Raw genomic sequence first — 121896 nt, forward strand, 5'->3', positions numbered from 1 at the left:
TCATGTCCTTGGTCCAAGGACAGCATTGACTTTGTTGTTTCAGCTCAAATATTTTTCCCCTTCATTTTCCCCATTTTTCTCTTTCTTTTGCCCAATTCTTTCCCCCTTTTTTAGCCCAATTTTTTCTCATTTTCCTGTTTTTTTTTCTCTCTCATTTTTGCTATTTTGTATTTCTAATATTATCTCTAGTTTCCCCAATTTTTTCCCCCATTTTCCAAACTTTTTTTAACAATAGAGATGAACCCGATATTGTAAATTTGCAGATCTTACACACATCATTGTTCGGTTTTCTGGTTCTAAATATCGTTCAGGTATCGGCATCGAAAACCAAGTAATACTAAAGCACCGATATCGTTAAAAAAATGTAACGGCACCCAGCCCTCGTGGCCAAACGCACAATTAGGATTGATGACGATTTCTCCTTTTTCTTTCTGCGGTTGTAACTGCCACTTGCCGCCATCTTTAAAGGAATAGGCCACCGTTTTTACATACTGAGATATGCTCTTACCTCACTTTAGCCGAGTTAATATATCCCCGTCTGGTCTTTGTCCGTGCGCTCTGTCACGCAAACGGAGCACATACGCAGCCTCTCCCACATGTCACATAGCTCCAAAAAAGCTCACGATAGAAGCTACCAAGCTCTTCAACGTGTTCCCTATTTAAATAAAGTTACGTGAAGGAGCACAACGTCCGCGCAGTAACTCCTCGATACTCCTCGTATCATTACGCCTCACAATATAGTCCCCCTTTTTATCTGCTTATAAAATCGACATGCTACATTTCTGTGTAAATATACTTTGCATGAAAACACTTCACGTAACTTTATTTAAATAGGGAACACGTGGAAGAGCTTGGTAGCTTCTATCGTGAGCTTTTTTGGAGCTATGTGACATGTGGGAGAGGCTGCGTATGTGCTCCGTTTGCCTGGCAGAGCGCACGGACAAAGACCAGACGGGGATATATTAACTCGGCTAAAGTGAGGTAAGAGCATATCTCAGTATGTAAAAACGGTGGCCTATTCCTTTAATGTTCCTTGTACGTAACACCACGGCACTGACATGAGCAGCTCCGTGCGCTCTGATAGGGTGAAGTGGTCAGTTCCTTGCTGGTCCTAAAGGTCAGCGTGAGCGGAGAACATTCAGCGTGGGAGCCTGGAGCGAGCTGTGAGGAGATCCCCTCTGACAGCTGCTACGCTCTGCATGTACGGGTCGGCAACTGGCAAACGAAGAGCACGCTTTATTTTATTAGAGCCAAGGTTTCAAATTCATCAACAAGTCATGCACACGTCGCAGCACTTGCCATGGGTAGAATGTGCTCCTAACGGCCTACATTTGTATCGCTCTGTACGATCTGGGCTGGTGCAAAACCTGAACTGACAAATCATTTATCACCTGCAAGTGTTTAGCTTTACACAAGATCTCTGCAGTGACACTCTTGCTCTTTCTGTGGGCAGAGTCTGCAGCTCCTCCACGCTAGGGCTGTGCAATTAATAGAAATTCGATTACGATTTCGATTACGAGAGTAAACGATTACAAAATTAGCATAATCGCAAAAAATCCATTATAATTTTTTTTTTTAAATTTTTTTTTTTTTTTCTAATTTTTAATTTTTGGATTTTTGTCACTTTTTTGATGGATTTTTGTCTTTTTCTGCTGGATTTTTGTAATTCTTTTGATGGATTTTTGTCACTTTTTTGATGGATTTTTGTCTTTTTCTGCTGGATTTTTGTAATTCTTTTGATGGATTTTTGTCACTTTTTTGATGGATTTTTGTCTTTTTTTTATGGATTTTTGTCACTTTTTTGATGGATTTTTGTCTTTTTTTGATGTATTTTTGTCACTTTTTTGATGGATTTTCGTCTTTTTTCTGCTGGATTTTTGTCACTTTTTTGATGGATTTTTGTCTTTTTTTTGATGGATTTTTGTCACTTTTATGATGGATTTTCGTCTTTTTTCTGCTGGATTTTTGTCATTTTTTTGATGGATTTTAATCTTTTTTTGCTGGATTTTTGTCTTTTTTTTTAATGGATTTTTGTCATTTTTTTGTTGGATTTTTGTCTTTTTTTTTTATGGATTTTTTTAAAGGCAACAAATAATCGTTTGAATAATCGTGATTTCAATTATGACAAAAATAATCGTGATTATTATTTTTTCAATAATCGAGCAGCCCTACTCCACGCACTTCGCAGGAGTCCTTCCCTTTTCTCCTGTCCACTCCTCTTGTAGTAATAAAGGATGAAAAGTAGAGAGCTGGGTGCACAAACAACCAGGGGCTCCTCGAACGAGACTTATGCCTAGGTCACAACCGGACAAACGACTTTTTTGGTCGTGCGATTTCGCTGCGTTTATCTTTTGATGATGGAGAACGTAGTTGTGGCGTTCAGATCACCGTGCGTCACACACAGCTGCTCAGGCGTGCGGCTTTCACTTCATTCGTACAGCAAACTCATTTCCATCTCGTTTTTGTTGTGTTTATGTCTGGGGTTTTTTTTGGGGCGCTCTGAACATGACCATTTAGGCGATTGATCTAAACATCTGAATCGGTCCATCCAGGGTCTGTATTTGCACTTATGGGACAGTGAAATGACGTCACCTTTCAGTCTAAGCCCTGTCAGACAATATGATCATGTGACTCTGTGCCGGGCTGGGATTGGCCCGCAGGTCACATGACAGGCCTGGTCCATATTGTGCACATCCAGAAGCAGATGCGTTATTAAAACTAGAGATATTAATCCGTAGAGAATATGGGTCAGGTCAGTACAATCGAGTGCCTCACTGTTTAAAAGACGGCTGTAGTAACCAAGAGACTGCAATTATTTATACTCTTTCAGAACAAGGGATTCCCACAGAATGAAGGGATCTCATTTATATGGATTTCATTTTGAAGCTGAGTTCTATTATTAATCTATTATTAAAATAGACATAAACTACTTACAGCATTTCGCCTTAAGGAAGATGTAAGTGAATAGGGAAAACTTTTTTGCAGTAGATTAAGGCGACATAAATCACGATATAAAAAAGAAATATCACGATAACGATATATATTAGGCGATATAATTGACAATGGACAAATTGCTTAAAAATTCCAGCTTTATGCCTATTTGGAACATTAATGCAAAGATATTTATTTTCTTTTTTTTAGCGCCATGTTAATTTCCTCACAAATATATATATATATATAAACATATCTCAGTATGGAAAAACGGTGGCCTGTTCCTTTAAGTATTGGCAAGGTACTTTTGGTCCTTTTCATGTTATTTTTTATCATTTCTATGGTTTCTTTATCATTAACGTGTCATAAGATTATGTTTAGTAGCCATTGGATGTGCATCTGACCCCACGAAGAGCAGAAACTGAACTGAAGTTGAACTGTTCAACTGAGCATTTAGCTCAGAGGACCTTATCATATGTTACTTCGTACTTAAGTAAAATCTCAAACTATTCATTAATGTTTTGTTTTTTTCTAACTTGGCTTTGACCTCACCTTTATGTCGTCGATTGGTGGACAACAGCTGAAAACATCTGGATCGTTCATAATCTGCGATGTTAGAGGCTAATGGCACAAATATGATCTACTCAAGCAGTTTATATCCTTCATTTCATTTGACTTCTTTAGCACCGTGTCCTACAGTCAGTGTTTATGTTGCTCTGATGAATAAGCTATTTACAAAAGTGAAAACATTTTGCAAAAATTTTAATTTCTCCTTGCTTTTTGGGGGGGGGGGTTCAAAGCTCAGTAAATCAGGCTGTAATTTCTTATTTAACAAATCCTTCTGAAAAAAAAAACCTTCAAAAACTTTCCACGACCATAAAGTATGGAGTCTGCCGGGGCGACGAAAGTGAAGACGTTGTTAAAGAGTGGAATGAAAACCTCATTTGGAGAAAAACGGACCGACAGTTTAGTGCTAACGCTTCAGGACATTGTTAAAATGTGCCCTTTAGATTCAAACTTGATTTGAATATTCCTGAGTACAACACTGGAAAATCTATGTAGGTGCTGCTTTAAATGTCCCCAGAGAGTGGGGGGAAAATGCAGTTTTCAGGTTCCATTATAAGTCTATGGAGCAACATTGACACGTTATTGTCTGCTGCCTGCAATGACTCCCTCTGAGACTCCTGAAACTCCGAGAGGACATAGTTGCCGTGGAAACAATTACCGTTATAATTTCCCCTTCATTACCAGTTTTGTCACTGCAGTGTTAAAAGCCTCACATCTCCTTCCCGCAAAGCTAGAGGACAGCCTGAGAGAGGACAGGGGCTGCTTTTGCTGCTTTGCCGGTTATAAATAATCGGGTCACGCGACTGACTCACACTGCGTTAGTAAGAAATATTCCTGACTCTGTGCAGATCGAGCCTCAGCAGAGCAGCCCGAGGAATGTGTCTTATTTTAGAGCCCGAGAGAAGACAATGGTGGACTTTTAATTTGGAAGATATGTCAATTCATATGGTCAGTAAAAGCTGGAAAGAACAGCTGGTGAAAAATAAAAACTCCTAAAAGGTGGTATTTCACATTGAGTCATAGAAATGCCTTTAGCTATCTGAGCCTGCTACGGAAAATGCATTCATTTTATTAGCCAACAGGACCATTCAAATTGAGCGTTCTATCCCCATACAAATGAATTGGGAAGCCGGGGCTAATACCGGCTCCCAATTCATTTACAGTGCATTACAAAAATGCTGGTCAGTGCTGGTCAGTGCATTACAAAAATGCACTAAGCAGCTTCTCAAAGCGCTTCACTGTCAGTCATTATTCATTCACTCCCCTTTCAGAGATGGTCAGTTCCCAATATAGCCACTGGGGATGGAACAATGACCAAAGCAGCGTGAAAACTCACACTAGGATGCACATTCTGCTTTCTTTAACAAGGGATTATTGATTAACTGTAAACCACCAACCTCCATCTCATAGTATAAGACATTTTAGGCAAGGCAAGGCAACGTCATTTATACTGCGCATTTCGTACACAAGGCAACTCAGTGCGCCTTTATACAAACCAGGGCTATAACCAGACATAACACTAAAAAATGTAGGACGACTATTAGAGCAGGGCGCTATCAGGAGAACGATATATTTGGCCATATAATTGACACCACAGCTACTTTATTCTTTATAAAATGTGCATTGCAATGCAATTTTAAAAAAGAAAAACAAAAAAAGCATTTGTAGTTTCCAAAGTATCCCCCTTTAGAGACAGACGGCATCTCGTCATAGAAGGAAAATAGAATCTTCAGGGAAACACAGTTTTTCACTCTTTTGGCCGAAATATAAACTTATTTATCACATACAAATAAAGTCAAGTGTAAATCGGGTCCATGTGGATGTTTATTCACAGCAGATTGTTCAGTAGAAGCGAAAAAAGGGCTGTCGGAGCTAGCGCTAGATAGCGTTAGCACAGTGCTAACATGTAGCATCAAGTTAGCATTCCCAGTATTTATGTATTCATGGGCTGTTGAACCAATTTGCTCCTCTCCATGTCTTTGTATATTTATTGGGTGTAAAACTATATCAATAATTGTGCATTTGTTAAAGTTGTTTTTGAATAATTAGAGAAGGTTTAGATTTTTCTCCAAATAGTTTCCCCCTTTAACTGTTTTCAAACACGACCACAGATGGGCGATTCCAGAAATGCTGAACCTACTACTGAAGCTACTGCTATAAAAGTAAAGCTGAGATAAATGCTAATGGCGCAGCAGCTACGCTAACCCCGGAAGTAGTGACTTTAGTAAATATTACTTTTTTAGCAGTAGGTGCGGCATTGATGGTTGTTTTGAAGAGTTTTTTATGTTCTTTTCTCGCATATTTGCCGGTCTGCTAGGACCCCGGAGGCGGAAGTCGTGATGTCACACTGAACAAACGTATTTCTCCTCACTGCTGTCGGTGCCACAGCAACCAAGAGCACACAGTTACGCACACACCCAGAAGAAGAGCGTGGTAGGTGAGCTGGTCTCGAGAGTTGTATGGCATTAGGATGAAGACGCCACAGAAAAAAAGGAAAATTAGTTTGACCACTTTTATATGGTGCCTTTCTTTGTCGTGTTGTTGTTAGCGCCATGCTAAGGAACGCTCGCAGGCTACGCTACAACTTGTCGGAGTTCATCCAAGACGCAAAGCATTCCCTGCAAAGACGATCTAGTCCTCACAGTCATGTTCATGCTGCTGTGTAGCTGAGCGTAGCATTAGCTTCGATCACCGTCCTGACTCCGATCAAAATCAGCTGTAGTGCGCATGCTCATGAAGTCGCATATTACAGCGGTATTACAATTTACACCTGTGTCCAAACATTACAGCAGTATAAGCGTGCACCATGACCCAACCCTAGCAATTACACCCCTAACTCACGATTATACATGGCCCATTAAAGTGATAGTCTGCAAGCTTGCAACGTGAGGAAAAAAAAGAGTGAAATTTGAAAGCAGACAATCAAATTCCTCCCCTCTTTAAAAGGGACTATAAAGCGTTTAAAAATGTAAAAAATAAGCATTTTCCTCCCCCTACATGTTTTAACAATGTCCTAAGGTGTAGAATGAGCCCAGACCTGTTCACCACAACTGCCTCTAAAATCCTGCACTGTCACTCAAAAAGGTGTTAATTCGGGTCCGAAGTGCCGTCATGCACGAGCTTAATAGAGAAGGTGTCGTTACACATATGACCTGAGGTGGCAGTAGTGAGTATAAAATGGCTAACTTGCATCTAGCCCCTTTAACCAGAAAGCCCTTCTTATGGTGCGTTCCAGACAATTGGTAACTGGTATTTTTCCCCCTTCAAAATTACGACCTCAAGACCTCGAGATGAATTAAGTCGTATGTAAACAAAATGACTAATGCTACAACAGTTAGCTCATAAGATGCTAACGTTTTATGAAAGTTTCTCCAAACCAGATATAATCAATAACATGTGATAGAACGTTGTGACCAGAAGTAATGTTCACGTCACTGATGTGGTGGTTTTGTTACAGTTTTATCATTAGCTGCTCCACTGGGGGCCGCCATTACTGTCTTCATCTCGTATACGAACTCGTAGCAGTCTTGAGGTCTCCGAGTTTACGAGTTGTAATTACTACTTCGAGTGGCGTTCCAAGGCGTTTTTCCAAGTGGGAGGTGGGAAATTAACCAGTTGCCTGGAACGCACCATTACTTTACATTAAAATGCAAGACCATGTGTTCGATTTGGAACATTTTATAAAATTGGTAAAACATTTAGACTTCCAGCTCACCACTTTAACGCACTGTTTATTGAGCAATGAGAAGAAATGACTATTTATTACACACTATCTGAACCTCAATCTTTCGGAACGAGACCAATAAGGGAAGCACTAAGCACTCATCAGGGCATTTGGAGAGAAAGATTTAAGGGTGCGGTTAGCACTCGTGCTTCACAGCTCGAAGGTCCAGGTTCGATTCCCACCAGGGACGGGGCCTTTCTGAGATTTTGACACACACACACACTTCCCCCACAAAATAGCATCTCGCGACCACTTCAAAACCTGCACAATCCAAGTGTTCCTAAAGCGTTAGCATCCGAGCCTCTGTCACGCCTGCCGATCCCTCCCCCCCCCCCCACTGTAAAACAATGCAACACACACCACCGCCCGCTCAACTCCAGCCGACAGGCCTGTAGCTGCTACTACCAACTGTGCGTGCACCAACACCGAATGCGCAATGAAACACCGCCCATGCAGCCCAATGGCGCACGGGGCCCAGTGCGCACACACATAGCATCCAGGAGCTTGCTCTGGGGCCTGGCGTGTGTGCGAGGGGCGTGGATGCGAGAGGGAAGGGGGTGGGGGGGGGTGCCAAGATGGTCGGCTGCATCCCGGGTAGAGAGGATGGAGAGGCGAGGGGGTGGAGGCGCTGCTGGATAAGAAATGATGTTGTTGAGGGGGAAAAAAGTCAGAGATATGTACTGGTTTGGGGGATGTTAGCAGGCTACGGGGTGCTTAGGAGGCATGTGTGTACTAGGTAGGCCTTAGGAATATATATAGGCCAGCGATGGGAGGAGAGGATGGAGAGGCGAGGGGTGCGCTTGCTGGATGATCCATTATGTTGTGGAGGGGAAAAAAACTCAGATATGGTACTGGTTTGGGGAACATTATTAAGGCGTGTTAGGACTCAGGAGGCACCTGTGTACTAGCTAGGCCTTAAGAATACATATAGGCCAGCGATGGGAGGAGAGGATGGAGAGGTGAGGATGCTGCTGCTGCTGGATGATCGAATTAGCAGGAAACGCTTACTACATACACTGTCGGCGCAATAACACATCGTACACTGCACGCTTGCACACAAAAAAAAAAAAAACCCGGGAGCCTACATCTTATATGCTTTAATCGACATTTTGCAGCTAATATGAAATGAAGCCATGCAAGGCAGACCAACCTTGTAAACTTGTCCATACGTGCCGTTCCCCACTACTTCGACCAGCTCAAAGATTCCAGCGGGATCCTAAAAGAGAGCGAAAAACAGGATTTTTATATTGTTATTAAAAAATAAATAAAAAAAAATAACGATATAGCCTGTTTTCAGGCATTTTTGAAGAGGGTGTGCTTGCTTTGCTAGCTAGGTCCGCCCGCCCCACTGGCCTCCCATGCCGATGCACGGTGTTAGACAAAGAAAATCCACCGCAGGGGATGTCAACAAGCGCCCCCGTGACAATTAGGTTATTTAGGAGACAGACATGTAGCTGCAAAACGTGGACGTTTAAAAAAAAAATAGAGGTTTTAGGGTTTTTTTACCCGTAAAGATGCTAGGTCTATCTCTCCCAGACTCTTAGCCGGAGACTCGTTCGCCATTTTTGGAGTTAAAATCTTTCGCTCAGGAGAGGGAAAAAAAAAAAAAAACAGCCGGGTTCGTGCGTTTCTAAGCCGTCGCTGCGTGGGTCATCGTCAGCGGGGTGTCTGTGTTAGAGATCCGGGGGGGGCCGGGTGGTGGGAGCCTCCAGAGCCGCCTCCTGAGCGCCGGTGTCCCGCTGTGGGGGTCTGGTTGGTTAGGAAGCTCCTCCGTGTGCGCCGTTAGTGTGCAGGTCTGGAGCTGCTCTGAGAGCGGGGCATCTCTCTCCGCCGCCTCTCTCTCTCTCCCGCACACAAGCCCTGCCCATCCAGAGCCGGGGCAGGGCCGCCGCTGAGGGCCGAGGGGGCCGGGGGCGAGCACAGGAGGGCACCCGGCGGGGATACGCGCCTGAACCGAGAGCATTTTTCTCCTGTTCGGCTTTACACAAATCAAAATAGCAACAAAAAAAAAAAAGAAAAAGACAAAAATGAGGATGAAAACGCAACAAAAAATGGCAAAAAGGTGACCCCCGAAAAAGGCCACTAAAGAGCAACAAAAACTCAACAAGTAGCAAAAATGCCACCAAAAAACATCTATTAAAGCGCAACAAAAAATAACAAGAGCAACAAAAAAAAGCGATGAAAGGGCAGCAAAAAATGTGCAAAAATGAGATGAAGAAGAAAGTGACGGCGACACAGCAGCAATGCAAGAAAAAGATCCATTTAGATCAGTTTAGTAGGTCTATAAGCTTTCCGGTCTATTCTGTAAGCTCCAGTCCAGAAGTTGTTTGATTTGGGTAAAGCCGAACTGGAGAAAAAAATGCATTCGATGAAGGCGAGTGGTAAGAGGTTAAATCTGGGACATGTTGCGTTTTACTTTCATGTGACAAAAAAATGTAACTTTGGCCATCCCCTCCCTCTCTTTCTTCATCGTTGTAAATTCCAACAAATTGGCTATCATTTACCTTGCATGTATTTACCAATCAAAGTAACATTCTGGCAGATCCAATAAATATTATTGCAATTAGGACATTTGTTTTTGGTAGAGTGTTGGTCATTTTCCCCTCTCAGTTAACATGGGACTGGAGAACTTCTTATACTGTTTTTAGCTAATGTTTGTCTATGGATAATAAATGCTCGCACCGACAAACATGGCGGATCTCCACGGTAACTGTGGATTTTCCCAAACTTCACCTTTTTCTGCCACGCCCACTTTTGCCTCTTTTTGCCTTGGATCGGCACTTCCATTTGACGCTTTCGGTAGATCACATAGTCTGTTCATTAAGCGGGGATCAAGGGAACGTGTTCGCCGCTCAAATCTGATGTTTAGTCGATTGATTTGTGTAAAATGTCCGAGCCGGCTCTAAATCTTCTGGTCACTAGCCTACGTTTACCATTTCTGTGTTATATTTGAACACAGGCCACTCCAGGTACTGGTCTCGTACTTGTTGGTCCTTATTACATCATTATTACATAGTTGCTACATGTCCGTGTAGTGAGTGACTTTCTCGTACGTCTGCAGACCTGTGTTAACTAATACAAGTGAAGAAGCGAGCACAATTCATGTATTCATGCACTCACGTGCCATCACAACATTCTAAACAGTCTGTCATTTAAAACTGAGGTGGTGCAGGAAGCAGAATTCCATTATGGTAACTATGGTAATGTGGCCATTCCCCTTTGCTTAGTCCGATAGATACAGACGGCATCCCGTCATAGAAGGGGGCGTGGCTTCGCCGAGGGGGAAAAAAGAATCTTCAGAGAAACACAATTTTCCACTCTCCATTTCTGGTGGAATATGCACTTATTTATCACATATAAATAAAGTCCAGTGTAAATCGGGCCCATATGCATATTTTGACACAGCAGATTGTTCAGTAGAGGTGAAAAAACGGCAGTTGTAGCTAGCGCTAGCATTAGACCGATGCTAACACGAAGCATCAAGTTAGCATTCTCCGTTATTAATGTATTCATGGGCTGTTGAACCACTTTGCTCCTCCCCATGTCTTTGTATCTTTATTTAGTAGAAAACTATATTCATAATTCAGTATTTGTTAAAGTAGTTTTTGAATAATAAGAGAAAGTTTAGATTTTTCTCCAAATTGTTTTCCCCCTGAACTGTTTTCAAACATGACCATATATGGGCGATTCCAGAGAGGCCGTCTGTATCTATCCCGTCACCCCTCGGAAGCCTGGCTGTACTGGGATGGGACACCGTTGGGACCGTTTTTTTCCCCAGAGCCAATGCATTGCGACAGTCGGAGGAGAATCCAATCACTCCCAAATAATGATCAAGTCCAACTTTTTTTTTTTTTTTTTTCCCCAATCAAACGTGAGACCAGCCGATTTCTTTTGTCTTTTATTTATGCTGGCGAAGCTTATTTATCTATAGCCTAAGTATTACGTTCTGTAGGCGACCTGACAGATAGAGGGGAAAGGGAAAGGATTGAGTTTTTTTTTTTGCCTAAACTTCATGACGCTGCAGACGGACGGTGTTGTGCCAGTGTTCGCTGCCCCGTCCTCTCCGCCCTGTCCTGTCCCGGGAGCCTCCAACACGTCGCATCAAAGCAGAGCTACTCTCCAAAACATCATTCATATTTCATATCTGCGCTGGGCTTCCCGTCCTGCAGCTCTCAACACGCTGCAGTATTCATGGGCACTTTAGATCATGCATTCGGAAAACACGCCAGAGCCATGATCAGGACCTCCATCTCCATTTGCCTAACTGGACAACTGTAACAGATCACCAAGCCAGGAGTGGGACAATATATTGTTTTGTAATGTTACCGCGATACGCCTTGACTGTATCGTTTTTTGGGGGTGTTCATTATTTAGGGGTTGCTCAATGAATCGCCATCACGGGCTGAACTGATGAATGAAAACGCTAACAATGAAGCTGTTATTTGCCGCTCCCTTGATCAGGGTGTTAGGGTCCGGTTTAGGGTCAGAGGTCAGGGTCGGCAAGTGTGATGTAAGTTGTGTTTCACTCACTCAGATCTTACGCAGTACATCCAGAACGCTGCGGCTCGAGTCCTGACAAGAACCAGGAAATGCGACCATATTAGTCCAGTGCTCCGGTCTCTGCACTGGCTTCCTGTCACTCAGAGAATAAGTCCAATAAGTCCATCTCTGACATGTTACGGCCGTATGAACCATCTCAGGCCCTGAGAACCTCAGGGAGGGGTACTCCTGGTGGTTCCCAGAGTCAGGACTTAACACGCTGAGGCTAAAGCTATAATCTGGAAGAGTCTTCATGAGGATGTGAGACAGGCCTCAACTCTGACAATGTTCAAATCCAGGCTGAAAACAGTTCTTTTTACTCGTGCATATGACTGAAAGTGTTTTATCTGCACTCTTTTTGCTGTAATAAATTATTTTTTGATGTTGCTGTTTTATGGATTGATTTGTTCTGTTTTCTTGTAATTTTATGCAACTGTGAAGCACTTTGAATTGCCTTGTGTATGAGTTGTGCTCTACAAATAAACTTGCCAGGGTTTTGGCTTTCAAATGAGGGCTCACACTGGCATATAGGCTGTAGGCTCTCCTGTCACGCTTTGAGATTTGGATATGCAAAACTGGAGTAAATAAGTCCTAACCCTAATCCTAAAATGGCAGATAACAGGTTCATTGTTAGGCTGTGTGAGTGTAGGAGAGAGTAAACAACTGTAAACAACAAAATGCAGCTAATTTACTCAAAGACAAGAAAAGAAAAGAAAAGAAAAGAAAAGAAATGTTTGCGTCAGCATTGCTGAGACCAGCTTAGATGTTGAGTGTAAAGTTAAAGAAAAGAAGCAAACTGGACTCGCTGGGAAACATGTGCAGGAAAAATAGCCATGTTAATTATTTTCCAACAGGTTTATATCTAATGCCCGTTTGAATCCAATTTAACGCTTTTGAAGCAGTGCTTCACCAACAGTCTTTACAGTGCGGGTGGGGAGCTGCTGACCTCGACTGGGGATGTGGTCGGCAACGGGCGGTGGAAAGAGAACTTCGAGGATCATCTCAATGCTACTGTCACGTCTTCTGATGAGGAAGCAGAGGCTGGGGACTCGCCCATAACCCAAGCTCAAGTCACCTTGGTGGTTAGAAAGCTCCTCGGTGGCAAGGCTCCGGGGGTGGATGAGATTCGTCCTGAGTACCTTAAGTCTCTGGATGTTGTAGGACTGTCTTGGCTGACACGTCTCTGTAGCATCGCGTGGCGGTCGGGGACAGTGCCCCTGGACTGGCAGGCCGGAGTGTGGTCCCTCTCTTTAAAAAGGGGGATCGGAGGGTGTGCTCCAATAACAGAGAGCTCACGCTCCTTAGCCTCCCCGGTAAGGTCTACTCCAGGGTGCTGGAGAGGAGGATCCGGCCGATAGTGGTTTTCGTCCTGGTCGTGGCACACTGGACCAACTCTATACCCTTCATCGGGTGCTCAAGGGTTCGTGGGAGTTCGCCCAATCAGTCCATATGTTTTGTGGATCTGGATAAAGCGTTCGACCGTGTCCCTTGTGGTGCCCTGTGGGGGGTGCTCTGGGAGTATGGGGTCCGGGACTCTCTGCTAAGGGCTGTCCGTTCCCTGTATGACTGCAGCAGGAGGTTGGTTCGCATTGCCGGCAGTAAGTCAGACCTGTAAGTAGTAAGTCAGACCACTGGTTCTGTTCATTACCTTTATGGACAGGGTTTCTAGGCGCAGGGCGTCCGGTTTGGGAGCCTCAGGATCTCATCTCTGCTGTTTGCGGACGATGTTGTTCTGTTGGCTTCAACAAACCAGGACCTTCAGCTGCTCTGGGGCGGTTTGCAGCCGAGTGTGTAGCGGCCGGGATGAGGATCAGCACCTCCAAATCTGAGGCCATGGTTCTCCACCGGAAAAAGCTGGCTTCCCCTCTTCAGGTCGGTGGGGAGTACTTACCTCAAGTGGAGGAGTTCAAGTATCTCGGGGTCTTGTTCACGAGTGAGAGACGCATGGAGCGTGAGATCGATAGACGGATCGGTGCGGCGTCAGCAGTGATGCGGTCGCTGTATCGGTCTGTCGTGGTGAAGAGGGAGCTGAGTCGGGGCAAAGCTCTCCATTTACCGATCGATCTACGTTCCCACCCTCACCTATGGTCATGAGATTTGGGTCATGACCGAAAGGATAAGTGTTAGCAGTGTTAATTAGTAGGAGAGGAAAACAATCAAAAATATTTTATTTTGCTCATCTACGTATATGAAGCGGTAACATCACCATGGAGACAGCCTAGTGATGTTCTCCAGTTACATATTTTAACCAGATGTTGTGAAGTTTCTGTAGGAACCGATAACGTAAGAACGATTTACATCAGCTTTTATATTTGACTGTTTTTGCCGTTTCATTTCTTCACTTCTCGCTACTTGCTGCGTCTCACATTTCTTAAGCGTAAAGCAGGTTCTTATGGCGTAAAGGCCGCCGGTTCGAGCCCCTCCTCCCACATGCGCATGACGTCACTGTGTCCTTGGGCAAGACACTTCACACATTTGCAGATGTGTGAACGTGGGACGTGTGTGAGTGAGCGCTCGGTGGTGGTCGGAGAGGCCAATGGCACAATTTGGCAGCCTGTCCAGGGCAGCTGTGGCTACAATAGTCTAGTCTGTGGGCCACTCTTCATGGCATGATGCAATTGAGCTGCGACGAAGTGAAAATAGATTGTGATCAAAACAAACAAAACAGACAAAAGCTGACGAAAAACCGGCACATTACATTTGTGAGCGATTTTCATTAATAACTAAATAATTATTACATTATCAGCCGGTAAATCGTTATAAAGTTATTGGTTCCTACTGTTCCTTTTGATGAGGTCAACTGTACATTTATGACATTTATTTCATAAGATGTGCATTCTTTTGTATACCCTAACAGGTGCATTCTGTAGATTCAGTAACTTTATGGTTAAGGGAATGTTTCCATTGTGAGATCAGTGAAGGCTCATCTTTTCTTACAGAATACACCTTTACTTTGCTTTGGACCGCACAGCCCTGGACGCTTTACGCTATTCGATCATGGTAAGTTGTGCTTGTGCCCGTTCCATTCCCGTTTATCCAGTCCGGTGGTGAGGCTTTGACCTAATATTTGCCTTTCCCATCCTCCCTGTGTGTTTCTCCCATTGCTTTTTCTCTCTCTGTGAACTCAGTGATCCGAGCAGCTCAGCCCAGTCCCTTTCCTGCACTGCCCCCTCTTGGCCAAGTCTGGATGTACTTCGAGAAACACATCATTCTATCTCGGCTACATATTCTTTTGAGCTATTAAATCCAGCATGACTCGAGTTCAAGTGGAGGCTCATATCATGAAGTAAAACCAAAGAGTGAACCTTTAATACAACAGAGCTTCAACAACAGAGTGAGAGAGCGATGTTTATTTGATTCATATTTTTCTGTAAGGCTTTACTGTTGATACTGGGGATCTCCATCTGCGCTTCCATTGGAAATAATACGTTCCATAAAAATGGGATTAAAAAAAATAGTGCTAGATGTGGCTTAAGATGTTGTCGTATCGCTGTGTAGAACTGGGCTGTTAGAAAAGCGTTAGTTAGGGATGTGTTCGGACACAGCTAGCAATTTTAAAATGTACATTCTGCAATAATAAGCCTTACAACCCAAGAGACTGCGCCTTAAAGTGACAGTCTGTAACTTGAAATGTTTTACTCATTTAGTAGATTGCATATAATTTACTGCCTGGACCTGAAATTTGACATAATATTCAATGATAAGCTATATTTTTTGCAAAGTCCCTCGCTTTGCTGATATCTAGAACAAATCAGAATCCCTGGTGCCATCACTTTGACCAATGAGGCGAGCTTTCCTACTCGATTGTTGACATTTTGGTCCCGCTCTGCTCATTTTGCAAACAAACTGGCTTTCTCATCCAATCAGGAGGAGGGGGGAGGAACTTTCAAAATGTACCGTCTCTCTCTCCTAACTTACAGAGTATTACTTTAAATCCGGTAAATGGCGCTTTGAGCTTTGACGGAAATACAAGTGTGAAAGGATGTAAATGCAAAATATAAGTTGTGAGGCTGAAGCGCGACGGTGTTTTGGAGAAATGAGCACGAGCGGCACGAGGCTGCGCTCATGCTGTCGCATCCTCCATCAGTGTTAATTTTGACAACATATTTTATTTTAAGCCTTTGTAGAAGGTTCATACTGTCTTCTTAGGTTAAGGCTATTATAGTTTTGTTTCTTATAGTAAGACAGAAAGGTTTAGTTAGTTAACTAAACCTTTCTGTCTTACTATAAGAAACAAAACTATAATATTTTATTTTAGTTTTAGTCTTAGTCTTTTGACTAAAATGTAGTTTAATTTTAGTCGAGATTTAGTCCAAAAAAACGTTTAAATTTTAGTCTAGTTTTAGTCGACTAAAATTGCATGTCCATTTAGTCGACTAAACTTAAGACTAATTTAGTCGACTTTGCTTTTATAATATTCATTATATTCATATTTAATCCTCGACTTAATGGAGCTGCTCCCACATGAATAAAGCACAAACCTGTTCATTTGTCAGAGAATTTACATGATCTGAGGCTCTTTCAGACGTCAATAGAAGTTTGGCTGATTTTAGTCTCTCCTTTTCATTTTTATTTAGTCTTATTTTAGTCGACTAAAATATCTGGACATTTTAGTCATAGTTTTAGTCTCATGAGAAACTTTTAATTTAGTTTTAGTCCAATTTTAGTCGCCAAAAATATCACTTTGACTAAAATTAAGACTAAATATTTTAGTCGACGAAATTAACACTGTCCTCCATCAAATGTAAAAAAACATTAAAAACATTCTCGCCCGTCAAACCCTCCCAATACAGTTATCACAATACACACACACACACACACACACACCTACCCCCCCACCCTTTACTCTACACTCACACACAGAATCAAAGTCAAGTACATGAGGCTGGGTACAGATGACCAAGGTGAGGAAACACCATCAGGGGAGCCGTCCTCCCCGGGAGCAGCAGACCCCATGGGGGGGGGACCCTATGGTGAGCCGACACAAGGGTCCCCATAGGAGGCGCTGCAGAGACACCACACCTGGAACACTGGAGATTCTAAAAATATAAGAAGCAGTATAAAAACATTGGGAAAAAGTTTTAAAAAAGAAGTAAAAATCAGGGGCGGCACGGTAGCGCAGCGGTTAGCGCCTCCGCTTCACAGCTAGAAGGTCCCAGGTTCGACTCCCACCAGGACGGGGCCTTTCTGTTTGGAGTTTGCATGTTCTCCCCGTGTCTGAGTAGGTTTCCTCCGGGTACTCCGGTTTCCCCTACCACTAAACACATGTGCAATAGGTGAATCCTCCAGCCAGGTGATTCTGACCATCAGCCTGGCTCTACATCATGGAGATGGGTCCCCGGGCGTGGCACTGCCTTCGACCACTGCTCCTTACGGGTTGCCCCAGCGGCATCGAAGGATGGGTTAAATGCAGAGGACGAATTTCCCTACGGGGACAATAAAGTATACAAACAAAACTAGACATAAATATCAAGTTATCAAGATGAAGAAATATGGGACTAAAATAAATCAATAAACAGATAGGTCAGCTAAAAGCTAAGCTAAAATGGTGGGTCTCTCTCTTAAAAACATTTTCATTCTCTGCAGGCCTGAGCTCCTCCTCAGGTGGTTCCAGAGGCGAGGGCCGTAATATTGGAAAGACGCCTCACCATGAGTCTTTTTGTTGACTTTAGGAATAACTAGGAGACCCCTGCCGGAGGAGCGAAGGGGCCGTGAAGGTTCATAAGGTAAAAGCAGTTCTGAAAGATAAGAAGGTCCAAGACCATTAAGACATTTAAAAAACATTAAAAGAACTTTAAAATCGATCCTGAAACACACCGGGAGCCAATGCAGCGATTCTAAAACCGGTGTAATGTGGTCCCGCCTCCTGGTCTTCGTCAGGACACGAGCTGCTGAATTTTGTAAAAGTTGTAAACCTGAGATCCTCTTTTTGGGAAGACCAGAAAGCAGGGCATTACAGTAGTCGATACGACTGGTGATAAAAGCAAAGAGAGAATGGGGCGGACTCTGGCTATGTTCTTTAGATGGTAGATCTTTGTGATATTCTTAATGTGTGGAATAAACGCCAGCTCAGAGTCAAAGATCACACCCAAGTTCTTCACCTGTGAGGAAGGATTAAAAGACAATGAGTGTAGTTAAAATGCAGTTAAAAAGTGCATCTATTGGCCTGGTGTCATCAGGAGACACGGAGATGTATAACTGTGTATTATCAGCATTACTGTGAAAAATGACCCCGTGTCTCCTGATGACATCACCAAGAGGGAGCATATACAGGTTAAAAAGCACTGGGCCTAAAATTGAACCCTGGGGCACACCACATGTAAAATGCGCTGAATGATTCCAGGTCGGGTCCTGGCAATGGTTCAGACAGTACATAAAAGGGCTTGTGTGGGTTGGTGGCCTGGTGGTTACATATTCATAGTAATTTTTTACCTTACTTAAGTTAACAACCAAATGATGTCAAGAATAATATCATGTACAAAAATACCATGGAGGCTCCTTACGTCTTTCCTTGGGTTTGCAACGGGCTGAAGTGGCTCTGCTGAAGTTGAAGGTTACAGAGTCCTGGCAATGGCATAGCATCTTTATTCTCCATTATGGTGACCCAGGACCCATGGTTGTTATCAAGGTTCAAGGTTCAAGGTTCAACTTTATTAATGTCCCGAAGGAAGTTATTATGCAGCAGGAGTCCACACATAATAAAGCAAAAACAAACAAAAAAAACACAGTGAGACAACAATTGTGCTTGGGACAAAGATCATACAGTCACAGCATCATCAGTCCGGCTCTGAAGCTGAGAGACAATCAGGATCAAATAAAGCCTAATTTGCAGCAGCTTCACTGAGCAATATATGATCATTTACCTTCGCAACAGCCTCTGGAATAAAAGAGGCCCTGGCCCGACGAGTTCGAGTACAGGGCATTCTTAGCCTGCGTCCGGAGGGGAGTAGGTTAAACTCCTTAAAAAGCGGATGGTCCGGACAACCCTTTGGCTGTAAAGGTCATGCAGTTGAGTCTGCTGTGCACCAATGATTTTACCTGCTACTCTGACCAACTTCATCAGACAATTTTTGTTGGTCACAGAAAGAGCCCCAAACCAAGATACAAAACAAAATGTTAAAACTGACTCAATAAAAGACTGGTAAAAGATAGTCATGAGGACATTACAAACTCTAAATGAATTCATTTCTATATATGAATAATAGTCCCGAGGTACTTGTATTCGGAGACTACTTCAACCGGTTTTCCCTGGATCACAGTGTTGGTGCCACTTGCGGAAATCTATCAACATTGCCTTGGTCTTTGACACATTGATAGACAAATGAAACTGTTCACACCAATCAATAAAATCATCAGCGATAGGTCCATGGGCGCTCTCGCTGTTTGTTAAAAGACTCAAACAGTTATATTAGATATTAAGGTTCGTGGCAGGTTTTCTGATGGAATGCATGTGTAACCATGGAGATGGTTTCACCAGCAGAGAAAACCTACCAGGAACCCTGAAAACAATTGATCATGGATGCAAAGTAAAGGCGCCATGCTAACCTTTACTTTGCTTGAGCCACCCATATAGCGCTGGCTCACAGAAAGGTGAAATACTCATTAACTTTTTTAGGAGGTTTAAGTGCAGACAATACAACGGTACTCTGGTATTCGTTTTATCATTCTAAAAAACAAACTTTAAAATTGAAGTAGAACATTTAGGCTTCTCCGGCGCAATCAGCAGCTTTATATTAACAGAAACAGGAGGCAGACTCAGAGTTTAGTAGGGTTTTATTTGCGAATATAAAATAGGTATTAAGATCTCCCTTTACAAATATAGCAGGGATTTGCAGTGGAGTCGTCCTGCCCCTGCCCTTACCAATACCCTCCCCCCGAAAGAAAACAGGACAGAATATACAGGAGACAGCGCTGTCACACACGCACCACTTGGATGCACTGGAACAATTTACTCGTTTATTTGAATTAACAATAGTAACCTGTGCATACCCTCAAAAAAGTCATGTTGGCTAAATGTATTGTGTTAATTGAAAGCAAAAATTTTTGGTTTGCTTAATCTATTCAATTTGTTACGCAACGTCAACTTGGATCAAATGATTACAACACTGACTTGTTTGAGTGTAGCTTTTGAGTACCATTTATTTTTATTTTCAATATAAAACATTTACCAGTGAGGTAGAAAAAGTGTACTAATCATCTCAAGTCACACATTTTTACTCCTTTGGCAAAGAGTTTAGCTTGAAAAAAAAAAAATGGAGTTAAAAGTTCTTGTAACTTGAGTTTGAACTTTAATATTCCTCTTTTGCAGTGTGATCAAAGCAAACAATCGGGTCCAAGGAGGAGGAGGTCGTGGCCTATTTTTAAGTTAGCACTCAACACTACGGCCTGTCACTGCTTTTGACCGGTGGCCTCGAGGCCTTGGCTGAAGAATGCGTCATCAAATGCAGCGTACAAATTTCTCTGTGGGGCCAATAATGTCTAAACAATGCAAATAGAATAGTAGCGGCCCTAAAACCTGACCTTGCGGCACGCCTTTTCCTACGAATACATTCACAAATCCATCGTATTTTCAAATATAGTTGTGCAGCGCAACCGCATGCCAATTGTCGTCCTCCTCCTCCTTTAGGTCAGGTCAACGAAGTGTAAATGCGCTGTACGAAAAAGACAAGAGAGCGATAGAAAGAGAACTTGAACCATTTCTTTAAATTAACAATGAAGGCCTCTCAGAGTTACATTGATATACATAGAAAACACCCAGTACACGTACACGAACACGTAAGCACATCCAGACGCAAATGTACAGTCCGACCCGCCAAGGGAACCACGCTGGATATGCTACTATATGACAAAACCTTTGTTACGCGATGCATGTCCAATGAGAAATTGTCTTGTTGCGCTTTAAAAAAACAAAAAAGAAAAACTGGTGAGAGTTCCAGATTTTTGCTCATCATTTTAGTCCAGGAAGAAGAGGAGAGAAGTCTGTCAATGACCAGCCAAGTCTTGTACATTCTTTACGCTTTACGTGCAAATGTGGGCGACGGGAGAAATGCTGGACCAAGGAACAGTGGCATTGAAACTAAAATGAACAAAATGCAACAAAAATCCAACAAAACATTACATGACTTTAAAAGATTTTCCGATTATTATTTTTTCAAAGTCAATTAAATTTAAAAAAAGTTGTTACTTTCAATGAACATAAAGCTTGAAGTTTGGAACAAATATTACAATATTTTAAAGTCATTCATTGTCTCACAACAAGTAGTTTTCATAGTAAAAACATACTATTTTTGAGTTGAAAGAACTTACCAGAGTAGCTGTGACTCATTACTTTCTGGATTTAATCGTTTTCAATTTATTTATTTCCTGTCAAGAAACTTGTTGAAATATGAAAGTTGCTCTTAAACAAGCAAGATATATGAAGTAACTCAAATCAAATGGAATTGTCCAAATATATAATTCAGATAACATTCAAATATAGAGTCATTTTAACCTTCGTTTGCAGTAAAACATTTGCTGTTGAATGATTTCAGGAGTTTATTTATAAAAGCAGCAATATATATTTATTATCCTATGGCACCGTCGCAATTTCTTTTTCCAAACTATAATGTTTTTTTTTTTTTAATAAATAAAAGTTCCTTGGTCCATAATTCCCAGCCTTTTTCAATCATTCCCCTTCTGCCTTGTTCCTTTGTCACCAAAAGTCTGCAATAAGTGTTCACGTCCGGAGAAAATGCAAAAGTCATTGTGGACAACAGAGGGGTTGTATTGAGAGGCAGCGAGAAGAGCCCTCAGAAGAACCGAGGGCCAAGTCAGACCGTGATGTGTGCGGGCAGAGCAGGCCGACTACAGTGCTGCGACCGTCATTTCACAAACCAAATCAGGAGTGGTTTTATAATGTTTGGATTTCAGTCCAGAACAAGGATCCCGCTGTACACTGCAAAACACTTTTATTTGACTTGAGTAATTTTCACAAGTTTACACAAGTTTTTACAAGCTAATATTCTCAAACATCGATCACTGCTGTTTTCACCTACCATATCTCGCCTTAAAGCAGTACTAAGTAACTTGTTTACTTTAATTAATCCTTTTCGTAGTGTTAATGGGATGACTGGGGGGTCTTTCATCTCCCCCTGGTGTCTCTGGCCAGAAAACCACAAGTCCAACTTGACTGCCACCGGACCGGAGCAATCAATACACACTAATGGAATCGCGAAGAAGATGCTAACAGGCTAACGGGCAAAGCTAACTGAGGGCTAGCGCCACTTAAAACTTTAAAGTATTTATAGCCAAGTTTGAGTGAAAAAAATGATCCCTATTGTGTAATTGGATGTACAATATCCCTCCTTTGTCTTTTCTGTCAGCGTAGTATTTACTTAACTAATAAGTAAAAAATATTGCAACTTGCTATGACACCTGCAGTTGCGCTTATGGCCTCTAGGGGCAAGAGTTACTTAGTACTGCTTTAAAACAATTCACCCTGTTCAAAGATGTTTTCGTCACGTTTGAACTTCATGAACTTTTCTGCTAACGGAAGAACAAACTTTAGAAAGTAGAAGTCATCTCGCATCTGCAATAGTTTTGCTTTGCAGTGTACAACCTGTTCTTTCCGATATTATTCAATGTTTTTGGATGCAGTGTTCGAACTGGTGACAGCAGCAGAATAGGCGGCCTTTGTGGAGTAAACGAGAGTTACTTATGTATCTGCGGTTCTATGAATCCAGGATGACCACCAGGGGCGGTGCAGAAAGCAATGAATGTTCCCTTTGCGCATGTGCAGTTCGAGTAGGAATACCAACAACGTCACAAACCGGTGACTCTCGGATGGCCAATCAGAGGCTACATAGCCCGATGACTTCCGAGGCTCTGTTCCTACAGACCCTACTCGTGTGAACGCAAGGATTCTGAGTGACAGAGAATCTCTGGCGGTCATCCGGGATTCGTAGAACCGTAGTTACATACGCAACTCTCGTTCTATTTCATCCCTCCTGACCGCCAGAGGCGGTGCTGAAAGCACTGAATGACGAATACCAGCCAAGTCACTAGGAAATCCAACCACACACCTCATGAAGCGGACTCAGAGGATCCCTGAAGAAGTACATCATCCAGAGACTGAGAAACCGCCACATTCACCCTATAGAACCTGGTGGCTCCCCAGCCCGTACGGCAGGCATCTGTTCTAACCACCTCCCTGTGGGACACAACGCCCATGTAGGCCTTGTTCCGCCATGGGACAAGAGCACACAGGCACCTCCACGACACGCGAAGCCTCCGACGCCTGTGTAGTTTGGGGTCTAAACGGAAACTGTTCAACCATCTCTGAAACGACCGCAGATTGAGAAACCCGAGAGGGACAATAGGGGACACTGAAGTCAGCATGCCCAGCAGTCGCAGAAACGTGACATAAGGCAACAACCTCCCTAATCTGAACCGACGGAGTAGTGAAAGCGTGTGAACACCCTCAGAGAGAGAGAGAGACCGAAGGGGAGCACTCTGAACTGCCAATGTCGCCCTTGATACGCAAACCGCAGCCTGTGCTGAGGCGAGATGGGGACATGAAAATAGGCGTCCTTGAGGTCTATGGAAGTGAACTATTCCCCCTCGTGGACTGACTGTATAACCAACATATGGAACGGAAGCGCTTTCATGAACCGGTTCAGTCCCCGCAGATCCAAGATGGGGCGAAATCCGCCTGTCTTTTTCGGAACAAGGAAGTAAGGAGAATTAAAACCCCTGGGTTGCCGCAGAGGATTCACTTCCTCGATGGCACCTTTGGCCAGGAGGACAGACAACTCCTGATCTAGCGCTTTTGCCGGGTCGCTGATGGTCATTGCGACCCGACGTGAAAGAGGAGGCCGGCGTCCGAACTGCAGCTTGCACCCCTGGGTCAAGGTTGCAACCACCAATTGGTCCAAGCCATGCGCAGCCCAGCAACTGAGCAGCTCGCTGGTGAAATATCCGGGTGCCAGCCGGAGACCCTCATCTCCTAGCCCCCTGGCCCCGTGGGAACCTGGGGGCGCGACGGGAACGATCAAACGGTTGTGCCTGCCCCGCTGGTGCACGGGCTGGCCCACAAAAATCCCCGTCCGACCTCTGCAGTGTCACAGGCTGGCGAGAACCGCCAATAACAGGATAAGCCCGAGGCGAAGCCCCTCTCTCAAATGATCGACCGAGACAGGCAGGACAGAGGTCAAGGCCGTCACTGACCTGGAGTGAGGCGCCACAGGAAACACAACAGTGCGAACCATCCATGGCAAAGTGGTGTCTCGTGAGGAAGGACAAAACACACGCTAAGTCATGAACCGGGCAAGGCGGCGCACACGCAGCCTACCCGGCGAAGGGAACATTCAGTGCTTTCAGCACCGCCTCTGGCGGTCACGAGGGATGAAATAGAACCTCTTTTCCACCTGGCAGCCAAAAGTTTCTGAATTTGCCGAAGTCAAACCACAAAGGTTTTGTCCAGTTTTCAAAATGTCCCCATCACATTGGCCAATAGGGAGACTTCTTTTGTTTGTTTTGTGCGAAGGAAGCTGCGTTGCCACTTGAACAATTTCAGCCACTTTGTCCTGTTGCGTCACCTCTAAGTGCTGAACGTTACATAGTTTGAAAGGTGTGAGGTTCTGCAGGGGCCGGTGGAAAAGAGGTCAAGATGAAGTGATCGTGCATAGGAGACGAGAGGTCAGAGAGTGCGAGCGGCGTGGGGGGTGTGGCTCATCGCGGGGCCCGTGGCGCCGCTGCTCCCGGCCGCTTGCGCGTGACGAAGATGAGGACCCGGCGGATGGCCATGAGGCGGTCTTTGAGGGAGGTCATGGCCAGGATGGTGAGCTGGGCGCGGTTCTCCAGTGGCAGCACGGCCAACAGCCACCAGCACCAGGGAGGACCGCTGGGACTGGCCTGGAGGGGGGGGGACACAAGACGCTCGGGTCAGATACTGTCAGGAACGTAAGCTTAGGACATGAACAGGAGAAGGAAATGTGCATCTACCTGCGGGTCGGGGTCCTTGGAGGGCAGCTGTCCGAAGTGGCTGAGGATCTGGCTCTTCATGTTGTCTCGGAGGGAGGTGAACCAGCTGTTGGCCTGATCGTACACTGCATCATGGAGCCTCAAGAGCTCCACCAGCTCCTCCCCTTCCATCTGCACAGAACACACTCGGGTTTAAGGGCGGAAGGTTTGGCCTACTTAAAACTTTAAACAACTTTCATCAGGAAACAAGGAAATGTCCTGAGCTACACAATAAGGTCTCTTTCTATCATGTTTCTCTTCAATCACTCTATCACCTGATTTTCCCTGTTTAATGTTTTTGGTGTAAACTCTTCTAAACTCATTCCTTGCTGTAACTATCCGAACTGTTCAGGCGAATCAATTCTACGCACATATCACATCTGTATACACAGCTTTGAGCGGTGTAAAAGTGAAGCAGAGAGGACCACTCCCAAAATAAATTGCTCTCATATAGATTCTAGTTCCGTCTTCCATCGCTCAATAAACATTTAGGGGAAGACAGGGCAACAAGGTTTGTTTTTGCTGTGTGTACAACGTACTCTGTGGTGGCAAAAATACATTTACTCAACAAAAGGTCAGGTTGCCAGATTTAATATTTAACCCTTTTGAGTTGTTTTTTTTTAAGTTCCTAGTCTGATCTCAACTTTCCAACCTCCCAAATGAGACAAAATTTGATTTTTTCCTATTTTCGTCAGTCAGAACTCATTTATTCATACATAAATCATTGAAAAGAAAAAAACTTGTTTTGTCACCCTTGTTAAACCGATTATTATTGTATTGCTAAAAGTAAATTTTTACGAATAAAAAGCCTTATTTTTAGAGTGAAAGTATAATGAAAGCAAAGTCTTAATACATTTTGTATATAAAACATGAAAAAACATCCCTTTCTAACTTTCGTCCAGTGAATAGTGGAGTCTATAGTCGACCCACACACACATCTGTGAAGGCCAGAAAGGAAAGGCGCTGGGCAATATGGTGATGTGATTGGAAAACATTTAAAAGCAAGCATGATTTTTTTATTTTCAGTCTGTATTTTTGGTTCCACTTTCATTGTCACACTTAAAGACTAAATCTAGTCTGTAGCGTGTGTGTCCTGGTCCTGTAACTGTGTGCGAGCTAAAAAGGGGAAAGTACCTTCTTGTCCTCCAGGTACTCGATCTGGGCGGTGTGGTATCCGTCCCTCTGCCCGTGGCTCAGGACCTTGAAGCGAGACACCCCGATGGTGTCCACCACAGAGCGGCCGTCGGGGAAGAACTTCACGTCTCGTACCTGAAAGCGTTGATACAAAGGGATCAAATCCAGAACTAGAGCGGAGTTTAGTACTCGTGTGTTTTGAGAGGTCCCTTCCTGACCTGGAGCATGCAGCCGTAGTCGGCGAAGCCTTTGAGGTCGTCGGCGATGCACATGCCGAACTGCTTGGTGCCCGTCTCCATGGAGCGGCGGATCATGAGGCGGTAGCGTGGCTCGAACACGTGCAGGGGGCAGGGGATGGTGGGAAAGGCCATGGTGCACACGAAGATTGGCACTTCCTGGTTCAAGCTGTGGCGAGCAGATCAAGGAAAAGGTCAGGACATAAAATCACAAAGGCCACAATGTCCTGGCTAATGTTTTAGTATCATTTGTCCCTCAAACCAATCATGACCCAACTGCTCTTTAAAGACATGTTAATAAGGACTTTTAAAACAGGAGAATACTGAGATTTCCCTTTTATTTTAAGCTAGCTTCAGTGCCTCAATAATATCTTTATCGTGACACTTTCCTGCCTCATATATCGAACTTCGAATGTCGTTACTGTGTGATAGTTTTTTGTTGGTCTGTAGGTAAACCAGTGAGTGTATTGACGTATTGCTGTGCGACTTACTTGGAGAGCTCGTTCATCTCCTCTTCGTGGATCTTCTTCCTGTCCGCCAGCTCGTCCCCGAGGTATCGCTGCAGCACCTCCTGCGTCAGCAGCGTCTTGTTGTAGCCGCGGCCGGCCAGATACTGCAGTCCAAAAAACACCGGAGAGATGAGTGAGTGAGAGTTTCCCTTTGACGAGAGAAAAGGCCCGAGAGCGCTTCGTACCTCAGACAGGTTCTCCTTGCACAGCGGGCAGTTGGAGTTATGGTCCAGGCAGCGCTCCAGACACTTGAGGCAGAAGGTGTGTCCGCAGGGAGTGGCCACCGGCTCGTAGAACAACCTGCAGACGGACGGGGAGGGGGATCATCAATACTGATACCGGAACAATACTTTTGTACCATATCTATACCAGTAGAACTTAAACTCCTTTTCCGATCCCTGGGGTGGTATGATTGATATCCTAACAGTCCCCACTCAAAGCCGTCACTGTGAGTGCACTCACCTCATGCAGAGAGAACACTCCAGGTCTCCACTGTCCAACAGCTCGGCTGGGACCACCCTGCCTCCACACAGAGACACCGGCTGGACACCACCGCCTTCTGTGGACACATCATTTACAGGTTTACAAAGGGACCACAGAAGGCTTCCCTCTCAGGGGTACAGGACAACACTGTACCTGGCTTGAGCAGCTTGGAGGGGGGGCTGAAGGCTCCGGAAGATCCCTCTCCATTGTGTTTCCTCTTAAGGCCACCAGGGGGTGCTGGGAGAGCAGCCAGCACACTGGCCAGACTCTTGGAGGTGCTGGCGCCTTCGGTGGGGTCTGATTTAGCAGAAATGATCCCATTGAGTCTGGAGTCCTCCACAGGAGCACTTTTACTCACACTCAAGTCGGAGTCCTGAGGGAGAGACCAGAAACTGATGTTAGTGAGAGGCAGCTCACACTGTGGCACTGGAGTCACCGGGACGCGCCGGTTGTCGGTTTGTGTACTTGTGACTTTTGGAAACTGGAATCTGTTTTACTTATTTCATATGCTATGCAAATAAAGTTGAATCACATGACCCGATCCACCAGCTGAGAACCCCTGCTCTAAGAAATATATTCACATTAGGACTGGGCAAAAAATCCTGTTGCGTTAAACATCCAGTTTGTAAGTCAAATTGAGTCATATTTTTAGTATAAATAATTTGGATGTTTAAAAATCTTGACTGCCCTTTAGTCTCTTTGTCTGCACATGCGCCCTGTGTATATTCCTCCTGTCTGTATCCGCTGCCGTCTCCCACAAAGGAAATGACCATATTTGGATTACAGCGTCATCTCGGTGGATACCAAACATGCCAATATTTGTAAATAAAAACTTCTCGTGTGAACGACGTTCTAAAGGAGTGCAGTGTCACCTGTACCTGTAGCTGTGTAGAGGAGGAGGAGGAGGGGCCCGGTGTGTGCGTGGGGGCCCTCAGCGAGCCCAGCAGAGCAGCAGGTTTGATGAGGCGCGTGGCCGGCCCGCCCTGGAGCGGGTGCAGGGGCGTGGGCATGTCCTCCCGCTCGAACACCGAGGAGAACAGGTCACTCAGCACCTGGAGGTTTAAGCACATGCACGTATGAGGACCAGCCGGTAACACGGGACAGTTCCTGCTTCGGAATCAGCATTTACCTTCTGTGCCTCCAGTTTGGCTTTGGTCCAGTCGGGCTTCAGGGCCACGCATAGCAAGTACTCCTGCAGAGCCTCGTCGGTGCGGGACGCCGCGGTCAGGGCGGTGGCCTTCAGGAAGTGGGCCTGGGGGGGGAGGAGGGCACAGTTACAAACGACTCAAATCAACAATAAATTAAGTTTACATAAGTTTACATTACTGCTGTAGAAACCAATAACCATACACCAGCGAATGGGGGAAATTGGGAGAAAATGTCGCAAAATGAAGGAAAAAAATTGTTAAAAAAAACAAAACAAAAAGAGGCAAAAAAGAAATAAGGAGTAAATTCAGGGGAAAATGTGGGGAAAATGTAAAAAAAATGGGAGGAAATAGATAAAAAATGAGCAAAAATTAGGTGAAAATATTTTTAAACATTGGGCAAAAAAATTAATTAAATTGGAAAAAGTGGGGGGGGAAATGTGATCTTTTTTTGGCAATACTTTTATTTTTCTGACACCAGTTTTACCTAAACCTTTTTTCCCCACACCAAGGCCTTCTAAGACAAGATACAAAAGTGGAAATAGCAACTGTTTCACTCGAGTGCTCCCTCCCCAGTAATATTCCAGAAGAAGTAAAAAGTACTGCGAGAGGTACCTTGGTCCAGTGAGGCGAGATCCTGCACAGGCTGCTGGCGTCCTGCACGGCCTGGCCGAAGCTCATCATGTCCATGTGCAGCTCTGCGCGCTGTAGCAGCAGGCGGCCAGTAGGGGGAGCTGCACACACACAGAGAGAGGATGAGGTCAGCGGACAGAAGAAGTAGGTCACAGTCATAACGTAACCTAGGTATGTAACCAGATGGATAGGTTTATGTCAATGGTTATTCAAGGGGGGCTGGTCGGACGGCGATGGGTGATTCACTCATTGCAAAACAGTTACACAGCATCTCTATGCAACTGGTAATATTATCAAACAGACCTGCTTAACCCATTTACCAGGAGCCCGAATGTGGAGCACAAACATATTAGGCAAGTCTGGATCTCCACTCTCTCAGCTTTTAGGGGGAAACTAACTCCTGCACAGGTTTATTATTTCACTTATTACACAAAGGCACCGTCAAAGCACTGCAAGGAATAACAATTGAGATAACCTTGAGTAGGATTTGGGAGAACATGCAAACTCCACACAGAAAGGCCCCGTCCGGGTGGGAATCGAACCCAGGACCTTCTAGCTGTGAAGCATGAGCGCTAACCGCTGAGCCACCGTGGCCGCCCACAGTCAATTTCAGCCGAAACTGCAGCTGAACGTGTTTTAGACCATCATTTTGGTATCCTCATTTCTCAGTGAACTTATGCAGGAAAAATTGTTGAGCAACGTTCCAATAAATTTAGATTTAAAGGGGGGGTATTATGCAAAAAATCGACTTTTTCAAGCTTTACATCATGTTCTTATGTCAACCCCGTCATTAAAAGCATGCCTGAAGTGTTCATTCACATTCACGTATTTTTGAGTAATCTGTAAAAACTCTGATGGCGGCCATTTTAGGGATAGGTTTGCCTGAGTCCTCCTAGGAACGCCCCCACCTCCTGGAGACGCCTCCAAGCTTTCGTCTCCAGCCGAGTAACCAACCACTGCTCCTCAGCAGAGCCCCCTCCCCACTGATGCCACAGACAGCGTGAAAGGGTCAGAGGTTCTTAAAGAGACAGAGGCCTATTTCAAGACATTCACTACAGCCATTTTGAGAGAGCCATTTTATACAAGGCAGTTATTCTAATTTACTGCAGTTACAGACCAACAGAAGGTTTTGTCATCATTGTAGTGTGATATAGACTGGTGCTATGTGACTGAAAAAAGCACAATACCCCCTCTTTAATACAAGTTAAATCGAATTTAAGGCCTATTAAATTGACTTTTATGCAACCAAGACAGTCCCACTGAGATTAAGAATCCAGGTACCCAGAGGAGGAAACCTACGCAGACACGAGGAGAACATGCAAACTCCACACAGAAAGGCCCCGTCCAGGTGGGAATCGAACCCAGGACCTTCTAGCAGTGAGGCACGAGCGCTAGGACGATACGATACGTACTGCAATTCAAGTGTATCGCGGTACAGTGTCCAGAACACAAGATATCGTGACCACGTGATAAATAAAGACTATGGCTGGACAAGCATGTACACATATTGTCACGTACTCGATATATTGCAGACATGATACTGTATATTGGGCACAGTCTTAGTCGGGAAATCAAGCCGTGGGACGCTGACACATTTTTGGCCAATAAACACCACAAAATTCCAATCTCAGTCAGATCGTTGGGAAGACCTCGGTGACTTGGTGATAAATTGTGTGGCTTTGTGCAACACTTCAGCTTTAGGTAATGCAATATTTGTGCGTTTGTAGATGTTGATCCAAACCTGGTCTAACCGGTTCAGCCCGATTCCATCATCGACCGTACAAAAACATAGCGCGCGTTCTGTTTTCAATCAGTAAAAACGTAATATATGAGGACAGAGGGCGGGTAATTGCCGGACTCTTCCTTATGTTGCATCATCGTTGGAGGGTCAGCGTCTGTCCTAGTTCAGCCAAATGGTTGGGATAACTCACTTGTGTAACGCGCCTAAATATGAGAAACTAATACACGGAAATGAAACGGCGAGCGACTTATAAAAGGGCACAACTCCATTCAAAGTGTCCCGGTTCTGTCCCAAAATGTGCAAAAGTGAGTCTTAGCTCAAGCTTTCCCTAATGGGCCCTCTTCATGACTCCATCACTTCCACCGGAGCGGTACTAGAAGCTCTTAGCCATTCATTTGTCTCTGGTTAGAAGTCGGAGGGCTGCGGAAAAACCCAAGTGTCGCTCTGAAAGGTTATCCCGATGAAACTTTCAAATTACTTTTAGAGTGTTTCCCTTATCATTCGCTTATTCAAAAACTAAAGATCCTAATCCCCCCTGAAAACATCTTTGTTACTAATATGTCACGAAATAAAACCATACAGTTACTGAAACGATCCATTATTCAGAGTTTGTCAATGAAAATATTGGGAACTTTGGTTATTTTTATGCATAAATTGTCTTATTTATTAAACAATTCATCAGTAATGTTTAGCAAAGGTTTCAATTTGACATCTCTAAATTCCCTTTTCTGATTCCCCCTATTCATCTCTTAGAACCTCGCCTTAAAGTTGTATAACTCGATGTGAGAACTGCTGGACCGAAGTGCTCAGAAGACAATGACTATTATGAATTCAAACTAGTCCGGGTCAGGGTTTGAGCTCATTTTGGTGGCTGCCTGTTCATGTCCCTAAAGTCTCGCAGCTCCTAAAGCGAGCCTTGTCACTGTGAAACTAGTTCATTGCTTACAGAAGAGCCATGTGTGTGGCCTACATGTTACCAAACAGTCAGAGGAGCCCTGTTATGAAACGCTGCGAAAAGAGGAGGAGCCTAACAGCCCAGTGTGAGTGAAGGAAGGAAGGAGGACTGCTGCCTGTGCGTTTGTTTTTATCATTAATCCAGAGGGTGCCCGGGCCTATTGTACGTGGCATAAAGAAGGTTGAGCGACGTCCATATGTTTAAAGATCACTTGATTAATGACGCGGCGAAAATGTGTCCAGAGAATAAGAGTGTGGGTTCAGGAGGTAAACCCTCTACTTAGTCCAATTGTTTTGGTATCAGGCTGCTACATTGGGACTACAGAGGGAAACAAACATCTATATTCTGGCATATTTACCAGGGCTGGGGCCAAACACTTTAATCACTGGGCCGATATGTAGCACGATACTTAGAGACCGCTCCGATATTTCTAATGAGTCATATATTTAAACAGCTGAAAGTGTCCACTACAAAGTGCTGTCTCACTGTTCCTGTGCCAGCTCAAATGGCCTACAAACACGGCCAGCAGCTTCAGTCGCACTGTGGACCCTGCCCATTGCAGTAATGATTCACTTCCACAGGCCAGAAAGTTTTTGTCCTAATTTTAGTCAAAGTTATATTTTCTGCAGACTCAAATGAGACTAATGAAATGTTGTTAATGAGACTTAAACTAAGTGAAAATAAGTTGAGAAAGGGACATTGTTGTTTGGCCTACGTTTTGGAGGAGGCGGGGCCTGTCCTCGTACGACCCCAGTGTGTGTATATGTGTGTGTGTATGTGTGTGTGTTATTTAAGCAGTGGTGCTGTGGGGCTCCTGGCCGCTTCCTCTTACAAGAGCACAGAGTACATAACAGAGAGAGAGCGTTGGAATGAGTGCGTGGGTCATCATTATGTATGTGTGCCGCTTAGGTAATGGTGGGGCAGGGCGTCATGTAACGCCTGACCTCACAGGAGGCGCTCCCTCTGCTGGACACACTTTCAAACTGCTTCACAAGAAGTAGGTCAGCGCCCAGACGGACGGTCCGAGCACATGTGACACTTTGGTCACACAGCCTGTAATTCATCAGTGTACCGGGTTTGAGCAAGCAGCAGCGCGTCACATCGAGGAGTTTTAATGACATTTCATGCACAAATACAATGTTCTCCATTTTTCTCCTTAAGATTTGCAACCAATTTGAATTTAATTGGTTAAATGAAAGGATTAGACACAGATTTTGAGCAAAAATGCACGCAAAACTGAAAGAGTTTATAGAAATGCTCCTGCATTTAAATGTTTTCACCGAAGTAAACAACATTTATAATAATCATATACATAACATGTTTGTAAAAGTCCAAACTACAGCAGCATTAATGCTTAATAAACTCTGAGAGGCATTTGCGATTCACTGATTCAAGATCAAAAGCTGCTGTGCTCAATTTCACCAGTTTCCAAACTGCGATAGACGGATGGAGTTGGATTTAAACTCGTTGCTCTCACAAAGTCTCATTCCGACATTTCAGCAGAAAAAAGGTTATTTCAATGAGAAACAGACACAGGACATGGCAACAACTCTACTGGGGAATTTAGGCTCCCACAGCTCACCCATCTATCAAAGAGCAGCCAAAGACAAACACACGACTAAACAACACACCGCAGCCTCTTCTGATATCGGCGCCGATGTCTGACAGTAGCCACATCCAGGCAAGTGGAGGTTTGCTTTGGTGGGGAGCGAGGGGAAGGGACGGGGGCCATTTCCAACACATTTTCAAAGCGGAAACCAAGCCCAGAAAAACTGAACAAGCCGAACAAGACTTAAGTCAAGAAACAGCAGGTTTTTACTTAAACAACGTCTCCACTGACGTTTACTCGAAAACTTAACAAGATACAAAACTTCCTCTGTCAGAAATCTACAGCCAAACTTTAAAATTGCTTTTTCGGCCTTAAAACCTGTCCAGGACCGCGCTCGACTTACCCAACTCCACAGCCTCGTTGTACTTGTCCAAGGCGTCCTTCAGGTTTCGCTCTCTCCACTGCTGTTCGCCTTCGATCCAGAGCCTCCGGGTGGCGCTCTCGGTGGCGAAGAGCTTGTCCACGAGGCCACTCAGGAGCACGTTGATCCTTCGCGGGCTCTTGCTGTTGGGGAGCTTGTGCTTGCACTGCGCACACTCCGCCGAGGCGGCCTCGTCCAGGCAGCGCTTGCAGAAGGTGTGGCCGCACTCCAGCGTGGCCGGCTCGTGGAGGAGGCACCTGCACAGGCGGCAGGAGAACAGGTCCAGCTCTTGGTCTTCCTCCGGGCAGTCTGGGGCGAGCGGGAGAACAATGGAGGTTTAGAGTGGCATCACAGCACACATGGCAAAAAGAGGAAAAGGAACCCAGAAAAGGTTTTTCAGTTAAAGGTGAATTATGCAACTTTTGAAGTAAAATAAAAAGTTCATATATTAGTGCATATTAGCCCTTTCAGTGACCCAGCAGCTGGATCAATGTTATTTCAGGTTTTTTTCTGGTAGGTTTTCAGAATGGTAAACAACTGATCCTGGAGCATCATAGGAGCCACCATGATGGAAAGCAAAGGTGCCAAGCTAACCACCCTTACAGCTGCCAGGTCACTGAAAGGTCAAACATGTACTGATAAGAAATTTAAGTTGCATAGTGCACCTTTAACCAAGCCTAAAACCACTTCCATTTCTTAAGTTTGTCTGGATACATTTCTGAAAATACTGTAAATATATGGTTATTGCAAAATTTAACACATTTATCACTATTTTTTGTCATAATCTGCTTCATTTTATCCTTTTCTTCCCACCCAGTAATAAAACAAGCTCTGACAAAAAAAAAACCTTAATGACCTACTTTTGGTGACCTCTAACCTAAAAGGAAAAAATAAAAAAAATAAAAATAAAAACGGAGTAGAGGGCCCCATAGAGAAAGGTAGGAAACACTGGCTTGATGAATCTTGTGCGAAGCCGTTATGAAGTAGTTGCTACTTCATCAAAATGGCAGGTCCGTTTGATAAGCTGATGGAACACATCAGCTGTACAGTATGTACACGCTGTCCTCTGTGTATTCCAAACGCTCTCAGCTGGACCACAAAAAATGGCACCTGACTAGGCCATTATTGCACAAACAACTCCAAATGAATAGGCTGACATGGCAATATTCGAAAGAGCCGGTCATTTCAAATTGAGGCGGTGGCCAATTCAGAATGACTATGGTAACCGTCAAAAGGACTTCAGGCCAGAGGATGAATATGTACTAGAATGTTCTCCATCTTGCAATAATGAGAATACGATACCAGTACTTTAATGATATTTGTTTTTTGATAGCGATCACTGAACAATAACTCATTGTAAAAACCCTAAAGCGACCCCTCACCTCCGCCGTCCTCCCCCGTGCCGCCGCTGCTCTGGCTCTGTATCGTCCAGGGAAGGCCCAGCTCCTTCTCCCGCAGGCTCTTGGCGATGGTCTCCACGAGCAGAGGCAGTTCCCGGGGCTGCAGCTTGCCGATGCCCGCCGCCGTGCAGTAGGACTCCAGCGCCTCGGAGATGCGGCCCGCCCTGGCCAGAGAGTCGGCCTTCCTCAGACACAGGCCCCGGTCCGGCTGCGGGAGGTCCTGGAGCTGGGAGCTGTAGATCTCCGCCGCCAGGCCGTAGTCTCCAGCCCGGTTCGCCTCCTCCGCCACCTTGGGAGGGAAAAATAATGTAGGTGCGGCCGACGACGTGACAATAACCAAAAGGGCTGTTTTAAAATGTAATAAGCCCATATCGTATTCAATCAATCCCACTCAGGCTCCTGAAGTAAAATGTCCATTTAGTATTCCAAAAATAAATACATAAGAGTTTAAACTAATAGCCAGCTGTGTGCTCGGAAATGACCATAGGCTGCAAACATTTTACACTAAAATAAACATGAGAACGCAGCACTTTAAACTTTTCAGTTTACAGAATTTTACATTATCTTCTAATTCAGATTGTGTGTTTCATGGTCATGAATTTATTTATATATTTTTACTTTAAGAGTCAATGAGACAAAAAGATGTAATAAGACCCGGCCAGAATATTACATATTGGCAAATAATCCAAAACACAAAAATGACAAATACAAAACAAAAAAAACGATTAAAAAAAATATCGCTAATTCGCAATAATATTGTTTCATAGTTTTCAAGATCGTCCGAAAAAAATATCGTAATTTTTCCTCATATCTTAAAAACTTTTTCATTGATTGCATGTTGTTTCGTTATTGGCTTATTACATATAAGATTTTTCCATTCATAACATAATAGTATCATTCATAATATTGAAAATGACAGAACTGTTGTTGGTAAATGACCGGTTCTGGTTCCTACTCACCTCCAGCATCTCTGGGCAGATCCCCGCCGCCCCTGGGTTAGACAGCGGGTGGACGAACACCTCGCCCTGGTGGTTCATGAGCCCAGTTTCCATCTTCTTATGGAATATGAAGTTGTATTAGAGTTTGCTTTTTTGGTTTATGTAAACTTGGGTCGTGTCTCTCCGCGCTGCTCGGATCCAGCCCCCATCGCCGATTGGAAGTAGGCCACTTCCAGTCACAGCACCGTGGTGAATAACGACAGGAGCCTGCCTGTCACGGAAGCTCCAGCCACACAAGCCTCCTCTTGTGTATTTCTAGTCAATGTAACCTATGTAAAACCTAAGGTTACACTCCAGTTTAAGCAGTTTAGCAGGTAGTATCTGTGCAATTCCTTCAGTTCTCACGAAGGAAAAAAGCGAAATGCCTATGCCTGCTCCAATCACTCCGCTGTTGTGTAATATTTATTCTAGAATTGATCTAGAATCTAATGCCACCTCTTTGGATAGTGTAGAAAATACCTAATAAAATAGCAAATATTCGAACACTAATTTATTCCACGAAAACGTCCGCTCGTGACAGTAACTCGGGCTTAGCTACTGTGTAAGGAGCTTAAATTGTCACTTAGTTTACCTTACTAACTTGTATAAAAAAGTAAAGGCTACAATGTGGCGTCAGGATGGATCCAGCGTCAAAAAGCGACGACAAACAGTAGAGGTTGAATGCTACAAGTCCAGGGAATGCCAGTGTTTACCCCGGGAGCCGCGGCACATCAGCACTTGTTTTTATATAAGCGCCGACAGAGCTAATGAGGCTAACCGCTGCCGCTAGCTGTACTCCGTCCAAACCGCTCGGCAAAGTCCTCACACAAAGTCCTTGGAAATGTCCCCAAAACCAACGAATAAGACTATCCGAGTCCAGGTGTCATGTTCTCATGTCGGAAACTGCAAAAATCCCGAAATGCAACTTCTCTCTGGGATGTCCATGTTTGGTCGTTAGCAGCTAGCGCTGAAGCTAAAGGTTGTTGCTTCTTCGAAGCCTCTCCTCATTCAGCGGAGCTCCCCGTGTCACGTGACGCACGAGACGCGCAGTGGTTGGTGCGTTATATGGCTCACTTATATAAGCCTCATGTTGTATAACCTTCACGAAAACAACAGTAGCCTAACCCGGCGGCTTCAGATCGGCTTTGGACCCGCTTCAGACCCGCTTCAGACCCGCTTCTGACCCGCCTCTGACCCGCTACAAAAACGCTGCAACCATGGCAAAGTTATGGCACATTCCTCCATGTAAACAAAAGCACGGGCAGTCCTGTACGACTTCCGGATTGATTCATATTTATGTAATGTTTTATATAAGCACGTATGAAGCCTGGTTTTGGACTTAATGTCACTTAACACCACCTATTTAACCTGCTTATTATTAATATTATTTTCATAAACATAACCTCCATCTATCTGTCTATAGTGAGAAAGAGTGATTATTTCTATATGTTGTACAAACATATAGGCTATATACAAATATATATATATATATATATATATACAGTGCCTCTCAAAAGTATTCATAAAATGATACATGATTCTGTTATTTTTCAAAAAAGAGAAAAGTGGGCTTGCATAAGTATTCATACAGCATGTGTTAATACTTTGTGGAACCCCTTTTGCTGCAATAACAGCAGCAAGTCTTTTGGGGTCTGACTCTACAAGATTTGCACACGTAGAGACTGACATTTGAGCCCATTCCTCTTTACAAAACAACTCAAGCTCTGTCAAATTAGAAGGAGAGCGTTTGTGAACAGCAGCTTTCAGGTTTTTACACAGATTTTCAATAGGATTTAGGTCAGGACTTTGACTGGGCCATTCTAACACATGAATATGTTTTTTTTGAAAACCATTCCATTGCAGATTTAGCTTTGTGCTCCGGGTCATTGTCCTGCTGGAAGGTGAATCTCCGGCCCAGCCTCAGTTCTCTTGCTGACTCCAGCAGGTTTTCCTCCAAAATGTCCCTGTATTTGGCTCCATCCATCTTCCCAACTATTCTTACAATCTCCCCAGTCCCCACAGAGGAAAAGCAGTCCCACAGTCCCCCCCCCCCCCATATTTGACACTGGGGATGGTGCACTCAGGACGATGAGCAGTGTTAGGTTTGCTCCATACATAACGTTTTGGGATTTCTTATGGCCTCCTTTCAATAATGGCCTTCTTCTTCCACTCGTCCATGAAGGCCAGATTTGTGTAGATACGACTTATAGTTGTCCCATGTACAGATTCCCCCAGCTCAGCGGCAGGACTTCACAGCTCCTCCAGAGTTATCTTGGGGCACTTGGTTGCATTTCTTACCAGTGTCCTCCTTGTTCTTGGGAAATCTTTGTATAACTTAATGCTGCTTTAAACTTCTCCACTGCTTTATCCCTGACCTCTCTGGTGCTCCTTGGCCTTCATGATGTTGTTTAGTGACCATTACACTCCGACCACAGCTGAGGCTCTCACAGAACAGCTGTAGTTATACTGAGAGTAGATTACACACAGGTGCCTCTATTTAATGGTTAGGTCAAGGTGTGAACATTCTGCCGTCATTAGGAATGTTATTAAGGCAATTTAATGCACTCAGAAAATGCTGTATGAATACTTATGCACGCCCCACTTTTCAGCCAGTTTCAGCTAATGATGTAGTCCCAGGGCAGGTCAAAGGAATACTAGTGCACATAAAACACACATAAAACACATGTGGAACAGTATAATGTGAGAAAGTGAAGCGGGCCGAGTCTTGTGACTGTGAAAGGAACAGTCACTGACAGCAATAGAACTCTGAGCTAACCCCAAAAGTGCTCAAGCGCAGAACAAAGGAGACGCCCGCTCAGTATGACCTGATGTGATATGCGACAAAGCACCTGTATATCCGTCAGCCTGGTTTCCATGGTTACCCCCAAAGCTCACACCGTATAGCGTCCGCTGGTGGAGACGGCACGTGTCGACTCTCTGAGTGGAAGAGACTCAGGGGAGTGTGAACGCATCACCGGAGTCTCCAACCTCTTCATACTTACACATACTTGTACTAGTATACCTAATGTAACCGGGGTGGTGTAGAGGGGTCAAATAGCTAACAGTTTTAACCTTAGCGGTTAACCCCAAAGGCACACAGGTAGGCCTAAGTAATACTGACACAGAAGCAGGTTCCATACTTTAAATGAAAGTTATTTTTTCTTGGTTTCAACTTTCAGATGTAGAAGTCCATTGGTCACAATCCGCAGACCCACACGCCCCAATAGTGGGCTTACAGGACAGCACCAGTGGGACATGGATAAACAACACGATGAACAAGCCGGCAGAGTCCTGCACTGGCCCACTGAGGCGCTCCCCAGGATCCTTGTGCCTCTCAGCGTTATAAAGCAGTGCCTGTTAGGGCCAAATCAATTAAGTTCATTTTGGAAAGAGTTAAAACAAACTCCTTTGTTTGTTGCTCCAAACAAAGGAGGACGCCGGCCTGACCACCTGGAAGATCAAAGACCAGAGGCAGAGATAGGCGTGACCTTTTATACTTTTTACAGTGTGGCCGCACTATCACACTAGTTATTCACCTTATTCTGCCCCGCCCACTTTTGCCACTTTTTGCTTTGTCTCAGCACTTCCGCTGTACAGACACTTCCGGTCGAGCGCGAAGCCCGTTCATTTAAATGGAGGGAAAATATTCTCCGCTCAAATCTGATGTCATGTCAACACTGCAACGTTTCTCTGCGCGGTCGAAAAACGGCTTTGTTTTTGTGATTCGTGATTTTCCTGATTTTATGTGGACGTCTCCCGTCCAATGTTAACTCAGGGGCGGGCACAATTCATGGCGGCGTCCACGCGAACGTCCGGAATAAGGTGAATATTCCCCTAAAACATAGGGCTGAGCTCACTGGAGTGCTTCTTAAAACCCTGTGATTGCAGAGTGAGCTCGGCTGAAGAGGCCTCCAGCACACCAGCCTCCAGTCCTGCAACAGAAAAGAGGAGAAGAACGATGAACCCACTCTGAGGGTTTTCTGAATTGGCGTCTGAACCATGTCTCAGGAATCTCCGCTGCTCCACTCCTCCATTTGGCTCATTCACCGAGCATGCACCTTAGCTAAATATTACCCATCATGCACTGCAACTTTGTATTTTGTGGCGTCACATTCGGGGATTGTAGGCCACCATTCCGGCTGCTCGTAATGAACACAACGGATCGTGTGATTGGCTAAGATCACCGTCACATGACGAGCATTTCATAAATCACAGGTTTCATTTGACCGATAATGATCAACAGTAGATGCGCTACAACTTGCAATGTACACTTTGTAAAAACAAGGTTTATTAAAGAGGATTTATTATTCAGAGGAGCTCACTCCCACATAAGTCAACAAACTGGACAATGGAGGAAGGATCCTGGACACTGAGAAACACCCAGAGAACAGCCTGAGGTTCTCCAGGGGCTTTTATGTTGATGTGACACCGATGCAGTATTAACAATGATTACATCAAAGGCACACTGCGTAACATTTAAAGAGCCTATATCTTGATCGTTATGTTATTTCCTTATCAAAAACACCCCCAGAATGGTTTTTGGCTTCATTCACACAGTTCTCAGTAATCCTCCTGAATCCTGCTCTCTGAGCAGCTGCTCCGCCCTCTGCTGGAAAACCACTGAGTTGTGACTCTGACGTTTTTTACGTCATAGAGTCAAACAGGAAGAGCACAACTTCTGTAATGTAATGCCCTACGGCCTGATTTTAATTTATAAAACAGCTTAAAATAAATAAATAATAATTTTTTTTTTTTTTTTTAAAAGGACGCGCTTCCAGGTCAGGGATGAAAACAAACACAAAACAAACGCACCCCTGAGCGTCTGAACAGACGTCATGTTTGCACTGAAGGATGTGAAGATGGAGCTCTTTCTAAACTATTCTGGACACGCCTGTTCTTTATTCTTACCTAACGATAATGTCGCCGAGAAAAACGCGTTTGGCTACGAGAGAAGCAGGACTTTTTTCAACCTTCCTAAAGAAGAGGACACTCGCCAGAAGTTGGAATGTCTTTCTTTTCTGTGACTCTCTTGATGGATGCTTGATGAACCTTCACCAGAATCAAAGTGGATTAACTTAAAATGAGTGCTCCATAGTGGTAGAGGTACAATATATCATATAAATGCCTACACTCAACTTTGGAATGGCTAAAATAGCATGATACAGATCCTTTAAGTTAGCTTGTTTCTCCTCTGGAAAAGTAGATAGTGACGTTACTGCACTACTTTTTTTTAAGGTAACTCGTTACATTCTCATGTGTTCCCAATAATAAACATCTGTATCCTTCATTTGTCGAACATATTTTCCGATGAAGAATGCTCCGTTTCACAAACTGAGCCCCCCAAAAATGCAAACCCACACAAACAGCCAGTTAGCAGTAAATTCAATAAAAGGACAATAAATTCACTTCTGAGCTTTATTATGTATGTTGACAAAAGACGACAATAATGAGCATGAACTAAATACAGGCCTATAGTCGACATATAAAAGCTTAGCTTCATCCACTGTATGTAAACAGTTTGTCTGTCAGGAACTGCGCCAGTTTTTCAACACAAATAATGTCTGTTACTTTACTCGTTACTCTGAAAATGTAATCAGAGTACTCTAACACGTTACTGCAAATGACCATTTTCTAAAATATCAACTCAAATGAGAGTCAGCATAATTTTCAAGTCTTTAACTGGTAGAGGATCATTTAAATGTGGTTGAAAAAAACTCCCAGTGATAACAGTAATTTTTTCAAAAATAAATATAGTAAAAACCTCAAAATCTACTGTTCCAAATTATTATGCAACTCATCGTTTCAATACATTTTAAAGCTTGTAATTACTTTGTTGAATTTGTAGCATTATTTCTATCAAAAACATCTTAACAGGAGCGTTTCTTTGAGCAGCTTCAAAATTCTTAAATCCATTAAACTTGTGAGTTTTTGGACAGTTTCTGCTTGGATTTCTTTGCAGGATGTTAGAATAGCCTCCCAGAGCTGCCGTTTGGATGAAAACTGCCTCCCACCCTCATAGATGTTTTGCTTGTTGAGGCTCCAATGGTTCTCAGTAGGGTTGAGGTTAGGGGAGGAGGGGGTCCACATCATGAGTTTCTCTCCTTTTATGCCGCAGCCAGTGATGCAGAGGTATTCTTTACAGCAGGACATGGTGCGTTGTCATGATGAAGATGATTTTGTTAGGGAAAACACGGCTCTTCATTTTGTAGCATAGAAGAAAGTGGTCAGTCAGAGAAAGGTCATTTTCACACCTTCAGGGATCCTAAAGGGGCCGACCAGCTCTCTCCCCATGATTCTGGCCCAAAACATGACTCCGCCTCCTCCTTACTGACGTCACAACCTTGTTGGGACATTGTGGCCATTCACCAACCATCCACTACTCCATCCATCTGACCATCCAGGGTTACACGGCCTCATCAGTGAACAAGACTGTTTGAAAATGAGTCCTCATGTATTTCTGAGCCACTGCAGCCGTTTCTGTTCATGAGCTTCAATTAACAGTTTAGGGGAGGCCCGGATAGAAGGTTTATGCACAACTGCAGCCTTCATGTTTGGGAGACTCCAGAGGCACCAGCAGCTTCAAATACCTGTTTGCTGCTTTGTAGCAGCTGTTCTATTAATCTGATGTATTTGTCCGGCAGAAACCGTCCTCATTGTGCCTTTATCTGCTCAAATGTGAGCAGATAAAGAAAGGCACAATAAGATGTGTGCTCTGAATCAGCCAAATCTCTTATCAGTATGATGATTACGTTTAATCTTTCATGAAATATCGAAGGTTTTCATACCTAGACCAAGGCATTCAACTATTTCACGCTTTTCATCAGCAGAGAGACCATTTTTCTTTCCCATATTGCTTGAAAATGGTGATCTGCTTAATAATGTGGAACGTCCTTTTTCAGTAGTTTTTCCCTTAACTGGGCTTAACCTGAAAACTAATCATCCCAGGTCTCTGAGATTAATGTCAGTGATTCAAAGAGCCCCAAGACACGATACCATCCATGAGTTTCATTGAAAACCTTTTTTTTTTTTTTACCTTTATGACACTGAAATACAATTTGGATTATCATTGGATATCATTGGATCAGCACCTTACACTGTATCACACTGGACTTTTTACTTTGGAGTTGAAAGTATCTAGTATCGTTGGAGTTAATAATAGCGTTTATCGCGATATTTTCCTGCCTCAACATATCGGCAGGCCTCCTCCAGTCCTCTACTACAGTAAAACATCTGGTTACTTCCTAATCTGCCAGACAAAAATCAATCAAAATTTTTATTAAGAAAACTTCAAATGAATTCTCTTGTGACTATTTTAAAATCCCAGTGTATTCTTTGGAAATAGCCTGCATCAGATAAAACTACCACAAACACAGCGTCACGCTTTAGCACCGGAAACACTCAGCTGACCGTGAACGGGTGCAAGAGGTCCCAGGGCGCCTGAGCACCTCGGGCAGTCTCACCTGCGGAGCCCATAAAGGACTGGCAGACACGTGCGCGCCCCTCTCGTGTGCACTAGCTGACTCACACAGGAGAGGGGAGGGGTGGTTGCCACGGGAACCCCCTCCTGAGGACGCACAGTCGGTGGACAGGTAATTCGTTTCATTCATGGTGAGGGACATGCTGTGCCACGAGCGGTCACTTGCACAGAACGTCTCACTGTGGTCACACGGACATTCGACGAAAGCTTCAAGGCCTGATGTAAAGGCGGCCTCTTCCTCATCATCATCATGGCTGGTGCTGGGTACTGTTAACGATTAAAGTTTTGGCACTACGGGTATCAAAAAACTTAAAGTATCGAAAGCAGAAACCGAAAAATAAAAATACAGTTTTGATGCTGTTATTAAAGGGAGTGATTTGGTTGTTTGCCCAATCATCCTCCACCCTTTTTTTTTTCTTTTTTTTTTTTACAGTGTTCCTTTTTTTTGCCCCATTTTTCTTCCTATTTTTTTGGCCATTTTTTTAATTGCAAATATTTTCGTTTAGGGCAGAGTCACTTTAGGTCGACCTAACTAGAGCCAGTGTGAAACGTTCTATTTTATTATTATTATTGTTAACTTGAAGTAGCCTACAACTTGTTGATGTTGAGCCTTTACTCTTGTCCAATGTTGCTGTTGGGATCCCGTGTAGGGATGCACCGATACCAGTTTTTATTAAACTGATACGACTATGCGTACTTTGATTTAAGTACTTGCCGATAGCGAATAACAATATGAGTACAAGGCATTTTCTTCAACTGACTTTCTTTTTCACAGCAGATTGGCAAATAATTAGTTTTAATTAATTTACTCATTTACATTTCCTTAAGTAAAGTAGGTTACACTTTTAAGAGAAGTTGTATCAAAATTGTACAGATGCCTTTTAATTATTATTATTTATTTTTTTCATTCAATATTATTTTTTATTTTTATTGCACTGTCCCTGAACAGCCCATGTCCAAAAGCTCCTCCTGCTGTATCTCTTTAGTCTGGATTGCCAAAACTGCTAGGCGCGAGTTAGCGGCTAGTTAACAACATTAGCCTGTATCTTGTAAACACTGCAGACTTCACGCTGCAGCACTAACAACATTTAGCTCTGGTTAAATCCAGCACAGACTCGGATTTAGGGAGTGTCGTCTGTAATAAAGTCAGCTCTATGTGGAATATTGGATTTACATTAAACAATTCTACAGTTTGTTGTTATTTTCTCTCCTCAGTGGAGCTGCGTCTTGTAGGAGCGCCGGCCACACGTCAAGTGGTATTGGGACCTCATTAATGAGTACGAGTATGAGTACAAGCATGTGGTATCGGCCCGATACCCGATACTGGTATCGGTATTGGTGCATCCCTAGTTCCGAGGTTTGCTACAAATGAGTTGCCCTGTGGGAGTTTTCTGAATCTGAATCTATTGCTAGCATGCCATTGGGTGAAAATGAAGGTTCCTATATTGTTTTTAGCATCCCCCCCGCGCAGTCGAGGGCACGCCAGCTAAACAATTGAGACACAAACCAATGTCCATACACAGAAATGACTTGACGCACCATGTGCATGTGTCCACATTGAATGATTGCGTCTTTAATGTTCCAGGCTGAAGAAGCAGCTGCACTCTTCACTTTCCTTTGTGTTTCACATGGATGAGCATGTTGTCCTGACGCACCTGCTCAGAGTCATTCTCCGAAGTCGTCTGCTGTTCTGTAAAGCATTTTGCACAAACTGTGCCGCTCCATTTATCTTCCTTTGCTCTCCTCTCTCTTCTTCTCTCTCTCTCCCTCCTCTGGTTCATTCATGTTCTGTCCCAGTTTTGGTACAAACGTGACCCCCCCCCCCCCCCCCCCCCCCCCCCATCCACCCAGCATGTGCATGTGAGGCTGCAGACAAACGGTACTGTGTTGAGGAAAGTGTGAGCTCTTCTAAAAACTTTCTTTTAAAAAAAAAAAATCTGCACTCAGCTGTAAGGGGTTGAAAAGAGGTTAAATGAATTCAAGTTTATTGACAGTACTCACAGTGGGAAGAAGAGAAACCGAATATTTTACTCAAACCCCAGTAGAGGGATAAAGTAGTGTGTGATAAAACTACTCAAAGAAGTATATACTTATTACATACTTATTACTTTAAAAAGAGTAATATAACTTTGTAAGCAAACACACTGACAGGACTATCAGAACGAGGCCGTCTGCACCCCCTGGTGGATAGTTTGTGCATAGCAGATAGTCATTGATCTCATTTTCCATAAGCTGAACTCAAAGACATAGAACTTTTGTATAAACACATCAGGCATGTTGTTCACAGGTCTGTCTAAATCTGTGTTCGTGAGCATTTCTCCATCCCCCTCACAGCTGTAGCACATCAGCATTAGACGCACCTATATTGCACAGGTGTACCTCAGGCTGTCTACAATAAAAGGTCACTTGTTCAGATTTGCTTTATTGGGGTCGGGGTCAGAAAGTGTCTGTGTGACACCGAGAAGGGTCTTCGATACCAGAGATGCCCAGGACAATAAAATGGCTTCAAAGGAGTTAAAAAATACAGTGAAGAGAGCAAAAGAAAAATACAAGGTTAAAATTGAGATGGAGAACAGCTGGGGAATCTTGAAGACGTATAGCAGGGCATCAAAACAATGGCATCTACCAACCAGTACAGAAATAAAGAAAAACTGCCAGGAGCTGCTTGATGCTTTCAGTTTGTTCTTTTCTCGCTTCGATGTTGACGATTTTTCAGAAATGGTGTCTCCTCTTAAAAGTCCGTTGACTTCTGCAAACGATATTGTGATATTGCAAGAGGATGATACGAAACTGCTGAAGAAAGTCAATATCAGGACGTTAGCAGGTCCTGATGCCATCTGCGGACACACATAAGAGGCTTCACTAAACTGTATCAGATGTGCAGATTCCTTCAATCTGGAAAACAGCCACTATTACACCATCTCCTAAATCTAAGGCAGTTAAAGAATATGGTGACTTTATGAAGATCTTTGAAGATTCTCAAATGTTTCCCCAACATGAAGGTCCCATTCATAGAAGGCAAATTAGACCCTTTACAATTTGCCTATTTAAAAGGAAAAGGTGTGTATTCTAGACACAGGGCACAAGCATCTTGAAAAACCAAAGGCAGACTTTTCGTCTGCTTTTAACAAAATGAAACCTCACATTTTAATAAATCATCTTTTATCTCATTTTGAATTTCCTGATCAGTTTTTGGCACTGTTTTTAGACTTTCTTACAAATCCTGTCCAGCAGGTTTGGATAAACGGAGAAATGTCCAACAAAAGGTCCTCAAACACAGGTTTGCCCCAGGGTTGCGTCCTGTCTCCTCTTCTTTTTATTTTGTACAGGAACAACTGCAGGGCATCACAGGAAGGCAGCTACAGTGTTAAGTTCTCCAACGACACTGCTCTCCTCACTCTGCATGAGGGTCCTGTCTCTGGTCATGGTCAGGCCCTTAGATACTTTCATTGAATGGTGTGATGTGAATCTTTAGATCTCAATGTGTCTAAAACAAAGGAGTTGATCATTGACTTTAGGCGCAGCAAGGATGCTTGAGGAATGAGCAGAATTCATAATAAAAATGTGGACATTGTTGACTCTTAGTACGTGGGCACCATATTTGAGTCTCAGCTAAAGTTTGAGTCAAATACAGAAGCGATTATTTAAAAAGGTCAACAGAGAATCTATGTTTTGAGGAAGCTCCATTCTTTCAATGACTGAATCAATTCTTTTATTGAAAGCCTTTTGAAATTTTCTTTCACTTGTTGGTTCAATGGGTTGTCTGTGAAAAAGCGACTGTGAGCGACTGATAAGGCCAAACAAACCATGAGGTCATTCTGTCCTCTGAGTTTCTGTTGATGCCTTCTGGGCATTTAGTCATTAATGTGTCGTTTTAGATCAATTATGGCTTCAGGTTTTTTGCTATGCTGCTGACTTATTTTATTTGTTTGTATGAGGCCTATTCTATGTATTGTTTTTATGAGATGGATGAATGTGTGGCTGGGAAGCTGCAAATGAATTGTCCCTTAGGGAGAAATTAAGTCTTCTGAATCTGAATCTGAATCTGAATCTGAGGCAAATAAGACCTTTATTTGCCAGATATTTCAGCATGCTCTCTCAAACTGTTTGTTAAACGGAACATTTCAGAGAGTCCTTTTACAGCTTAAGTGACACCAGTATTTCACCTTATTACAGACGTTCCCGTGGGCGCCATCATGAATTTGTGTCCGCTCTTTCTCTCCTATTAGTTTACATAGGACTGGCAACGTCAGAGAAAACCAGTTCTACCTGGACACAAAGCTGCCGAGCTGCAGAGAAACAGTGCAGTGTTGACTTGTAGGAGTGAATGAACATTGGACATTTTACACAAATCAATCGACTAAACATCAGATTCGATCTCCGCTTTATGAAAGGACTTCACGCTCTACCAGAAGTGTCAAGACAATGGAAGTGCTGATCCATGGCAAAAAGAGGAAAAGGTGGAAGAAGCGGAATAAGGTGAATATTCGTGCGGCCTAATCAGTGGTGGGATCAATAGAGTTTGTAGTTTGACCTGTGTGGTTGGAAAATTGATTTGATTGTGTAATTTTCATGAAAACTATCATTGTGCGCTGAAGTGTTGTTGTAATCATCTTTGTACCAGACTCAGGTGTCCCCCATGGGAACATGTATACAGAGATGGCCTGTTGACCTGTCTGGTCTGGTGATCAACCAGAAAACTGCCACATCGTATTTATGGGTTTCTTACCTGGCTGGACCAGGGATGTCTTCCCCCGGAGCCTGGACACTGGTGGTGGCATGGAAGGGAAGACCCATGAAGATGCTTCAGGTAAAAGACCTGGACGGAAGAGGCGGAGATGGGGTGGAGGCGGGTTGGAGCACAGCTGGGAAGCGACCAAAACATGATTGCTGGGGCTTAAACGCAGGACAGAGGTAGATGATTGGCTGCTACAGAGGTGCGGGTGAGTGAATGGGTGAGTGGTTCTGTCCTGTAAAGTGCTTTGGGCCTGGAAAAGCACTTTACGAGCTGAGACCATTCACTATTTGTTTACTTGAGCAGGAACGCTCAGAGGTTGTGCGTCGTCATTTTCAAGTGGGAAAAATACTAGTTACCAGTCGCCTGGAACGCACCATTAGATTTGGGGACATACAAGACAAGAATATCTCTAACAAACATCTCACATGTGTAATTACGTTCATTCCTCACATCATTTTGTTGAGAGTTCACTCAGGACAAGAGCCGATTTAGAAACAACTCCAAAACTTTATTATTGGAATGAGCCAGGCTTTAAATACACACACAGTAGCCTTGAATAATAGTAAAAACAAAAAAAACAAAAAATCTAGGTTCTCAATACTGATCTGCAACCCAGGTCAGGGTTCTCAGACTAAACCCGGTCTGAAATTAACGCCACGCTGCGGAGCTTACCGGGTTGAACGTCACCTGTCAGTCGAGTGGTAGGCTGCGCAGCATTGGTGAGTGGAGAATAGGGCATCCAGTTAATACTTATGTTAAGTTCACGTGCCAACTGTCAAATCCCTTCAAACCACACCCCAACATACACATACAAGTCATATTCATGGGCAGTGTTTGGAATAACGCCGTTTAAAAGAACGGCGTTAGGTAACGGCGTTATTTTTTCAGTAACGGAGTAATCTAATTCATTACTCTCCTCGTCGTTACAACGCCGTTATCGTTACTGGGTAAACAAAGTGGCACGTTACAATTGGGCAGAATGAAGCGCCGCGGTGTCAGCATGGGGAGAGCAGTGGAGAGGGTGGGCGGAGTCTGACAGAGCAGAACACGCACATCTGACTGTCCGTGCAGAGTACTGCATCGCGCTCTCTGCTCCATAAACTACTTGTGTCCCCGACCCGCGGCTTGTCATCCCCACAGCGCGGTGCAGCCGCAGGGGAGAATCAAGTTGGTGATCATTGATCAGTAGTGTTGGAACTTATTTTTAACCCAAAGACGCAGTGGACGCGGTGGAGACACGTCTTTCTCCCTCTCTCTCTCAGCGCCTTTCTTCTTCCTCTCTCCCCGCTCTCCGCTCCATAGAACAGTGCAAGGCCACTAACCTTCTGGGGCATGTAAACTTATATTTGCTGTCGATTGTTTCACGGAGAGACATCATGCTTGTGCGTAAAGTCTGCCCTGATCGTTGGCACATGTTACTCTTGTTCCTCCCCATTCTCTTTGAATACGGCCATATTCCTACATTAATAAAACAGCGGCGCAAATACAATACCACTCAGTCACAGGGGCCTCCCCCACTCACCCCCCATTCAGTTCATTCAGTTACTATGAACATCTTTGAACATCTTTGAACACCTGTCTGTTCTAACCATTTCAATTGACTTGTGAAAACAGCAACAACAAAAAAACAAAATTCTTTGACATATAGCAACACAAATAGTTACTTTCCCTGGTAACGAGTTACTTTTATTATAGAGTAATTCAGTTACTAACTCAGTTACTTTTTGGAACAAGTAGTGAGTAACTATAACTAATTACTTTTTAAAAGTAACGTTCCCAACACTGTTCATGGGTTTCACACTTGCATGACGAATTACATTTGTAGGATTTTTTTTGGATCATTTAAAAGATGGATTACTTTGCGAACCATTGCTTACAGTGGAAAATGGTTCTTATTTTTCATCCTCTGAGACCCATAGATAGGACTATTTTATTTACTTATTTATTCTAATTATCATACACAGCATTTGTAAGTGAGCAAATATGAAAATAAAGACTTTTTTTTAAATTTTTATAAAGGACTTTGCTTTTTTATTCCCACTTGGTTCCATGGGACGATGCAAAGCCCGTCCTGTTTGAAAATATGAAATTACGAGACATGTCCATTAGAGGGCGCTGAAATCTGTGCGTTTCAAAGCACCCGCCGACCTCAAAGCAGGCTCTGGTTCTGGAAGTCAATTTCACACTCATCTTTCCCATACGAGTTTAAAAGAATGATGGAAGAAGAGCACGAAACACATTATTTCAACTCAGAAAACCACAGATATTTGTAAATATTTGGGGTTTGCTTCTCCTCCAGTTTGGCTTTATGACGCTTCATTTGAAAGCCAAGATCTACAAAACTGATTATTTATTTATTTTTTGTCAAATTTTTTGCCGCATCACTTAGCGTTAGCCTCAGTTAGCATTAGTTTGAATTGATCGAGCAGCCTATGGGAGAAATACATTTGACTTCTGAGCGGGTTTGAGCTTTATAGAATATCCATCCACAAAACTAAATACATTTGGCGTGAGAAACATAAAAAAACAAAAAGAAAGACAGCATAAAAACATTTACAATACATTTCCAGCTGGTCTGTTTGGTCTCCTATTTGTCCTGACCATGTCCTGAGTCCACCATTAAACGTGTCCCTCTCTGCCCGCACTCTGTCCTCCAGAAAAGGCTGGGTACCATTGGAAAAAACATTCACCACTTGCATGACTTTTGGACAGGAGCTGTTTTTTTTTTTACATTTTGTTTTCGGGCTCCAAGAAATCTGTATTTCATTGTATTAATCAATATTATTTTTGTCAATGAATTAAAGCCACACTGCGGAACATTTCAAATCATGTGCAACTAGCCTGCCTGGAGGACTAGAAACATATTTATCACACACTAATAAAGTCAAGCCAAAAATCGGGTTTTTTCACAGCAAACTGTTCAGTAGAGCCAAAAAAAAATGTTCGTATATGTAGCATGAAGCTTACATTGTTGGCCTCCTGGTTAGCATTGTCCGTTGAAGTATTTATGGGCTGTTGAACCACTTTGCTCCTCTCCATGTCTCTGTATCTTTGTTTAGTAAAAAAATATATTCATAATTCAGCATTTGCTAAAGTAATGGTGGAGAACTGGGAGAAAGTTCTGTTTTTTCCCTTCTTTGTTTTCCCTCTGGCTGCTTTGAACATGACCATATATGGGCAATTCCAAACGTTCCGTCTGCATCTATAGAGTTGGCATTGGAGTTCCAAGCCTATATGTGGCCAACTTAAAGTGATGGTCTGTAAGTTTAAATGCACATTTAACCTCTTAACTCCCGCCTGAACCGAGAGCATTTTCTCCAGTTCAGCTTTACCCAAATCCTGTAGGCCAGTGTAACGCCTCATTTGAAAGCTAAGACCTACAAAACAAAACAAAATTTCATCACTTTTTTTGTAGGGCAGTCATCTCATTTTTGTCAAATTTTCGTTTTTTTTTTGTCCATTTTCTGTCACTTTTTCGTCCATTTTTTTTTCACTTTTTTGTTAAATTTTTGTCCATTTTTTGTCACTTTTTTGTCACTTTTTCGTACATTGTTTCTCACTTTTTTCACATTTTCATCCTTGTCTTCGTCTCAGTTTTTTTCCAGAAGCTTTTGGATTGGGGTAAAGCTGGAGAAAATGGGAGTTAAGGGGTTAATAGATTGTGTATAATGGCAACACTAATATTCTATAAAAAATATTCATTCAAAAGTCCCTCCCTTTGCTGCTCTTGGACGCTTATCAGAATCCACAGGCTATCCTCGAGCTTTTCTTGGGAACCCGCCTGTCAGGTCCAATCAGGAGTGGAGGGGGAGGAGCTTGATCGTTTGCTTTTGAAAGTTTGTTCCCGCTCTCTTCCTTTTGCAAACTAGGAGTGGCCTTCAGGCCCAGGAGAAGAGGAATTCGATTTCTTACTTTCGAGTTTCACGTTCTCTCTCGTCACTTTGCAAACCCACAGACTATCACTTATGTGGCCTTCGGTGAAAACAGTTTGGACACTCCTGGGCTAGACACAGACGTTATTTTGGCAATGGCTGATCAAAATAAAGCTCATGTTTTGATATCTGAAGTTAAAGCAAAGACTTTTCCCAAAGTGAAAACATATCGAAATGTTACGTAGTGAGGCTTTAAAGTAACAGGATTGCCAAAAGTATCCAAATGTACCATAAAGTAAGTACGGTTTTAAAAATAAAGAAAAGTGAATGGTGCCCAGCCCTCTGCCTGTTGTCCCCTCCTCTTCTCCTGTCTCCTGCTGCCCCCTGGTGGAGGGAGGAGGTGGCGCGTTAAGACATGACTCCGAAGACGGGGTTGTGGCGGCAGATGCTCGGGCCGATCTCCTCGTAGTCCTTTTTGGTGTGGCAGACCTGGTAGAACTCCGGCTGGAAGGGAGACAGGGAAAGTTAGCGTTTTGTTATTAAATGGTAAGAAAGAAAGCAATAAAACACAACTAAAAACTGACTTTTTTTGATGAATTAACAGTTAGTGAGCTACTAGCTACCCATTAATTATGATTTTGAACCATAAAACATGCATTTGACGGGCACCCCGACCCATGTGAGGATCATATAGTCATAACAACTTTCCTAAACCTAAATTCTGCTCAAGTGAAGACTCTTTCTATTAAGTGGTGGGACAAATGGTTTTGTATAAAGTTTTATATCATGGTACTGTATGAGGAGTACAAATAAACAAATAATGGAATGATTCTGTTTCATTTCCAAAAGCTCTTATCTGTGTTAGCCAGAACCTAAAACACTGTCCTCTATATTTCCGTGTATAACTATCAACTCAGATGTGTATGCTGTACTTTATATCTGTCTACAAAGAAGCAACCCTCAGCTCTATTTATACCTTGTTTATTCCCATTTATTTCCATGTATGACGTTAATTCCCATAACAAATTTCCAACGTTGAAAATTCACAGAATTTTGCACCCTATTCCAGACTGGTCTGACTTTAGGCTGCACAAACGTCACAGCCTTGAGTCCAGAGGGGATTATGAAGGATGTGTCCACTTTAAAACATTATTTTGGTGCCTCAGGATTGGAAAACAGCAGCGACAGGCTTGGAGCTGGTGATGATTTTAACTGGGGCTCCTCCTGCTGGCAGCAGTGGGAATAACTTACTACACCAGCAAACAAATGGTATCAAATGTAACCATCAGGCACAGAGCCAAACAGACCGGTCCGACCACACACAGCAGTACACAGAGTACTCACAGTAGAAGCCAGCATGGAGCCTCCGAACCACACGGCGTATCTCTGCATGTGGTGGGTGACCACCTGTACGTCGATGGGCTTGGGCTGTGGGACGAAGAACACAGGACATTTTCACAGGGAAAATCGATGTGGAATTTAACTCCAATACAAGTGTTTAAATCAAGCACAGTCTTGACATGAAAAGCAGCGCTCACAAACCTGGCAACGTGCTAAAAAGCCGAGTGTGCTCACCTTGAGTTTGCCCCCGCTGAGCTCCTCGCTGATTTTGAGCCGAGCGTCCACCGTCCTCTTCAGGTCCCTCTGCAGGCGCCGCCCAAAGTCTCTGAACATGGTGGAGCCTCCCGACAGGACCACGTTCTACACAGGACAAACAGAGGTGACTGTGGGCCATTTCTCTCTCCAGCTCAACTCCTCTTTGGGCCAATACATTATTGGATTCCAACTTCCAACAATTTTAACACTCATAACAAATCAATAACATCAAAGCTTGCCCTATAAATGCATTTGCCTCGTCGCTCTCCACTAGTGCTCAATAATGTAAATGAGGACGAGGGATGAATAAGTTATTCTGAAAAACGGTTTATTTTACTATGACTCAGCATGAAACGATTGAATTGAGCTACTTAAGCTTAGGTTTTGCAAAAAGCTGCTTGTATTTGTTGCCATGCTGTAATCTATGTACAATGGGCTACTTTCGCTTCACTCAGAGCGGCTTATTCAGTGAGAGAGGGAGAAAGGGTCTGCATCATCAGAGGTGCATGAACAAGTCAAATATATAGAAACTTAGGAACTGACGGGTGCTGTAGGGTCCTGTAGGGTGCTGTAGGGTCCTGTAGGGTGCTGTAGGGTGCTGTAGGGTGCTGTAGCGTGCTGTAGGGTTCTGTAGGGTGCTGTAGGGTGCTGTAGCGTTCTGTAGCGTTCTGTAGCGTGCTGTAGCGTTCTGTAGGGTGCTGTAGCGTTCTGTAGCGTTCTGTAGGGTGCTGTAGCGTTCTGTAGGGTGCTGTAGCGTTCTGTAGCGTTCTGTAGCGTTCTGTAGGGTGCTGTAGCGTTCTGTAGCGTGCTGTAGCGTTCTGTAGCGTGCTGTAGCGTTCTGTAGCGTTCTGTAGCGTGCTGTAGCGTTCTGTAGGGTGCTGTAGCGTTCTGTAGCGTTCTGTAGCGTTCTGTAGGGTGCTGTAGCGTTCTGTAGCGTGCTGTAGCGTTCTGTAGGGTGCTGTAGCGTTCTGTAGCGTGCTGTAGCGTTCTGTAGCGTTCTGTAGCGTGCTGTAGCGTTCTGTAGGGTGCTGTAGCGTTCTGTAGCGTTCTGTAGGGTGCTGTAGCGTTCTGTAGGGTGCTGTAGCGTTCTGTAGCGTTCTGTAGCGTTCTGTAGGGTGCTGTAGCGTTCTGTAGCGTGCTGTAGCGTTCTGTAGGGTGCTGTAGCGTTCTGTAGCGTGCTGTAGCGTTCTGTAGGGTGCTGTAGCGTTCTGTAGCGTTCTGTAGCGTTCTGTAGGGTGCTGTAGCGTTCTGTAGCGTTCTGTAGGGTGCTGTAGCGTTCTGTAGCGTTCTGTAGGGTGCTGTAGCGTTCTGTAGCGTTCTGTAGGGTGCTGTAGCGTTCTGTAGGGTCCTGTAGGGTGCTGTAGCGTTCTGTAGGGTCCTGTAGGGTGCTGTAGCGTTCTGTAGGGTGCTGTAGCATTCTGTAGCGTTCTGTAGGGTGCTGTAGCGTTCTGTAGCGTTCTGTAGGGTGCTGTAGCGTTCTGTAGGGTGCTGTAGGGTGCTGTAGGGTGGTGTAGGGTGCTGTAGGGTCCTGTAGGGTCCTGTAGGGTGCTGTAGCGTTCTGTAGGGTGGTGTAGGGTGCTGTAGGGTGTGGGGTTACCTTGTACAGCGGGCGCCTGACGTCAATGGGGCAGTTCTGGATGACCTCGTCCACCACCTCAGAGATGGGCTGGGTGAAGTCTGGGTTGGCGAACTGACAGGGCAGAAACCAGTTACAACAATGGCAACAATACTCTTCACCTTCTAGGGCGACAGTCTGTGGCTAAACCATCACTGATAAACGTTTATGATGAAATCATCCGTGTTAGAAGTCAGTCCTTTTAAGGGGAGCTAGCAGACATTGTCCATAAACGTCCCTCAAAGTGACTGTAAACTACGAACAGCACCGGTGTTACCTCTGGGTGGAAGAAGATCTCCGGGCCCAGGAAGCGCTCGTAGCCCACGTCGATGGTGAACTCCTTCTTGGTGATGGCGTTGACGCCCGTGTACTGCTTTATCCACTTGGAGCCGTCCGTGTCGTACTTGTTGAACTCTTTGACCAGGTCGGGGCACACGTAACTGAAACGCTCCTGGGAGGACAGCAGGGGGAGTAAAGAGTCACAAAACAATGTCAAAATATCCCCTTTGCAGTAGAGGTTGGGTGAGAAGGCATGATCCGTAGTGTGAGTGAATATAAAAACCAAAAGACCAAATCCTGGTCCGGCTGAAAAACAAACTCTGTTTCGAATCGTTTGATCATTTTGCATAAACAATAATGATGATATCTCAGTTCTGATGCCCCTTTAAATGGGCCATATTCAACTCAACTCATTGTCTTAGAAGAGGGAGGTGAGCTCCGTAATACAGCACTAGGAATGAGAAATATAAATCTTGCCTCACTCAATCGCTCTTACAGGCTCTTCTTTAACACTATTATAGCATTAAATTACAGTTAAGCATGAGCCAAGTGGAGTCTGGCTGCAGCAGCTTCTCCCTCTCTCTGCCTGCACTGAGAGGTGGACAGAGCTGAGCTGAGCTCGGCTTCACTAAGAGAATTTGTGTCACAGCCCAGAATGTGGTTCTCCACTCCTGCGTGCAAATGAGATTTCAATCACTATGAGAATGATCAAATGTTTCCCCAAATCAGATACAGCAGTGGTTCTTAAAGGGATATTTCAGGATGTAAACCACGACTAAACCAGACTTAAATGAGCTACTAAATAATCAATGAAATGATCTCTAGTTAAAAGTGATAAAGTGTAAATTGCAGATCCCCTGATCCCGCCAGAGTGAAGAACCACTGAGACACATATTCATGAATTGAATCATTTTCCAAACAACGACGGCAGCAGCGGTGTGTCCCACCTTGACGGCCTTGGCGGTCTCCAGGCTCTGCTCTGGGGGGATGCCCACCTCCCTGTCCCTCAGCAGCTGTTGGGTGAAGTAGGTGATGTCCCGCCCGGCGATAGGGATGTGCTTGATGCAGCTGCCGATCACGTAGCCCTCGGCCTGAGAGAGGGGGGGAGGGGGGGGGGGGGTAACAAGGTGAACAAACAATTCAGAGGTGAGTCAGGGTAAGAGTATTACAAGTAACAAAGTAACAAAGTTCTGCCCCTGACAAGTGACCTGAACAGAGCACCAAGTAGATATATATATATATATATGTCATCTACAAGATAATACTGAGTAAGTTTATCTCCAATGTCAGGGAATGGCGGCATAATGGCGGCATAATAATGCAAAAAATGTGGAAATGTAGAAAAAGTGGACAAAATTCTAATAAAAAAGGGGGGGGAAAAGTGGAAAATAGCGGGGCAAATTGAGGGAACTGGAGAAAACAACTGGAAAAGTAGGAGAAAAGTGGGGGTAAAAATGAAGAAAAAAAAAAAAAAAATGGGAAAAAGAAAAAAGAAAACCAACAAAAAACGAAACGGGTAATATTGTGGGAAAAAATACATAAATTAAAAATGGGGGAAATGGAGGTAAGTGAACAAAATTGTAAAACAAAAAGAAAAAAAAGAGAATTATAAAAATATAGGTGGGGAGCTGGAAAAAAAACTGGGAAATGCAAGGAAAAAATTGGGAAAAATATGGAAAAAATTACAAAAAGTAAAAAAAAAAGTGGTAAAATAAGGTGACATTTTTGGGGAAAATTTGGGAAAGATTGGGGAAAAAGTAGGGAAAAATATGGGGGGAAATGGGCAAAGTGTTTTTTTCTTTCTTTTATCATCTTTTCTGTAGTCAGTTATTATCTTTTATCGTTTATTATCTCTCTGAGCGACACAGCCATGTAAATGAGCACAGATGCCAACATGTTTCGCTGCACATTTTTGGATATTTCTGACGACTTCCAAAACTATCACTTCATCATTGTTACCGAGACCATCCCCAAAAATATTGAGCTCTCCATTTTTGCCTTCATTGCCCAGCCCTTGCACCGAGGACTAAAAACATTTGAGCAAGAATCCTTCTCAGGACATGTTTGAAAGAGATTTCTCTCCCCTCAGCAGGCTGCGTCTCCTGTGGTGAGAGGGCTCTGTAAATCTGCTGAGTAATCGCTGATCCAAAGTGGTTTGTGCAGAGTCATTTCCTGCAGCTGACGGGCCCATTCCAGCCCCGCTCTGGCCCACTTTACTCCTCAAGCACAGCCTTTGTTCAGTTTCCAAGCAAAGAGCATTAGGTGTTAGAGATAGAACGTAACAAAGAGAATGTACAGTGTAGGACCTAGAAGAGTTTTCAACGTGTTCACTTGAGGGATCCCATGTTCAAATGACTTAGTTTCTGTGATGTTTGTGTTCTTACGCTCATAAAAACATTAAAGTAAAAACAGTAAAAACACACTAACAGAGAAACGTTATATCCAACAGCCAGGGGTTAAAGTAGACTTTAGGAGGTGATGGAGCTCTGGTCTAGAAGACTCACTACCTTATATTACGTTGATATATTTCATTCATTTATTTATTTGAATTAGGACAGTGCACATTAATGAACACATCTGCAGCACGCCTCAATGTAAATAAACATATGGCTGATATACATGGTTTTTGTATATGTAAAAGATTTTTTTAATGGCTCTTATTTCAAAAGCTTTTCTCTTTGAGTGCTCTTGTTTGAGATGCTCAACCTGCTACAGGTAAATGACCAAAAACACACATTTCCTTACCGGAAAGAAGTATTTTAAATTGTTAAAGCGATACTGGGAAAGAAACTTGATTTAAAATAAGAAAATATTATATTAGGAAAAATCCCAATTAATTTAAACTCAGATGAAAAATATTTCTTTCACATTCTTAGAATTACAGCTCTAAAGATCATAACAAAGGAGTGGAAAAAAGTAATCCACTGGACATTCAAAAATGGATTAATATTATACAAGAAATAAAACTGAATGAGAAGATAACTCACAAAATAAGGAACATGGGCCATGAGTTTGACAAAAAATGTTTTATAAAAGAAATGGAAAGTACATAAAGACTGATTATGCAGCGGATGTTGACATTTAAAAAAAAAAAAGGATAACTAAAAATAATCATTTAGTGTCCGGTGTAGTAAGTTTACATGCATGGGTCGTGTGTGTGTGTGTAGGCATGTGCTGTCCCAGATCAAATAAACTAATATATATTATATAATATAATACGCCGCAAAATCCACGCTGACTGATGTAACTTATTTGTAACTTACTTACGTATTAAGGCCATTTTTATTGTATATATCATGTACATTCTGCAATGTTTGTATGTTTGTCTGCTTGTTTCTTTTCCATTTGTGTGTATGTTTTTGTATATTAGGTACGGTATATGGTTTATATCATATATACATTAAAAAAAATGAAAAAATAAAGTAATAAGAAAAACAACACATGGACAGGAGGTGAGTTTTGTGATTTAAAATCCTGTTCAACACGAAAGTGCTAAGAACCAAAGGTGGATAGTACTCAGTTACATTTACTCAAGTCCATGTACTTGAGTAACTTTATAAAGAACTTGTACTTCTTATAGTAGTTTTACCATACAGTACTTTCTACTTCTACTTGAGTAAAATTAAAATGAAATATCTGTATTCTTACTTGAGTAAAAATAATTGTTACTTTTTGCAATACGAGTAAATATTTAAGCGGCAAATGCTTCATTGTGATAAAACAGATGTAGATCGTCTCGTGCTCCTTGTTCTTTAAAATTATTACATTTTTCCGTATTTTCTGCCATATTCCTGGAATTTTCTTTTGGAAATATCACGATTTCCACCTGACTTTATGTTTTGTTTAACACAATTTATGGCGTCATTGAAAATTAATCAGACTTTTTTCACTACAACAGTTAGTCAGTACATTTTCTGGGAGTACTTATTTACTTCTACTTGAGTTAAATTATTTAAAAGCAACGTTACTCCTTCTTGAGTAAATATTTTGGCGACTCTGCCCACCTCTTCTACTAACCCTGCAACGATCCTCGTTTGCCCTTCCCCGATTGGTTCACTCTGCTTCCTGTTTGCTCACGTATGTTCTGCTCTCGAGATGTAGTTGATGCCGCGGTCACCAGACTCGGAGTAAAATGCAGTCCTATGGTTTGTGGATTGACCCTCCATCACTTGAGTCAGGACTAATTTAGCCCCCGGCTGAGCAAACTTGCCTCCCCCACTAAACTGTGCTCAAACTGCACTCATCAAGCTGCCATGGATTTGCTAACATGTTGTTGGGTAAAAATGGAGGCTCACATACCATTTAATTCTCCTTTCAACAGCAGAGGACGCTCCAACCAAACTTTTAAACATAGATCAGCATAGCCTTGGGTGATTAAGTCTCCTTTCCATACACAGACATTCTTATAGGAATTATCACTATATTTGAAGTTATAAAAGGTCATCTCGATGCAGAGATTCAGAAATGCAGCTTTAAAGGTCCCAGTTATGCACAATAAGCACAAAAGTACATACAACATCAACCTCACCATGCCAGTAAAGGCAACAAGTCCTGATGAATGAGAAACAAAGTAAGTCAAACTGTACTGACCACAGGTATGACGTGAGTGACTCCGTCCCCGCTGTCGATCACTGTCCCGGTCAGAGTCCTCTCCCCCACCTGCCGGGACGTCCAGGAGGCAGCCAGCGCCAGGACGGCCTGAACCAGGTCAGACACGAGGCAGTTAGTCCAGCGCAGTACATCGCACACATGACAAGCTAGAGGATTTTTACTGCGAGCCCTGAATGTCTAAATAATGACCACTAAACGTATTAACAAGAAATCCCCTATTTAACATTCCCAAAAAAACACCTTGGATCATGTGTGCTGGATCGTTGTGACCTCACAAAGTCACGAAGGTCCTGTGGCTGATCTGTTTGAGGTGCAAGTGCTACGTTTTGACAACAAACGGAACAGTGTGGTACCTGCACGGCGATGTACAGTCCCGGGACGTTGAAGGACTCGAACATGATCTCAGCCGTGTACTCGCGGTTCTCCGGCGTGTTCAGGGGAGGCTCCGTCTGGGAACATGGGTCACAGAAAGAACCCGACATGAGGCATTTTCACGCCAAACTGTTCGTAGGGACAATCCCCGAGACCCCCCAGCCCGTTCCTGAAACAGTTGGGCTGGTACTCAGACTGTACCAAGAACTCCAAAAGGTTCCTCCATAGCGAAAACGGATCATTTTACCATTTCAAAACATAACACGAAGAGAGCGGTCCCAGTGTAAAAAGAACCAAAGCGTGACTAGGGGGTGGCCTGAAATCTGATTTGTAATCCCAAGTGCGGCATGATGGGCACTGTCTCCAAGTTTAAATAAAGATTACATTTATGATTATATAAATGAACACATGCGATTATCCAGCAGATCGTAGCACATAGATGTTCTCACCAGGAGGAAGTAGTGGTCCTCTGGCTCCGCCCTCAGGTACTTGAAGATGATCTGTTCCATGAAGCGCTCCATCAGGTCCCAGTCCTCCACGATGCCATGGCGGATGGGCCACTAGAACACAGATGTCAGAGATATTAGCACCTTCTGACAAATGATTTCAATTTAATAGTGTTTAATGATGCCTAAATGTGACCCTGATAATGAAAATGTGTATATATTTATTTTACTTAAAGTTAAACAAGATCTTTATCTTTTGGTCCAACTTGCCCTGTTTATTCCAACCTCATATTTCGAGTCTGCTTCATTGGAACAACAATGACACACACGGACTTTGTGACAGGATAATATCATCTGAATCCTGCGATGAGGAAGAAAATAATAAAGTGGCATAATTGAGTCCAGAGCCTTTTGCCTGAGGAAGGCAGAGTCGCGGAAACGTCTCACCTGTAAATGAATCTCACTTTTTGCTTGATAGAAAGTGTTGGGGTGGTTATTATCTAATACAGACAAAATGTGAAATGTTATCTTTGCCGTATTGACTTTTTAGCCGGTAACCTGACCTAGAGAGCATTCCTGTCAAATGTGGCTTTTTTTTTTGCCTCAAGTGGAGGAGTTCAAGTATCTCGAGGTGGTGTTCACGAGTCAGGGCTGGATGGAGCGTGACTGTATCGGACTGTTGTGGTGAAGCGGGAGCTTAGGCAAAGCTCTCCACTTACCGGTCGATCTACGTTCTTACCCCCATAGCAGGGGTTAAACCCAAACATTTGTGATATCACTACATCAATGCGGGACAGCGGAGTGTATACGTATTCTCACACCGCCCTTTCCCAAATATGCTCCTCCTATAAACACAGAAAATGAGCTTTAAGACGCAGAGACACTCCAAAATACAATGAATACAGGTACAACAGGGGGGGGGGGGGGGACAGATTTTTAAGGATTTAGAGGACATTTCCTGCATTCTGATGCATTTTAAAGGGGGGGTATTATGCAAAATCGACTTTTTCAAGCTTTACATCATGTTATTCTGTCATTCCCTCATTAAAAACATGCCTGAAGTGTTGCTTTGGCACATTCACATATTTTTGAGTAATCTGTAAAAACTCTGATGGCGGCCATTTTAGGGACAGGTTTGCCTGAGTCCTCCTAGGAACGCCCCCACCTCCTGGAGACGCCTCCGAGCTTTCGTCACCAGCCGAGTAACCAACCACTGCTCCTCAGCAGAACCCCCTCCCCACTGATGCCACAGAGTGTGGAGGGGGCGTGTCGGAAAGGCTCAGAGGTTCTTAAAGAGACAGAGGCCTATTTCAAGACATTCACTACAGCCATTTTGAGAGAGCAATTTTATACAAGGCAGTTATTCTAATTTACTGCATTTACAGACCAACAGAAGGTTTGGTCATCATTGTAGTGTGATATAGACTGGTGCTATGTGATTGAAAAAAGCATAATACCCCCTCTTTAAATGATAAATAATATTTTCAGCTGGTCCTTTTGCTGCTGTCTAATAAGTATATTGTAAAGCTCACAATAATCTGAGTACAATTACAAACACTATGGGTTCAGGAAGTATAACATCAATTTAGTCCAATGTTGAAATCTGCAGATTTTCACTTTAATAAGTGTATCTACACTCAGGCTTATCTATACACTGTAATGTTCTGTTTCATGGGAGTAATGGGGGAAATAGAATTGACCAAGTGTTCACATTTCCAGGTTTATAATTGAAGGAAAAATACTGTATTTTGTACCAACAGGAAATACACGTGTATTATTTTAGTATCAGGCTGCAGTAATAAAACAGAAATTATCAAGAGATTTCCAAACTTTCAGAAGCTGCTGTATCACAACCTGACACAGTTATATGGACAGGTTTGTCATGTCAGTCAGAGACACACTGCTCCCCCACAGCTGATGTTGAAATGAGTTTAACTGTAGGACGTCTCGTTAGTTCTGTGCTTGCTGAGGTGACTGTACTGTAGCCACACTTTGGTCAATAATAAACAAATAACATTAGCGCTCAAACACTACCGCTTCGGAGGCGCTTTAGCACACATTAGCCTTTATAACCAGATTGTTAAGTATAAGCTATAAGCAATACGTTTGGAGAAGGATTTGTGCGCGTCACCTGAATCCCTGCTCTGACCGCGGGCGCATTGGCCTCTTCCTCTCTCTGCATCATCATCGCTGTCCCCGAGCGGGAGGCGACTCACGGGGAACACCACTTCAGACGTTACTAACAGAGCGGAGTCTGTAGCACCGCCCCCTCCGTCCAGTCCACGCTGACTTAGGAGCGGTCACTCGCTTTAGCTTCAACGTAAATGTTTTTAGAGCCCAATGCCCCCCCCCTCACAGCACCTACTCACTTCTGATTGGCTGATAGCCGTGGTCCAACTTATTCACCGCAGAAGCTGAATGCACTATCACTTTTATTGATTTATTTCTGAAAGTTTTCTAGGTGATGGACATTATCCCCCAATTGGTCAAAATGACGGAAATCCATCGCAGCGACGGAGAACTTTAACCCTTGACCTGTAGTCGTGAGATCTGAATGACCGAAAGGACAAGATCGCGGATACAGGCGGCCAAAATGAGTTTCCTTCGCAGGGTGGCTGGGCGCAGCTTAGAGGAGCTCAGAGTGGAGCCGCTGCTGAGGTGGCTCGGGGATCTGTTTCGGCCCCAAAGAATGGATGTATGAACATTTGCACTTCCTGTCCAGTGTACCTTAGTGGAGTACGTGGGCTTGTCCACCGCCTCGTCGCCGATGAAGAAGTCCAGGTCGTCCACGCCCTTCATCATCCTCCTCTGGGCCTGGTCCCCCACTTTGGCCGACTCTTTGATGGCGATACCTGGACAAATGAAAAGACCATTTATTTACACATGAGCAACACCCCACAGGGACACAGAGAGGAAACCCAAACTCACATGACGGCACGATGAACTGAGGCTCTGTGTTCCCGGCGTATCCCAGTTTGGTGTAACTGAAAAGACATAAACACACATTAGCATTAGCATTAGCATTCAGGGGAGAACACTTCCCCCCCGTGAGTCTGAAGTGAAGCCAGCAGCAGCAGCAGCAGAGGAGCGTCTGTGGATCAGCTCAAAGAGGTCCATTCATTTTTACAAGAAGAAATCAAACTACAGGGAGTCAGCCGGCACAGCTGTCATGACACAACTACTCCTTTATATATTATACTGGGAGGAAAATACTTTAAAGACCATCATCATCCACACAGGCGGACAAGGACTACAACCACTGTCGCCCCCAAGCATGTGACAGAAACACAACGGTCTGCCATCTGACAGATCGAGAGGGTGGGGTGGGCAAAAAATAATTTCAGATTTTCAGATAGTCAAATGTTTTTATAATTTTCTTTTAGGATTCATTATTTAGAATATTTTTACAGTGATTGCCTTTGCTATTTTTGGGTTTGTTGATGCACTTTATTCTTTATTCTTTTATCCGGGGCTGCCCCCGCGACCCGGCCCCAGATAAAGTGTAAGAAAATGGATGGATGATGCACTTTAACTAAAAGCAATGAATATATATGATTGAAATATATTTACAGTCAGCAGTTATTTTCTTTTAAATGGGGAAAAAAGACAAATCGAATCATAAATTGAGTTTTTTTGATAAGAACATTTTGTTGGGGGGGGATTGCCCAGCTGTACTAAAGGGTTTGTTACAAGTGAACTTGATATTTGACATCACAGAGGCCTATAAGACGCTCGGCCCTTCATCTACGGTGAGCCAGCCTCCTCGTGAAGCCACATAACATCAGACTGTGCTGCGCCTTGTACGACCAAGCATATTGTTCTTTAAATGTCTAAGTTACACTAACTAAGTTGAGTTATACTAACTAAGTTACACAGCGACAGTGGCTTAACAAAAGCTGGTGGATCAGATCGGAGACTCTCTCAGATTGGCAGCCTCGCTTCCTTCAGTCTGCCCCTGGGCAACTGTGGCTACAATGGTAGCTTACTATCACTGAGTGTGGATTGAATGAATACTGCAGCGTGAAGTGTCAGGGCTGTGGGAGTGATGCATTATTATTGTAGTGTCCAGCTCTATGGCATGTGCCACGTGGTCAAACAAATGATGTGCAGTGCCAGTGGTGGAGCAGGAACAGCAGGCCGTCATATGGCTCTGACAATTATTATTATTATTATCATTATTATTATTATTAGAGTGGGGTTTACTTACACGCTCTAAGCCTAAACCGTTTGCTCGGAGTCAAGAGTCAGAGGATCAGCCTGAGGCCACATTTCAATATACTAATGGGGTTGGATCATTTCCCCGTAACCAGGTCTAATATCCTGGTAACTCATTTGTGTGTAGAACTTCTGGTATGTTGTTGTCCTGTGTTCAGAAATATGTGGTCAGGAGTGAAGTGAAGTCTGTGGAGCTCACCTGAGGTGAGGCCTGACACTGACCACATGAGGAGATGGTTCCTGTATCACTGATGATGATAGTGCAGCTAAAGTGAACAGGAAATGAGCAATGGTTACGACTTCAGCTGCATCAGAAGTTTAGCTTAAATTGTCCATGTATGACTGTGTGTCAGGTAGCAGGGGAATTGACAATAAAGAAAAGATGCCTTTTCAAAATAAGTTAAGATATTCTAAAATTCTACGATCTTTCTTTAAGTCTTGTTTTCACACGACTTGTCGGAAAAAAAAAAAAAATCCTTATAATTCTTATTTGAATTAAAGTGCTTCAGTGGTTTACTAAACTAAACCATCGCTCTATTTTAGACAATATGGTGACAACATTCAGAGAGTCCTTTTCAGAATCCTTTGCTGCTCAAACGTTCTGTAATGGCATGTTCAAATGCAGCGAGTGCTCCAGGGGTGGGGAGTGGGAGGTATGTGCGGCCCTGATCAGATCAAGTCTCCACAGGCCACACGGCTGCATACCTGTGAGGAGCGCAGTCAGACTCACCCACAAACCACTCAGCATGGACTATATGTAGGAAAGGAAAGGCATCTAGCTAGCACAAGTACTGCACTTCATGGAACATCTACAGAGACGATGCAAGATTTCACTGTTAAGTTAGTTCATGACCTGACTGATGATTGATGCAGTGGCTGAACAATTCCTATGAGAAGAAGACCAGCCTGAATGACCAGGTTATTCCATCAAAGAGTCCGCTCTTCCCTGATTGCATGGGTGTGTATTCCAAGTGAAAAAAAGCGAGTGGTTCAGGGAGCGTGAGATGGATCGGCCACAGCGGAGTCCAGATCTCCACCTCGATCTGAGAATCTTAGAGATGTGCTGGAGAAGCCTTTTGGTCACACTCTCCCATCATCAATACAAGATCTTGATGAAAAATTAACTCCACACTGGATCTCTGGACGTTGCGGAAGCTTATTGAAACAGCGCCACCGCAAATGTGCTGGACTCAGAGCTTAAGGACAAAGCAAATATTAGGGGCGGCACAGTGGCCCCTTCTGTGTGCGGAGGTTTTGTGATTAATCTTGTAAAATCAACATTAAGCTCTCCACCCATATTGTAAACACATCCCAGAGCATTCACTTTTGGGAGAATTCTAACTAAAGTATGAACAAAGTGTGGTTGGCAAGATGATTTCAATAATTCTTCTCAATGAACAGTATATAAAAGGTCATATTGCAAAATAAACTACCTGCTCCCCGGTGTTATTATAGGCAGCAAGGGCCCTGGACTGATTTCCTGGTCATTTTTCGGGGTCGTGGACAGCCCATGTTCTAAACTGAAGGGTTAGGACGGAGGGTTACTTTATAACAGAAGGAGTGAGACCCCAATGTTGTACAGGATACTGTTCAGACTGACCCGAAATAACAGCAATCATTTCAATTTGTCATTTTGATTACCCTTTAATCTTTGAAACATAATGTACTGGATGAAAATAAAGTCATTTTTAATCCCTGTCCTCATTGTTGCAATAACAATGTTACTGCGACAATGTAAGAACCATTTCATCTCAGTAGGGAAGCAATGTGTTTAATGTTTTAGGAAGTGAATATTTAGACGGGACCGGCTCTTTAACTTGACTTTCAAAAATACTGAATCGGGACCAAAACGAGGCTAAAAATAGAACTAAAGTGGGAAATCCATGACTAAAACAACAGCAGCACATTTTTAGGTCACCGAGCGTTTTTGTTTGCATAAAAAAAAGTGTAAATCTCAGTCAGAGGGAGGACCTCAGTGAATCTGCGAGATGCTACGACTTTTTGGATATGGATATTGGTTATGTTGTATTACCTAATATTGAAAAAAAAAGTGTCTTTGTTTTGCGTTGATTGGTCAAATATTCGTGGAGATATTCACATTTACGTGTTGAAAAGGAGCTTCTGTCTGTTTAAGGAGAGCAGAGGAGAGGAGAGAGAGGAGAGGAGAGGAGAGGAGAGGAGAGGAGAGGAGAGGAGAGGAGAGGAGAGGAGAGGAGAGGAGAGGAGAGGAGAGGAGAGGAGAGGAGAGGAGAGGAGAGGAGAGGAGAGCTGAGGAGAGGAGAGGAGAGGAGAGGAGAGCAGAGGAGAGGAGAGGAGAGGAGAGGAGAGGAGAGGAGAGGGGAGGAGAGCAGAGGAGAGGAGAGGAGAGGAGAGGAGGAGAGGAGAGGAAAGGAGAGCAGAGGAGAGCAGAGGAGAGGAGAGGAGAGGAGAGGAGAGGGGAGGAGAGCAGAGGAGAGCAGAGGAGAGGAGAGGAGAGGAGAGGAGGAGAGGAGAGGAAAGGAGAGCAGAGGAAAGGAGAGCAGAGGAGGAGAGGAGAGCAGAGGAAAGGAGAGGAGAGCAGAGGAGAGGAGAGCAGAGGAAAGGAGAGGAGAGCAGAGGAGAGGAGAGCAGAGGAAAGGAGAGGAGAGGAGAGCAGAGGAAAGGAGAGGAGGAGAGCAGAGGAGAGGAGAGGAGAGCAGAGGAGAGGAGAGGAGAGCAGAGCAGAGGAGAGGAGGAGAGCAGAGGAGAGGAGAGGAAAGGAGAGGAAAGGAGGGGAGAGCAGAGGAGAGGAGAGCAGAGGAGAGGAAAGGAGAGGAGGAGAGCAGAGGAGAGGAGAGGAAAGGAGAACAGAGGAGAGCAGAGGATAGGAAAGGAGAGCAGAGGAGAGGAGAGCAGAGGAGAGGAAAGGAGAGGAGGAGAGCAGAGGAGAGCAGAGGAAAGGAGAACAGAGGAGAGCAGAGGATAGGAAAGGAGAGGAAAGGAGAGGAGAGCAGAGCAGAGGAAAGGAGAGGAGTGGAGATTCTACACCTTAGGACATGGGCTGGAACTTGTGGGGGGAGGAAACTACATAATTTTAACATTTTTAAACTCTGTATAGTTTCTTTAATGTGGGGGTTACGAGATCAATGATCATTTTTGTAATTTATAAGTTTTCTTTGTCACACTCCCCCCACCTGGGAGTGTGACATCATCACATTCTACAACCTGAAAACAACCAATGTATTAGAGAACATTAATGACACGCAGATCTAGCACTGTAAACATGGGATCCTACAGCTAACTATGAACCATGCAGGAGGAGACGCGTGTTCACATTAAAACCAGCTCGGGGCTTAAAGATGAAGCGTGTCCTTCGTAAAGAAAGTAGTGTTCGGATGTCGAGAAAGCACCATATATGGACTAAAGAGCGTAAACGAGGAAGTGTGGGCAGCCCGTGTAGGAAGTTCGACTGCGCCTGCGCAGAACTAGCCAGATTCATACATTCCAGCAGCTGAGGAGCTGGAAGAGGGTCGCGTTATAAACGGAGCACGAGCCGGAATGTGTTGAGGGAAAAATAAATGCATGACAAATATCGCGATAACGTGCAGCATAACGAGCGGTGCATGCGTGAAAACATGGCACAAAACACTGCGAAATGCCAAAACAACACCAGCTTCTGCCCGGGCTGACGTTAGCACAACACTAACACTGATACGGGACAGTTTGGAGAATTAGCCGACTCCCGTCTGAGGCTTGTTGTTGTGTTGTCAGACTCCCAGAAGCGGCGGCTGAGGGGCGGCTGCTGACACCGACAGACGTGCACCGCTCCCGGGGCAGTGGATGACACCGGAGGAGCCCCCCCACCCACCCCGCTAAAGCGTAACACACACACACATTCTGCCCTTTAGGGAGTTGCTTTCGCTCACCCGGTTCCGCAGTCGACCACGCAGGCCGGTAGCCGTCCAGCCATCTCTTCCCCGGGGCCGAGCTGCTGCTGCTGCCGCGTACACAGGCGGAGGAACGGGATGGAGACAGCGGCGGTGCGTCCGGAGCCCCTGGTGTAGCAGCGCAGTGTAGCAGCCTTCCACTTCCGCACCACGGTCAGGGGCAGAGGGAGAGGCAAGATGGCGGAGGGAGGGAGGGAGGGAGGGACCGAGCGGCTGTCCATCACCGCTGGGAACAAGCTCATCTCTGGACTGGGCCAGCCCCCGACCCGCACCAAACATATTCACATTTTATGGATACAGTCAGGGGTGCCACCAGAAATTCTGTGCCCTATGGAAACAAACATGCCCCCCAAATTTTTATTTTTATTTTACAGATAAGATAAGATTTTTAGAACATAAAACAAGGAAAGGCACACAAGGGTAAGGTATTAGATTGATGCACATTTGATTCTTCTGATCATTCTTGGGTGGTGCAGGGCGTGGATTTGTGGTGTGTGTGATGATTAGGTGTGAGACATGGATGAGAGAGAAAGCAAAAAAGAAGATGAAAGCAATAATAAATCATGAGAAGCAAATCATAGGACAAGAAAAATGATGATAGTAACAAATAATAGTAAAGAAGAAGAAGAAAGAAACAAGAAACTACAATAACAAAACCCACAAAAATTCATAAAACAATAAAAAACATCCATCCATCCATCCATTTTCTTCCGCTTTATCCGGGGCTGGGTCGCGGGGGCAGCAGTCTTAGCAGAGATGCCCAAACTTCCCGATCCACACACACCTCCTCCAGCTGTTCTGGGGGGACCTCGAGGCGACACCTGGCCAGCTCGGAGACATAGTCCCACCACCGTGTCCTGGGTCTTCCACGAGGCCTTGTACCACTAGGGCAGCGACTCTACTCCGAGCTCCTCCCGGGTAACTGAGCTCCTCACCCGATCTCGAAGGGTGCGCCCAGCCACCCTGCGAAGGAAACTCATTTCGGCCGCTTGTATTCGCGATCTTGTCCTTTCGTTCGTTACCAAAATCTCATGACCATAGGTGAGGGTGGGAACGTAGATCGATCGGTAAATCGAGAGCTTTGCCCCGACTCAGCTCCCTCTTCACCACGACAGACCGATACAGCGACCGCATCACTGCTGACGCCGCACCGATCCGTCTGTCGATCTCACGCTCCATCCGTCCCTCACTCGTGAACAAGACCCCTTGAACTCCTCCACTTGAGGCAAGGACTCCCCACCGACCTGAAGAGGGGAAGCCAGCTTTTTCTGGTGCAGAACCATGACCTCAGATTTGGAGGTGCTGATCCTAATAAAAAACAAAAAAAAGAAAAATTAAAAAATAAGAAAACATAATATAGCCGTAATTATAACATAGTCGTATTAGTATCATTCGCTTATAATGCAGATCTAGTGTACATATCTATTCTGAGGATTCGGAGGTCAGCAATAACATTTGGTATTAATTGTTATGCCCATACATATCTACATATAATTATGCATTATGTACACCCATCGTTATCATATACACTGTATCACTGTATTATTACTATATTATTATTATATAGTATACATTACATTGTTATTTACAATATATAATTACATATAATAACATCTAATGTTATTAGATGTTAACATTAGATGTCAACATCTATCCATAAACCCTTTATTTGGTTTATAGATTGTAGCATATAGTTGTGGATTAAGTTCTGACCACCCCCATCTGCATCTGTGTCTTTGTGTGGTGCATTGTAAATTGTGTATGTGCTGCCTGCCTAGGGACTACAGATGGAAACTAGCATCGCCGCTATAATCTGTCATATTCACAGTGCTCATGTGCAACTGTTCATTAATATGCATTGTCCCTATCAAATAAATAAATAAAATTAAAATCTTTCTGATATGTGGTGCAATTAAAAACCCATAGGGTAGTACAGGATGCAGATGAGGGATCCTTATCCCTTATCCTTTGAAGTTTGGATGATTTTAGTGTCTGTTTTTCATTTTTATTTAGTCATATTTTAGCTGACGGAAATATCTGGACATTTTAGTTATAGTTTTACTCTCATGAAAAATGTTTGGTTTAGTTTTAGTCCAATTTTAGTCAGCAAAAAAATATTGCTTTGACTAAAATGATGCTTTGACGAAATTAACATAATGGATAAACAAATGAAAATCATTGCTCAAGTACACTTAAACATACAAAGTTTATTTCAACATAGTTAGCCCCTTTAAACACACACACACAGCTTAAACAGTATTATAACTCTCACTGTGACAGGCACTAGTTACTAAGCACCAGTGATGTACCTAAACATATTCATATTTTGGGGGAACGTGAACTGAACTATTACTGCCTGATAATGAAACTATGAACACGTTCATTCTGGTGTCTGTGAACGGCATTCCCCATGTATTTACGTTCATTCAATAGGGTGCTAGATTTCTTTAGTGTTCCAAGCAAAAACCTGGCTGAAACCTTAACATTTAGCATCACAACAGCTATATATTTAGTGTAAAACTGTCAGCCTGGCTTTTACACATTTATCTGTAAACTTTGCCTGTCAGTATTCAAAAAGAAAATCCTCACCTCAGTCACGTCCCCAGCCAACTTAAAAAGACACGTTGAACTCAAGCACCCAGCTAGCCTCGCAAAGTAAATGAAAGCACGTACCAGGACGAGTAAGAAATCAAACTCAAGGATCCTCTCCCCAAATCCCATTGACTGCAGACAGTGGCCGCTCAGTTATCTCTGCACTTTGAAGCTCAACCTTATTTCCGACCTCAGCCTGGTTCATCAGTAGAATGTTCTGTCGTCTATGCTGCTGTCCTGTTTCTCTTTATTCATTACAAAAGACCATGTCATGATCTGTCGTCTGTCCCCTGTTTTTAGTTTGTTTCCTGGTCTCGTCCTGTGTTTTATTTTGACATGTGTTCTGTCCTTGTGATTTTGCTTTACTTCCCTCATTACCTGCCTGCCCCGCCCTGATGTGTTTCACCTGTGCCCCGTTTCCTCTTGTATTTATACCCCCGTGTTTCCCTTGTCCTTTGTCGCGTCATTGTCGATGTCAGCCCGGTCTGTTTTAGTTTTGTCTTTGTCTTTTGCTATTTTGGTTTTCATCGTTCATTAAACATCACCAGTTTTGTTGCAGTCCTGCATTTTGGGGTTTTCTTTTCTTCACACCACCTCCAACCATGACAGAATGACGCGACCACTGCAAAGCCCCAGCGGACTGCCTATCAGCTGAGGACCCTGACCCCTGTTCCTGCTCTGTCCCGGAGCCACCGCTGGACATTTACCTCCGTCCGGGGTGGCGGTCCCCTCCTTCCCGCCCCGAGCCACTGCCAGACCCCGACCTCCGTCCGAGGTGGGCCCCTTCTGTTCCGGAGCCACCGCTGGACACTTTCTCCGTCCAGGGTGGGCTTCTCTTGTCCTGGGGCCACCATCGGACTGAGACCTCCGTCTGGGGTGAGCTGGGCTCCCCCTGTTTGTTCCCCTGAGCCACTGCCGTACACTGACCTCGGTTCGAGGTGGGCCCCTTCTGTCCAGGAGCCACCGCTGAACATTATTCTCCGTCCAGGGTGGGCTCCTTCTGTTCTGGGGCCACCATCGGACCGAACCTCCGTCCGGGGTGGGCTCCTCCTGTTCATGTCCCAAGGCCACTGCGGGACATCATTCTCCGTCCTGGATGGGCCCTTCCTGTTCCTATCCCTCATCACACAGGGTTCCCTCAGCTGCCTCACGTTCCTGCCTTACACTGGGGTCATCTCACCCACCGCCGAGCCCTGCCCCATACCTGAGCACTTCTCAGCCGCTACTCGTCCCCCTGACCAGCCTGACTTGTCTCTGCTGTTCGTGAACCCTCCTGGATTTCCACCATCAATGTCACACCCTCCTGGCCCTCCCGGTTTCTCCTGGTCTGCCTCGTGTCCCTCTAGTTGCTCCCCTGGTTCTCACTCCGCCAGGTTGATCTTTCTTACAGTACAGACACAGTCGCGTGCGTGTGGCGTTCAATGTTCCTGGTTGATCTGGTTGCCTTTCTTTCTCTTCCGCAAAGCTCCTCCCTCTTGGAGTGTTCCATTTCAGTGGATTTGCAGCAATGGCAAACTTTACTTCTTGTCTTTGCGCTGGAGTGGTCTGAAGATCTCCAGCAAGAGATCTCCAAAAGGATCTTAAGTCAAAAGGGCCACCGCCTGCAGCAGGGCTGTCACGTTTGGGACAGTGCGCTGGTCGACAGGCTGGTTGTCTTACAAGCATTTTTGTTTGGCCTTCTCTACTGTCCACTGTTCTCCTGTACCAAGACTCCATAAAGTTGGAGCTTTCTGTGGATGGACGAGTCTTTGATCTTGCTCCAGTTGCTTCTGGAGCAGAGGATCTTCTTCATCCTCGTCACTCATAACTCTCATGTGCAAAGAGTTTAGCCTTTGACATGGAGTGTGTGCAAGGAAATTCACGCTCTTCCTTCGTTGAGCGCTCTGCCCTCCTCTGCTGTGATGGGACCACTTGTGCCAGTGAAGCAGAATTTAACCATTCTTTATAGCCAACCGAACATGTAGAATGGACGATTGTCCACTCTTGGAAGAGCTTTCCTCCATTGACTTGAACATTGACGTCTTTTCTTTGGTTTCTCTGTAGTTTCATGGGCTCCTTGATTTGTCGATCTTAAATTTCAAAACGTATTCAAACAGTTGGCATGATTTCTTAAAAGGGGGGTATTATGCAAAATCGACTTTTTCAAGCTTTACATCATGTTATTATGTCATTCCCTCACTACATGCCTGAAGTGTTGCCTTGGCACATTCACGTATTTTTGAGTAATCTGTAAAAACTCTGATGGCGGCCATTTTAGGGATAGGTTTGCCTGAGTCCTCCTAGGAACGCCCCCACCTCCTGGAGACGCCTCCGAGCTTTCGTCACCAGCCGAGTAACCAACCACTGCTCCTCAGCAGAACCCCCTCCCCACTGATGCCACAGACAGTGTGTGGAGGGGGCGTGTTGGAAAGGGTCAGAGGGTCTGAAAGAGACAGAGGCCTATTTCAAGACACTCCCTACAGCCATTTTGAGAGAGCAATTTTATACAAGGCAGTTATTCTAATTTACTGCATTTACAGACCTACAGAAGGTTTGGTCATCATTGTAGTGTGCTATAGACTGGTGCTATGTGATTGAAAAAAGCATAATACCCCCTCTTTAACACTTTAAGGTCCACATTTAGGTGTTATGTATAATTTACTTCATCGTGGTTATTCCTCTAAAATCCCCCAAAAATGCCTTTTTGTGGAGTTGTTTTCTTGTGTTTAGGTAATGACACAGAGTCACTCAAGTGGCCGTTTCTGTGAGCTTCCTTTGGTCACCATTTGCAAGATCGGACAATCCAATACATCTGACATGCAAAGCATGAGGGATGAACAAACAACCAAATGAAGCTGTTTGGTAGTGTCCAGAATTGCACACAAGGAAATGATTCAGTCCACTATCCTTATCTACCGAGTTTTAAGTTTGAAAAGTTGAAATGGAGTTTTAAAAAAAACTTCTGTATGACTGCAGAATGTTTTCTGATGGTGTTGCTTTGTTGCTCAGGCAGTGCAGGCCGTGATCTCCGTGATCCATATTGCTTCCACTCAGACAATAATTGCACACAACAGTATGAGCTTTACCTGGTTAAAGGTATGCTCCACCCTTCATGAATAACATTTATGCCTTTTATCAAGACAACTTGTGTGCCTTAAAGTCATGCTCCATTTAGAGTAATATACAAGCATTCATTTTATTACTGGCCTTTATACTGGTTAAAAAAACAACAGCTAAAAAACGTGTCTTTACCTTGAGTGGGCTCGCCTCATCTCAGACTCGACTTGTTGCTCAGTCTGGTGATGTCCTGAGACGAGGACACCAGACTGTCTGCTTTGACTGGTAAATCAAACATTCTTGCTGGGATTTTTGTTTTGGCTACGTTTTTACAACTTTTGGGTTGTTCTTGGTTACAACATGCGATCCAAAATGTCCTGCAGTGTTAGCCTGGCTAACACCAGACTAAAATCACAAGTGATATTTAGTCTGGGGACCACCAATTCATTTTCTCGTAGGAGAGGTGTGGTTTACGATCGTCCATACTCGTTTATTGGGCGATACGAAAAAAAAAAAAAAAAGTCTCTTGCGTCTGCACGTAGCCACAGCCAATCGTATCATCGTATGAGATGACGTATGACGTACCCGCTGTAAACTTTTGAATATAAACTATTTAGAACAAGGTCTAAAGCTTGATCAAAAAATACCATCGTGTCTGCTGCTGTCATGTTGGATCCGTAAATAAACTTTTTTTTATTATTATCCGTAAATAAACTACAAGCTTCCATATATCGAATAGCGCGTCATCGTCTTGCCGTCCCTCCTCGCTCTGTGATTGGTTCCCAAATCCACCGGAGATGTCGGCTATGGTCCCCAGGCTGTTGTGCAGTTCGAAATAATTCGAGCGCACACAGCAGCATGGTGTTAGCCAGGTTACTGCAGTGTGGCTTTCATAGCAAATGAAATGCAAAAGTCGATCCACTGTGAGGTGTGGCGCTTCAGAGACACATTTGAATGAGTTTGCAAAACCACCTAATGTCATTGTCTATGTCAGCCCCGGTCTGTTTTAGTTTTGTCTCTGGATTTTGTTATTTTGATTTTCATCGTTCATTAAACATCACCAGTTTTGTTGCAGTCCTGCATTTTGGGTTTTCCTATCCTTCATCACACAGTGTACCTATGCAAGTTTTTTATTCATAATTGTTCACCCTATGGGCTACGATATGGATTTATGGGATCCGATATCGATGTGATGGGGGTTGGTCGTTAGCCAATATATAGGTTGATATTTTACATTTAATTTGACGTCTTTTTATCTCTCAAATAGCCAATAGTTACACATGTATTATTATATAATGGTTAATCATAAAAATATATAAAAATATATCTAATAGAAGTTGACCGATGTGGGTTTTTTGAAAGTTGGTGCCGATATGCACCAACGATATTTTTGAACAATATTTTAAAAATGTCTGGTCTATAATCCTGTGTATGAAGCTTCTAAATGCGTCAGTGTTGAAATGTGACAGCAGGGGGAGCTGTATAATCATGATTAGTAGGTACTTCAGAGGGAGATTATTTGAAAGACAGAAATCGGTAGACGAAAAAAAAAGTCTCATCTCTCATGTTTCCAATATTAGGCCGAGGCTATATTTCTGTAGTGGTGAAATGTGGTTGAATTTCATTGGCTTCACAATGTGGAAGGTGGAGCCTTTGTGCTCCTTTCAGAAGAACTGATTCTAGTAGTGAATCATGTGCTAAAATTTTGGCAAAGATTTTGGAAAGCAAGATCTTAAAGGAAGCTTACGGAATCAAGAAGTCAGTCTTCAAGCTAAACTCTGAAACCTCATTCATTAAACAAGGTCATTGATAGAAAATTTTCCAACAAGAACTGTGAACACAGAAATCAAACAATTCGTGAGGAATTTCACAGAGGAAAGACTTCAATGTCCAAGTCAACGGGGTCTTCCCAAAAAGGGCTCCATTCTACATCTTCTTCTGTCTGGACCAAAGAAGAGGGAAATGGAGCAGCCTCACGAGGACAGGCTGTGCCAATGCAAAGCATAAAGGATTTTGCATTTCAGGCAAATACAGAACCCCCAGATGACAAAGGAGTTTGACATCCGGAGGCCTCGTGTCAGGTCAAAGGAAACATTCAACTGGCGTGAGGAGGACGACAGAGAGATGGCGCCAGGAGTGTGCACGGTGCAGCGTCTCTCAGTTTTGTTCAGTCTGTTGTTTGCTGCTTTATTTTACGATTGTTGTCATAATGCAACTGCTCTACTTGTTTATGATCGCCAATCGCTACTTAATATCCGAGCTTCGTTCGAGACAAGAGTCTAGCTTGGATCACCGTTCCAAACCCCCTCCACCTCCATTCCTATCGTCTGTACCGGTGTACCTGCGCAGGTTACCGTACACAAGCCTACGAAGGAAGCGCCCGAGGAGGAGGAGAAGGGGAAAGCGTGGTGGCGTTCTCATCAGAGCAAGAGCCTACCTGCGAGCTGGTGGAAATGGTCGCGACCAAGCATTTGGAACTGTGATCAAAATGCACTGGATTACTCCCATAGCCCCGGATGGATGCTACGCTGCGGATCCACCACCTTCTCCGACACTGTGTTATCTTCTCCGGAGGCCGAAAACAGCTGGCAGCCGCGGTGTGGACAGGGGAAACCTCCGAAAGCTAGCCCGCGCCCAGACCGCGGACGCCCATTTTGTTACTGTAACGTAAGAGTGTAGTTTGTTTTCACATGACAATGATCATTTTAAATGTTTAACTTATGTCAGTAAGTTCAAAGGTTCAACTCTTTGAAGTGTGTTGGGGTAACATTTAAATACATGAACTTGACTTAGTTTGGTACGTTTTAGAAAGAGACCGGATCTTGTAACCCCACAACCATATTACTGCGCCACACGTATAGTGCTAGAAAATAATCTAAAATAATATTCAGCTTTTTTGAGAGTGAATACTTATTTTTAATAATAACTCTTACTGTAACAGCTTAAGAAATGTTGTTGGTAAAAATCAATCTGGACAAAACTGGCGGAAGAATACGATCCACATCAGTCCGTCCTGCGGTACATTTCAACAGCTTTGTTTTCAAATGGAGTGAACGTTTCTTCGCTGAGGATCGCGGTAAAGTAAGGAAACAATCTTTCACTTGTGTTTTAGCCAAATAAAATATATGTTCAATATCACCCTAAGCCATGTCCTGCCCATATATATACATATGGATATATTTTTTTGTAAAGTAAGCCATGCGGTGCTAAAGCTAGCTTCAAAAGGGGTGGGCTATTTGAAGAGAGTTGTCTTAGAGTGGGGTTTTTAATTTGCTCTAAAAGCTTCATTTTCTCGTGTAACACAGCAGGCAGCAGGTGAAGTCCAGGCCAGTCTCCCAGAAAGGAGAGAGACAAGGAAGAGGGAGATACTGAGCTACTCATGCCACAGGTTTCATCTGAGTTCGTGTTAGTGCAAAGGTAAACTAGTACTAAGGCTGTCATTTTACTGTTTAGCAAGTACTTTAACCACTCAAGCATGACTTTGCTGCCGATAATTTCCGCATTACGTTACTATTTGTGTTGTACAACGCTGCGCGCCACTTTTCTGTGCTTAGTGGAGCGGCGATGCTAAGCTAAGCTAGCAGGGGTGCTAAGCTAGCAGGGGTGCTAAGCTAAGCTAGCGCAGTTCAAGTCCAAGAACAGTGTGCCCCGTATGGAGGTTTGAACTTGACCAAGTGATTCTTCCACTGTATGGTGTGCGTTTTGGCCCATTTTACATTAAAGCAGTACTAAGTAACGTGTTTACCTTAATAAATCCTTTCCGTAGTCCCTGTGGGGGTAATACAAGTGTTTATGGGATGATTGGAGGGTCTTTCATCTCCCCCTGGTGTCTCTGGCCAGAAAACCATGTTTGCAACTTGACTGCCACCGGTGCGGAGAAAGCAATACACACTAATGAAATCACGAAGAAGAAGCTAACATGCTAACGGGCAAAGCTAACTGCGGGCTAACGTCATTTTAAACAGTATTTACAGCCAAGTTTGACGTGAAAAAAAATATTTCCATTGTATAATTGGATGCACAGTAACCCTCTCTCCCTTCACCTTTCCTGTCAGTGTAGTATTTACTCTCCAAGACAATTAATAAGTTAAAAAATCGTACGTTGCTACTACACCTGCAGTTGCGCTTATGGCCTCTAGGGGGAAGAGTTACTTAGTACTGCTTTAAATGCTCGTCAAACGTCTGTGCGTCACTGTTAAAATGAAATGATTATTCTGTTGTCATTCTGAGTAAATGCTCAGCGTGTGTGTATGACACGCGTGTGTCTTCGTGAACATAACGTGGAGACAACACGCGTTCACTTGCATTGTCAGGGGAGGATGAGAGCGGGCACTAGTGCAGTAAAGGCGGAAAGATGAAATGTGTTTTAATATGTATTTTTATACTAATACACTGTATACATTCTTACTGCTTTTAAATACATCTGGTGTTCTTCAAAATGCCTAATAAAGTATGGGAATGAAATTGAGGGAGTAACCCTTGGTTTTATTTATTGGCACATGACAAAAAGTAATTACTTAAATGTGTTAGCATATAAACTTGGATTATAAAATTCCACAACTTGGATCAACCTGGATATGTAGCAAACGTATTAGTTTCGATTGTGTGCTTATTTATGCAGTATGTTTGAGATTAATGCCAGGTCTAATCTAAACATATTTCAATAGGAGCCTCAAGAAGGTGACTGTGAAGAAGAAATGGAGGAAAACTGGAAGAATATGGAGAGAAATTCATTAAAACAGCTCCATTCATGACAAAACCGATGGTGGGCCCAGTGGAAGAGAGAGCTTGTCGGTGATGAGGTGGTGTAACGGTTTACTGTTTTTTGTTTTTTGCGTGCTTGCTAATATACATTATTTGTATTTTGTTCTCTGATAAAAGCTGAATTTCAATGAGTGGCTGTAACTGAACTGCTGGCTTCATTTCTGGATGGCCTTGAGGAAGTTTTTCCCGACTGCTAGAGCTTCACTAATGTTCTAGCAATTCCTGGAAGGTGTTTCTCCTTGTGCCATGTAAAAATGTAAGTATAGTGGGAAGTTAAGTTATCCTTTATTAATCTCTGTAAGCAGGGATTCAAACCTCCAACCTTCTGATCACAAGACGGCCCCGCTCTACCAAGTGCATAATAAATGACTCATCAGTTATACATTTTAAAATAAAATGAAAATAATCTTATCAATAATTAAGACTCTGGAACTTCTAACTGCAGTAGATGCCATTTTATTCCTCAGTGTCTCGTCTCTTCTCCAAATAATGAAGGAAAGTTGCTCATAAACAACATTTGTCACTTTTTGCATAACACAAGAGGAACAGGACTGCTGCTCTGGTGGTGGGATCACCACTGCCTCCGAGAAGATCCATCCAGTGTTTTTGAATATGTGCGGTAAGAACAGTAAATTTGATCTAAATTTGAAATATTAACAACAAAAATAATTACATGCATATTTGTTAGTTCCTGGCTTTCATCATAAAACATGTTCGTTAAAAGTACACACTAACAATTTCATGGACACATTTCCCCCCAATTACATGCGTTTGTCCCAACACACACTATATCGTCCTGTTTTTCCAGTCACTACACATTTTTATTTTCACACGTATCCTTCTGGTTATTGATTTATTGTCTATAGGTAGGACTTACAGGGTGTTTCTTCTAATTTTGCAGCTTATTTAAATATTGAGTAAGTCAGCCCTACTAGCTCTGAAAGATGTTGAATGGTCAAGTAAAAAAGTAATGTAGAATAATGTATTGCAAAGGTTAATGGTAAACACTTTAAATTACACTATATTAATCCCAGACATAAATAATTCACACCTCATCATGAAAGGTAAAGACGCTTTGATGTTTTGACACTTACAGTATGATTTTTCTTTCTTAAAGACCATTCAAAACATCTGGATGAAGCGAATGGAACTTGGACTGCTTAATATCTATGAAGAGGAGCAGGATGCTGTTGCACATCAGGACTTTGTAGCAGTTGTGGTCACAGAAAGCCTTGTGCTTCACCGCGAGAAAATCATCACTAGAACAGGCTCCACTGGAGTACATGGACTGCGCAGGTACAAGATACAAACCATTATCATAGGCAAATGCTGTTGTATTTTTTTTCATCCTCACTCACTGTTCTGAGACATTTTTGATATGTAACAGGCCTGTTTAATTGGCCACTTTTAGAAGTAATTTTAAAATGAGCTATTTTTGTTAACACCAACATTACAGTTTTTGTCAGAGCGGCATCAGAGGCACTGCCATGCCTCCAAGTTTGTCTACAACACAAGTGTAGGCCTGTCACAATCACACAATTAAATTCAATATATTGAGAAAAACATATTGCCATGAATGATATTGTGGACCGCCTGATGCCACTAAAACAAAATCTCAGTAAGCAGTTGTTCTAAAAGTACATGTTAAGAGATCTTCAACAACACGAGTTGAAATTAACATTTACTTAGGTAAAATACTAAATTATTGTAGATATATATAAAGTAGATATATGAACTTTTGTGACAGGCCTACACAAGAGCATGCAAAAAATATACATGTATTTGCTTAAATGTATGAACAAACTGTGTAAGTTTCATCAGATTTTAACATGTGTAACTTTATAAGCACTTGTATATTTTTTTACTGGGAAATTAAAATGCCTTGACTATAATTGTCTCTTGTCACTTGTATCTGTGTTAACAGGAATTACAAGTAGATGTTCTGTTAACATACTAGTGTTTGTGCAGTTTCTGCCATAAACATCTGAGTTCTTTTAACATTAGACTGTAAGTGGTACCATTGTTTAAAAACGTAGTATTTTGTGTTATAGTAGAAAATATATTTGGTTTCATTCAACTGCAGTGAATGAGTTGAAATCTGTTCATAACTTAACCCGATATGTTCATAGAGGTCAAAACATTGTTTTCTTTTGACATTCAATTGTAAGTCAAAGGTGTTTTTAACTTAGCCTCGTGAGTTTAAAAAACACACACACTTGAGTTAATATGAAGAAGCAATACAAGTTTATAGTTGGCACAACATAACATGTTGGTTAGTTAAAACTGAAACTGTTAAGTTAAAACAATTTATAGCAATGCTTTATGGACCATTTATAACTTACTGGTTTTACTTGATTGTAACAATATCGGTACCTTCAATGAGCTCAAATCTTTATGGCAGAAACTTAACATAAACTTTTAAGTTGAACTGCTATATTATTTATTACAGAGTACACTCCGCTTGGTGCTGCTGAACACTAGGTCGATAGCGAACAAGACCTTTCTGCTCAATGACTTTTTTATCTCCCGCAAATTGGATTTTATTTTTCTTACGGAGACGTGGCTTCAGACTGGTGAGTGCTCTGCATTTTCTGAACTTCTTCCTCCGGACTGTTTATACTTTAACTCTCCTCGTGTGACTGGTAAAGGTGGAGGACTGGCAACAGTCTTCAAATCTGCGTTCAAATGCTGCCACTCAGCATCTCCTACCTTTTCGAGCTTTGAGTTGCAAGTCTTTAAAATCCAATTGAGCCCACCGGTTGCATGCGCGCTCATCTACCGACCCCCGAAGTTTAATAAAGACTTCATCCAGGATTTTTCCGATTTCGTAGCAGCGGCCATAACAGAGACAGATCGCCTTTTAATTCTTGGTGACTTCATCATTCACGTGTGTTGCGAGTCGAAACCTTTAGTCAAAGACTTTTTAAACGTGTTTGAGGCTTTTAACCTAACTCAGTGGGTGTGTGGCCCCACCCACGAGAAAGGACACACACTGGATCTTATCTTAACTTTTGGTTTTGATGCATACATAGAGGATATATGCGATACACGCATCTCCGACCATTTGCCTGTAGTCTTCACCTTGAATTTTTCCGACTCCCATGTGAGCCAAAATACTGTGGCGCGCGCAAAACGAGTGCTTTGCCCAGAGACTGCGCATCAATTCTCGGATATCTTTCTCGGATATCTTCCACTCTCCCTGTGCGAACCTTGCAACACGAATGTTGAGGAGCTCACGAACGCTTTTAACTCTACATGTTCAGACACCTTGAATTCGGTTGCACCTCTTGTGTTGAAGCGCCCTAAGCCCAAGTCTGAACCTTGGCACAATGAAACCACTCGTGCGCTCAGATGTGACTGTAGACGTGCGGAGAGAAAGTGGAAAATGGACAAACTGCATGTATATCTATGTGCTCTCAGGGATTGTTTCTCTAAATACCAAAATGCTGTTAAGACTGCCAAAGCACAGTATATATCTAACTTTGAGTCTAGAAATAGCCATAGACCTCATGTCCTTTTTAATGTGCTAAATCGCCTCATTAACCCCGTGTCTTCTCCTGGTGTTGTCCGACGCACTGTGTAATAATTTCATGTCTTTTTTTGTCGACAAAATTACACAGATTAGGGTCTCTACCTCATCGCACTTTGACTCCATCACTAACTCTGTCTGCTCGGCTGCTTTTGAACAGTTTGAATCCGTTTCTCTCTCTGAGCTGTCTGAAGCTGTTAAACGGTTAAGACCCTCCGATTGCCCAACAGATGCTGTACCCTCATCGCTTCTAAAAAGTGTATTTTGTGACATTGGGCCTTGCATCTTGAATATTATGAATGCTTCTATGTCCTCTGGCTGTGTTCCCGAGACTTTCAAATGTGCTGTAGTCCAGCCACTCTTAAAAAAGCCCTCTCTTGATCCCAATGTTCTCGCCAATTATAGGTCCATCTGTAAGTTGCCTTTTTTTGTGTAAGGTTCTTGAGAAAATGGTTTATGTCCAATTGCAGTACAGTTTTTAATGATTTACTTTTAACTGTTGATTCCGTCGATTGTTCTTCTGCAGTTCTAGCCTGTCACATACTATTACTAATATTAAAAGTATCAGAGAATTAAATAGATTATAAACCAAACTGTGAATATGAATGTTGTTGAAATAAGAAGCAATAGACCTATAGGAATGTTCTAGAAATTCAAAGGCTGAAGCTAGACTATTCACCTTATTCCGGACGTTCGCGTGGGCGCCGCCATGAATTGTGCCCGCCCCTTTTCTCCTATGTGTTAACATGGGGCTGGCGAAGTCCGCATTAAATCAGTCACTACACGAAAACAAAGCCGTTTTCAGGCCGCACAGAGAAACGCTGCAGTGTTGACATGTCGGTGCAAATGAACATCGGACATTTTACACAAATCAATCGACTAAACATCAGATTTGAGCGGAGAATATTTTCCCTTGTTCTCCGTTAAAATGAACGGGCTTCGGGCTCGACCGGAAGTGTCAGGAAAACGAGGTGTCGAGACAACGCAAAAAGTAGCAAAAGTGGGCGGGGCGGAATAAGGTGAATAACGCTGTGGGACTGAAGCCAAAATGAAAACTTCAATCAATAAAGCCCAGTCTGCTTTCACCAACCCCTCCACCAGTCAAACACCGGGCTCTCGCGCCTGCAAACTGCTGCTTCTGGAGAACAACTCTTTTAGAACATTTTTTTATGAACAGGAGCGCGCGTGGCTCGGTCAGCGCTGTGGGCGGGCGTGGCTCGGTCAGCGCTGTGGGCGGGCGTGGCTCGGTCAGCGCTGTGGGCGGGCGTGGCTCGGTCAGCGCTGTGGGCGGGCGTGGCTCGGTCAGCGCTGTGGGCGGGGCACATCCACTTTTCAGTCTCTGTCAAGGGACAGCTTCAGTGTCTGAGAGTAAAACGAACACTTCGAACAGTCTGCGCGGTCTTTCCCGTGGACTTCAGCGCTTTGTAATACAGATTGTTTCCCGCCTGCACCTGTCACTGCCTTTGCCCAAAACCTCTCTCACGCGCTGCTGCAGGGGAGGGAGAGAAGCGTTCGGCATTGTGGACTCCCAGAGCGGGGATGAACAGGGAAAGTGTCTATGAGACGTACGCGCCTCCTCCAGCGCCGTGAGGACGGTTCATAAGCCTCTGTCATTCTGAGCTATTCTCAGGCCGGGTTTTATTTTGTGCTCATGTACACCGGAGTGCCTGCACTGCAAAGGTAGCCATCGTGTCGGGCCAGCCATATGCCCAGAAGAATCACAGACAAGAAAATTGATAACCTGAGAAAGGAGGAAAAAGTGACGTATGCTGAAGCAGTGAAACAGATCGAAGGGTGTGAAGAAAATGATGTACCGAAACGAAATGACAATGTAATTATGATTGATCTGAAGGGATTTTTGGCGTTCATGGTAATGGTGATAAATTGTGCGACAGAGTTACAGAGCAAAACTGACTGTATACTTAAGATTCTTGAAGCGGCAAGGAAGTTTATGAATATGGATGGGATCACTGAGGAGTTGGTTAAAACTCTGAAGGAAGGGTGCGAAGGAGGGTCAAAGTAGCAGATTGATTGATCTCTGTTGGGTTTGAAGCGGAGTGGGGACTATTTTTAACGCAATTTGGTTGAACGCTGTTGTACACTGAAGCCAGTGGGTGGCGGAAATGCACTTTTGAGTTTGCATCCGCCGTTAAACAACCGAAGAAGAAGAGGAAGAACGCCGGGCTCACACCAACAATGGCGGAAGAGAGGAGAGCGGCGAGCTTCCATTCATTCCCTATGCTGCCTGGCGACCGGAAAGAAGCCTCCGGAATCCACAGGAGAGCGGCGAGATACGGGCGGCCGGAGCGGAGACGAAGGCTGCGTCCGAAACCATCAAATTGTAGCCTCTAAGCACTAACACTAGCAACTAACTCCTTATCCTTTCATGGGGTTGACTGTTAGATCTCTATGCAGTTAGTGAACTAGACCTTCAGCATAATTTGCACAATCCGTCCATCCTTAAACAGGGGAAAGGGAAGTGACATCACCAACAGTTGTTTTTCTTCTACTTTAAAGTTATTGGTGGAGTGCAGGCCAAACAATAGTGCATGTCTCCCCCTACTGTACAGTGTCCAACAACAGCATAGTGTCCAAACAAAGACATTTAAGGAGAAAAATAAATCCAAATGATCCATGTGGCTTAAGTTTCTACTAAATGAAAACAGAAGCATTTAATCCGTTTCCTCTTTAACACTGACATGTGACTGAGCTGTGGAGACAACAACATGGATTTTGTCACTTTTATAGAGTTTGGCTTGTGCAGAATCTTACTTTTTAATTATTTTTATTTTTATTATTAAATGTGCTCCTGTCAATCAACAGTGGTGCATGAATCACTCGAGGGTGGGGGCGAGGGGGGTGGGGGGGTTTGGCGCAGTGGCTTGTGGGATGGCACATAGCTCCTAATCACCGGTTAGTTAGCATCAGAGGTCCCTATGCTAAAGTGGCAATGATAGTTAGCATCAAGGCTCCTTTTCCTAACTACTTCCGATCTATTATGATAGATCCATGCTTCCGATCCATGTTCCTAACTGACTTACCAATTCGGAAGCAACTTGCCATGGCGGACGCTGACGCACATCCGGTTTGGCGTAAGAGCTCTCAGCAATCTGATGGTTTCGGAAGGAGCCTCGGTGTGAGCCCGGCGGAAGGCTTGCGCAGGGTCCGGACTGTTCACTTCCTCCCAAACACACGTGTGCTGCTGCTGATGTGCTGCTGCAAACATGGCGGACTTACAGATGAAACTGCTCCGCAAGAAAATCCAGAAAAGAAACGACAAGAAGAAGGAGAGGAAACTCAACCAGAAGAGCCAGGACGACGAGACGAGTACGTGTGTGTTCTGCGGGAGTTTAGGAAGCTAACGGAGCCGACACAGCTAGCATGTGTCTACGAGCTAGCGCCGTTAGCATTAGCATTGGGGGTTTAATAGTGTCTGGAAAAAGGGCTCTGATCAAACATGTTTTCTTACTTTTAAATGTGTGTTTGACTCTTTATCACTGTCTATGTTAGTATGGGTTTCCTAATGTAAGCTATGGCATTGGCAGGTTAGATGAACAGATGCACATGTGACCAGGTGTCCGCTCATGTCTTTCTTTCATGTGTTCAGAATTTAAATCGATATATAATAATGAACATTACGTACGTTGCTTCGTTTTTTACTTCAAGTACCGTAGTCTTATTTTATTGTAATGTAATTCCCCCTTTGCACTATATATAATTTTTTTTAAATTATTTTTTACCAAAGGCCCTATACCTTATTGTTTTTAAATATAGCTGTAGAACATTTGTTTTGTCCTTCTTTAGTTTGTCATTCGTGGGAAAAAATACATCAAATTGCAAACAATTTGTATTTCCATTGACGAACATTAGCTAAAAACAGTATCAAAAGTGGAGAAAAAACCTGTGGAACAGCTCCGTTAGCTGCTGAGATACTGCTGGTAAATACATCTAACTCACTGTGGTGTCCAAGTGTTTTAATGTGAACAATAACTCCAGTATTTGAACTTTTAAAATCCATTAGTTTACAATTGCTGCTAATCCCACAATGCTTAGCGACATGACATCACATTCCCGAACTCTATATCTGTTTGACATAATGGCCTTACACCCAACTCATAAACTTCATTCAAAAGAATTTGTATAAACATGTTAAAGATTCACTATGTAGCTTTTTATCTGGGGAAAGAGCCTTTGATATTTGTGCTTATTTGACCTTTTAGTGACACAGTGGCTTTAATGGTGCAGCGTGGCACTTTTGCTTTTCCTCACAGTGGCCTTTATGATGCTCCGGGATCAAGTGCTTTTAGGGGTTTGTGCCAGAAATATGCCAGAAACCAAAACTCAATTGATTGTGATGCATCATAGAGGCCACTGTGAGGGAAAGCAAAGGTGCCATGCTGCTCATAAAGCCACTGAGTCACTAAAAGGTAAAATACGCACAAATATTCCTATTTTTATTTTTGATCAAAAAGTTGCGTAGTGCACCTTTAAAAGTTAGGAATGAGTTTGGACCACAGCTAACATTTTAATATAGTGGTTTCCTCTTTCATTGTTTGTAATGTTAAAAATCCAATATAATAAGGCCTTTAGTTGCGCTAAATCCAAGGTACCAACCAAAATCGAATGATTGTTAAAAGACGAATAAAGTTAAATGAGGAATGGCAGCACGTTGGAAGATGCTATGCAGCAATAGCTACTTACACGTCTCCCCGCCCCACAACTTTATTTAAACTTTTTAAGGCACGTAACGGACAAAAAAGTGATGACCCAATATTTCAAGAAACTATGCCAAGATACACATATAAAAACGGAAAAATTACAAAGAGCACACAACAGAATAACAAAAAACACTGCATTCATCACAAAATAATCTATCAATAATCTAGAAAAACAAACCAAAACAAAAAGCAGGCACCAGGGGTTATGGAATTGTTCGGTGTTAGTTGTGTTGATTCCAGCAAACAGTTAAATCCGTTACAAAAGGGAAATTAAGAAGCGCAAATAAAGAGATACGCGAGTTTGAAAGATTGTTATAGTAAAACAAATCTTTTTGAATTTAACCAAATTTCCTCCCCCAAGTCGCCTTCCCAGCGAGAGCTACTTACCCTGTGAGGAAGCTTAAGAAACTGAGCCTTGGGCGGTTTACTCAGGACAGTGAAAAAATGATATTCAATAAAAGAAAATGATTTGGGTCAGTATTTCATGAAGCCCTATCATCCACAACTCTTTTAGTCATCACTCAGATGTTTCCTGAAATGACCGTATCTCCATGTGATCTTATGTCTTACAGTAAATGGAGTCGAGAAGGAAGAGTGTGAAGAGACTGTTCCTACAGAGGCCAAACCTGAGGAGAAAGCACAGGTGCAGGCGGAGGGAGCTGTGGAGGAGACCACAGCTCTGGACAACCACACAGAGCCCGCAGTGAAGAAGAAGAAGAAAAAGAAGAGGAAGCTGGGAGATGCTGCACCAGAGGAGACTCCAGGTACTGTCGCTTTAGTGACTGAGCCACAAAGCTCCTCGGTGTGTTTTCCCAAATCTAATCTGCGGTATTTGCTTATTCCAGTTGAGAAGAAGACCAAACCGACTGAAGCAGCAGTAGATGATGATGATGAGGAGGATGGAGAGAAGGCTGAAGACGCCTCACAGACAGACGATGATACAGAGGACCAGGAGGAGCAGCCAGAGCTTCCATCAGGGCTCACAGGTAACTCCTCTGTCCAACATGTTTATAGTTCAGTCGTTTAGTGCACGAAGAGGAAAGCGTCGGCAAATGTGGCTAAATGGTTATCTGATTGTTGAAAGCCTCTGGGGAGACAGATTTATTCATTCCAAATGTTTAGTAACCACAAGTGTGATTATGAACAAAGACATAATGAATGCTTTTTACTCTACTGATGTCTGAATGAATCTTGTTGACACCTACACAAGTAGCTAAAGCTCATATTGATCCGATGCAGGTTGATCATGCAGCTCTAATGCATGCCGAGTTTAGCTGATGAGAACTGTCAGGAGAATGGACTAGTTTGTGTGTCGTGACTCCTGCCTCTTAGTGTTGCCCGCTGACTGCTCCCATCATGCAGCGGGTGTCAGTAGAGGCAGACAGTAATGTCGTGGTGATCTACAGGAGACGGCGCTGGCCTCCTGCTCAGAGGAACCACACGGACATCAATCCGTCCCTGTGCTCTGTGTAGTGTCCCGCGTTTACGTCCCAGTAAGTGAGTGTCTCTGTCCCAGGTGCGTTCGAGGACACGTCGTTCGCCTCCCTCGCCGATCTGGTCAGCGACAGCACCCTGAAGGCCGTCAAAGAGATGGGCTTTGAACACATGACGGAGATCCAGCACAAGACCATCCGCCCCCTGCTGGAGGGGAGGTGAGCCTGCACGAGTTCAGACACATGTAGTGTTGATGAGGAGGAGGTTTAACCCCTGTGTGTGTGTCCTGTGCAGGGATGTGCTGGCCGCGGCTCGGACCGGCAGTGGGAAGACCCTGGCCTTCCTCATCCCCTCCATCGAACTCATCAACAAACTCAAGTTCATGCCCAGGAATGGTGAGCTTTGATAGATTACTCTGAGCTTCATGGATTTATGCTTTCTGAAACTGGACATATGAGGTGGATGGTGTGGCCTGTTACTTGTTTGACGTGTCTGAATTTGTTGTGGAGAATATTTGTTTTTACGGCAAATGAATTTCCTGACAAGGGCAATGCATTTTCTGTTACTACTATTTAAAGGAGCTATATCATGCTATTTTATCCATTCCAAAGTTAAGTTTAGGCATTTATATGATATATTGTACCTCTACCACTATGGAGCACTCATTTTTGTGATAAATATAAGTGTTTTCTGGAGGTATTTTTCGAACCCGGAAGACACAACGCTTCGATTCAGTTAACTCCGCCCCCTCTCTCCGCACATACTTTACCGTAATATAAATAAACAGCAATAAGTGAAGTTACTTCATGATGCAGTTATACGGAGTTGACATCTGCAACACAGCTTCATAAATGGCTAACACACATGCTAATATGCTAACACACAAGCTAACCCGCGTTTGGACTGACTCACCCTCTGGTCCTTCGCTGTTTACATTATGGGACTCGCGTTGGTTATAAAAGTTAATCCACTTTGATTCTGGCGAAGGTTCACAAACATCCATCAGAGACAGTCACAGAGAAACAATAATTTGGTGATAGTCGCTGAATCCCGGAGAAAAAAACAGCAGAGTGGCCTCTTCCTGAAGAAGGTTAAATAAACTCCGTAGACAAACGTGTTTGCCTTTGCTCTGAATGATTCAATAACCCCCATCAGAAGCAGCATTTGTCCACATTTGTTCTCATCACGGTTTACAAAACCTTTATTGATGATCTGTACCGCGTGGACATCTGTGGGGCACCTCCCACAACAACTGCGGTTGTGTCTTGTAGACGGGTAGCATCGATACGTGACAAGGCGAGTACATAGATTGTGGTGTGTGGGGTAGAGCCGTGTTCAGCGATTAATCGTAAAAATATTCGATAGATTAATTGATGACAAAATAATTGTTAGTTGCAGCCTTAGGGGAAAGTATGTATGTGAGCTTGTCCTGAGACTTGCGTGAGCGCCTGTGATCAGAAGGATATTATTAGCCTTTATGATACGGCTCTTCACAACGTAAGTAGAAGCTCCGTTGATTTGAATGGGATTTCCCAACGTTCTACCGATCATTTTCTGATAAAGGACCTCTGAGAAAAATAATGACCGCTGCCAATGGCAACGGAGTTCGTGCTTTCATATCACTCCGCACGTACGTAGTAGCGGACACTCTCTGTCCCCGTCGCTGTGAGAGAAGTTGGGGGAATTGCTCGTGAAGTTGGCGTGAGTCTGACTTTCAACTTACCCAGAGATTCACCACCATTCCTCCAACTGCGCCTTCAACTAAGTAGCTAGGCTAGCTACTAGCCTTGTTGCTTCTAGCCTAGCAAAACGTTGCCAGGCAACGCGCAAACTTTTGGGAACTATTTGTCGCGGAAGTCATTAAATAAACCTTTCGACCATCATAAAAGTGTACAAAGTTTATGTTGTGTGTTCAGTTTGCAAATGGCCGTATAATAAGCGGGATAATGTATAGAACGCTGGTCATTATCGGGAAAACAAGCTCCGACAGGGCAAACCGGACCTGAAGGGGCTTGTTGTGCCCTGAAGGGGGCACCACTCCGCGTCGTGGTGTTCTTGACTCCGCGTCGTGCATTATAACCGTCTAATGCACGGCTCCTCTTTGTTTAATCCTTACTTAACCTGTTGTTGTTGTTAGCGCCAGAAAGTTAGCTAGCAAGCTAGGTGATGCTACACCTCTCCGGAGTTCATCCAAGACTCAAATCCTGAGCCCTTTCCTCGTAAATATGAGCGACAAAAGCAACAAACTTCATTCATATCATTAGATTCTTTAAGCGCTGCCCCTGAAGCCTCCAGTCATGTTTATGCGGCTGCTTTGAGTGACTCTGAGCAGCGTCTCCGTGTGGTTCTGACATGAGCTGTGCATGCAAATGCTCTCATCTAACACCGGTGTCCAAAATCTATACCGGTGTTACCGTGCACGGGATGATATGGACCAACCCTAGTTATCATTGAGTGTGAGTTTGATTCCATTGCAGTGATCTTGTGTGCAGAGTGCACTATAGAGGTGAAGAGCCATTCCCGTATCGACTTCTCTTCTTCTGTGTAAATCTTTGTGATGCGCTCTTGTCTCGTCCCAGGCACCGGCGTGGTTGTCCTGTCCCCCACTCGGGAGCTGGCCATGCAGACGTACGGCGTGATGAAGGAGCTGATGACCCACCACGTCCACACCTACGGCCTCATCATGGGGGGCAGCAACCGCTCAGCCGAGGCCCAGAGGCTGGCCAACGGAGTCAACATCCTGGTGGCTACTCCGGGGAGACTGCTGGACCACCTGCAGGTAAGAGGAGAGGGGGAGAAGGGGAGGGGCAGGGCTGTCCTGGAACTGAACTGGTGTGCATTAAAAGTCATTGAATGAATATTGCTAATATTGCTTGGTTTTGCTTTGCTTTGCTTTGGTACGGAAACTTAAACCGTTTTAAAATGACGAGATGGCTCTCACATCTGTGCTAGCTGAGCGCGCATGGGTTTAGATTATTCTCACGAAGGGCCGAGAGAGGAAAGAGAGGAGAGAGACAGGGGAGAAAGAGGCGGTGCAGGAGTTACGAGGTTACGAGCAGACGGACCGGGCGGCGTGTGGAGCGGCTTCAAAAATGTAGCTACGACGCAGACTTCTAAATATTGTCCCGTTCACCCACTGTTTCTTAAACATTACGTTTAAATTGAGCAAATGCAAATAATAAGCTCAGATTTACATTTGTATAAGTGTGATAAGAGCCTTGGAGTTCACGCTCTGAATAAGTCATTCTCCTCTCAGACTTTACGCACGAGTTTTAACACATTTCTTTTGCAAAATTCGTGTTCCGTGACTGTGTTCAGATCATGTTTAGTTTAGATCCATTTATCCTGCAAACTCACATTTTCCTAGCATACATAGTAATATGCAGCTTCTATATAAGCTATGTAAATGTCTTTAAAAAAATGCTCATAATGAGAAATGGACGATATCACCGTCCATCACGATGGTTCACTGTAAACATCAACTACATTATAGAAACAAAAATATGCAAATGTTTGAATTAAAGATAGTTTTGGTGCTGATTGGTTGAAGCAAAAGAGCCAGACTTTTCAAATGCGTCTGCCAGTTGAACTTTTCAGGTTTTCATCTCAAAGATGCACTGGGAGCGGCTCAGTGGCTCCAGTCTTCACAAGCATGGAGCGGATCATTTCTCTCCTTCATTTTGGGTTATAAAAAATCCGTCATGAGCTATTTTTATCCTTCATGAATTAATCTTGCATTATAATCATTTTTTAAAGACATTTACATAGCGTATATATATGCTGCATATTGTGTATGTAGGGAAAATGTTATATTGCTGGATAAATGGAGTTAAAGTAAACATCTGAACAGAGTCATGGAACACACATTTAGCTACACAATGTGTGTGAACTGGTGCGGAAAAGTCTCACTTACTCAGTCATCTGCTCCTCAATATCAAAGCTCATATCACACTAAAACAAATGTAAAGTGGAGCTTATTTGCATTTTCTTGATTTTAACAGGAATGTTTAAGAAACAGTGGGTGAACGGGACAATATTTACCAGTTGGCATCACAGCACTACACGCTGCACAGAAACACACGGAGGAATAGATGAGCTCGTCCTCAGACTTCTGTGAGCGGCTCCAGATGAGGATATTATTAACCTAAAAGGAATATTTCAGGATTTTTTTCATAAGGCCTCATTTCCTACTTATCCAGAGTGTTGCTGATACCTGGAGATATTTTTTTTTGTAATTGCAAAAAATTATGTTTGAAGAGTTACGTGGCGCTAGTGCAAGGCTAGCGCATTTCTACGATGTCAGCTATCCTGCCCCGCTCCACAGTGCACCTGAGGCTAATCACTTATAACACCAGACTAACCATATAAATGTTTATGATATAATTTCTACGATAGCTGATATCGTAGAAATGCACTAGCCTAGCACCACGAAACTCTTCAAACATAAGAACTGCATGAATTACAAAAAAAAATATCTCCAGGTACTAGCAACACTCTGCATAAGTAGGAAATTAGGCCCTATGTCAAAAATCCTAAAATATCCCTTTAAACAGGGTTTGGATCGTGGTTTTCTTCCTCGTGTTGTTGTTAGGGCCCAGAAAGTTAGCTAGCTAGGCAGTGATCCAACTTTTCAGAGTTCATCCAAGACACGACGTGGTGAAGCAGTGAAGCTCAGAGAGAGGCCCGCAGCAGCTGTGTCTTTCATTTGAACTACGGCTCCATTTTCAATTCTTCAGATCCTTGTATTGAGCCAGATCAGCCTGAGCTTCTGTTTTTGAGCTAATGTATCTAGATTTTAAGCCTTACAGAAGCTTTTGGATGAGCTTTGTTGGATCACTCTTTAACACCTGTAATGTGTTTTTCAGAACACGCCCGGCTTCATGTTCAAGAACCTCCAGTGTCTGATCATCGACGAGGCCGACCGCATCCTGGAGGTGGGCTTCGAGGAGGAGCTGAAGCAGATCATCAAACTGCTGCCCAGTACGTACAAACCCCACACACTACAGTCATGAAGAGGAGGAGATCATTCTGCTGTAGGAAAGGCACATGAACTCTGGAGGCAAAGCATTAGAAGTTCTTTAATTAACAGAGCCTAAATGAAGACATTTCTAAAGTAATCAAGTCTCCCCCCTCCACTCCTGGTTCAGAGGAAAACCCGTCTGATTGGTCAAAGGGATCTCAATTAGTGTTTGAGATCAGCAAAAGGATCTTGGGGACTAAGAAAAATAAAACAATGAATACTACTTACTATTAGGCCAATAACATGGAATCATTGATTGCGTCACTATTAAAACCCTAAACTGCCTTCCCCATTTTTAAAGCCCAATGTTCAACATGATTTTGTTTCTGAGCTGTTCTGTTCCAAGTGTATTTCATAGGCCAAAATGAAACTTTAAACCACGCCTCGTTTTTCCTTCCACTGCCAGCAGGAGGAGCTCCAGCACCTGTAATTCATTACTATTTAGTTCTTACAGAGATGTCACTTCAACTTATTAAATGTAAAACATGAAAGCTGAGGCACTGGAATGAATGTTTTTGAGCCCCATGTGCAGGATATGTCCACTTTAAAGAAATATTCAGATTATGTGCATGTGTGACACTAAAATAGAATAAAACTTCCTGTATGACCCTGTAAAGGTAGCAGGCTGGATTAGGCTGATGGCGAGTGATAACGTCGAACTAACCAACCCTGATGGCTTGTTGTCCAGAGCGGAGACAGACGATGCTGTTCTCGGCCACGCAGACCCGCCGTGTGGAGGACCTGGCTCGGATCTCCCTGAAGAAGGAGCCGCTGTACGTGGGCGTGGACGACAACAAGGACAACGCCACAGTGGACGGGCTGGAGCAGGTAGAGTCTGCTGCAGTGCACTGCACACACTGCCTCTTAGTGTTGCCCGCTGACTGCTCCCATCATGCAGCGGGTGTCAGTAGAGGCAGACAGTAATGTCGTGGTGATCTACAGGAGGCTGCGCTGGCCTCCTGCTCAGAGGAACCACACGGACAAAACCCATTTTTAAAAGTACATCGGACACTTAATGCAGCGGACATTATTGCCTCGCCCGTCGGTTTGACCTTGTGTCCAGTTCACCTCTGACTGTTCTGTCCCGTGCTGCGTTCAGGGCTACGTGGTGTGTCCGTCAGAGAAGCGCTTCCTGCTGCTCTTCACGTTCCTGAAGAAGAACCGTAAGAAGAAGCTGATGGTGTTCTTCTCCTCCTGCATGTCCGTCAAGTTCCACTACGAGCTGCTCAACTACATCGACCTGCCCGTCATGGCCATCCACGTAAGACACTATAATAATAATTATCATTATCATTATTATTATTACATCATCCATGTATTCATCCATTGATCCATCCTATCTATCGTCCTTTTATCTATCTGTCCCGTTCATTCATCCCTTACTATTCGTCCTATTGAACTGTCCCTGTGGTTCCCAACCTTTTGTCCTTGAGGCCCCCCTGCACATGTAGAACTATCAAAGCCTAAAAATAATGGCCATTAAGCATTTATTTTAAACAAATGAACATGCAGTCATCAAAAGAGCCATTTTGCCCCCCTTTCTTTTGCCAAAGAAAAATAGTTTGCAGCCACAAAATATAACAGCGCTTCTAAACGTTTAAAAGTTTTAATCTTTAGTTAAATCTGACCTGTTACAACCACAGACAGGTGTCTACGCGTGCAGGCCGACTTTGAAATATCCTCCGCAGGTGAGTGGGGGACAACAGATGGACACTGGCCCATGGCGACAGTCCGGCATGTTTCCATGCATGAGTCCCACCATGTTCATGAAGATGATGGTACTTCTGGTTTCCGTTAGGTTTGGTCAGTGGCGGCTCATGTTAACTGAAGGTGTTGGATCTACAGTTCCTGCAGAAAGACCAGAGCGACTGTCAAAGTCTGTCCACATTGTGCACTGGCATTAAAGCTCTCACTCTTTGACGTTCCAGGGGAAGCAGAAGCAGACCAAGCGCACCACCACCTTCTTCCAGTTCTGTAACGCTGACTCGGGGATCCTGCTGTGCACGGACGTGGCAGCGAGAGGCCTGGACATCCCAGAGGTGGACTGGATCGTCCAGTACGACCCGCCCGATGACCCCAAGGTCTGCGCACCCTCTCTCAACACCTGTGCACTCAGAACATCTGCACATGTCCCAAAGTGGATCAATGTCTCCAGGACACAAGTTCAGACTCTGTGAACATTTGCTAAAACCTCCGTTTAGTTTCGCAGTTCATATTCAACTCTTCTTATGTTCATGCTTATTTGAAACCCAATGAACTGAATTTAAAATGCAGTAAGTTTCTTGTGTTACACACAGCTCGTCATTGAAGAACGCTCTGTCCGGCTAATAAGAACCCTAAAGGAGAAGCACATTATACTAAGCACTAACCTGTTTTGACAGTCAGCGTAATGAGAATTTCCGTGATTTGGCTAATTAATGTTGAGCTAAATAGATGATGAAGATCTAACTCTGCCTGGTTTCTGAATCGTGCTGCTGATGTGTTCGACAGGAGTACATCCACAGAGTGGGCAGGACGGCCCGAGGGATCAACGGCCGAGGACACGCTCTGCTCATCCTCCGACCAGAGGAGCTGGGCTTCCTGCGCTTCCTCAAACAGGCCAAGGTACCGCCTGACATCCCGCACATGCCAACATGCATACAACATATATACAACATTCAACATACATACAACATACATACAACATATATACATACAACATACAACATACATACAACATACATACAACATACATACAACATACATACAACATACAACATACAACATACATACAACAACTGCTGAGCCATCACGTCCTTTTTCAACACTTGAATTCAGGTTTTATGGTGTAACATTTTCATTATTTGAGATTTTCAAATAACATTGGAATAATTAAATGATACATTCTGAATCCACTGTATCTGTCATTTTACCATTGAGAGAGCTACACATGTTAAAATCCACCAAAGCAGAAAATATGAACTTATTTGTTGTAAATTTCTTCCCTCTTACACAAATGATGTAATTTAAATAAGTGAAATAACAAACACTGTCTCCCCGTCAGGTCCCACTGAGTGAGTTTGAGTTCTCCTGGAGTAAGGTCTCGGATATCCAGTCCCAGGTGAGGACTCTGCCCGGACTCGGTCAGTTTCCCGTTCTGAGCGGTCACATGACTAACCCCTGTGTCGTCCCGCAGTTGGAGAAGCTGATCGAGAAGAACTACTACCTGCACAAGTCGGCGCAGGAGGCCTACAAGTCGTACGTGCGCGCCTACGACTCGCACTCGCTCAAACAGATCTACAGCATCAACACGCTTAACCTCCCCATGGTGGCACAGTCCTTCGGCTTCAAAGTGCCGCCCTACGTGGACCTCAGTATCCTTCCATTCAAGGCCTGTGGTCACTGCTTTCAGGTCCAGGGTCAGTCTGTCTGTACGAGGTTTAACTGCTGAGCTAATACAACAACCACAGTTTTAAATAGTCGCAGGCTTTGTGTTTTGACGAGGTAGTGATTACTCAGTGATTACAAGCAGATACAGATGGACATGTTCATAAATACGGTGTGTGTATAGCATTAAGCCATGTCTGAATAACATTCCTGAATCCTCTGTGGAACTTACATGGCTGCCTGTTCCTTAAAAGGGCAAAAAGGCGGGACGGGGGGTTTAAAGTCCCACTAGAATCCTATCTACCAAGTGTCTTTATAATAAGTATTGGATCATTTTGTCTGTGTGCACCAACAGCCTAGTTTTAGCTCCTGTTTATATTTAGTAAGTTAATGACCCGAATGTTTGCCATTAGATGTAGTTCTGCTCTGTATTGTTTTCTCCTTAACCTGCTCTCAGACGTCCACAGCGGTAAAGGGTCCAAGCTGCAGAAACGTGGCGGAGGCGGCGGCTTCGGGTACCAGAAGTCCAAAAACGTCCACAAGGCCAAGATCTTCAAACACGTCAGCAAAGGCAAGAGCGACCACCGGCAGTTCTCCCGCTAAAACCTCTTCTCCTGGACACTTTGACACGTTTGGACATTTGTACCGGCTCCACAGGGGGGCAGTGTAGAGCAGACCCTTATGATACATAAATGATTTCCTCCTGTTTCATAAATGTAAAATATATATGAATTTCTCTGTACAATTTTGACAATACAAGTTTCTAACCCAACTCTGTTTGAATTCTTTAGTTTTGCAGATAGATTAGAATAGTTGTGTGTCTGTGTCTGTGTGTGTGTCTCTCTTTAGGGGAAAGTTGTAAGATCTAAGTCACAAAATCCATTTACACATTTACAGAACACACAAGATTGTCTTACTCATAGTTTATAATCTTGATGCTTTACACTGTGCCTGATCATTTTGGCATAAAACTAAACACTATCAGAATTAATTATAACGTGTTTAGACGTATTATAATAACTTCCATTTTAACATTATTTAAAAATGTGATTTTCTACTTTGTTTTGACCTTGACTATTTAAGGTGAAACATTAAAATCTTGAATGGGATCTTATTTCACAAATTAATGATCCAATGACTTACATTCTGAAGAACCTTTCCCACAATCTATCTCCTTCTAAATGTTCCTGGAAATGTGAATTTAAAAATGTTTTTTAAAAAATCTGTGAAAAATGTTGTGTGAGACATGTTCCTCTGTACCAGTTTGCAAAAGCTGGAAGTGGCAAAATCATGCAATTCCTGTTACCTGTCTGCACAACTTCATTAGGGAAAATGCCATCAGTACTGCCATGATCCCCATTGTTTTTAGTTCCAGCAGAGGGCGCCAGTGTCCATCTTAAAACGATAACTGAAGTGAAGAAGCTATGAAGCATGGGTAACCTTAGCCTGTTGAAGGCCTATGGGTTTAATAGAAGTAAAGATGAAGGTCACGTCTTTAATGGGCCTACAAGTCACATGACCTTTGAAATACATGGCTTGATCGGTAATAATTTATATAAAACATGTATTCACCTGTTAAAAAGATTTATTTATAAATTACAGCGGGCAGGATCAGATTCACTTATTTACAACATACAAAATCCCTCATTTCAAAGAAATTCAAAAGTCATTTGACTAGAATTAAAAATGACAAAGTGCTTTAAACATTATGCTCAAACCCCTTCACATGTTTGTAGTGGGAGTCCCTCAGCATTTTTACACAGTGTTCTGGGCAGGTTGCAGCGAGAGAAGAGGATTTGATTGGCTTTGGATCTTAACAGATTTTCCTGGAGTGAAAGAGATGGAGGATATTCAAAGTATGCAACAAAGTGGATTCTCCAGATGTGGAACCAGCTGCATGTAAAACCTTCAGGTCAAATGAGTCTTACCTTGGCTTTCAAGTTAGCATGTGCTGTTCTAAACTTTTATTTCGGCTTTGAAAGGGGAAAAAAACGCTCCATTACCTCCAATGTCAGGAGATGCGGAGAATGTCTGGTATCAGCAGTTGCTGTGAGGTATAATTGGATTGTTTTGGGGCATGTTTTGCAAAAGGTCAATTGGAGAGAACAGCTTGAGTGTTATTTTCTCAGTACCGGGTTATAAAGTCAGGTATTGGGCCTTTAGCTAAACTTTCAGCCCATTATCTCCTGAGTTTGAACATGATGCCTTTTTTTTTTGCTTTTGCAGCTCTGCATGTAAACCTTGTCTTTGTGATTTTCCACTGAGTGTTTGAGAGAAGCCCTGGGTTGGTTTGCGGTGGCACTTGTGGTTGTGTTCATCATCAGTTCTTCATCAGCCGAGGGCAGCGTTCACGTTTCAAGTCTTTCCCTTTATTGTAGTTTTCAGAGTTCGTCTTTCCACTGCCCTACTGCGGGTCACCTGTCGAAACCAGGGCAAAGTATCAACATCTTTAGTAAGTGACATATTCCTTCACCGCTGTCAGTGTTATGAACATCAGGGGTCCCCAACCTGTGGGCCGTGGGCTGCCTGCTACCGTGTTTTTTACATTGGTACATATTAATATTAAAGTGGCCCCTCATATACAGATCACAAACGCAAAAACACATTTGGAAACGACAAATCCCGAAGCACCCAAACCATTTCCAAAACACTAAAGTGAGCAACCGTGATGGAGCGGCGAGGACCAGGGTGCTTCACTGTGATTGGACAGATGTGATTTCAGCATAAAGCTCATGCTCTGCTCATGGGGCTGCTCCGCTCCAAGTAAAGCCAGTGAAGAAGCGCTGCTTGTTGCTTTGCAGTATTCGCTGCTCAAATCGTGACGGCAGAAGAACCCGAGCTGAGTTTGGCTCGTAGTCTGCCAGGAAGAAGAAAAGCAAGCGGTCAGCGGTGCCTAATGGACTTGATATAGTTGTGTTTATTGTGAAACTGGTAAGTGGTTAGTTTGTAGATCTGCCGCAGTCTGTAGAAGCTCAGGGACCAAGACCAAAGCTCGGGGACATTTACTGAGTGAACGGTCACTTGCAAACTTTCTGTAGTGTTACTATGATTGATTTGAACAACGTTGCAACATTGAACAGGCAAAATATTTGAGTAAATGCTCAGATGTGAGGTTAGGTACACAGTCTATCATCAAAGCACCAAGGCACCTGTGTATAAGCATTTGCTGAAACTGAAATATCAGACATGACGGAGTATACAGGGGTCCTCAGACGTTTTTCTCTGGGGGCCACATTATTGTTCCTGACTGTGATGGGGGGCCGGACCGGGTTGGCTATAATATAGAATTGTATGACTCAGACCAAAATGCCTCTTTGTGAAGTAGAGATGACTCGCCTGCACAGTCGTCCCCACGACTATATCCACAAGGTCAACACTTGATTCAGGCTCATATTTGTTTCACTGTAGTGGTTTGCAAAAATAGTAATCAAGTCTTCACACTTTCTTTTAGTTTCCATTTATTTTTATTTTCAAATGAAACATTATGTAATGTGACCAAAGTAATGACTTCTTACACTTGTATTGTGCTTTACAAGCCTGTGTCACAAGTTTCTCAAAGTACTGTAGTCATTATTCATTCTCTCCACACTCTGTGGTGTTAAGCTTCATTTACCACATGGCTATAATGTGTTTATATTCTGATCTCTTATGTAAGTGCCCTCTGCTGGACACCTGTGGAATTATTTTTTATTTATTCAAATTGCCCCCTAGTGGCTGGAATGAGTAAACTGGTTATTTAGTTAAAATATCCTAACTCCGCACAGGAATGGGCTAGAGACTTACTTTTTTTTTTGACATACTCAGATACTCCGGGGGCCGGATTAAATCATAGTTTGAGGACCCCTGGAGTATACAATCATTAAGGAAACTTAACAGTTGGGTTTGGTCCCTGAGATTCTTCTGATTGTAGCAGAAGAAAACATGAAACCTATAGAAGGAACTCTCCAGTCTGGCAATAAACACATCTGTCCAATCACAGTGAAGCACCGAGGTCCTCCTTTCTTGCTTTTGTGTTGTAGACGTTGTTTTAGCGTCTCCATAAATGTGTCGTCGTCTCCAAGTTTGTTTTATCGTTTCAGTGATCGGTTTGTGACTAACACCGTAGCCTGCAGATCTTGAAGTGTCTGGGTGATGTTTTCTGCATTTTCTGTCTTGATCACCTGACGCAACGTGATCCAGGAACATTTCAAGTCTGGAACTAGCCCTTCAGAGGAAAAAGGATTGGGGGACCACTGTTGTGAATGAGTGTGTGACAGGGAGGCATGCGTCCACACAGTCAGACCTGGTTACAACAGTTAGGGTTAGAAGGGCTGAGAGACGGCACCAGAGCATGCACAGTGAACACGCAAACTGGGAAAACCAACCAGTGACGGCAGACAGGAGCAAAGCAGTGGACTTCAACAATGTCTAGGCAATAATCTAAACCCAAAGAGCCAGTACTTCATGTCTGATTTATTTTCCTATAGAGATTAGCCTGTGAACAATCGTTTTTTTCTCAAAATACCGGTTTGGACAGCGAGTTTCTGGTCAATGAGCTTGAAGAACCATCTACCTGGAACTCCCAGTCTCTGCATAGTAAATAAAGCATTGACGGTGTAAGGAATCGTAGTCCACTGTTTGGTCCCGTCTGCGGTTCAAACACAGGCGACAGAGCAGTGCAAGTCGACCTTAGTGGTCCACTCTGGAGGAGGGGGGGCTGGGAGACACCCTCCAGGGGGCGCCGTTCATCCTCTTCCCTACACTTGTTGGAGAGGGACAACCTGGAACATGGACAGGCGATGGGCACAGGATGTTACACCACATTCAGCTTTAGACACTAAGACACTACATTTCTCAGTACTGCCTTTGTTACTATTATTTCAGAAAGTTATGAGAAATTAATGGAAAAAAAACATTTGAATTGGCTTTGAAAGAGTGATATTCATATTGCTAGAATCCATAAAGACATGCTTTTACTACACATGATCATTATCTGGGAAAGTCACCACATAAAAACCTTGGGCTCACGGTTAAACTGAGCCAGAACCTTCTCACAGGCTGAACGTGTGAGGGCTTTACCGTTCATGTGGCAGCAGGGCTCTGTGGTCTCCCAGTTCATGGCTTTCTGGACGGCCTTCTTCCACCGAGCGAAGCGGAACTCGCTCTCTGAAAACGCACGGAGAGAAGACATTTAACCAAAAAAAAAAGCGTAACCCCCCCCCCGGTCCGTTAAGATAGGAAGTTAAAAAAGTTAAACAGGAAACAGTCATGTTTGCCAAACCAAACCACCAGTAGAGAACAAAAGATGATCACTCTTTGTTCTAAGTATATTCCTGAAAAGCCCCGTGGGGAAGGAACATGCCGGCCTTATTTAAAGTGCTTCACTCAGATTCTCCTCAGTAATATTAAGAATCTGTAATGCAGTCCCTTTAACACGGTCCTGTGCGCAGTGATGAGTCCCGTGGTACCTTCAGTGTTGATCTGTGGCTCGAACGTCTCGGCGCTGACGACGGGCAGTTCCTGTGGGCTCAGGCTCCACACCTCCACCCCCTCCGCCGCCCCCGCAGCCATGGCCACGCCCAGGGCCGTGGTCTCAGCCATGGACGGCCTCACTGACAAAGACATACGGAGCAAGAGGTGATGATGGTGCTCATACAGCTTGGCACCACTTATGGTACCAAACAGCGGCACCTGGTGGTCTGAAAATGCAGTACAGGGGCTGATGTTTCTCCCAATGAACTGGCGCCCCAGTGACACGTTCAAAATGTTATGCCCCGTCTAAGTCCTAAGTCCTGTTTAGATCTGCTTTAGACTGCACTGAAGTTTTGTCTCTGAAGAACCAAGTGGAGACAAATCAACATTGTGGGACACTTTGAACGTCCCTTGGAATTCAGTGCAGAGGGGAAAGTTTGCCCGAGTTTGTTTGATGTGGGACAGAAGTCATGAAGCTAAAGCGGCTAAAGTGCACGAGCAGCTGGAGACAGATAACAGTGTTTGACAAACACCATGTGAACTCAGACATTTATCTCAATATAGGACAACAGTTGTAGAATTCAAGTTCATAGTCTAGTCATAATAAAAAAGTATTAGACTTTAATTTAGTTTCAAGAATAAAAATAAAAAAACAAACTCAAACACATCTTGATCATTATCTAACACTAAAATGTCTTATTAAAAAGACATGGCCTTGATGCCCTTGTGCTGTTTAGCGGGTCTCTTACCCACAGGCATGCAGAGGATATCCGCCTGCAGCTGCATGAGCAGCCTGTTGGACGTCATGCCTCCGTCCACCTGCAGCTGAGAGAGAGGCACTCCACTGTCCAGATTCATGGCGTCCAGGATCTGAAGCAACATTCAGAGACCGCACTGACTGATGTGTCTGTGAATGTGTGCGACAGCATATGGAAGAGTGAAGGACACCGACCTCTCTGGTTTGGAAGCACACGGCCTCCAGAGCTGCAAAGGCCAGGTGGTTTCTGTTTGTGAACTGTGTGAGCCCACAGATGATCCTGCAACACACACACATTAGGACGCACTTTTCACTTTGCCAAATATCAAAGGAGCATCTCTAATGATGAGCTGTGCTGTCAGACCATGAGACTGAGCATCTTGTTTCCTTGTACATTTTAGGTTGAGTTAATCCCAGATCAAAACATTTTGCTTAAACTCTACTTGTTATTTTAATGACTATAACACATACTCTGACAGAATTCTGAAATTTGTAGAAAATAGATGATGAGGAAGATCATTTAAAAGCACTATAGGCTAAAACACATGTCATATTTCTGTCCAACTATTAAGAAGAAAAAATCTTTTCTATCTGTGTGTTGTAATGCAAGCATGGCAGGGTGCACTATGCTTAAAGGAACAGGCCACAGTTTTTCCATACTGAGATATGTTCTTACAAGAGCTTAGATGAGTTGATACAGAATTGTCTGGTATTTGTGCTCGTGGAAGAGCGTGGTCGCTTCTAACTTCACCCCGTTTGGAGCCATAGGAATACATTGGGAGAGGCCAAATGCTAACAACATCTTTGGTCGTTTTGCGTGACTGAGGGCACACACAAAGACCAGACAGGTACGCATCAACTCGTCTAAGCTCAGGTAAGAACATATCTAAGTATATAAAAACGGTGGCCTGTTCCTTTAAGGCCCATAGTTACTTGCAGTGGGTTGAAAAAGTATCTGTACCCGTTTAACTTTTCGACATTCTGCCATGCTATGGTCCACAAACATATTATGTACTGTATACGGTAATTCAAATTTTATGTTAAAGACTAAGTGACACTAAATGAAGTGAAATGAAATGTATACATGATTTTGAACTTTTTCATTTTATAGATAAACAACTGAAAAGTGGGATGTGCAGAAGTACCTATACCTCCTGAGTTGATACTTTGTGGAACCACCTTTTGCTGCAGTTACAGCTGTTGTTGTTGAGACTGGATTTTTTACGCATTCTTTTAAAAACAGCTCAAGCTCAGTTAGATTAGATGGAAAGAGTGCTTGTGAACAGCAGTTTTCAGATCTTTCCACAGATTCTCGATTGGACTTTGACTTGGCTTTTCTAACACATGGATATTTTTGGTTTTCAACCATTCCATTGTTTCCCTGGCTTTATGTCTAGAGTCGTTGTCTTGCAACTTCCACCTTAGAAGGTGAACCTCCGCCCACTTTCAAGTCTTTTGCCGACTCCAACATGTTTTCGTCCAAGATTACCCTGTATTTGGCCCCATCCATCTTCCCATCGGTGTTACTTTTACACCAAACATAGCGTTTTGCATTTAGGCCAAAAGGTTCCATGGTCTCATCTGACCAAACCACCTTCTTCACATGTTTGCTGTATCCCCAATGGGGAAAGGTTGGGGACCCTTGATATAGAGATAGGTTCTTGCCCAAAAACATAACGCTTTGGTTCATTCAGATGTCGATGCTTGGCTTGATGAGATTTAAATACATTAGTGTCTCGAAAAGCTTTGTCAGTCTCTACAGCTGATCATTAGGAGCATGTTTTGTCATCTATGGCAAATGTACGTTTTGAGGTTGCACAATTCAATTTCCTTGTCTCATAGCAGCATTGGACCTGGAATGTTCTGCAGCGTGGCTTTAAATGTGAGTCTGTGAAGTCTCACCCTCGAGCACTGGGCTCCCAGTAGGGGGCGTAGAGTCCTGAAAAGGCCGGCACGAAGTAACACCCGTAAGACGTGCCTGCAGCGGCCGCCAGCTCCTCTGAAATCAGACGAAGAACAAGTCGAGAAACTCATGAGGTGGACAGGAGAAGAAAAGTGCGGCAAAAGCTGCGTTTCCATCCTTTTAGAATTTTTTGCCATAGTGGTCAGATTTGGTCAACATTTGAGAAAAGACTGAAATATTAAGTGCTAAACTAAAACAAGAATCCCATACATTTTCCTACATGTTAGTCGAGCTCTAAACTACAGGGTTAGCAGCTTTTCTATATGATTCATCCTTCAGACATAGAGGACGTGGTGTTACCGAAACGTTCACGGCTGAGTGCAACAGTGAATACAGAGGTGAGAGAGAGTGCACAGAGCTCATACCGATCTCTGAGGACGACTGGACGATGCCCATGTTGTCTCGGAGCCAGCGCACCACAGCTCCGGCTATGGCCACTGAGCCCTAGACACAGGCAGTACAATGTGTGTGAAAGGGGGGAGAGACAATCAGCAAACCGTCTGAATCATTCCTAAAAGATTGGATGGATTGTAGCCGTAGTGGTTTGCACTGACCTCCAGAGCGTAGTGAGCGGGCTGGTTCTTCCCCAGTTTGTAGGCCACAGTGGTGAGGAGGCCATGCTCCGACATCACTGACTACAAAGGACAACAACGTTAGAACTGCAGCATTCACTTGAAATTCTCTAAACATTCAATAGTTTAAAGTATTGCTATAACACAGCCAGTTACGATTCTACTCTTCGGTTATTGCAATTCTATGGGAGATCTCCAAACAGAAAATCTACAATTGTCTCACATGATCAGCATTTGTGGGAGACTCTGACTCCAAACTTGCCATATGAATTTTTGGGCTGAAAGTCTTTTTAAATTGCTACTTAACTGCAGTTGTCATGTACCGTATCCCGAGATTGTTAATCCTACGTTTTTGAAATGTCAACAACCCACTTCATTTAAGGAGGAGGTATACAGAGTTACACTGGCCCCGTCTTCCATCTATATCCAACCCGTACAAGAGTTGGGCCCAAAATGTGAGCGTTCCCCTACCTTTGTTCCTGTATTCCTCAGCAGAAAACAGCCCGTCCCATACCTGAACACGTCAGTTCAAACAGTCAGTGAGACCTTTGGTGGTCTGACAATGGACAATAAAAAACAAGTCTTACGTGTTTTTGGCCTGGCCGTCGCTGAAGCACATCTGCCCCACCAGCGCTGCCGACTGGTCACCTAAGCACTGGAACAAACATTACGCGGAGTTATACGCTGATCCCAGGCAGTAAAACCAGTTCACCGATCTGACAGCATGCTGGTGTTTTCTTATGAAGGTTTGTGTGTGCGGCTAACAGCCAGTGTAGCTGAAACACTGTCAGAGGTTTCAATACGATACTCATGTCACAATAACATGTGTCTGAGAAATTTAAGACAGACTTAAAGTGTTCAAATTAAGTATTTTCCTCCCCCTACATGTTTCAACAATGTCCTGAAAACATGTCCTAAAACATATTAACCACAACTGCCTCTAAAATCCTGCACTGTCACTCAAAAAGGTGTTAATTCGGGTCCAAAGTGCCGTCATGCACGAGCTTAATATAGAAGGTGCAGTTACACGTGTGACCTGAGGTGGCAGTAGTGAGCATAAAGTGGCTAACTTGCATCTAGCCCCATTAATAGTAGATGGTGTCAGAGAAAAAATTAAACTGCTATTTGTCATACTGGGTCATGCTGTACAGTCGCACTACCCCAGTCGTAGGTGCTCAGGCACCTTCCCTCAGCCACTGAATGTTTTGCTTGAATATCAGTATGACGCTCGACAGAGTATTTATCCCTCTTCCGTGGAAGCATAGGGAGACTTGAATGGTAGGACTAGTGCAATGTCTTGAGTTCATGTCTCCGGGTCCTGCACCGATGGTAAATAAACTTCTCCTGTATAAGACATCCAGACTGCTGCCTATTCTTCATTTATCCTCTCGAACACCATTGGTAATTCTCTAACAGATGATGTGGGAGAGAAAGCAGACTTACCCCTGAGATGGGCACTCCTGCCAGAGGACCAGCACCCTGAAAAACATGGAGCCATTTGTTAGAACATGTAGTAAATCAGCACTCAACTAATACAAAGATCTACAGCATCTCCCATTAAATCATTACACCAACCTCTGAATCCTGTCTGTCCACACCACAGCACAATCAGGGCGACTAAATGCAACCAATTATTGCACCACTTAAGCTCTCAATTTACAGAAAACCAGTGGCTTGTGGCAGTTTTCATAATAGTTCATGGTAAATTGTCAACCTATATAGCAATTTTCCAACAACATTAGACTCAAAGCTCAGCTTTACATCAAGAAACCAGGGACTCATTCACACTCACATTCATACACCAGTGTACGCAGACACCGTCGCCCTGATTTTATAATGTTTTCATTATCAATATTTCATTATTATCTGAGGAGTTTTTCTCTGAAATGCTCTAGTGTTAAATATCGAGGATAGAGGCACACCCTAATGAGTCTGTTGAGTGCAGTTTGGATCGGATGAATTGTAATTTTCAGAGTTGTCAATGCCACGCTACAAACTCTTTAGTTGACTGATCGCTGCTCAGGGCGTGGTTGTGGCCAACTCTCTTTAGTCGGGGACGGCCTTAGTTGGCGTATGTTGCTGTGTCCCAGAGGGATTACACTACAACCCAGAGTTCAGAAGTTAAACAAGTTATTATACATCTAGTATTCAAGGTTATTGCTAAGCTTTATGACCATATCAGTGCTGCTTATCTCTTCTCAAGAAACCTTTTATTACTGTAACAGCCATAACCGCCTGACCGTTCTTTGGAAGTGGTCAAACCGTTTCCCTGATTTCCTCATTGAGATCTCACCATGTGGCCGTAGATTTCAGAGGAGCTGAGGACTTTGGGCAGGATTTCCATCGGGACGTCGAAGTACCTGCAAAAAGCACAGCATGAGAATGTTTAAGTAAGGAGGGTTTCATTGTATTTCATGTTTATTGTTGGATATTTTGAGAGTACTTTCGAACAAAGCTTTTCTGTCATTTTTAGCTCTGGAGTTAGTTTCTGATAATATTGTTTATTGCGATATTTTCCTGCCTCAATAAATCGAACTTCAAAAATGGCTTGATATTGGGACAGACCTAGTGACAGCCCCATTCAGATAACGGCAAAATTGGGAAACACAGTAATTAGAGATCGTAGAAAAACTTTTAATCATCAACTGGACTGGGTTTGGTAAAAGTTGAGGACGTTTCGCTTCTAGTCACAGAAGCTTCAAGGTCATAAAAGACAAAATCATGTTCAAGGTGTTACAGTATCACTCAACTAGCTGAGTGATACTGTAACAACTTGAACATTTTTTTTCTGCGACTAGAAGCGAAACGCCCTCAACATTACCAAACCCAGTCCAGTCGATGATTTAAACCTTTTCTACGATGGATACTCCCTGGATGAATGAGAGTCTTCACAAACAGTAATCAGAGATGGAAGCAGAGTGTGAGGGTTTGACCTGCAGAGCTCCTGGTCCCAGCTCAGTGTGTGGATGTTGAAGAGCATGGTCCGACTGGCGTTGGTCACGTCTGTGCTGTGGACTCCTCCGCTCCTGCCTCCGGTCAGACACTACGGGAACAAGAGAACGACGTCCGTTGAAATACTCCGCACCAGCACAGGACCAACATGTGCTGTGGGAAATGTTCTTAAACCAGGGTTAAAGAGGGGGTATTATGCTTTTTTCAATCACATAGCACCAGTCTAGAGCACACTACAATGATGAAGAAACCTTCTGTTGGTCTGTAAATGCAGTAAATTAGAATAACTTCCTTGTATAAAATTGCTCTCTCAAAATGGCTGTAGTGAATGTCTTGAAATAGGCCTCTGTCTCTTTAAGAACCTCTGAGCCTTTCCGACACGCCCCCTCCACACGCTGTCTGTGGCATCAGTGGGGAGGGGGTTCTGCTGAGGAGCAGTGGTTGGTTACTCGGCTGGTGACGAAAGCTCGGAGGCGTCTCCAGGAGGTGGGGGCGTTCCTAGGAGGACTCAGGCAAACCTATCCCTAAAATGGCCGCCATCAGAGTTTTTACAGATTACTCAAAAATACGTGAATGTGCCAAGGCAACACTTCAGGCATGTTTTTAATGAGGGAATGACATAATAACATGATGTAAAGCTTGAAAAAGTCGATTTTGCATAACACCCCCCCTTTAAATATCAACATGTTTATATGTTTAAATACAGTAATGGCTCTTCGACACCACAGTCGAGCAAACGTTCCACCGGCTGAATCAGGCGTTATCGGTTTATATTGATGTTGTTTATCTTCAGGTCACACAGGTCTGATAAAGCACTCATTAGATAATCATAAACTAATCATTTCCGCATCACTAGAGATGGGCCACTTTTATTTCAGGACTCGCCCATGAAAAGCAGGGCTCTCGAGTTCATTATGATTCATCAACTTAGTATAATTTTCTATAATATACTTTAAAATAGCCTGCACATGACACAATGACTGCACACTTTCCTTTTCCACAGTCATTAGTGTCTAAACAGTTCGAACATGTTCAATGCGATTTATGGGAGGGCCACTATCATATAAATGGGCTAATGAAAATGGCCCCTATGTCTCCATGTCTGAGACACCTGAAAGATTAAAGGGATATTTCAGGATTTTTGACATAGGGCCTCATTTCCTAGTTATCCAGAGTGTTGCTGGTACCTGGAGATATTTTTTTTGTAATTCATGCAGTTCTTATATTTGAAGCGTTTCGTGGCGCTAGGCTAATGCAAGGCTAGTGCATGTCTATGGTATCAGCTAGCCTGCATTGCTCCACAGAGCACCTGAGACAAATCACTTATAACACCAGACTAACCATATCTGTGTCCATAGAATAATTTCAACCATTTTGCATTTAAAATACCTTATATTTGAGCAGCATCAGCTTCGTGGTTGTGTAAGCTACGCAGCGGTGGTGTGATTTGCTAGAAAATAGTCCCTCAAAATGTGATGCAGGTCAGTTATATTCCAAAAATGATTCTATGGACACAGACATTTATATGGTTAGTCTGGTGTTATAAGTGATTTGTCTTAGGTGCACTGTGGAGTTTTTAATGCAGGCTAACTGACATCATAGAAATGTGCTAGCCTTGCATTAGCCTAGCGCCACGAAACTCTTCAAACATAAGAACTGCATGAATTACAAAAAAAATATCTCCAGGTATCACCAATACTCTGGATAACTAGGAAATGAGGCCCTATGGCAAAAATCCTGAAATATCCCTTTAAAGTGGGATGCATTATTTGCCTCATTTTGCAGTAGTGGTATTTATGTTGGTCTTTGCTCTAGTTGCCGTATGAACACTTTTTGGGTGGATACTTTGAACATGTTTAACTTTGGTGTTTGTGGAGCAGGGGAATTGTACTTGTGGAAGCAGAGCTCATGTTAAAGCAGCCCGGTGCTCGGACACATACCCAGATGATCCAGGAGTCCACGGTGCCGAACAAGGCCCTCCCGCTCACCACGGCCTGCTTCACCTCGTCCACGTTGTCCAGCAGCCAGCGCAGCTTCACCGCGCTGAAGTACGTGCTGATGGGCAGGCCGGTCTTATGCTGAGGAGAGGAAAAGCCACGTCAACCTACCTTCATAGTTCATCTTTCAGCTCCATCTTTCATAAACATCAGAATGCAGTTTGTCCAGAGAGTTCACAGACAATCCTGGCATTATTATTGTGTGTTGCAGTTGTGCGTGTATGTATCTGAGGAGTCTCCCCCTGAGGCGCTGGGCGTGGGCACCGCTCCGTGTGCTCATCTTGTAATCCAAGAAGGCAACAAGGACAGATTCGAGTTTATGAACTGAAATTCTGCAACAATCCACTTTTAATTCATAGTATGAGCACAAGAGCAGACTGTAGCGCCGGGCACGGGTTCTTGTCCACGCTCGGGGTGAGGGTTTCGGGTCATCTACATCACACTCAGGCGCACTCTGTAAACATTTCTGACGTCGACCACGGGACCAGACAAGTCTTTTTAATGACAAAGCTGTTTATCAGGTTAAACTGACAAACACTGCACAAACACGAGGAAGAGGCTCTCAGATAAACAATTCTAACCGGGTTGTTTGGGCTCTCCATTCTCCGCTGGTGTTTGCTTCAGGCGAAAGTTGAAGCAAAGTCAGCACTGGGCTTTACTTATGGCACGTAAGTATTGGATTTACTGCTTGTAAATCCAATACAAGATTCAATCCACACTAAAAGCCAAACTACAAAGGGATGTTTTAAATGGAGATTGATTTGGGCTGGAGGATCGTTCCATGTCTGGGTGCTCAGAGCTCTAACTTTTTAGTTTTCAGATGAGAGGGTGGGACAGACAGAGGCTGCTGAGGAGGATCTGAGGGCACAGGGGCAGAGACATGAGTCGACAGGGGGAGAGCTATTCGTTTACCATTTATTATTACAGCTTCTTACTGTGGGGCCTTCTGTTAATGGCCCATTGGCACACATTCAGTGACTGCTACTGGCCCGTGTCTCACAAAGACAGGAGTGTTTTGGAAAACCTGGACAAACCATAAAATGTGTTTTTTCACGTTTTAAAACAGTGTCACGTTTCTTTATGAATGAGTTCAATCAGTTGGTTTAGTTAATGGCATTTAGTGACTGTGAATAATGAATAACGTAGGTCAGTTCCAGATGCTCTGCGGATGAAGCTGACACATACAGTGTAGTTGTACTTCCGGTGCCTCACCTTCAGGTGGTTCTTGTTCCGTCCTGGAGCTTTGTTGATGAGTCTCTCCACTGTGGACTGAGTGCGAAGGTCCAACCACACTACAGACACAGGGAAAATACAGCGTATGTACACTTGTTTTCACTTGTTCATACTATCCATCTGGAATAGAGATGTGTTCTATATAATGTATGTTACTGTACTTGCAGAACAAATTCATTTCCAACATAAAAATACTTCCCTTGGTAGAATTTTGATGCAAACACTTTTATGAAACACCTAATATGATAACTGGTCAGTGATGACAGCATTCACATTCACCAGAGGATGCTAACATTTCTTGAGGAGCTCCTTCTTCTTCTAAACCAAGTGTCCAGCCCATCAGACACGCGTCCCGTGTTGAAAGGACATGACAGTGACGGTAAAGACAGACGTGAGTGTGGCTGTTACCGATGGCGTTGTAGAGCGGCTCCCCGGTCTCCTTGTCCCACACCAGGGTGGTCTCTCTCTGGTTGGTCACTCCGATGGCTGTGCAGTAGAAACAGGATGTTAATAATGCACAATGTTAGGCTTCAGGACAGGAGCCTGATGGGGCCAGATGGGAGTTCTCTTTGGAACATGAGGAGCTCTGGAAATGGTCGACTTGTTAAATGATGTTCTTATATTTGTTGAAATGACCAGAGACAGTAACAGAGGCGAGGGATTAATGGTTGATACACTACAGGTGAGGAGGGGCAAAAAATGTCATTATAATTAGAGTCTAGAAATTACATAATAAAAAAAACTCTTCTGTAAACCCTTCCAAATATTGTTCAGTACAAGACTAGAAAACTTGAAGCTACTTACATTGCATTTTGAAAAAGTGGCCCTTGTAGTTACAATTTTCCATAATGCTAAGATTGTAAATGAGGAGAGAAAGAGAACAAAAGTGAGTAAAGTAAGTGAAAATAAACCATTCCCCTCCTGATGGACCTGAAAGCCCCTCCTCATTTCCTGTGCTCATGATTGACAGGACGGTTTACAGATAAGCTCGTCTCATTGGTCAAAATGATGGCACTGGAGATTCGGTTAAGTTGCTGAGATCAGTAAAGGTTTCAGCAGCAGCAGCATGTGCTGATGTGTTGACGGGACACTGACAGAGATCCTCTCTGCAGGAAGAGGATGGCCCACTAATATCATACACTGCTTCGGTCGTAGCTCGTCTTTTAAATCTTTGTCCCCATCTCTCTGTACGACCTGCGGTTTTCAGCTACGACGTGAGATGTGAGTGAATAACGCGATGTAAAGCGTCTATATAAAACCAGTGCATTATTATTGATCTGAAGAGTGATCGTCCTGTGTGCAGACCTTTGATTCTGGAGATGTCCACGCTGAGCTGGTGAAGCTTCTCACAGGTTCGGTTCATCACCTCATACACAGACTGCATGATCTCCTTTGGGTCCGCCTCCACCCAGCTGAAAGACAGTGCCAAAGCCACTACAGTGACACGGGACAATCATGTGACGCACAGTCAGCCCGTGATAACAGTCCCACATCAGAATGAGGTACTGCGCTTTTTGCAGGTAACTGGTAAGAATTTCAGGCATGTTTCTTCTACATTTAGAGTTTGTGCGACAGTTTGGTTGTGTTTGTGACACAGCAACAAATAACCTAGAATGTTCCGCAGTGAGGCTGTAACGTTGGAACAAAGGATCTGTGTCAAAACATTAAACTATCTCTTAAACTGCTGAATGTTCAATAAATATTCTCCACTTTAGGACTAATGACTTCTTCGCCTATTCATCAATCATTTCAAATCTGCAGTTAACCATTAGTGACGAGAGGAAACAAGTGATGAGACTGCACTGCAGCACATGTGAGTGTAAACTCACCCTTCTTTAGGAAAGCTCTGGGTGATCTCCACCTGATGGTGGCTGACCAGCTCTGCTGTTCTGGCATTGAACACCTGTAAGACACACAAGAAGCAAAGGCTTGAAACTGTAACAGATGAGGTTGTTCTGACACTGGCCTCAGACACTGGCCGCTTTGTCTTTAGTTAAAAGCCTCACGTTCATTTGATGCGTAAGTATGAACAAATCAGCTTGTCTTTAGTTTTCATTTCTTATAGCATGTTGTTTTTTAGCTTCAAGACAAACTCAGACTTTTATAAACAGAGACATCTCCTCCGCTGAAGTATTTAAATCCTACATTAAGGATTATAAGTAGGACGTTAGCGGACGAGCTCAGCTTCTTCAGCCACAGAATGGTTCAAGCATTCACACATTTAAAGCCAAACACTAACATCAAACCCAATATAGACACTCTTGTACTTCCAGTGTCTGACAGGTTTATTTGGGTTTCGCTGTGGGGATCGAGTCTCATCAAGCCTCACATTTATCAGAATTGTGAGCAAGAGTTGATCTACTGTGGAAAGATGTCCTCATGTCTGTGCTCATTTCCTGATTTGCTTAACTCAGCTGTCCATTGCTACACACAGGTTGATTCCAGTTGTAAAAATATCCCTCGCTGGCATCATCTTGAGTAATTCCACCTCCCTTTGCTCCTCATGTGACCAGCCTCTGTTCAGACGGAGATGGACAAGTGACCAAATGGAAGCAAACATTAACTTTAGAAGACACAAAGTGGATAAACTTTGGCCTGATTATAAAAAGAGGTGGACCAAAACACTGAGTGACCTCTGGCACACAGCACAGTATTGCTCCACCAGTGAGATCACGGTGCAGTTTACAAACTCAAACAGCAAATGTCACAAATGAAACTGACGCCTCTCATTGACAAACTTTAAAGAACCTTTGGCTTGTGTTCCCGTGTTTTATCACTGAGCTCTCTTCAAACACCGCACTGCTGACGCACTAGGGGTCCCCTTCACAAACAAACCAGCAGTTTAAAGTCCAAACTTTTAAAGGCTCGTCTGGGCAATAAGGACTTCATTTCACTTTTTTTTTTAACATTTCCTCAGTCCTAAACGACCGCGATGAGAGAGCAGCACGTTCAAACTGCAAACTCACACACACGAGCAGGACTTTAAAGGAGGCCGGCTTTTGGACAGCTGCGAAGTGACTGAGAGACACATGAGACAGGAATGTAAACACAGTTATGTCACAGCAGTGGAAACATCGCAGTGTGTTACAGTGAAAAATCATACATTCAATAAGTGCATTAGAATATAGTGTATCGGCATATGTGTCATATCGGGCCTTCTGTATCGTGATACGTATTAGATCACAACAAAAGTGTATCGTTCCAGCCAGCGTTTCCTTTATCCGGCTGCAAAAAGCAAATGTCCGGTAAATAGAATTTCCACAGACCAGATTGGCCGACAAGAAAATGTCCTGAGGAAAAAAGGGAAATTGTTCAACCTCTTACCACCCGCCTAAACCGAACACATTCTGTCCTCTTTGGCTATTATGGAGGCCTGTGTAACATTTGAAAGCTAAGACCCACAAAACTGATCTTTTTCCTTGCGTTGTTGCTGTGTTGTGTCACCTTTTTAATGTTTTTTTTTGGTCACATTTTTGTTGAGTTCCTATAATTTCTTTGGTTGAGTTTTTGTCACATTTTTGTTGAATTTTTGTCACTTTTTGGTTAAGTTTTTGTCACATTTTTGTTGAATTTTTGTCACTTTTTGGTTAAGTTTTTGTCACATTTTTGTTTGATTTTTGTCACATTTTTGTTGGATTTTTGTCACATTTTTGTTGGATTTTTGTCACATTTTTGTTGAGCTTTTGTCACATTTTTGTCACTTTTTGGTTGAGTTTTTGTCACATTTTTGTTAAATTTTTGTCGAATTTTTGTCACATTTTTGTTGGATTTTTGTCACATTTTTGTTGGATTTTTGTCACATTTTTGTTGGATTTTTGTCACATTTTTGTTGAATTTTTGTCACATTTTTGTCACATTTTTGTTGGATTTTTGTTGGATTTTTGTCACATTTTTGTTGGATTTTTGTCACATTTTTGTTGAATTTTTGTCACATTTTTGTTGGATTTTTGTTGGATTTTTGTTGGATTTTTGTCACATTTTTGTTGGATTTTTGTCACATTTTTGTTGAATTTTTGTCACATTTTTGTTGGATTTTTGTCACATTTTTGTTGGATTTTTGTCACATTTTTGTTGGATTTTTGTCACATTTTTGTCACATTTTTGTTGGATTTTTGTTGGATTTTTGTCACATTTTTGTTGGATTTTTGTCACATTTTTGTTGAATTTTTGTCACTTTTTGGTTGAGTTTTTGTCACATTTTTGTCACATTTTTGTTGAATTTTTGTCACATTTTTGTTGAATTTTTGTCACATTTTGGTTGAGTTTTTGCCCCATTTTTGTCACATTTTTGTCACATTTTTGTTGAATTTTTGTCACTTTTTTGTTGAGCTTTTGTCACTTTTTTGTTGAGCTTTTGTCACTCTTTTGTTGCGTTTACATACTTGTTTTTTTCTCATTTTTTTGTGGCTGTTTTGGTGCTTTTTTCCCAAGAAGCTTTTTGATTAGGGTAAAGCCAAACTGGAAAAAACGGCATCCGTTCAGGTGGGAGTTAAGAGGTTAAAGAGGCTAGATGCAAGTTGGCCATTCTATGCTCACTACTGCCCCCTCAGGTCTTAAGTGTAACTGCAGCTTCTATATTAAGCTCGTGCATGACGGCACTTTGGACCTGAATCAACACCTTCCTGAGTGACAGTGCAGGATTTTAGAGGCAGTTGTGGTGAACAGGTCTGGGCTCATTCTAACATTAGGACATGGCTGGAACATGTAGGGGGAGGGAAATACTGAATTTTAACATTTTTAAACTCCGTATAGTCCCTTTAAAAACACTATGTCACCTAAGTCAGTGATTGTCCAGATACATTTACTTTTATAAACGTGTTTCCAACTCAAGAGCCAGTACATTTATTTAGATAAAGCGGCTCTTCACAGGAGGGGGGGGTTTAGAGCCTCGATGGGACATCCTAAGCCCAACCCTCGTGTGCAGCTGATACCACAGACATCGATAAGGTTTACACCTGTCTGAGTTATTGTGCAGGTGAGCTGGGGACGTCCGCGTGACGCCTGCATTCCCATCGATATGACACAACATTCATTCTTTCTTATCAATGCCCGATAACTCTTGTGAATGGCCGACATTTTACGACCCAGCCAACCAAACACAAAAAAAAAAAGTCTAGATGAACCTCTGGTCACAGCTCTAAAGTAGAAATTATAACAAATAAAGACATGGAAATATGGAAAAACAATAAATCTTCAACATCAGTGATAAAAAGGTGGGTCTTGAGCCTGCTCTTAAAAACATGGACGTTCTCTGCAGCCCTGAGCTCTGAGTCTTTTTGTTGACTTTAGGAATAACTCGGAGACCCCTGCCGGAGGAGCGAAGGGGCCGTGAAGGTTCATAAGGTAAAAGCAGTTCTGAAAGATAAGAAGGACCAAGACCATTAAGACATTTAAAAACCATTAAAAGAACTTTAAAACCGATCCTGAAACACACGGGGAGCCAATGCAGCGATTCTAAAACCGGTGTCATGTGGTCCCGCCTCCTGGTCTTGGTCAGGACACGAGCATATAATATAATTGTCCCTATAATATATCGTGCAGAAAACAGTCAACAATAAGCAGTTCTCCTCAGCGTTGGTCCAGCCAGTGCGAGTACAATAGTCTCTTTTAGTTTCGTATGGGCGTGGGTCGTACATGTCCACAGTGGAGAGAAGAGACACATGGCGTCCTTTAAAGTGTGCGCCCGGCCCGAGTCATGACAACTGCCTCCTATTGACATTCCTCTCCCGGCTACTCGGGTTACACTCTGCATAGACCTACTGAGACTAAGTAGCCGATTTAGCCCCAATTTCTGACCAGCACCTAGATTCATTCACAAAAAACAATAGTGACCAGCTGTTGGAGAATGTGTAGTGTCCGCAGTTTGAGCGCTGAAATGACTAGAACAAGCTCAGCAATTTTTAGGGCAAATGTGATAGTATTCCAGAATTTGATTTCACTAAGTAAAGAGGGGTTGAATCAGTGATTAGCATTTTAACTGAGCTAACCGTTTGAATTTGCCGTTAGCGCCTCGAAAGCTGAACGTTGGTTTGTTGGTTTGATTAAAAAAAATCACGTAAATGTTCTTTTTGCTGGCATTAATATCGGCTCCACTTTTTAGTTTGTTTTCCCCACTTTCTGTCCACTACTGTTAGTGTTGTTTACTCGATCACTGACACAAAATAGCACTAATAAAACAAACTCCAATCTTTAAAAGAACTAAAGGAGCGAAAATGCAAAATTATGTTTTTACACTTACACTCTTTACTGAAATTTCATTCAGAATTCTTGAATATTTAAAAGGTTTTGGCCATTCCTGTTTTTAGTTCACAAGTTCTGATCTCCGTTCGTTTCAATGGGTGGGACAAAAGATAAAAGCTGATAGTGAACTAGCAACATTTGTAACTATCTTCACACTGAACATAGTATACACAAACGTTTTACTGTATATTAACCTCTTTCCACTGTTGCTATCTATTTGCTTTTTTATTGAGTATGACCTGTTCCCGGTGCGTGTTGCTCTCCGCCAGGGCTGCCCTTTGTCACCGGTTCTGTTCATTACCTTTATGGACAGAGTTTCTAGGCGCAGCCAGGGGTTTGGGAGCCTCAGAGTCTCATCTCTGCTGTTTGCAGATGATGTTGTTCTGATGGCTTCAACAAATCAGGACCTTCAGCTGCTCTGGGGCGGTTTGCAGCCGAGTGTGTGGCGGCCGGGATGAGGATCAGCACCTCCAAATCCGAGGCCATGGTTCTCCACCGGAAAAAGGTGGTTTCCCCTCTACAGGTCGGTGGGGAGTCCTTACCTCAAGTGGAGGAGTTCAAGTATCTCGGGGTCTTGTTCACGAGTGAGGGGCGGATGGAGCGTGAGATCGACAGACGGATCGGTGCGGCGTCAGCAGTGATGCGGTCGCTGTATCGGTCTGTCGTGGTGAAGAGGGAGCTGAGTCGGGGGCAAAGCTCTCGATTTACCGATCGACCTATGTTCCCACCCTCACCTATGGTCATGAGATTTGGGTAATGACCGAAAGGACAAGATCGCAAATACAAGCGGCCGAAATGAGTTTCCTTCGCAGGGTGGCTGGGCGCACCCTCCGAGATCGGGTGAGGAGCTCAGTTACCCGGGAGGAGCTCGGAGTAGAGTCGCTGCTCCTTCACGTCGAAAGGAGCCAGCTGAGGTGGCTCGGGCATCTGTTCCGGATGCCTCCTGGTCGCCTCCCGCGGGAGGTGTTCCAGGCATGTCCTAGTGGGACAAGGCCTCGTGGAAGACCCAGGACACGCTGGTGGGACTATGTCTCCGAGCTGGCCTGGTGTCGCCTCGGGGTCCCCCCAGAACAGCTGGAGGAGGTGTGTGTGGATCGGGAAGTTTGGGCATCTCTGCTGAGACTGCTGCCCCCGCGACCCGGCCCCGGATAAAGCGGAAGGAAATGGATGGATGGATGGATGGATGGATATTGAGTATGAACATTTTGTCCAAATATAAGTACTGCCACCTCAACTGCAGTATCTAATTTATGTTAAGCTCGTGCATGACGGTGGACAATTTTGGTATCACTTCATTTTACAGTACCTTGATACATTGTAACTAAATTTAGTACAATGTAATGAACTTTGTAACAACGTGTAATAACTTGTACCTATGGGTTAGATACACAATGGAATAACTTGCATTAGTACTTTGTAGGTACATAATGTAATAGGACATGAGACCCAGGGTTAGGGCTTAAGGTTATTATATGATGTACAAACTACAAATTAATAATATTACATTGTGTATCGAACCCATAGGTACACGTTATTACAGATTAATATAAATCTCATTACATTGTACTGTAGTTAGGTACAATGTATCAAGGCTAGTGTAAAATAAAGTGTTGCCAGAACATTTTTAGTGACAGTGTAGGATTTTAGAGGCAGTTGTGGTGAATAAGTCTGGGCTCATTAGGCCATGGCTGGAACATGTACAGGGCGGAAAATACATCATTTCAACATTTTTAAACTCCCGTCTAGTCCCTTTAATAAACCGATTCTGGCAAAGACAAGTGGTGGTCGTTTTCAGAGGACATTACATCACCTAAATCATTACAATCATTTGGCACATTTCGATCATTGGAAAAAGCGATGTTGATATAGCGGAGCATCACCTCGTGACGTCAGCACGTGGGACCGGGTTCGGGTCGGGAGCGACAGGCTGATGCGCGAGAACACAACTCCAGACACGCATGTTTTGCATCGGAAAAACAACTTTATAACTTGTTCAAAAAAGTTAGCTGAGCAGAAGTCGGGCTCTTTAATCTCAGTCTGACCCCAGTTTGCCTCCAGTAACGCTCCAGTAACGTGTCATTGTCGCATTCCGAGCCGCTACAATCTTTCCCAGTGCGGGTCATTCAGAGCGTCGGACTGGCCGAGTCTGTAACTCACCAGAAACCGAGTGGAGCTGGTGCCCTGGTCGATGGCGGCCACTAGCGGCTCCATGGTCCCGCTGTAAGTCCGCAAAGCAAGCCGCACAGCACGCGCTGTCCTGCGGGTAAAGCTGCAGAGGACGGCCAAGAGGACAGTGGGCACGGAGACACGGAGGGGGCTCGCCTTCCTCGTGCCGCGCTGTCAGTCAGGGAGAGCTCGAGGACACGGCGCGAGCTCAGCAGGCACACGCACGCGCAGGAACCGGCGGAGGCTTGTGCAGTGATTGGACGAAATCAGAGGCGTGATGGGATTCTGGCCAATCAGGTCTCAGGGCTACCATACTTCTACCGGCAATAAAGGTCTATGGGCAATTACACTCCTCATGTATTTTGGCCCCAAGGGAAATTTACTTGGAGACCCTTGGAAGTTAATAAGAAGTTGAATAAGCTAAATAACGATGCACACACATGCGCGTCCTTGGCTTGATGGTTGAATATTTACAGAAAATAATAATCCTACTAAATACCAGCTATTCAAAATACACAATTGAATATAATGTACAATAGGACAAAGTTGAGCAGAATAGGTTCGAGTAATTGTTGGTGTGGCCCTCCAACTCAATTCAGACTTCTCATGTGGCCCCTTAAATTAATGGGCCACCCCTGATCTAGAAAGTTAGTGACAAAGGAAGAGACAGTAGAACTCATTTCCCCGTGGTTGGTCCTGGCTATATGTCCTTTCCTGTGCCCAAGGAAGGATCAGTAATGAAAATTACAATTACTTGGGAAGCTTTTAATCTAATGATAATAAAAATAATAATAAGTTGAAGAGCCTATACTCATTCCATATGTTTATGTCATGGGTTAGAAATAGTATTTATCAACTTAAAGTAAGACTTCCAACTTGGCTGCTTACTCATATTCTAGCATAATGAATTATTTGACATCATTGTGATCACAGAGGGTTCATATCATATGCAGGGTTAAAATACCAATAGCACAGTCTCACATCGGTCTATTCCGTAATTGCTACTTGGCAATATGCTACTTTCTAGTCGACTGAAA

General features: G+C 43.6%; 4 protein-coding genes across 6 annotated transcripts; 1 reads left to right on the top strand and 3 right to left on the bottom strand.

Moving 5' to 3' along the window:
* Positions 1-24157: 24157 nt before the first annotated feature.
* Positions 24158-36264, bottom strand: lonrf2 (LON peptidase N-terminal domain and ring finger 2). 3 transcript variants are annotated; one of them, XM_079562889.1, is made up of 14 exons: positions 35926-36264; positions 34949-35255; positions 33549-33875; positions 28883-29001; positions 28252-28374; positions 28001-28174; positions 27276-27495; positions 27102-27198; positions 26825-26939; positions 26622-26743; positions 26113-26299; positions 25895-26029; positions 24743-24892; positions 24158-24652 (listed from the first exon to the last, which is right to left on the bottom strand). In XM_079562889.1, the coding sequence occupies exons 1-14, from the start codon at positions 36016-36018 to the stop codon at positions 24470-24472; spliced, it is 2352 nt and encodes a 783-aa protein (XP_079419015.1). In that variant the 5' UTR covers positions 36019-36264; the 3' UTR covers positions 24158-24469. The 3 variants fall into 3 exon arrangements, with proteins under 3 accessions (XP_079419015.1, XP_079419014.1, XP_079419013.1); XM_079562888.1 differs by having other exon boundaries at positions 27102-27195; positions 27995-28174; XM_079562887.1 differs by having other exon boundaries at positions 27995-28174.
* A 15925-nt stretch (positions 36265-52189) lies between these two features.
* On the bottom strand, positions 52190-69257 carry LOC306967773 (actin-related protein 3). The gene is made up of 12 exons (XM_079562951.1): positions 69049-69257; positions 63878-63933; positions 63677-63801; positions 60953-61063; positions 60485-60580; positions 60111-60218; positions 56468-56611; positions 55519-55692; positions 55224-55316; positions 53606-53731; positions 53375-53458; positions 52190-52534 (listed from the first exon to the last, which is right to left on the bottom strand). Exons 1-12 carry the CDS (start codon positions 69090-69092, stop codon positions 52439-52441), a joined length of 1257 nt encoding a protein of 418 aa, XP_079419077.1. The 5' UTR covers positions 69093-69257; the 3' UTR covers positions 52190-52438.
* A 16903-nt stretch (positions 69258-86160) lies between these two features.
* Positions 86161-98309, top strand: ddx18 (DEAD (Asp-Glu-Ala-Asp) box polypeptide 18). Its single transcript, XM_079563280.1, has 14 exons — positions 86161-86317; positions 88281-88472; positions 88554-88694; positions 89225-89360; positions 89437-89537; positions 91722-91921; positions 94008-94122; positions 94851-94990; positions 95262-95423; positions 96091-96243; positions 96653-96766; positions 97206-97262; positions 97338-97515; positions 97986-98309. Exons 1-14 carry the CDS (start codon positions 86215-86217, stop codon positions 98129-98131), a joined length of 1938 nt encoding a protein of 645 aa, XP_079419406.1. The 5' UTR covers positions 86161-86214; the 3' UTR covers positions 98132-98309.
* A 1601-nt stretch (positions 98310-99910) lies between these two features.
* On the bottom strand, positions 99911-121074 carry LOC306967755 (glycerol kinase-like). The gene is made up of 20 exons (XM_079562930.1): positions 120851-121074; positions 114283-114356; positions 113759-113865; positions 112862-112939; positions 112433-112512; positions 111164-111301; positions 109205-109314; positions 108565-108631; positions 107715-107750; positions 106859-106926; positions 106743-106785; positions 106254-106334; positions 106065-106143; positions 105639-105735; positions 103932-104016; positions 103729-103849; positions 102976-103119; positions 102587-102673; positions 102196-102288; positions 99911-99946 (listed from the first exon to the last, which is right to left on the bottom strand). The coding sequence occupies exons 1-19, from the start codon at positions 120902-120904 to the stop codon at positions 102197-102199; spliced, it is 1641 nt and encodes a 546-aa protein (XP_079419056.1). The 5' UTR covers positions 120905-121074; the 3' UTR covers positions 99911-99946; position 102196.
* Between the last annotated feature and the right edge of the window lie 822 nt (positions 121075-121896).

The sequence above is a fragment of the Gobius niger genome, assembly GCF_951799975.1.
Source record: "Gobius niger genome assembly, chromosome: 9".
Lineage (NCBI taxonomy): Eukaryota > Metazoa > Chordata > Actinopteri > Gobiiformes > Gobiidae > Gobius > Gobius niger.

What these genes read in the sequence shown, in the direction of transcription:
- lonrf2 (XM_079562887.1), bottom strand. Translation starts at nt 36,018, where the DNA reads ATGGAAACTGGGCTCATGAACCACCAGGGCGAGGTGTTCGTCCACCCG. An exon ending in CCAAACTGGAGGCACAGAAG is followed by an intron (nt 28,175 to 28,251) that starts GTAAATGCTGAT and finishes TTAAACCTCCAG; the next exon opens with GTGCTGAGTGACCTGTTCTC. An exon ending in GAGATGAACGAGCTCTCCAA is followed by an intron (nt 26,300 to 26,621) that starts GTAAGTCGCACA and finishes TGCTCGCCACAG; the next exon opens with CTTGAACCAGGAAGTGCCAA.
- LOC306967773 (XM_079562951.1), bottom strand. Translation starts at nt 69,092, where the DNA reads ATGGCTGGACGGCTACCGGCCTGCGTGGTCGACTGCGGAACCGG. An exon ending in AGACCGCCAAGGCCGTCAAG is followed by an intron (nt 55,693 to 56,467) that starts GTGGGACACACC and finishes CTGTCCTCCCAG; the next exon opens with GAGCGTTTCAGTTACGTGTG. An exon ending in TCAGCGGGGGCAAACTCAAG is followed by an intron (nt 53,459 to 53,605) that starts GTGAGCACACTC and finishes TTCGTCCCACAG; the next exon opens with CCCAAGCCCATCGACGTACA.
- ddx18 (XM_079563280.1), top strand. Translation starts at nt 86,215, where the DNA reads ATGGCGGACTTACAGATGAAACTGCTCCGCAAGAAAATCCAGAAAAGA. An exon ending in CAAGTTCATGCCCAGGAATG is followed by an intron (nt 89,538 to 91,721) that starts GTGAGCTTTGAT and finishes GTCTCGTCCCAG; the next exon opens with GCACCGGCGTGGTTGTCCTG. An exon ending in GCTTCCTCAAACAGGCCAAG is followed by an intron (nt 96,767 to 97,205) that starts GTACCGCCTGAC and finishes TCTCCCCGTCAG; the next exon opens with GTCCCACTGAGTGAGTTTGA.
- LOC306967755 (XM_079562930.1), bottom strand. Translation starts at nt 120,904, where the DNA reads ATGGAGCCGCTAGTGGCCGCCATCGACCAGGGCACCAGCTCCACTCGG. An exon ending in TGGGACCAGGAGCTCTGCAG is followed by an intron (nt 108,632 to 109,204) that starts GTCAAACCCTCA and finishes TGCTTTTTGCAG; the next exon opens with GTACTTCGACGTCCCGATGG. An exon ending in GCCCTGCTGCCACATGAACG is followed by an intron (nt 102,289 to 102,586) that starts GTAAAGCCCTCA and finishes TCCATGTTCCAG; the next exon opens with GTTGTCCCTCTCCAACAAGT.